The 144,179-nt window shown below is 38.5% G+C and overlaps 2 protein-coding genes, 1 long non-coding RNA gene, 2 other non-coding genes and 1 pseudogene across 9 annotated transcripts in view; 5 read left to right on the top strand and 1 right to left on the bottom strand.

Moving 5' to 3' along the window:
- LOC149023766 (vacuolar protein sorting-associated protein 24 homolog 1-like) overlaps positions 1-4,653 on the bottom strand; it is a 12,366-nt gene extending 7,713 nt beyond the window's left edge. The window contains exons 1-4 of one of the 3 annotated variants that reach the window (XM_089144264.1): positions 4,401-4,651; positions 4,208-4,321; positions 3,956-4,032; positions 1-78 (exon numbers count right to left, since the gene is read on the bottom strand). The exon at positions 1-78 is cut by the window's left edge and continues 25 nt beyond it. In XM_089144264.1, coding sequence (XP_089000390.1) covers positions 1-78; positions 3,956-4,032; positions 4,208-4,319 — 267 coding nt within the window. In that variant the 5' untranslated portion in view covers positions 4,320-4,321; positions 4,401-4,651. Of the gene's footprint in view, positions 79-3,955; positions 4,033-4,207 lie in introns of all 3 variants that reach the window. The other 2 variants (XM_089144263.1, XM_089144265.1) reach the window with 2 other exon arrangements.
- Positions 4,654-24,593: 19,940 nt separating this feature from the next.
- LOC149023763 (uncharacterized) lies at positions 24,594-119,791 on the top strand. Of its 3 annotated transcripts, none has more exons than XR_016171568.1 (5): positions 24,594-24,949; positions 31,994-32,322; positions 37,261-37,409; positions 38,808-39,022; positions 119,672-119,791. It is a non-coding gene; the product is annotated as an uncharacterized LOC149023763 (long non-coding RNA). The 3 variants fall into 3 exon arrangements; XR_016171567.1 differs by lacking the exon at positions 119,672-119,791 and adding an exon at positions 90,242-90,500; XR_016171566.1 differs by lacking the exon at positions 119,672-119,791 and adding an exon at positions 41,838-42,872.
- Positions 36,057-36,163, top strand: LOC149023765 (small nucleolar RNA R71). Its single transcript, XR_016171902.1, has one exon. It is a non-coding gene; the product is annotated as a small nucleolar RNA R71 (small nucleolar RNA).
- Positions 114,097-114,203, top strand: LOC149023764 (small nucleolar RNA R71). Its single transcript, XR_016171876.1, has one exon. It is a non-coding gene; the product is annotated as a small nucleolar RNA R71 (small nucleolar RNA).
- Positions 119,792-128,162: 8,371 nt separating the features above from the next.
- On the top strand, positions 128,163-130,082 carry XTH32 (xyloglucan endotransglucosylase/hydrolase 32). Its single transcript, XM_089142846.1, has 4 exons — positions 128,163-128,426; positions 128,540-128,640; positions 128,751-128,968; positions 129,152-130,082. Exons 1-4 carry the CDS (start codon positions 128,231-128,233, stop codon positions 129,513-129,515), a joined length of 879 nt encoding a protein of 292 aa, XP_088998972.1. The 5' UTR covers positions 128,163-128,230; the 3' UTR covers positions 129,516-130,082.
- Positions 130,083-136,352: 6,270 nt separating this feature from the next.
- On the top strand, positions 136,353-137,838 carry LOC149023761 (putative receptor-like protein kinase At1g11050 pseudogene; annotated as a pseudogene).
- The last annotated feature ends 6,341 nt before the right edge of the window (positions 137,839-144,179 follow it).

The raw sequence follows: 144,179 nt of genomic DNA, 5'->3' as shown, positions 1-144,179 counted from the left end.
GATTGAATTAAGTTGTGCCTTGTTCTCATGAAGCCGGTTTACAGCTTTTCTTGATCTTACAATCTCCTTAGCAAGTGCCTAGACATTACCCAAAAATGGAAGTATGTAAATCCTGCTATTAGAGTGCAAAAAAGTATGTCGTGTATCATAAAAATGGTAATTTATTTGGCTGTATTTGACTATATGGGAATTGGAAGAAAACAAAAGGACTTAACTTCATGCAAATTGCCTGGTCATCAACAATCAAATAGAGAGTAGTATCTGCAGTAATAATATAGTTGGCGTCCAGTGGTACAGATAGGAAGTGCAGTTCCCTCACCATAATTCTTACATGTGGCATGCCAACTAAACAAATCCTAACTGCTGGAAGTCAGTCCCCACCTTGTATTGCACATTCTCCAATGTGTTTTCAGAAATCCACAATTTTTGAAGGGTTTGTGCTTTTCAACATTTTGCTTTGTTTGTCTTGATCTAAGGAAGAGTAAGATTCAAAAAAAATAATGTCACAGATAAGGCTGGCTTGTAGAAGTAAGCACCATTTGGGTTTCTTGTTGTAGAGTTGTATGTATAAATATAATAGTAAAGTAGGATATATCTTTGTGGTGATGCATAGCTTCTCAAAAACGGCACACTTCATCTCTTGTTCAAAGACATCTAATGCCTCTGCAGTGTCAAAGTTTTTCTTTCATAATATCTTCAAGTACCATGGCCTTCCCCTCACCAAAGTGTCTGACAAAGATATTAAGTTCACTACTCACTTCTGCCGTATAGAAGTTTAGGTAATCTTCTCAAATGTCTAGTTGGTGAGAGTCTGGGTTCTTGGGATAGTATTATATCCCATGCTGAGTTTGCCTATAATGTTTAAGAACCGGTCCCCTAGTCTATCTACTTTCAAGATTTTTTTAGGTTTTCGCCCTACCCTAGCCAACTCTAGAGTTAGTGAGTCAGCCGAATCTTTTGCACAATGCATACATGATTTACATGCAGATAAAAGACAACGGATTGCTTCCAACAATGAGGAATATAAGTCTCGTGCAAATGTTCACCGAAGGCTACAGGAGGTCAAAGTAGATGACTTGGTTATGGTTTAGATCCACCCGGCTAGGTTTGTGAGAGGAAAAGCTAGCAGGCTTCATGCTCATGGGATAGGCCCATTCTAAGTAATTAAAAGAATTGGCGCAAGTGCATATATGATTGACTTGCCAGTTGCCACCTAATATCGAGATAAGTAACATCTCCAATGTTGAAGACCTCACTCCTTACTATGATAAGCACACTATCCCTTCACCATATCCACTTGCATTGGGAGATTCCACTTTGGATATTGACCAACAGAACTCTTTTGCCCACATTACACCTTCTCCTCCATTACCCCACTTTACCACTTCATTAGAGGAGATTGAGGATATGTTAGGTGAGAGTCATATCCACCACCCATGGAGGACGACACTAGTTTTAAATAGATGGTGCAGACAACCGAAGAGTGAAGATTCTTGGATTATATACGAAGAGTTTCAACTGGACCCCAACTTCCTAGAGTACTATCGGGGCTTTCATTCACCGGAGGTGAATTCTTCGCAGGTGGGGAAGATTGATAGGGACATCACACCATAATCGTCCATCACTCGTTACTACCAAAGGCGGAGGCAACGACACATTTCCATGTGGTTCGACTACTAGAGAGGATCATTTAGACCCTTAGGATTGTGGTCCACATACCACTATATATATATATATATATATATATATATATATATATATATATATATATATATATATATATATTATTATATATATATATATATATATATATTAACACTAGTATATTTTATTTCATTCCCGTATGTTATTGGGGTTTTTTTTTTTTTATTTTTCTTTGAATATGTAACCATCAAAGAATGATCATGAAAGAATTAGAAAGAAAGAAAAAAAATCGAACCTGCAGCCATCTCTCTCCTAGTTGAGCTATGGCTCTCCCTTTTGCTGGAGCTACCTTCTCCCTCTCCCACATGTCAGTTTCTTCCTCCTTTTCTCTTGTTTCTTATCTAGAAAAATCCCCTATTCTCTCCTTTATCTAGTCTTACTCTTTTCTTCTCCAAAAACCTTGTTTTCTTGCCCTGCAAGATTCTCTCTTCTTCTCAAAACCTTCTTTCTTTTTTTTTGGCAGAAATTCTTCTACCCTTGTAAAGCGAAAACTTTTCTGCAGAAACAGGTGCTATCGTGGGGTTTTAGGAGAAAAGGGAAAAACTCCCAGGTAGGAAAGAAAGCCTTTCTTTTTTTTTTTTTAAGAAAAAAAGATTAGATCTTTGAAGAGGAAAGAGAGGAGAATTTTTGCGGTGCGAAATAAGGATGAAAAGAGGGAAAAAGCTTACCCGGAGAGGAAGGAAGTAGTGCCAGCGAGAGAGAAAACCAGAGTGCTGCCAAGAGGGAGAGAAACTGCAATTCAATCTTTTCTTTTCTAATTCATCCTAATCATCCTTCTTTGGTGGTTGCCTATTTACAGAAAAAATAAAAACAAAAGAAAACTTCCAAAATACTTACTAATATAAAAGAATCAAATAAAATCTGATAACTCCAAACTGTGGGAAAAAAACCCTAAGCTACCCTTAAGAGAGTGACTCAATAAATACTGATACTAATATGCAAAATAAACGTGGTCAGGACCATGGTCCTATGGATCCAGACGACCCCTCTAAAAGCCAAATCACATGGAAAGGTTTTGTCGCCTTTGCCTCTAGTAGTAATGAATGGTGGGCCGTCGTGGTGTGTTGTCCCCATCACAACCGAACTCTTGTTATACCTCAAGTTCCAAAGTTGGTTCACACCCTTTGGACTCTCCTCATGTTGACTGTTGGAATCCATGTAAGTGCAGCTATGGTAGGGAGTCTAGTGACGGATATTGTTGAGTGAGTTGCCTAATACTCTTTAGACTCTCCTTGAGTTGGCTATTGTGGTCCTTGTAAGTGCTAGCTTTGGGGGATCATGTCCCTATATCATTCCCTACATCCCGTCCAAGTTTTGCCCCATTCCAATAACTTCTTAATCCAATATCTCAAGAACCTAGCCCATCCCACCATATATTTTACCACTCTAAATTTCTCCAAAACTAACACCCTATCATCCTTGATACTACTTTATTCCAACTAACTCAACAAGGAAAAAGGCCACCAGCTTAGACCCAATTTGAGAACCCATTCAGAAACCACCCCATATACAATGCTCAAAATCAAGATGTGGACTGGAAATTAGTCTAGCCTTAGAGATCTTGCAAGGCAAAGCCTTATTCAAGTAAGGCTGCATAAAACCATTCTCTGGGATGCTTTTGCATCATTCTATTGACCAATCAAGGCATATTGTTTCCTTCATTAATTTCTTTAGGAATGGTTGGAGTGATTCAATCAAGAGAAATCGTCACATCAATTCCACTCTGAGACAACATGAGATGATAGCAGCTGTATCGCTGCGCAATTGATGGCCCATCCTTCACCATTAATGGTATGCAGCCAATCTATATGTCTGAAGCTGACTCTGGCTTACAAGGGATTGAACATCTCCAATTTTCATCAGCCAGGAGAGACATCATACAGGAACGAGACATCATATCTAAGTCATTTGTTTCTACTATCAGAATTCCATTTGATCCTTACATCCAAAAATCAATCTTTAGAGTCTTGATCTTTATCATCAACTCGAATTTGAAGTGTGTGATCCTGTATGTAACTAAATTTTCCGACACTGCATTTCCTCCCTAATGAATTCATTGCCCAAGAGTTCGATTAAAACTAATAAGAATAAGAATAATGCAGAATTTTTTTGGGTAAACATAATGCAGAATAAGAAGAAAAAAAAAAGAGTGAAAGGTAAATCATGAATATAACGAATTAAAAACGGTTACAGTAAATAAAATCTCATCTGAATTTAGTAATCATTCACCTTTGCATTATTCAGAACCTACCTTTGCTGAGCCCATGTCGTTTCTCTTGGCAGCTTCCCTAATAGCTTTCTGTACACCCTTCTCTTCTCTCTGCACATCTAGAGTAGGGTATTAAGAAAACATCCGTTAGTCACAATTTCAAGAGGAAACCAGGCAGCATAGCTCAAAAATGAATCGTGAAAGTGGAATTAGAATATTGGGATTCGAGTAACCAGCAAACAAAATTACAGTAGTAGTAGAGAAATGGATGAGGGAAAACACAGGGTCCATCACCTCGGATTTGGCGTTCGATATTGCGGCACTCTTGCCTGAGTCGTCTCTGCCAATCTCTCAATTGCTGTTGGGGATTTGCTTTCGGTGCAAGAAGATTCTTCACTCTATCCATCCCTAGCAGTTGACAAACGCGCTATAAGAGAAGAAAGATGATGATTCTATATATTTATGACGACGATGATCAAATTCCAACCAGATCGCTTACGAACAAAGCTACTGCGACGGATCAAAAATGAAATCCGAGACGCGACACAGTTAACAAGGAGACAGGCACCGGGAGAGGTTCTCTATGAAGGATGGGTTCTCTACGAAGGATAGGATATATACAGACGGCTAGGATATCCACGGCACCGTAAGATGGTGAGACCATACAGTACGAATGTGACTGAGGAATCTGCTTTGATCGAATGAAAAAAAAAATTAAAATTCACTTGGTTAGTTCGTTAATAAGATAAACATCTCTTAGGCTTATGTTTGTTTGCTGGAATAATGGAGGGGGTGAGAAGAGCCACAGAGAAATTATTGAAAAAAACGAGAATTTTCTTTTCAAAAATCAAAACCTCACACGATGGGTAAAACGTTGTGAAAAAGTATAGAACAGTAAAAAGTGGTACTTATAATTAACAGTTTTTCATAAAATTCTTTCATTTTATTTTTCTCAGCCCACTCTATACATGGGCTTACATGTTTTTTTTTTTTTCCCACCCTACCTTTGCAAACAATACATGGGCTTACATGTTTTTTTTTTTCCACCCCACCTTTGCAAACAAACTTAGCCTGCTGAAAAGATTGTGGGTTAATGATATATATAATATATTTATTTCGTATCATACTAGTATATAAAAATAAAAAATACAATAGTGATGACAAATTTTTTAGATGATCAAAATACCTTTTAGGAAAACAACCTACCTCTCCACATGAAATGCACTTGTTCACAACAACAACACACAAAAACCTCCACCAAGAGTTACACAATTGACCACCGTAAAAAATGCACCCCTTCGACATGGAACACACCCTTTCATACCATGCTATCCTTATCATTTTTTATTTTTTTTGGGGGCTGGGGGTTCACATTAGGCCAAAATACCTTTTTCAAAACTGTCAAACACCCTTTCCAAATGTACATACCTTTTCTAACCACCCCAAGCCAACCATCTAAGAGTTAACACTCTCTCAAATTTTGCCACTAGATCCCACTCCGGTTAAATATCTCTCGTGAGATGCCCTGTTGATCTTTAATTGTTGATGATTATAAATGGTATGAACAAATTGCACTGACACCCCCAAAATGGAGGTCTTAAAACACTGATACCCCACTTTATATTTAATAAAAAGCATAGAGACCTCAAAATTGGATTTTCATTAGATATATTTGTCAAATTTATCACTAAAAATAGCTAAGTCATTATTTATTTTCAAAAATATCCCTATAATAAATAGTGTCTTTGTGCTTTTTAAACATAAAATGGGGTGTCAGCCGTTTAAGACCTCCATTTTTTTTTTTTTTTTGGAAAGGTTGCTAGATAGCTTGTTATTATGGAGTGGAATTACTAATATAGAGGTCTTAAAACATTGACACCCCACTTTTTCACTTTATATTTAATAAAAAGCACAAAGACTTTAAAATTAGATTTTCATTAAATATACTTGTCAAATTTATCACTAAAAATAACTAAGTCATTGTTTATTTTCAAAAATATTCCTATAATAAATAATGTCTTTATGCTTTTTAAACATAAAATGGGGTGCCAATGGTTTGAAACTTTTATTTCTTTTAATTGGAAAGATAACTAGGTATCTTGTTATTATGGGGTGTGAACTAAATTATTAACCACTTTACTAACCCATCATTGGCTTTAAAACCTCCTTTTGGGGTGCCAACGCTATTTGCTATTTCCTCAAATGGTATGAATCTGAATGTGGAATATGACTTCGGAAGTGTAAACCTCAATTTTAAATTCTTCAGGCTTTTTAAATCTATAGAGGATCGAACGATTTTGTTGTGAAATCCTTGAAGACGTTTACTTTACAGATGCTCGAACCATTAGAGGCTTCGATTGGCACTCATCGTTTGAAGACTTCTCTTGTGGATCGGTTTGAGCAGGCTTCTCCTTTAAAGTATGTAGTTAAAAGTCGAATCTGAAGATATATTTCTGAGTTATAGTTGATGAACTGATTGTTGGAGTAGCTTCTGTCTCAAAGAGATCACTCCGTTCAAATTGTTATTCTTAATATCAGAACTCAGAAGTCAGCTAATGGAATAAATCAGAGAAATCATCAAAGAGAAATCAAATCAGAACTGTTAGAATATTAATTGAATATTCTACATAAGGTGGGCTTCATTGATTGTGTTACACTTTGATTTGGTTTCTTATTGGTCTGATATGGGTAATATACAGTTACTAGAACTCTTATATGGACTGGCTAGTGTGGGCTAATAGGAACCGTTAGATCTTGATGGACGATCTAACGGATTTGCCTATATAAAGGATGCTAGGTCCCTCCTCTAAACCCTAATCATAATCACAATCACATCTGCTTAGTCAGAAAGGATATACCATCAAGCCAGTGAATAGGGAGGAGTCTAGAGGAGAAGATCCAACATCAAGTTGATCATAGAATCAACTTCCACCTCAAGTTTGTTCCTAGTGGGAGACATAAAGAAGATATTCCGCTGCGCTTCGTCTCCAATAAAACCATAGAAAGGTATGCTCATCATCATCTTGTGTCATTATCATACTAAGGTGTTTTTAGTCGATCTATGCGATCTTGGATAGAAATATTCTTACATGTGGTATCGAGAGCTGTATAGAATCGATTAAAAACCCATAGGATTGTTGATGCTGAACTTAGGGTTCTAGAATGGAACCTATGAAACTTGTGAATTTGTTCTCCGATTTTTTTCAACAAAACCGTGGGGTTTTTTGTCAATAACTTTTTTTCTAAAAAGAATTTTGAAAATCTAAAACTACCACTGCGTAGATCTCGGAAAAACGAAGAAATTGATATATTATGGGTCTCCATCGGACTTCGGACGCGCCGGTAATCGCTGCCGGAATCCGGCAGCATCTTTTTTATCTTTTTTAAATTTGTGCGGTGCTGACGTGGCAGTTTGACCGAGTCAACGGGTCGGGTCAACCCGACCCATGACCCGGCAAGGCGACCCGATTTTGAACCCGTCAGGTCAAACGGGTCGACCCGGTTGACCAGTCATCGGTCCAAGCGAATGGATTAACTTGGGCGAACCGGATTTATTGTTTGAACCATTTTGGACCAAACTCGTTTTTTGACTCAGCGAGTCAACTCACTGATTTCTGTTTAATTTATGATTTCGATTCGATTTCTGATTTCGATTCCGGTTCAATTTTGGTTCAATTCGATTTCTGATTTCGATTTTTCGGTTCAATTTCGAATCGATTTCTAATTTAGATTCTTGGTTCAATTTTGATTCGATTCAATTGCTGATTTCGATTTGGTTCAATTTAGATTTGATTCAATTGCTTATTTCGGTTCGGTCCGGTTCGGCCTAATAAGATTCTGATTTATTAGACCGTTTTTATTTGCTGGTTGAACCAGTTTAATAAATAAATAAAAAAAAACCAGAATACTATATGTTTAGTATTTGTTTATTTCTGACCAAACCGTAAGAAACTTTAAAGCGTTCTTCTGGGGTTTTATATTTTGGATCATTTCGAACGCAATGGAACCATTTTCAAGACCCAATTCTACCCCTATATATGCGAAATATTATATATCATGTTTTGGTTGAGTGATAATTGGAATGCTATTTATTTAGTATTTTTTTATTTTTGGCTAAACCGTAGGGAACTTTAAAGCATTCTTTTGGGGATTTATGTTTTGGACCCTTCCGGACACAATGGAATTATTTTCATGACCAAATTCCATTTTTATATGTATGAAACATGATATGACATATTTATGTTGTATATGTAATTTCACCGTTGGGTGAATTTTTTAATATGGATTTTTTTATCAAATGGCTTTGTATTGTAAGCATGTTTTATATGATATTATACAATTGTAAAATATATATCATGCATGCCTTATAAAGGGTTTGATTACTTCTGATAATCCGGATTTTTATGCAAATGTATTTTCGATTGCCTTTTGGTAATCCGGAATTTTAAATGTATGATGTATTTTATACATGCTTTGATTGCCTTTTGGTAATCCGGAATTTTAAATGTATGATGTATTTTATACATGCTTCGATTGCCTTTTGGTAATTTGGAATTTTATATAAATGTGTGATGTATTTTATACATGCTTCGATTGCCTTTTGGTAATCTGGATTTCTTCCAAACAATGTATTAGCATTATTTGTGGGTAACATAAAGTATATCCCAATATGAGAATTTCATGAGCTTGATTGTGAGTGACTGCCAAAGTGGCATTCATGGTTGGGTTTATGGAATGTCAGCCATATATAGTAATGGGATGTCTCTTGATGTTAATGCATTTTTATACGCCCAAAGGTGGTAATTATGTGATAGCATTAAGAGAGAGACATGTACAGCATTTAGTTGGGAGTTGATTAATCTAAGAAGTTTATACACCCAAAGGTGGTAAAATTTTCGAAGGTTGGAATACTCTCATGGACGCCGACGTATAAGGGAGTATCACAACTATATGTCATGAATTCTGTCCAAAAGGTGTTTTCATGATGATATATGTGTACTCTTTAAAGTGATGCACTTATAAGTTATATGTTACCCACATTGTGATAATAAAGCGATGTACTTATAAGTTACATATTAAAGTGCTAATAAAGTGATGGAGTATCACAACTATATGTCATGAATTCCGCTGTTTTCATGATAATATATGTGTGCTCTTTCTAGTGATGTACTTATAAGTTACATATTAAAGTGATAATAAAGTGATTGAGTATCACAATTGTATATCATGAATTCTGCCCAAAGGTGTTTTCATGATGATATATGTGTGCTCTTTCTAGTGATGTACTAATAAGTTACATATTAAAGTACTAATAAAGTGAGGAGTATCACAACCGTATGTCATGAATTCTGTCCAAAGGTGTTTTCATGATGATATATGTGTGCTCTTCTCATTAGTCACATTTTCTGTCTATAACAATATGATTGTTATTGAGATTCTTAAAAAGTCAAACTTCAAGAAATTGTAGATGATGTGTTGTTAACCACACATTCTTTGTTCTTGAGTAATCGATGGATATGACTCATAAGAGTATAGAAGACAAAAGTTGATTTTTTGCAGAGGTGAAAAGTAGTTATGTTCTTTTCTGCCCATTAAGAAGTCCATCAAGGAACACTTGATGAATTGTTTACCCACCGAATGCCTTGTTTTGAAATTATTGAATGCGATAGCGTAAAGATACTAAGTCTCATCTAGTGTTGAAATAAGTATATTTCGTAAGAGTTTTTTATCATAAGGTGTGATGGTTTTGGAGGAGTTAGGGATTATTTCATCGGGATGATTATTTTTTAAGATAAAACTCATGATTCCTAATGTTTCTTTTATTACCCTTTCTATTATCCATCAATGCCCTTTGCATCCTCTCCGAGTTTGGAATTATAAAGATCAATACCTTTTTCCGAGAAGAAACTTTGTTCTTATGAGCATCCATACTCATAAAAATGTTCAGGGTAAAGACTAAGAGTCCTCGGACTAATAATTTGGGACTGTGAAAACTTCCTTATAAATAAAGATGATTGTTGTAGTAGGTTGCATTGAGTATAAGGTCCGGTTAACTGTGCGAAAATAAGTTATGATTCTTTGGTTTTTGTTTGAAGATTTGATTTTCTCTTGTCCCATTCAGTCTGTGTCTAGATAGTGGTCCTTATTCCTCCACCTTCGTATAAATTATTATTTCATCATATTTGTTGATGACCACTCTTAATATGGTTTTTTAAAGAATAATCTAAATCTCTAAAATCTTCAAGAATTTTTTAGACTGAGTTAAGAAATTGTTAGATCCCGGGAGGAGAGTATTATGGCTGATATGAGGATCTGACCTTGGGCCCATTCGCCAAATACTCGGAAGATTCGGATATAGTTTCTTTCACTATGTTTGATAGTCCCAGCAAAATTGTGTAACCGAAAGGCTTAATCACAATTTTGTGAACATAGTGAACGTATGGTATGAAAACTATTTTGTCTAATTATTTTTTATAAGGTGAAGCCCGATACACCTCTTATATCCTTGATCATGTTCCTTTCCAAATATGTTCTTTTTTTACTCCCTTTTCCATTGCAAATTATTCATAAATCTAACTTAAACCATTTTAGCGTTTGGTTGTTCTCAAATCTAAGGTTGAATAATCAAGTATTGTGGTTGGACATAATTTTTCATTGTTAATTTGTTTTTTACTCAGATCTTGTTTTACCATCATTGTTAAGACAACGTTGTGATTCTTAAATAGTTTTCTGAGTTTGATATAGCCAGAAATGTAGCTTGTTCCCGACTACTTGATATATGAACATGAATATAACATTGCATTTGGTTACCCGATTACTAAAGTTGTCTTTAATTAGATTTATGATTGGTGCACGAGATTTGATATGTTGATGAGACAATATGATGTTTGGGAAGCTTTTGTTGCCCAAAGGCTTTAAACCCATTTATTTTAAGTGGGTGTATAAGACTAATAAATATTCACGAAGAAAGATTATAAGGTTTAAAACCGATCACTAAAGAGTTTACTCATAAAGAGGAAGTAGACTAGTGAAATTTTTTCACCTATCTCTTCTAAGGACTCTTTTAGAGTTATACCAAATAGATGTAGTTCCTTTCTAATTGAAAACCTTAATAAAGAGTCCATGTCATTTAGCTTGAGGATTTTCGTTGATGATTTTAATCATCTTGGTGTAGACTCAGAGTCTAATTTGTGGTTTTAAGTAAGCTTCCAACTATGGTGTTTAGATTAATAATATTGTGACTTCATTCGATTTTGTTGAGAAACTTGTGATCAATATATATATATTGCAGTCATGGAGAAATTTTATCTTTCTCATTATTTATGTTGATAATATTTTGCTCACTAGTAGTGACGTTGCCTCCATAAAGACCGAGCATTGTTATTTGAGATTATGATATAAAAGACCTTGGTAGGCTCTTTGTCTTGGCATTGAGATCCATAGGGATTATTTATGCTATTTATTGGATCTTTCTGAGGCTATATAATTTATATTTAAAGAAGTTCAAGATGCTAGTTGCATACTTGAGATGGTTTTGATTCTCAAGGAGATACACTCGAGCTTATTCAGTTTCCTATAAAGGATCCGAGAGAGAACAATTGAAGAAAATATCTTATCTTGAGATACTTAGAGGACATTGTTGATAAGATAATCTACAACTTGTTCCAGCCTTAGCATTAAGGTTATATTTTGCCTTGCTAATTGTCCGAATAATAGTCTACTTGGTTGTTTTCCTTGATGGCTGAGGGATAATATTGTGAAAGTGTAAATAAGGTAAATTACTTATTTCATCATAAGGTTGGTTCTCTGTTCGCTTCTCATTGTTTGACTAAAGAATCTCATCGATATTGCTTCTTTTTAACATTCGCATAGATCCATCCAGTTTACTTGATCCTTCAGTTGTTTTTTTTAACAACAGAATGTGTATCTGGGTCTTCATGATGGTCTTTTGACCACTAAAGAAAAAGCTTTTTAAGAACCTCATTAGACAATTGACATTTTTTTTTATTGTGGATAGATCTATCCAGTTTGTCCGTGATAACAATTCTTTGTTGTTTGTTAACAACAATAAGGGTATCCGGGTCTAAACACATGGAAATTAAGTATTTGACTATTAAGAAAGGTTAAAGAATGTGACACCACAAGAGAGCTATTTGTCAGATTGGTTATAGATCCCTAACTAAGGTCCCCGCCCTCTTTGATGACTCTAACTGTTTAGGAGGAACCTTAGATGCTTGTTTTGGGTTTACTTGCTCTATTGTGTAATAAGGTATTCTATCCTACTTTCTCTTGTATCCCGTATTTATTTGAATTCAATAAAGTTCTTTGGTGACATATTAATCTTCACATTATTATCATGTTCATTTTGAAATCTTAAGTATGTTTACTTTAGCAAAAGCTAACATTCATTTTACCTTAGGTGTTCATGTAACACATAAAGTTAAAACTCGAGTTATAGATGCCTTCTGGAACCTATGTACATATAATCTCATTTTTGTGGCATTGAGTCACAGTTCAACCTTGTCTCTTTCGTCATTGAGTCACGTTTGTGGACCTGTATTTCTTTTTGGCATTGAGTCCTTCTACCTAGTATATTCTCTCTCATTGAGTCTTCTGAACCATGTGGTTTGGTTGACCGTGACCTGAGGTTTCTATAAAGTGTCATTAGTTGCCACACTACCATTTGCATCCATTTTCAGTGTTGGTATTTGTGACCATGGATGGTCCTGTTCATAAAGATGCTCCTGATTCTCTGGCTCTTGGGGTTGCTCTGGATTATCCTCACCAATATAAAGTTTCCTGGTCTGTTTTCAATGTATCTTTTTCAAATTTTTCTTAAACAGAGATTTTTGTTTTACTTTCACAATCAATATACCCTGGTGTTGAATATTATTGAATTTCTACATGGTGCTTCTTGATTTTTCCTGTTTGTTTCTTATTGGTCCGATATGGGTAATATACGGTTACTAGAACTCTTATATGGACTGGCTAGTGTGGGCTAATAGGAACCGTTAGATCTTGATGGACGATCTAACGGATTTGCCTATATAAAGGATGCTAGGTCCCTCCTCTAAACCCTAATCATAATCACAATCACATCTGCTTAGTCAGAAAGGATATACCATCAAGCCAGTGAATAGGGAGGAGTCTAGAGGAGAAGATCCAACATCAAGTTGATCATAGAATCAACTTCCACCTCAAGTTTGTTCCTAGTGGGAGACATAAAGAAGATATTCCGCTGCGCTTCGTCTCCAATAAAACCATAGAAAGGTATGCTCATCATCATCTTGTGTCATTATCATACTAAGGAATAAATCAGAGAAATCATCAAAGAGAAATCAAATCAGAACCACCAACAACCCCAGCCTACCAAGTTCAGATTCCAACATTTCTTCGGATCGCCACACTCAAAATGTTGCTCCATGTACCCAGGGTTCTCCTGGTTCACTGGAAAAGCTTGAGAGTATGCTTTGTTTTTTTTTTTTTTTGGTAAACGAGTATGCTTTGTTCACCAAGACCAAAATGAAAAGATAAATGAAAAAGAGGCAGCCTTATTGGCTGAATTCAAAAAGATAAGGGCTTACCAAATGGGAGTTTGCATCAGCCCACATCAGTGCTTGTAAGGCACCGATGTGGGACTAACCGTAACAGATAATCTCCCAAAGAAAAAAATTTCCCAACAGTAGATGAGCCAGAACTAGCAATGGATTTACAGGGCAACAGGGCAAACTGCACTGATCAGAAAAACACTGGCGCAGTTAAACGTTGCTAGAGTCCATCCAGTCTTTACTGGACTCCTCCATCAATGTCGTATGGTCTGGATGATGTAAATGGAGTACTATTCAATCATATGTTCCCCAAATTGCCTAATAAGGATTGAATACCCTTAATTCTTTTTATTTGTCTTGAATGCAGGCAGTTAACGCAAGCTTGTCTAAAGAAAAAGGCGACCGGTCAGGTTAACGGCAAAACCTAAAGTTTAAGCTTTTCCGCTGTCTTATTTTTTTGTTTATAATTTGATTCTCTAAGTGCCACTTTTATTTATTTCTACTTCTGTTATAGTTCTTGAATGATTCTTACTCAGTGAGAAAGTGTAAGTGAGATTTCAAGTGTTTCCATAATCTTATTCTGTCCAAAGAAATGATTCATTATATTCAATCCCTTTCCTTCTTCTTGTTGGATATCTCATTCGTACACATCTTCTCTTTGTTTCCCGAGCCTCTGGTGAGTTACAGATAGAGTTCAAAAAGATCAAATCTTTGATGATTCCATCATACATGATTGAGTTGCGAAAACTTCTGGGTAGGTATCCTACATCTGAACGGAATTCTTTCTGGTTAAAGAATCTCTTTCTAAGTCATAAGACTGTATTACAAAATTTACTTATTGTAGGCATCGCATGAACCAAGTAGAAGATGTTATTGCAGTTGAAGAATCAGAAACTAATGACCTACAAACAAATTTATCAAAGTCAGACAAACAAAGTAATGTGACTTATGTGGAAGCTGGTATTGCTCCTAAACATGAACCAAGTGTCTGCCACAAAGATCGATTCAACAGGAGATTCTCAGAACATAATTTTCTTATGATGGAGGTTTGCCTTTCATTTTGTCCTCTCTTAATATTTTTTTTTATTTGGTGTGGTTAATGGGATATTCCAAGAGATCGGATGCCATTTGTTCATGTCTGTAAGGTTATTTGTCCATTGAATGAGCAATGTGGGGAGGAGAAGGCTTTGCATTTGCATGATGAGTGGTGAGAACACTTGTGGATTTCATCTCTCTAGCATTTGATATGCCTGTTTTTAAGGAGAATTATGAGTTCAATGGCAGCAACATGTTGTGGTTCCCGTATTTATTGGTGCAACAAGGAGAAGAATCACATTAATTCTTAAAACTGCTAGAGCCTTGTTCTAAGGCCAAGAAAGCTTGATAGGCCACAAAATACATAACATCTGATAAAGAACACAGATGTTGTGGTGGATCCACATAGAAACCATGTTCAACACTTCCTTTATGTTCTAGTGCTGCCACTGCCCTCAGTAGCTTAGCTATATGGGTTAAATAATAGTGAGATCTTTTATCTCTATCATTAATGTTTGCACTGAAATAATCATCCAGTCCTGAAAGAATCATAAACCACCTGCTTTTTCAGCTGCAATCCAGATATCTCATCAGATCCATAATATTGACATCAGTTCACAGAATTTCTCGGCCCTACGTCAAGATTTTATTTTAATAAACGGATTTCACTTGGCTATGCAGTTAGTATGGCATGCACCCTTGAACACAACTATCTTGGGATGTCTGAAAATGATCATCTTACTGCTTTATAAACAAATGAATTCCATAGAACATTTTTAAATGATCATATAACTGAACATGCTCTTTTTCCCCCTTCTCCTTTTTGATCATTCTTGTATGAATATAGGACCATGCATCCACAGATTTGCAAAGGTTTAGTGACCAACCTTTGGAGAATCAAATCATGTTTTCCAGATGGGTTTGATGGGTCTCAGATCGTTCGGGCTCAGAGTCAAATCTTGCATGGTTCTCAAACATGCTCTTGTACATATATGTTTGTTGGGTATCACTGGCAAGTGGCAACACTTCAACAAATGTTGAGAACAAGTGATCACAAAGCCAGTGGGAAGCAAATCAAATGGAAATGATGCTAAAGTGGTAAGATTTATCTATGTATAATTAGTTCAAATGTTCATTTCCTTGTATATGTGTTTGTTATGTGGATTTCTGCTAAAACTTTTCTGACATTTGCTGTAAACTGAAATAAAAAGGTTGCAAAAGAAGGTGGGGCTAAATGAAAACCATGAGTGATAAGGTGAGTAAATAATCATTTCCATGTCATTTATGTGGGAGACAATGAGAATCTACTAGGTAGTGTTAAATTGCTTTTTACTTGCATCAAAGAATTAGTCCAAAAACTGTTTTGTCTCAAGAGTTAGTTTCAACTCAGTTCACATCTTCAAGGAGCAATAACAGTAGTAGGGCATGACTGCATGTAATGGTTTGGCCTTTCTAAACAAGTAAATCTCAATTTATGCCTAATCCATGGATATGAGTGTATGACTATTGATCAAATATTAGAACAGAGTGAGGGTTTTGATAACTACAGAAGTAGGGCTCAGATCAACGCCAAAAGTAAATAGTAAAAACAATACAGAACACTAAGAGATAAGAAGAACATTTTAACATAGATGGCACTGAAGGCTGAGTTTTAATAGGTCATCTGGGTTTTGGTTCATTAGCCATTGATCCCCTTTTGTTGCTCGAATTTATACCATATAGTCCTTCATTTTTCCAATGCATCTATGATTCATTTCTTTGGAAGCAACAGATTTGATAAATGTTATGCTGTAAGATCTAAATCCTGTTATCCTCTGATGTTATTTATTCCCAAGTGATAAAATATGAGGAGATTTGTGCACCCCAGATAGTAGAGTTTTGTTACATTACGGATAATACATACTTCAAAGAGGAGGTGCATGTCGTATTTACATATTTGGTGGCCTTTTGAACTGATTTATGTAGTTATGTAGTGATATCTAAAAGTTAGGTCTTACAAATGGAAACTGCTGTTCTAAATTACTTGAAGTCTGACATGACTGCACTGATGACTAAATGCTTTTAGATGTAAGGAATCTTTTCTCTTTGGTTCCTTTTAGGGGGGTGGGGTGGGATGGGGTTCTTTATCACATACAATAGAAAATATGTTAATTTTGTTGACATTTGTTTGTGTTGCTCAAGGAACCAGTGAGGTGTGTCTCTTAACTGCCAGCCCTTTAATCCATGTTAGAGTGATATCAAACTACTTTTCTTCTAAATTCTCAGATCCAGTGCCATATCTGACATTGTGATTTGTATTTCTATCCCTGTTTTTTTCCCCATGATAACAACAATAATAAGAACAAACATTAGACACTAGGAGACACATTGATCTTTAGGCTTTGTATATGCTTTTCCCCCCACATAGGTTGTAATGTTGCAATTGGAATGCCTGGCCAACTACCTTGTAGAGTTGTCACTCCATGAATATGGAATGCTTTGGTGTTGGGGTAATTGTATTACAAATTCTTCAAACATACAAAGATGAAATCGCAATACAATTGAGAGATGAAGATCTTCTTTAGCAAATTTGAAGAGCTTGAAGTAGCAACCGAACGAACCACTGATTGATGAGGTTGAGTCACACCTTGATGCTGTCTTTAAGGTAATTGATGCACCCTACTACCAAGGGTTCTTCGCACCACCACCTCCAAGATAAAGCAACCTCCAACTAGAAGATGAGGTAGTTCTTTTAGTCCCTTAAAGGAGCCAAAAGCTAGAGCACAACACTTAGACAACTCAAGAAAGAAATGAACTTTGTAGAACAAATAATGTGAGTGAGGAGAGTCACAATAGCACACAATATGCAAGGAAGGGTTGGGTTTATATAGGCCCAAACCACACCTCCTCACAAGAGGAGAATCAATTCTCCACTAATGGAGAATCAATGGTTTGTCCCTCCTCCACTAATGTGAATAAATCCCCTTGACCTAACTTCCCCACTACTTGGGGAAGTAACTCTCATATTCACTTCTTTGGAATGAATAGGCTTTAACCCATTCAAAGACCTTAACCCCCACTCATGGTAATGGCCATGAATGGTCATGAAGTTGAAATGAGAAATAAAGGTCAAGAGTTAGAATTTGAGTAATTCCACCATTCAAGTTAGCCACCTCATCACCATGATCAAGACCTTTAAGACCCATGACCAATGTCATGAAGAGCCTCATAACCAAAGCCATGAAGGGCCTCCTTAACTCATGGTGCCTCATTACCACCCTTACCTCAAGGGTCCCACACACAAACAAAACAATTAAATAAAAGAAAAGCAAAAACTAATTTTGAAACTTAATATATAGATAATATAGATTTTAATAAAAAACCTAACATTTGGTTCTATCGTTGAGAGCTCCTTCTTCAATTTCCGAAAAACACACATCAAAGAGACCATGGGTATTTAATTGTACTAAGTACCATTGCAGCTGGTGCAGAATCCTATCCTCATGTATGACCTCTTGAACAAGTTCACTTCAAACTGTTGGATATAAAGGCACAAAAGAGCTAACAAAACTTATTGGTGTGCTGCAGAGGAGAAGCTCTAGAGCAACTATTCTAGATTCACTGTGAACCTATGGTATTGGAATGAAGCATGTTATGAGTCACTTGCAATGTAACATCTAGTAGACTACAGCTTTGTACCTTTTGTATATTTTGTATACAAGTAAACTTGATTAGTATGTATTTTGTATTCATACTTCCTAAATAGTGTTCTTCGAATATTTTAGCCTTTTTGAATTTTCAAGAATAAAAAATACAATGAAAGCAAATATATGGGATCAGCTAGAAATTAATTCCTGAATGGTGGTGGTTTTTCACGAATGCCAGTAATTAGATCTGAATTCCAAGGAAAAGAAATCAAGTCTAGAATTAAGAGTTTAAGCCTAATTGAACTGTATCAGTTTCCTTCTTTTTTAAAGCCAATATTGAACTGCATCATTCACCTTCAGATGAGTGAGTCTAAATTTATATTTCCACCTGTCATTTGATTATTATGACCAGTCATTAAGTAAACGGCTTGATGCAATTGTTTTAGAGTGATGGACTCTAAGTGAGGTAGAACTTATAAATAATCTGAGATGGTTGATCGACCTCTGAAATAGTAATCTCATGGGCCACCATCCATCTCCTACCCTAGCACACAAGTTGGCAAATGAAAATCAATAGGGCCATGGTTCTTCAATATATTGATGCTCCTATATACCAACTTTTCACGTAGTTTATGAATAAACAATTAGGGCCTGTTTGGTTACATGAATCCAGAGATTTCAAATCTCTGGATTCACAAATGGGAGATTTATACCCGTTTGGTTGTGTGAATCCCTAGATTCATGAAATCTAGAGATTCTCCTTTTTACACTAAAAACGCAAATCTGTAAATTTATGGGTATGAGGTGAAATCCAGAGATTTCACCCCTTCTATAAAATCGTTAAATATTTGAACCATGACACCATAAATGTTTTTTACGATAAATCTAAAGATTTCATTCCAATAAAAAGATTAAAGCTAACCCAATTAATTTTAGGCCCTTAGCACATAGAGCCAACCGTGCAAGTACGCTTGAAAGAACCTCCAATATTCCTAATATTTTGTATGTCAATATTATTTTATTTATAATAGGAGCTAAATGCTCTTGTGCATCTACACGTGTTTATGTACTAGTATATAAAAAAGAGAAATCACCATGGGGAGGTTAATCCAACGGTTAACAACCCAATCTCCCATGGGGAGGTCTTGGTTCGCACCCATCCGGTGGCACATATATTAGTAATATCCACCCATAATATCAACTCGCCAGTTCAAAAAAAAAAAAAAAAAAAAAAAAGAGAGAGAGAAATTACTTGGGATGTCAACGGTGCGGTGGGTTGGGCTTAACGGGTTCGGGCTAACTAACGGTTTGGGGTAACGGTCTATACTCGAATTGACTAACGGTTTGGGGTAACGGTCTATACTCGGGTTGACTAATGGGTTGGACTACCAATTTCTTGTATGCAAGAAAAAGAAATAGTCGAATATCTTGCAACAAGAGCCACAATTCTATAGAAACACAAAATTGTTATAAATCAATTCCCATTAAATAATGAAAAGTCATTCCACATTGTAAAAATTACACCCACTTTATAGAAATTAAGAACTCATATAGTAAGTAGTAACATAGAAAATATAAGTTCATTCCTTAAGCTCCACTGGATAGTCCTCCTAAAACAAATCTTCAAACTAAAAAACCTGTTAAATTCCAACTTGTGCTATGATTGATTGTTTTGAAATTTGGTTATTGTTTTGTGAGAATGTTGACTTTTTTTCCTCTTCTATGAAATCCATATTTTTTTTTGTTGGTATTTAGCTTGATATGCAAAGAAATACCTTTGGATGGATAAATATTTACTTAATTTAAACAAACTTGGTACATTCAATTGGACATTCATACTTAATCCTTCTAATTGTCATTTATAAGTAGTAGAAGACTATTAGATCTTTGAATTCATACTTAGTTTTTCTGATAGTTTATCCAACTACCTATTGGTAATATGATGACTCAAACAATATTTAATGTAAAATTATAAACCGGGTTGTAAAACGGTTTATAACGGGTTGCAGTTTGAGTTCGGGTTGGTGAGGGCTCTGCCACCCTCAGCCCAAACACAGCCCATTAAGGTTTGGGCTATAACGGACCGGTGCGGTTCGATTTTAAAGGTTCGGGCTACAAATTGACACTTCTAGAAATTACCCTCAAGTTGTTGTAAATTTGAGGGAAATTTTCCCAATAAAACATCCGCATTTAAGTGAGAAAAATTACTGCTGACCCATTTCAATGAAGTGAGAAAAATTATTTATCAATTGGGATTCTCTCTTCACCCATCTTCTTCCTAGACCTCACTGGAAGCCACCCACCACTGCTCGAAGCCATCACCCCCACCTTCCTAGACCTGTAAATGGATAGCCGAATCCACCTCTGAATTCGCATTCGTATTCGTTTAAGGGTATCCGTATCCGAAATTTTTCTTACCGAAAAATATCTGTATCCGTCTGCTAAGCAACCGGATTCGGATTCGAATAATTGCTTATTGGATCGGATAATATCCGGATAGAGTAAAGTATTTAACATTTTTTCTTTAAAAATAGATGATAATCAGATTCGGATACCGATAATCGAAAATTAGAAATTTATAATAAAAAATGTAAGAAAGTGACAATTATCAATCAATAATCGAATATTTTATCGGATCGGATTATTATCGGATATCCGATAAAGTTTCGGATTCGAATTTGGATGCCTTCTCTAAATTTTTGCCGGATTCAGATTCGGATAGCGGATTTGCTAATCGGATTCCGATATTGGTGTATCCGAGACGAATCCAGTCCGTTTACAAGTCTACACCTTCCCTTGCTGGAAATCACCCACCACCTTTTCAGTTGGAATTTGCGACTCACTGATGAAACACGAGCCAATTTCAATGCATAAGTTACCCCTTTGAAGATTAAATCATTGTACTCACAAACTAACTTTGCTGAACTTTACTTTCTTTCTTTTTTCCTCTCTTTTAATTTTTTAATTTTTTAATTTTTAATAAAAAAAATGCATTAGTAGGGGACTACATGGTTCATTAGTGGCACATGCAATGGACGCTAAACTTAGTAGGTAGTTTGTGAGTGTGGGGAACTAAACATCCGGACATTAAGGGTGCGTTTGATAACGTTCTTAAAAAACGTTTCTGGCGTTTTTCTGTTCTTTGGGAATGGAAGAACGGGTTAGAGGCGTTTGATAAGACGGTTCATTCTTCTGTTCGTTAAGAACGGACCAGTCATAAAAGTGTTCTTTAGAACACTTTTTGCAGAACATAAAAAAGATGTTTTTACCAAAGAACAGAAACGGAAGTGATAAAATTGATTCAAATTGATGCCTTAGAACAAGTTTATCAAACACCAACTTATTTTTTAACCCAAAAAAAAAAAAAACTAACATATTCTATTTAGTGTTTTAAAAATATTTTCAGAACGGATTTATCAAACGCTCATTTTCAAGTAAAGAACGGTCTTTTACCACAGAAACATTAAAAAAATGTTTTGCATAAGAACTGGTTTCTCAGAACAGAAATATTACCAAACGCATACTAACATTCTTAATACAAAATGATATTTCTAGCAAAATGGGAATTAAGTTGATTAGTCATATACTGGCTTTGAGGGAGAATAAGTCATGAATTGCTTTATCTTTTATTTTATTTTTTATTATATTTTTTTTGGGGGTACTGGTGCTTTTTTTAATACTGGAAAGGAAACATCCGGATGGGTGTGAACCCAAGACCTCCCCATGAAAATTCGGACTTTTAACCACCCTACTAACCCACCATTCACGCATGAATTGCTTTATCGTTGCACTAGATTTTAGCGATTCGCATCTGTTGTTGCCTTGGGTTATTCCTTCATTTGCCTTGGGTTATTCCTTCATGAATTCTACATACTATTAATTGCCTCCAACTTACCAACATATTGAAATTTTCAATTCCAAACGAGCCCCACACTACATGCTGCAGTGCATAGAACTGTGTCAAGTACACACATGGTAAAGTAGGTGAGTGCATTAATTTTAACAATGCATTTGGCTAGCGGTGATAGTCGTTTCTTCAGTTTGTGAAGGCTGATTTTCGTTAGTGATAAAGGAAAAAATAAACTGGCCTAGACTAGTTCGGTTGAACCCGAATCAATTCAGCTAGACCAACGAGGTCGGACCAATCCAAATTGGCCAAAATAAAGTCGGCGGAATAGTAAAACATATTCCAAGAAGACTTGTAGCTAAGAAAATAGTGTTCAATTGGAATCCAACCATTCGTACTCGAGTAGGATTCAATCACTGAGATATATATTGCCGACTAACTAATGTTCAAGTCCCAATTAAACTCTTACATAGAAAAGCTATAAAAAGGTATGACAGCACAGGAGAAAGGTATGCTGAATAGAACTATCACTATTCAAATTCTTATTGTTCATTAATTTATTGACTTCCTTAGTCGGATTCCTAACTAGATTGTCGGAAGTGAAAACTCATTAATTTATTGACTTCCTTAGTCGGATTCCTAACTAGATCGTCGGAAGTGAAAACTCATTAATTTCTTGACTTTTCCTTAGTCGGATTCCTAACTAGATCGTCGGAAGTGAAAACTCGACCTCCACGGTCGAACTTATTCTTTCAAGTTCAACTGGCTGAAAGGACGAACAGAATTGTGAACAACAATTAGTATGAGATGGTAAAAATTTCAAGTCTTTCATCCAACAAAACTTCATCAGAACTATCATGCAGAACCCAATACTGAAAATCCTTTTAGGAGAACCAGTACTTGTCTCACCATTTTTGAGATGCATGGATAAATGGTGCAGATAATTTTAGTGCATCACAATCGAACAAAGCTCAAACATCTGGAAATCCAAAAATTGATATTCAATAAAGAGGTGTAAAGCCATTAACTATCTGATCCAATTTTCTTTTCCTTTTTATTTTCTGTTTACAAGCACAGTTTTCAACAAGGTGGGAGAAGGATCAGAATTTATCTCTTCGTACTTTGTTTTGATCTAACTTTCTATTTAATTTATAATTTTTTCTGAAAAATTATAGTTTAAGAAGTATGGGGATGGAAAGTTTAAAATTTTCAAAATCTTCACTGAAAACCTTTTTGACACTGTTTATTATAGGGATATAACCAGTGATAAATAATAATTTAGCTATTTTCAGTGATAAATTTGACAAATATATCCAATAAAATTTTAATTTTAGGGTCTCTGTGCTTTTTAAACATAAAGTGGGGGTGTCAGTTCTTTAACGCTTCCATTTTGGGATGCCAATGCAATTTGTTCTAAAATTAACCATGAAAAGAAAAGATAAACAAAGTTCTATTGCTTGTAGCAGGTGATTGTCTAAAGGGGCAAAGCAGTCATTTATCGCATAAAGGAAGGATGCTAGTGTTAGTAATTTTTCAAATCATAAGGGTAACAGACGTAATTGTATATGATTAAAAATTGAAAGACATCCATATATTCTTTAAGGGTAATATTTTTCAGTTTCCCATTCTTCAACCCTTCGTCTCCAATTGGGCGGGGCCCCGTGTCCCCGCCTCCCTCTCTCTGTTTCTCCTTCCCGTTTCTCTCTCCCGCTCTCTCTTTTTCTCTCCCCGTTTCTCTCTCTCCCCCTCTCCTTTTCTCCCGCCCCTCGTTTCTCTCCCCGTTTCCTCTCCCGTCTCTCGTTCCTCCCGCCCTCTCGTTTCTCCCCCGGCATCCCCTGCCCTCTTCCCGTCTCCGCCTCCCTCTTCCCTCCTCCGTTCGCTTTCCCGTCCGGTCTGGGTTTCCCCTGTCCGTGGTTGCGCTTTGTTTTTGTTTCTTGTTTTTTTTTTTATTTTTCTTTTTTTTTCACCGCTCCTTTGGTTCGGCTTCTTCCTGTGCCCCCCGGGCGTTGGTGCCCGGGTCTCCCTTTGGGTCGTTTGCGCGGCTGCTGTCGCCCGGCGGTCGGTGGCGGTCGTTGCTCCTCGCCCGGGAGTTTGTGTCCGCCCTGCGCGTTTGTGGTTCCCCTGGGTGTTTGTTCTCCCCGTGGGTGTTTGTTCTCCCCGTGGGTGTCGTCTCCCCTGGGGTGTTTGTTCGGGTGTTTGGCGCGTCCTTTGGGCTTGCCCCCCTTTCCTGGCTGCCCCCCTGCGTGTGGCTGCCGCTCCTGGTTCGCTTTGTGTCTCTGCGGTTTGTCTTTTTTTTTTGGTGCTTCAAAAGGGTAATATTTTTCATTTGAAAAGCCAGATTTTCTTCACTTGGGAAAGGATGGAAAAGGAAAGGAGAAACCATGAAAACGAAGAGTGAGAGAATACTGAATTTTGAATGAGAAGGTGAAAAGACATCCTTACATTTTTAACGGTAACATTTTTTATTTGAAAAGCCAGAATTTCTTCACTTGGGAAAGGATAGAAGTGGAAAAGAAAAATATGAAAAAGAAGAAACACAATTTTGGATTTTGAATTTTGAATTAGAAGGTGGAAGACATCCTTACATGCTTAACGGTAACATTTTTTATTTGAAACACCAGAATTTCTTCACTTGGTGAAGGATAGAAGGGTCAAGGAGAAAATATGAAACGAAAACGTCGAAAAGACGGGATTTTAAATAGGAAGGCGAAGAACCGTTAGAAGCTCCTCTTCTTATCTTCTTTAGTTGTTCGTCGTGGATCTTCTTCAGTTCTTCGTCGTGGGATCTTCTTCAGTTCTTCTCGATCTTTGGATTTATAAACCTTTCTGTTCCTGATCTTCATCTTCTGGTTTCATTCTTACGTTAAAAATGATGATCCAAAGTGGATTGGGAGAGATGCTGCTGAAGGAAGGAATGTTAGCACTGGTTCAGGCGCTTGTCTACTTCATCCTCAGCAAGTAGTGTAAGAATCTTCTCCAAGTACGTCCTTCCTCGCTCTCTTAGTTTCAGATCTGCTCGTCCCACAGGCCTTTTCCTCCTCACTTTTCTTGTCTGCTGTCGTACCATGTATGGATTTGCTACATGTGAGGCTAAACACGTATTTCCCGATTTAGGGCTTTTTATCTCGTATTGTGTTAGTCTGTTAAGAAGGTGATGGCTGGGATTTTGAAAGTTTATTTACTTCAATTCAGTTGTTATTTTGTAAAGGAATCTGAATATAATGTGAGAAACTACTTGTAATCTTTGTTTAGTCCTACTTTCCATTTTCTTCTTCCAGCATTCATGGTATTTGTTGAAGGGAATTTTTTTGGTCTGCTCGAAGTTGTGATGTGTATATTTTCTCAAGCAGATCCTGATTTTGTGTGTTCACGGTCTTGAGTGGCTTTTTCTACTATTAACGTGAGAGATTTTGAAGTTGGGATATACTTGGATCTCCAAACACAAAAACATCAGAGTGGTGGGTCTCTGAAAAAAAAAAAATCTAACTGGTCGTGTGATTTTTGCGTTCAAACATCTTTCTTCAATGAAAAAAAAAAAAAAAAAAAGAAGAAGAAGAAAGAAAGAAAAAGAAAGAAAGAAAGAAAGAAGTAGTGCTACGTTATCGACTCACCAGATAAAAGAAAGAGCTGAGGAGAAACCTTGTTCAGTTTGCATCTTCGATGTTCTTAGGAGTGTCATCAGCCATTCATCTTTCGAGGTACTAGTTAAACTTTAGTGTTTAAGGTTAAACAGATCAATGGATTAATAAGTGTTTCTTTTATGGAAAAGAAAAAGAATTGCATTTATTCAATTGATTCTTAGCAAGCAGAAATTGTAAAATTGGCTCATTGACCAGGGCAAATGTATAATTTCTAACTTGACAAAAATTGCTGTGATGATTAGAAAAATTTGGAAACTTCTGATTTAGAATCTCATGAGACAGGGTTTTAGTGGTTTCGTGGTCTTAGTATATAATTTTGTTCATTTTGCATTGTTAAATGATGGGGTAGAACCAACACAGAGCTGTTCTAGTGGTTGAAACCAACACCTCTTAGTGAACGACCTATGGTTTTGACTCCATGCACGACCTATGGTTTTGGCTACCAGATGTGGAAGATCACATCTAACTTGGTGTCCTTTGTAATCAGTTTGGAGGCCTGGAATGTCGAGTCTAGGTGGCAGCTATCCCCATTCTAGTTGTATTGCTTCTCGAGAATGGGTTTTGTCTGGGTCATTTCTTAAATCAATAATATGAATTAAGTGTTCATAATTTCATATAGTGTGCAGTTCTGGAACAATATGTAAGAGAAAGGTTCAGCCCAACAAGATTAGCTAAATTCTTTGTTTTTGCCTTTTTTTTGTTTCTTTTCTCTCCTTTCATTCATTGAGTACTTCGTCTTCATATGGGGATTGACTTGTATTTCTCTTTGCCTTCTTTCGTTCTTACTCTCTTCCTTTTTTCTTTTTTTATTTAACTTAGAAATTGTGTTGATTAGGTTCACCTGCGCCTAAGCACATCGATCAATGGTCAGTTCATCTATCAAGTAAATAGCCTGTGTATCAATTTTTGGTTCGAGGTTTTAGAATCACAATGAGATTCACTGTCGTTTTTCCTTTTTAATGGTTTTTAGTAAATTCTCCAACCTCCTTCATTTTTGGTTATTGATCACCTATGAGTGAGGCTACCCGTCATTGATCAAGAATGAGATCATCTATTAGGTAAGTAAAATAGCCTGTTTGCCAATTTTTGTTCGAGATTTCAGATTCGCAGTAAGATTTACTAGAAACTTATTCAGTATTTTTCCTTTTCATTGGGTTGTAGTAAATCCCTCCAACCTCTTTTGTTTTTGGTGAGGTTACCAACATTGATCAACAATGAGATCATCTATCAGTTATGTTACTAATCGTTCCCTCTTTTAACAGCAATTTATTTTCATTTTTAGATGATAATATCACATGATCCCCATCCCTGTGTAGGTTGCTTCCCTCTTTTGATGGCGATTTATGTATATGAAGTCTACTTGTTTGTTACGGTCATTGCTGACTACATGAGGTCATATGGTGATTGTTTCTTCTTTATGGATTGATATTCCCCATTCTCTACCATGAATAAACAACCCTTGACCCACACTTTAAATCCTTGAATATAACATTGCATCCCTTACCAATTAAATTAAATTAAAAAAAGAAAAGAAGAAAACCTGACATAAAGCCAAGAAATCCTAACCTATATGACCCCAAACCTAACCCCATCTAAGTATACAAACACTCACAACATCAATTACATAGATCTCAACCTACGAACCTAAGCCAAAGTACAAAACCCAAAAGCCTCTGATGGTGTTGAAAGAAACGATTGTGGTGAATGGCTTATTGATCCATGATCTCAAGCCCTTTATTTATAATAAAGTGGAAAGTAGACTATTACAAGGAATAGAAGTTTACATGAATGCAAACTCTAATTTAACTCCTATTCAAACTCTTATTAGACTCCTAATAGAATCCAACACTCCCTCTCAAGTTGAGGCATGGATATCACACATGTCCAACTTGACCAAAAAAGTATAAAACATCTGTTAGGTAAACATCTGCAATTTGATCTTCAAACTTATAGATTACGTCTGCCTTATAGACTTCCATTTGATTTGTCATCATCTTTACTGCAACTTTATGTCTCCAAGGAAGAACGCCCAAGTAAAAAAGTAGAATTTTCAAATTTTGAGAAGACTAAATTTCTGCACAAATCTGAGGGAAAATATATTTTTGGGGTAACAATAGTTAGGGTAAAGCAACCAAAGTGAAAGTTTTGATTTGTAGCAATGTTAGATCTTTAAAGGGAAAGTTTGCCAAGGGACAATCTCCAAAGGTAGGGGAAAATTTGTCAAGATAAGTGACAGTCTCCAAAGGTAATAGAGATCAAGTTCTGCAAAGGTCAAACGACAAGTCTTTTGCAAGGTTAGATCTCCGAAGGGAAGATGTCAAGTTAAGGGGCAAATCTCCAGGGTTAACAGAGATCAAGTTCTACACAGTCAAAAAGATAGCTTTATAGCAATGTTAGATCTCCAAAGTGGAAGATTGCGAAGGTAAGGGACAAACTTTCAAAGGTAACAAAGATCAAATTCTACATAAGGAAGTCTACATGAAAGGCTTTGAATTGTAGACATCTTCAATCTCCCCCTCACGTGTAGCGTTACACGTGGGAAGATAATAACAAAGGAAATTCCAATGGGGAAACTTGGAAAGGAAAAAATTGTAATGGTAAGATAAAAGTATCAGGAAAACAAATCTAGAGAAAATGACAAAATTTGAAAGGGGGTTGACCGAGCCTACGGTGCCACTAATGAAGGTCTGATATTACCGAATGGACCGGATTCGAAGATGTAGTCAAAGCAGAAGTAGATCCTCCAATCGGCTCGAGCAAATAAAGTCCATTTACCACGACCAATCTCCTTCCCCAGATCCTGAAGTAGCTAGGTAGGAGTTGGTAGGGGTAGTAGAGGAAGCAATGGTCGAGGCTGTACCGGCAGTAGAAGACTGCATAATACGTCGCAGAGTAGCGAACTCCTCCTGCGAAAAACCAACGTCTGCAGAGGGTGTGGTGGAAACTGTCTCAGAAAGATTAGTCTTTGGTTTTCCCTGTCTTTGTGCTCGTTTTTGCTCAAAATCAGCAGGCTTCCCATGCAGTTTCCAACAATTTTCCTTGGTATGATATGGTTTGTGACAGTGCTCACACTTGACAATCTCCTTAGCCGGATCAGATTTAGTGCGAACAGACTGTAAAGCTGATTTCTCCATAATAGGAGTATGAAGCATGACTAATCGACGACTTTCCTCACACTGAACAAGAGCATAAGACTATTCTAGTGTAGGAAAGGGAGAACGACTTAAGACTTGCACTCTGATCTGATCGTACTCCACGTTCAAACCTGCCAAGAAGTCATATACTCGAATCTTATCAATGTACTGCTACAGGGGATCCATCTATCTTCTCCTCATTTGGATCCCCTGTAGCAGCTGTATGTGATATTGGTACTCCCTCTTATTTCCTTACTTGTACACCTTGATTATTAGGGGCCTACCAACACTTCCCTCCTTAAGTTTCACCTTGTCCTTAAGGTGATGGAAAAGTTGAGGTTGAGTCTCCACATGTGTGCCACATAGCCAGGCAAAGCCAACAATATTCTCTCAAAATTTATAAATCTCACCAAGCGTGTTGAATATGAAATAAGCCAATCAGACAACCCATCAGGTAAACAATTGCCCAAACCAGCTCTTCTCAAGTCAACATAATCAGCTTCAGAAACAAAATTCAATGCACAAGCCTCTAACATCAACTGATGGCTTTCTAGAATACCATGGTGCTCTTTTAGTAGCTTTTGAAGAACGCCTTCACATGTCAAATTCAAATAGCTTCCCCTACAGACGTGGTTGCCAAACAGACAAACAGATGCTCATACTCTTCCTTACTCTCTGTTATAGAATCATAATCCATTGTAATCTCCTGCCCATAACCAATTGGTCCTAGAGTGTAAATTCTAATTTGGTACCGATCATCTACAGCAGTAATTTTCGCTCCACAATTAAGGCTGCCATAGTGACGGATACGGCTTGCATAATTGGCCTTGTGCATGGCATCAACGACGACTAATTCATAACCATCAGAGTCTCCTTCTATGTTATAGAACTCTGAACTGGAGCTTTACTTGTTCTTTTGAGGGAATCGATTCCCATCTTGCTTCTCAAACCATTTCCAAGCACGATAAACCGTGACTCTCGAAACAGATGCTTGCGTATCAGTGGTGCTTGTTCCGTTGTGCTCAGCGGCCCTAGTACCTTGTCCTTTCAACCAAGTGAGAAGCATTGGGTCCTTGCGTGCTCGCCTCATGAGAAACCTCCTTGCTATTGTCGTCCGAAACCTGTGAGCAGTCCTCTGTGCGAGAGCCCCAAAACAATTCTACGCAATGACTGGGGAAATAACATCAAGAACTGGAACGATACTCTCGGCACTAAGATTCTGGCGCTAGCAACGAAACCCACACCCATCGCAATGCTGCAAATCTAGTTTCTCTGCCTGTTTGCCTTCTCGATTCTGCAAGGTTGAAGACGATCACTTCCTCTCCTCCTCTTGTGGTTCAGTCAGACCTTGGTCCGGTAAGTGCTTGGTTCAGACTGGTTTGAGTCTGGTTTGTTAAGTGGTTTAGAATATTTAAGCCCATAATGGAAATGAGAGGAAATGAGTTTTGGGTTAATGAAATGGGCCAGGCCCATGAGTGATGGTTAAAATGGGTGGGGACCAAATACTTTAAACCATGGGTTAAAAGAAATGGGTTGGGCATTGGGTTGGTGGGCTGAATTGGGCTTTGGGTAATAAAAGTGGAATGGGTTAAGCAATATGGGTTAATGAAATGAGATGGGCCTGGGGTTAATAATATAGGTTGGGCCCTAGGTGGGTCATTTAAATGGGTTAGGCCTAAGCACTTAAAAGTGTGGATGAAGGAATAGATATTTGGTTAATGAAATAAGATGGGTTGGGGTTTAACAAAATAGGTTGGGCCAAGGAGGTTTCTTTCGGAACCAAGTGGCCCAATCTTTAAATTTGGTTCGTTTGGGCCCTAAGTGTGAGAATGGGCGTACTTGAGTTGGACCAAAGTTAAAGGAACCGTGGCTCTTAATAAGTGAACCAAACCCATAAACCGGTTTGGGTTGAACCGAACCGAACCCAAAAACCTTAAATTTCCATCTTCTTCTTCCTTTCTTGCGAACAGCACCTCTCACCTCCGCCTGCTGGTTTCTAGCGATGGCCTTTGGCATCTTTCGATCCCTCGCCTTCTTGCAAACCACAGTGATTGAGCAACGTAGTTCCTCGTTGCTGAATTAATCCGGTAGGTTTCGACAACGATTTCTCTCATTCTCTTCTTCTCTCTTCTCCAAGCTCGGTGAGAACAATTCTGAGTCACCACCGGATGTCTCATTTTTGTGCTGCTAGGCTTCATCTCTCTGCAATTCTCAGCGTAAACTCTGGATTCATCATCGTGTTCCTTAGCATCGACTTCCATCTAATGTGTGTTCACAACCGAGCTTGAATTTGGCGTCTTCCCTTCACCGAAATCTTGTTGTAGAGCGGCTTCAAAGTGTATCCAATTGAACACTGGCCATTTCTTTTGGTACACCCACTCTAATGCTTCTCCATCCAAATATTGAACAGCTGCTGCCAGCTGTTGGTCACCCTCGATGTGGTGTTCCCAGCAAAACAGAAAGACTTGCAATAGCCATCTCTGCACATCCTCTTCACTTGAAAACAATGGCAATACCATCGCTTCCCTCCCTGGAATCGAACTGCTCTGATACCAAGTTGATAGGACCCTTACAAACTAGCCCCGAGTCCCACCAAAACCTTAATGACAGCAGTGGATACAAGCATTCATCGCAACAGATTCAATATAGATAGCAACCAAATATAACACTGTTCATTCAATAGCTCTGATAGACTTCATCAAAAGATACAAATCAATAATAAGAACAACAACAATTCTTATCCATAACTATAGAACAACAGAATAAGAGTAAAACTTCATTCATTGTCATTGCATAATTCCAATGAACAACAAAATTAGATACCCCTGTTACTGATATTCACTTCTTGGAATATGAAAATTAAACAAACTAAACTTGAGAATGATAACCTATCAATCCCAAGACCCTGCCTAAGAAGTTTCCCTCTCCCCGCAACCTCTGCTTGCTCTACTCTTTTCTTTTTCCCCTCCTTTTCAAACTCTAACCCCCCTCCACCCTTACATGGATTTTGCTTGGGAGCAGTGCCTATGTGGCACTGCTCCAAGCAGTGAACGGCTAAATTGATAAGAGTCATGAAATCTTAAATCTGGACCACACAATATCAACATGTGCAGTTTAAAACAACTTAAGTGAATAGTTCCGGTTTTTCCACCTAACCCAAACGGTTCAGGTGACTCAAACCAATTCATTTTGATTCGTCTTCTTCGGCTTCTTTGTCGTCGTTCTGCTGATTTTAGTTTTTTTTTGAAGACGAGTTCAGGTACAGCTTGATTTGGCGATCAGTTTTTGTGATCCTGATGGCCGTGAGGACCAGCTTGTATGCTTCAACTTCATTCAGTACACCATATTCTGTTCTTACTCTGCGGATGGAGGATTGAAACACTGGATGGCAAATGAAGTAAATCATTGACGCCATCATATAAATCTCTGGTTTTCCTCTTTCCAAAACAACTGAGGCACTTAACAGAGAGTTTCAACAGACAGAGAATCCAAGGTGAGAGAGGACTGAGCAGTGTATTGAGTCTTTGGTTTCCCACGAACAAAGCTTCAACAAGAACTTGGTCGTCGCCCTCTTTCAGGTATGAAGAAGCTCTTATTTCTTTTGTCATTTTTCTTATAGTCGAGTGCCAAAAGAAAATGCCACATTAAATTCAAAACAACTAAACCAACTTCACCTGCAAATGATTCAAGTTAACGCTGACCTGAGGTGCTCTAAAAAAATGAGATACCTGGATCCCATTATCTATCGATTTTGCATAGTTGAGATAATTCTAGTGGATCCTGTAAGCTACCATATATTTGATCGCCAAGTCTATTTTACTTGCCATTTAAGTTTTGCTGGAGCTTATTTTCTTGCTTCCAGTCTCTTCTAATTCTGACGTTCTTTGAATATCATATCTGGAGTTCAATCACTTCTGTTTCTTACTCTCTCAAACTATGAGATGTCAACTGTCAACTGGTAGTTCATCCTATATCCGTTGTCAGCTCGTTGTTCTTCATCTCCTTCGTGTTTTCTGTATTTTGTGCCGACAATTCATCGTATGTTCCAGCTGACAAAATCCTATTGAGTTGTGGAGCGCAGGGTGAGACTGTGGATACGGATGGTCTGAAATGGACCTCCGACATTGGTTCCAAGTTTATGGTCAGTGGTGGCAACTCATTAGTATCCCCTGCTGCTACTCAAGACCCCTCTATTTCTGATGTTGTTTCTGATGTCCCTTACATTGACTGCGAGGATCTTCCATTCTGAATTCACTTACAGCTTCCCTGGTGCCTCAAATTTGTTCGGCTTTATTTCTATCTTGATTCATATTCTGGTCTGAATCCCATTAATGGCATCTTAATGTCACCTATGGGCAATATACTCATAGTCAAAAACTTCAAAAACTTCAGTGCTTCCCAGACCAATCTTGATTTTATTATTATAATGAGTAAAATATTAAATCATGTGTGGACATTTGGAGAAGCTACAACAATTAGGAAACCCCAGGGAGGAATTCACAATCTAAATGCAAAATATATTTAAGAGAAACGCAGGTTGAAAGAGGAAAACCAGAGATTTATATGATGGCGTCAATGATTTACTTCATTTGCCATCGAGTGTTTCAATCCTCCATCCGCAGAGTAAGAACAGAATCTGGTGTACTGAATGAAGTTGAAGCATACAAGCTGGTCCTCACGACCATCAGGATCACAAAAACTGATCGCCAAAGCAAGCTGTACCTGAAGTCGTCTTAAAAAAAAACTAAAATCAGCAGAACGACGACAAAGAAGCCGAAGAAGACGAATCAAAATGAATTGGTTTGAGTCACTGAACCGTTTGGGTTAGGTGGAAAAACCAGAACTATTCACTTTAGCTGTTTTAAATTGCACATGCTGATATTATGTGGTCTAGATCTAAGATTTCATGACTCCTATCAATCTAGCCATTCACTGCTTGGAGCAGTGCCTACGTGGCACTGCTCCCAAGCAAAATCCCCCTTACATACCCCCTGAATTCTAACAAACTCCTATGCATAACAAACTCTTACACACAATCAGCCACTCATTTTTTGCCACCTGGATTGTTCCTTTTGCTCCTCTGTTTACAGCAGGTTAGTGATTGCTGTCCAATTGGATGCTGCCATCTGTCTTCTCCTCATTTGGATCCCCTGTAGCAGCTGTAGGTGATATTGGTACTCCCTCTTATTAGGGGCTTATCAACCTCACCACAATGCAAACCGTAATTCTAAAGTTAAACTCTAATCCATTAACATTAAACTTTGTACACAAGCCTAACAATACACTAACCGTTAATCTCCAAGCCCAAGTCTCAATCCCTAAGCCCCAATTTGTCATACTTAAATCTCAACATATTTATTTTTAAAAAAGAAAAGAAAAGAAAAAAACTTAAATCCCTATAGCCAAAATCCTAAAACACTCAACCCTAAATCATCTATAGGGTGAAAAAAACACTAAACTCTAAAACATGACTCCTAAATCCCAAATCATAACCCCAAAACAATAATACAACATTAAATGCTTTCTTGCTTCAAAAAATTAGACTGAAAGTTTACATTTATTGCATTGTGCAACACTCAGTTGGTGGATGTTGACGTAAACCTTTTGATGCAAGATGGAAGTCTTGTTTTGCTATTAGAAAATAAACTTTAATGAATCAAATCAGTGCTGGAAGAAGGAGAAGAAGATGAGAGAAGAACCACAACAAAGGCCTGCGATTCTGGCAAGTAAAACTAAGATTGCAAGCTTCCTTTGTTTATAGATCGCATACAACTTGAGAGACAAGAAACTTGTCCTCTAAAAAGGAAATATAAAGTTCAACTCATGGGCATAATCTTCTAGTCTTCTTACTCTTAAAATCTGTCCAAAGTAGAAATTAGAGAAAAAGAAAATTTCTGAAATTAGTAACTAACAGAAAATAGAAAGTATGCTTTCTAGAACTCCCAAAACTTGTGGTTCCTACACTAAAAATAGTAAGTAATGGTAACATATCCAAAGAAGGAAATCACTACCAAAGCATGCTTTGCTTGCGCACCAAGAAAGCGTTGGTGTTTCTGTGTATTCTTCAACACTCCCCCTCAAGCTGGAGTTTACAAGTCTCCAATGCCTAGCTTGCAACAAATAGACTACAAACTAGGTCTGAATAGGGGTTTAGTAAATAAGTCAGCTATCTAATCAGTAAAACCCACAAAGGAAGTCTCGATCAGTTTTTTCTTGACTGCATCACTAACAAAGTGACAATCCATGTCTATATGCTTTGTCCTCTCATGGAACACTGGGTTTTTTACAATATAAGTAGCAGCTTGGTTATCACAGAACATCTTCATTGGGGTAGAGATTACAAATCCCATTTTCTCCATTAAGGAGCGAAGCCTCATCAATTCGGCAGCCGTGTGTGCCATATAGATGAGCCCTTTCCTGAGCAACAATGGACGGCTTCTTAGTCCTTTAAGTCATAAGATTTCCACGAAGAAATGTAATAAATAACCAGTGGTGGATCGGTGATCAGCTGAAGATCTTGCCCAATTTGGATATGAAAAGGCAACAAAATCCATACTTTGATTTGGTCAATTGATGAGCCACTTTCCCTAGTGCACTCTTGAGATGCTGAAGTACTCTCATTGTTGCATCCAAATGGGCCTTCCTAGGAGATTGCATAATCTGACTCAACACACTAACAAAATAAGAAATATCAGGACGAGTAACGGTGAGATAAATAAGCTTCCCAATAAGACTCCTGTAACGATGGACATCATCCAATAATAAGTCACCATCATCTAGTCCTGACTTCAACTGAGAATCCATGGGAATGTCAATAGGTTTAGAAAAGATTCTACATTTGTGACAAACTAACTCCTCGTTTGGAAGTATTTCTGTAAGTTTGCCTTGGCTCTATTAATAGCCCTAGTACCACTACTTGAAAGAATAATGTCTTCAACGTAAACTGTCATAATGACAACACCACCATCTTGTGTGATTAGAATAGCATTGGACAAATCCAAAAGATTCCACTGTCTTGCTAAATCTCTCAAACCAAGCCCTTGGAGACTGTTTGAGCCATAAATGGCTTTATGAAGCCTACAAACATGAGTATTGTCCTCTCCCTGAGAAACATATCCCGGTGGTTGCTCTATATAAACCTCTTCATTGAGGTCACCATACAAGAAGGCATTCTTTATGTCAAGCTGAAAGAGAGGTCTATCATAATTAATAGCTAAAGAGATCAACACACTACATAATTAAGTCTAGCCACTAGAGAAAAAACCTCAAAGTACATACATCATAAAAGCATTGAACCAATTGCCATTTAGGAATAGCATGGTGGGGGCACTTTCTAAGTAATTCTTTTAGTCTTTCCAAAGCCTCATGAAATTGTTCTCCTTCTTGTTGGGAGAAACTTGTTATCGCTCTCCTAATGCTATTGGTACGACCAATGGGGAAGAACTTTTTAAGGACCTCCTGTTGCATTTCTACCCAAGTGGAAATTTTAACATTGTCAAAAAAATGAAGCCAATGCTTAGCTTTATCTTTAAGGGAGAATGGGAAAAGAAGTAACTTTAAAGCATCAACTGAGAGGTTTTGAATTTTAACCGTGGAGGACACCTCTAAAAACTCATCTAAGTGCTTATAAGGCTCTTCATTGGCAAGCCCATAAAAGATGGTAGCATTTGAATCACACTAGATTTGATCTCATATTGAGCCGCCTCTATGTTAGGCAACTTAATACAAGAAACCAGAGTATATATCGTAGGAATGAAATGCTCACTTAAGGGCCTCATTGGAGGCTCATAGTTTGCCATGGTTCTTTGCCTGCTAAGGTCGGCCAAAGTCTCTTCTAACTCTAAGTCAAGTGGAGTCAACTCAGGGTTTAGGGACCGACGACCATGCATACACACAAAAGAAGAAGAAAAAAAGAAGAAGCTAAATAAGTAAAATTCAAAGAAAATAACTATAGCAAAAGGGAGAGTTTAGGACGTACCTGAAGCGCAATCCACGTGATCTTTCAAACAAAAGTTACACATGTGGGATCTGAGGGGTGGGGATTTTTAAAAATTAACCTAAACAACCCAATCTAATGCAAATATTACAATTGAAAAGTCCTAAATACAATTATATCTAAGAAAGAAAAGATAACAACCTAAACTAATTATCAAATCACTACTCTTGCAGTTACCTACAAAACAAAACAAAAAGAGATTAGTTAAATAAGCAAAGAAAATTTAAAAATACTAAAATTACTCTAAAAATTATGCCTAATTAACAAAAATCAATCCTAGCAATGAACACATATATATGACATTCTATGTGGTGATTCCTTTTCTTCTACGATATGGTATTTGTTTGTTAACTGGTACCACTACATATACATGAGTGCCATCGATTGAACCAATACAATCACTAACCCACCTCAAGTTTTCCTCATTCTCCCACGTGTAAAGAATAAATGGATTTCTTCTATTTGTTTTAACACTATCGAATTTAAGTTAATGTGACTGTATTATTTTATATTTTCTTAGGTAAGTATTATGTGGCTGACTTCGGGTACCCGATTATGCCGGGATACATGACACTTTTCAAGCGTATTAGATATCATCTGTGAGACTTTAGGGGGAGAAGTTGACAAGCTTGGACTGCAGTTGAAATTTTCAATCACATGCCTTCTTCGGTAAGAAATGTCTTCAAACGATATTAATTTCCAATTTTGGGGAAAATGCATCATTAATTTTCAATAGAAACTCAAACTGCAATTTTGGTTGCTTGTTGTGCAATTCACAATTATATCCATGACCAGCAAATTGCTGATAAATTGTTTGGAGAATTTGGAGACCAGAATTGGATATTGGATTAATACTTATTAGAAGATTATGTACCTCCCCCAGGCAGCAGCAACACTGAAGACAAACATGAAAAATGGAGGATTTAAGGAAGACAATTGCGAATTAGTTGGCAACAAGAGAGAGGGATTGCCTCCAATCACTTAAAACATTATATTATTTGGGGCTGTAATTTTATTGTTAACATTTTTGACATACTTGTGGTATGTGAATAATTTAGGTGTTAAGTTTAAATAGTAGTATCTAACTTGTTTTTAAGATTGTTTTTATTCCCCCCCCCCCCCCCCAAAAAAAAAAAAAAAAAAAAAGAAAAGAAAGAAAGTGCCCACTGCCCACTTTTTGCAATTGTGAAACAAGATTCTGTGCACATTCTGTTATCACCAAACAAGATTTCAATTTGTCATGGGCATAGGCACCCCAGAAAACTGATTCTCACCCATTTGGGCGGGAAACACCAAGAATCATTGCCCAACAATGCCTAATTCTCTATTTTCCAGGTTGCTAGTTTAAAATCAATGTCAATTTTGGTTCGAGAATCAGGTAATTAATCCCTATTTTCCAGATTGTTAATATTTGGTTTAAGGTTTGAAAATCACAGTGAAGTTTTCTAGAAACTGATTCAAACAGATCAGAGACTGGTACGATTCTCTGTTGCACCTGCCATCCTTCTCAGGATCAACTACAAATATTTGTTACTCTCACAGGAGAAGATTACTAAATCAGTTTGCTTTCATTTCCCCTCCCATCCACTCCCCTCATCACCCCGGTCGCCCTGTCACTCTACCTTTTGCTGAAGTGGAAAAGGCAATGATTTTTCAACTCTTAGTCGGATGCAACCATATAACTTCCATAGATGAGTCCTCTATCGCATCAGTGGCATGTTTTTACTGCTATGCAACTAGATAGAAATAACAATCATGCCACACCCAGACTTCAAGATAGAAATAACAATCGTGCCACACCTGGAAGCAGTGCATGTTATCAAAACTGAAATTTCTTCTTGCCCCGGACAGGCTTTATTACAGACTAAAATACAATAAAAAAAACATTAGCTGATGAGGGTGTGATTTCAGCCAAAGTTGAATACAAATGTAGGATGAGAGTTGCACAAAGATTAGCATAAGAATTTAATTATTTTCTAGTAGTATTCTATTCAGCTCTCTTTCTAGACATAAATATAAAACTTTTTTCACTGGTTGACTTATTGAAGAATTCATTCACTTGGCTAGGTTCAATCAGTTGCTGGTGGACTGAATTCTAGAAATGACATGTTGGACTCAAAACTGCTTTCCTACTGGTTATTAGTGAACGCTCATTTATTTCACCAAAAAGCTTTTCATCTTTTTCCTAGAGATACCGAACTTGTTCTAATGGATGCTGGCTGTGAGTTGCATGCTACATCAGTGATATGGCTTGTACCTGGGCACCCTTCTCATCTGCACTAGTATGTATTGCTCTCTTCTTTATTTATTTATTTATTTTTCTCTCTCTAACTTCACTAGATTTATTGCAAGAGTGAAGGACACTGTTCTTGAGATAATATCAGAATCTAAATCCAGCATTATCAACATCAGCAAAATCATGACTTTTTTTTGGGATGAGTAGATGAATATAATAGAAACAAGCTAAGAAAGAACAAGAGGGGAAAGAGAGGAGGGGGCAACCAAACTAAGAAGGCCTGGAAGAAACTAACAATGAGCCTGTCCCCTGTGGTATCTATAAGAGGTTTGTGGGGCAGGAAAGAAATCCTAGAGCTAACATTATAACCTTATTCCAACTTGATAGGGTCCACTACATGGATCCTAGAAGAGACAGTAGCAAATGAATAAGAAATAAAGAGAGGAAGAAGAAACTAGGGCTTGGGGGGGGGGGGATAACATCACCAAACAAAGTAGAAAAGGGGACAGGACTGCCAAAGAATGATAACAATATATTAATTAGTGATGTAAACTAGGTCTAGGGCTAAGGGTATTGAGGTATTTCCTTAGACTGTAGGTTTGCCCATGAAATTCCAGCAGAATATGGATTGCCAAGGTTTTGGATGGTTGAAAGGATGGTTTTGGGTCAATCCAAAATTATGTGGGAAGGGTTTTGGAGAAAAGGGAGAAGTTGGGGTTTGGTCAACACCCAAGATGGGATAGTCTACCAGGTAGCAGGATAGCCAAAATAATATTAGGGAAACTAGGAAAGGTAAAAGAGAGCTACGGTTGGAGTGTGAAGCGTGGAGGGATTGAGGGATAATTCTTGGGAAAAGGGAAGGGAAGGGAAGGTAGAATTGGATTATTTCTACCTCCATAGGATGTAATAAAACAAAGAGGAAGGAAAATGTTATTCCTAGGAGGACGGGAAGAAGCTAATTAATTTTGGGATCCATATGGAAATGGGTTTGAAAGGGGAAAAGTAGGGAAACTTTGGAGGGTAAACAATCCAATGATTTGAAGGTCCTGGGCAATCTTTCTCTTCTCTTTTCTATGTCTCTTTCTTTTTCTTTATTCTTTTCTGTTTCATATCTGCCGCAAGCCAAAAAGGTCACGATCCTGTGAGGGCAAGCTAACTCCAAAAACCTGTCCTTAGAGGTTGGGAGAGGCCTAGGTGTTGCCGCAAGAGTGGGGGAAAGTTTCTTGGCTGCTGCCAAGGGGGGACAGGGGCTTGCGATGGGAGGGTAGGGGTTTTCTTGGACTGCAGGAATGGGACAGTAGGTTTTTGGAGATTTTTGGGGATGTTCTTGATGTTTCTTTGTCTGAAACAGCAAGTAAAAGGGCCCGCAGGGTATAGGGGAAGAGAAGAAAGAAGAGAGAGAGGAGGGCTGGAGTTGGGAAGGTGTTCAACTTACCTGTTTCCAGGATTTGGACAAAACAAGTGGCTGGACTTTTTGCTGGAATCAAAGGACAGGACTTGAAAGCTTGAAGAACTGACTGCAATGGGATATTGCTTGATCTTGAAGAAAATTGAAGGAAGATGTTGAATATTGAAGAACTTTATTCTAAACCCGCTGAGGCCCCCTCAAAACAGGAACCCTGGTCCTTAATAACTTTTCATCCAATATAATTCAGATCGAAAATTACAATGCAAGAGTAGGCTATTTATAATAGCCTTAAAATAAAAGACTCTGACAGGGGTTGGGAATCCCTAAGAGATAAGGATCCAAACTCAAGTCAAAATGGAATATAACTCAAACTACTGACTCAAACAAGAAACTGAAAATAGATCCATGACCCTTGGATCTTGGGGATTCTTTCAAGATGGATATTGAGCCCTAAAAGGCCTAGAAAATGACCAAACTGTCCTTGAGGGGGGGATTCAGCCAGCTTTGGATTGCCTTCTTTAGTTTAATCTTTGTGACCATTTTTTTTTTTTGGGGGGGGGGGGGGGGAGGGCAACCATGTTCACATCAATTTGTAATACCCACACTTCAAGGACTGTCTTCAGTAGTAAAGAACAATTAGGAAACTAAAAGGCTAATTGTAAGATACCTAACTCATAGAGCATATAAATCAGTAAGGGACTGAACTGCGTAGTCAAGAAACTAGCCCCTACTGTGGTACAACTAAAAGACTAATTGTAAGATACCTAACTCATAGAGCATTGAAATCAGTAAGGGACTGAACTGCGTAGTCAAGAAACTAGCCCCTGCTGTAGTACAACCTAACATTACATTCCTCCCTCTAGATAGAACATAACCAACCTCCCTTAGCTTGGAGCATCCATTAGGAAAGTATTACTGAAGTAACTAAACATAGAGCTTTGGTTGGAGGAAGCAATCAGCTTCATTGTAACTATGTTATTGACAAAGTGACAGTCAACTTCAATGTTTTTGGTCCTCTTATGAAACAATAGGGATTGCTAGCATTGTATATAGCAGCTTGATTATCATAGAACAACTTCATAGGTAACCAAAGAACCTAACTCTTGAAGCAGTGACTTCTACTGCATCCATTTGGCTGCAGTATGAGCTAATCCCTATAATCAGCCTCAGCACTTATCTACTCATAGTTGTTTGCTTCTTGTAACCCTATAGTCAGCCTCAGCACTTATCTAGTCACAGTTATTTTCTTTTTGCTTCTCTGTGTAAGTTCAATAGCTTGTGGTGGATCTTCTATCACTATAAGCACCAGCCCATTTTGTATTATGAACTACTAGCTATGTGTATCCCACCAATCAGATAAGTCTTAATTATTGATCTGTAGTCTTATGCTTACTGCCTACATTTTATTTCCACCCACTTATTCGATCTTTTTTTTTCCTTTTTCTTTTCAAAGGTTTGTAGGAAATCCTCCAATGTCTTTCGGTTTTGGTTATCGATCACCTGACGGGTGAAGCTAACCTCGTCAATCAACAATGAGATAATCTATCAGCTGTATTGCACTAGCCCTTCCCTCTTTTAACAACAGTTTATTTTCATTTCAGATGATGATATCGCATGGTCCCCATCCTTGTGTTGGTTGTTTTCATCTTTTGATGGTGATTTATGCATATGAAGCCTACCTGTTTGCTATGGTCACTGCTAACCACTTGAGGTCATCTGGTGATCGTTTCTTTTAAATGGATCAATATTCCCAATCCACCGCCATGAATAAAATAAAAAACTTAAAATCCAATGCCTGATCTGATGTAAACCCAGATCTAGGGCTATTGGTATTTTGGGAATTTCCCTAGATCTAAGGGCCACCCAGGAAATTCCAGCTAAAGAGAGTAGTGATCCTAGGGTTTATAGTATATTTTTAGTACTTCTAAAAGTATAATTTCAGATTTGAAATTTGAACAAGAACATAAAACTAGGGTTTTTAGTATCTCAACAAGGGTTGGATGAGCTCTGCCTTTGCTGTTTCTGCAGATTCAGAAGACTGAATTGCAGTGATTCAAAGGCTTGGGTAGGTCTGAATCTTATATACCTAGGGTTTTTCAGAAGTTGAAGAAGTTGCAGAATTTTCAGATGAAGAAGATGGAAGTGCGGAGTTTTTTAAACAAATGACAAAACAAGGTCTAACTAAGACTACTACTGCAGATTTAAATTCTAAACGTTGGTGCCACCTAAGGGGAGAAGGAAGAGAGGTTTGAGGGCTGGGAATTTAGGAGTTGCTGAGGAAGGGCTTTGTTGTGGGTAGGAACCAAGGGGGTAGGGGAAAGGAATCTTATATACCTAGGGTTTTTCAGAAGTTGAAGAAGTTGCAGAATTTTCAGATGAAGAAAATGAAGTGTGGAATTTTTTAAACAAATGAGAAAACAAGGTCTAACCAAGACAGTAACTGCAGATTTAAATTCTAATCCCTGGTGCTACCTAAGAGGAGAAGGAAGAGGGGTTCAAGGGCTGGGAATTTAGGATTTGTTGTGGGAAGGGCTTTGTTGTTGCCACAAGGGGGGGGGGGGGGAAGGAAGCCATGGCGAGGGGATTAATTAGGTTGTGGGAGGGTAGGGGAGGGGCTAGAGATGCTGCTGCCCAGGTGCGGCAGCAAGGACACAGGGGGTGGGGAGTGCCTGCATTGGTAGGGAGGAAGGCGGGGAGGGCAGGGGGTTTGTACTGACTTGATTGAAAGGCTGTTGTGATTGGCTTAAGGGATTAATGTCGTGGGAGGGTAGGGGAGGGGCTAGAGATGCTGCGCAGCAGCAAGGACAAGGGGTGGGGAGTGCCTGCATTGGTAGGGAGGAAGGCAGGGAGGGCAGGGGGTTTGTACTGACTTGGTTGAAAGGCTGTTGTGATTGGCTTAACTGCTGGGGAAGTTTCATGATTGTTGGAATTGGTTGAAGACTGCTGAAAGTTGCTTGGTCTTTGGTGAAATTTGAAGAACTTTTCTAAAATCCGCTAAGGCCCCCTTAGAAAAGGAATTATAATAACTTTTCATTCAATCCGAACTGAAAATTATATAGAATGCTTGGATATTTATAGCATTCAAATGACTTGGGTGGGATTCCTTAATAGACAAGGATCCCACCACTTGATCAAAACTCTAGGATTGGAATCTACTTAATTAAAAGACTTGGACTCTAGGTTGGGTTGGTTCCTTTATAGATGAGGATCCCACCACATTACAAGGACTCTTGACATGGAATCTACTCAATCAAAATCACATGCTAAATAGACTTTAAGTTAACTTAAAGCAAAGATAACCAAGGACTCAACCAAACAACTTTGAATCAAAACAAAGCTCCCAAGACCTATGCTACTCCTACCACAACTCAAATAAAATTCTTAATTAATCTGGGAATAATTCTAGAATTAGAAAGGGGGAAATGCCCAAAATACCCATAGATAGGGGCATGGTAGAAGATCTCGGTTGAGATATACAATTTTTTGGCGTCAACTCGGTGGCCCATCTAGTGGTTTTAGGGTCCTAGTTGGGTTGAAACTTGGTATTTAGATTATCTAAGGCATTTTGAACACATTGGTGGCTTTGGATTTGTCAGAAAACAACCCTATGTATGATTTCTAAGTCTACCCATAGTGTGAAACCGAAATGTTGTAGGATTAGGGAATGTAAGGTTATACAACATGTAATATAGAACCTTTAAGGCATATAAATGAAAAGCAAGTGTATCAAATGCATCAAGAAACCTTAATATTATCAAAATTCCATCCATATGAGTATCACAATCTCAATTTTCAAGAATAGACTAATAAAATTATACAACCATTAGAAGTTTTATATAAGTCATTAAATTATAAGTTTATAAGACAAGTTGAGAATGATTGATCTTCTTTCGATGTTGTAGATGTGCTAAGAGTAGTTGCAAGTGAAAATTCAGCCCAAATCCACAAAAAAAAAAGGCAAAAATTGAGAGTTCCAGCGAGATATGGTGAGATCTCAAGCAAGATATCCCAATTCTCTGCTCTCGACCTCCATTTTGTCTCACCTATCTCAAAAAATGAGATATTTGGCAAGATCTCGGCGTGATCTCGTGAGATCTCCCACCATGGATAGGGGTTCGTCCAGGTTAGGGTGGCTTCTAGGAGCCATCTTGGCGGGCCCACTTGAGTTTTTGGCCAAGGGAATCCTTGTGTTCGCATCATAATCCCAAAGCAATGCTTGAACAACCCTTTAAAACCTAAAACATAAATCCATAACTTAAACCTCAAATACTAGAATATGCACTATGTCCTCATCAATTATAAAAAGAAAAGGAGAATACCTTACATCATCGAGTACATATGTATAATTAAATAAAATAAACCCTGATTTTAATGCTTGAAACCATATACCAAAGATAATCCTAAGCTATAAATGATATAACCTAAATTCTAGGGTTTGGAATAGTAGGATTACACCCTTGGATTGGGCTTACTCTAGGATCCTCTCTCTGTGAATAGCAATCTTCTAAGGCTATGAATTCTTGTAATTAAAGGCTTATTGGTGAAGTTAGGGTCTTAAGGATATGGTAATGCCCTAAAAAGGTTCAGCTAGTTGTAGCACTTGTGGGTTTATTGCATTTTCCTCAAAATTTCAAAACTCGGAACGATGGAAGCTTTTGATTGATCAAAATCAATATAGCTAACTTTTTTGCATTTTCTCAAATGAAGAGTCTAGTGATGTTGAGTGGGCTCATAGGAGTTTCCCTTCACAAGAATATATAGAAGCACTTGATAGTTCTGAAAGAAGATCCATAATATAATCATTCACTTGTGGGTTTATTACATTTTCCTCAAAATTTCAAAACTTGGAAGGATGGAAGCTTTTGAATGATCAAAATCAATATAGCCAACTTGTTTGCATCTTCTCCAATGAAGAGTTTGGTGATGTTGAGTGGTGTTGTTGTGAAAATGTTCTTAAGACTCCTTGGTTCGCTCTTGATCCAGGGTCTGGTTTCTGAGATCAAGTGAGAGTGGGCAGCCTCTGAGGATTAAGTTAGTTACAATGATTAAGTTAGTTCAAGTAGGAAAACCAGAGACTCCCCTTAAGGAATAAATGCCCAAGGGAATGAAGAAGAGAATGTTCTTCAGGAGTTAATATAGGAGAATAATGGTTGGAGTATTCAAGTCCTTTTGTAGTATATGCAGCTGATCCATACCTAAATTGGTGAAGGATTCATCCTAGCCCTTTGATGAGGATGACTTAGATGAATGGGGAGATGGCCTCTTGGTAAGGCTTGCACAATAAGCTGAAATGCATGGTTTCTAAGACATCTGGTGATCTCACAGGCAAATCAAAAGATCAATGTTAAGTTGATCTTGATGTGATGCCATTCCTCAGTTGGGGGGACAAAACAGGGGTACGGAGTACTCGAGGTAGGCTTTGGGTGAATGAGAAGCTTCTGGGCTATCCATACGCATTTAATGAAACTCAGTGCATTTAATGCTGAATTAAATGTTGGGGTTTGAGATCTGGATAAGGATGCGCCAAATCTTCTGCCACGCTGTTTCAGTAGAAAAGTCACATGATGACAACTGTGTCACAACTGTGAAGCGTGATTTTGACTTCTCAGCTGGCATCTCCTCTAAGAAGCGTCGTGACTAAGATTTGTCAATTGAACAATTTTGGACCAAGCTTGAGCCTTTGGTTTGGTTCAAGTGGTCTGATCCAGTTCAAGGGTTTGGACCATAATGACCATAACATTAGCCCCTAGTCTTTATGACAAGTCTTGTCATGAATATTACATTTATGGGACTCGAAGTTTGGAACCTAAGGATCATCCGGGAAGTGCAAGCGCCTTGTCGAGAGGTTATGAAATTTTGATAAGCATGTGCCTATAGGCATTAACGGCTTTGACGATCATGTCACCTAGTCACGTCTTCTGTAATGATGCACACGACGCTCAATGCAACTTCTTTATTGCCATGTGTCTGGATTGACATAACTTTTTTTAAGCGGAAACGTTTGAGACATGGTGACCTTTGATCGAAAAGAATTTGGGACGTTAATCCTAACTCTGGAGTAACTACAGAGGGGATTAGCTTACGCCTTCTTATCCTTTCCTTCCAACTGCCTTTTGTGAACTCTACAACCTTCACAATCCTGTGCTCGAACCAACATTTTTCCAGAACAATTAACTCCTCTTTCTTTCTGTGAAAGTTTTCTTCCTCCAAACAGTACCATGGTTAAGAAGCTTGTGAAGAAGTATACCACACTCGAGAAGCCTAGTGTTAAGACCTCGTTTGATCCATAGAAGGAAGTAGGGAAGAGGAGACCCTTTCGTAGATAGGCCTCTCTCTCCTTCGTCTTCGACTGAAGTGGCCACTGGTTCCGCTAAGGAGTCGCAATCGTCCATTCACGAGGGTGATGCTCTTGGGAATCCATCTGAGAGTTGTGCGACTCTCGAGGTAGTGCCCTCGAGTCCTTTGGTTTGCGATGACCCCTCTGCTGAAGCTACTTTAGGGCCTTTGTTCTTTCCCATCCTCCTTCATCCCCACTATGTCCAGTTGATGAAGAAAACTTTTAGAATTCCAATGGAGTTTCCAGTAAGACTCCCCAGTCCCTCTGCGAAAGGGCCATGTCTGTGAGAGAGGGAAAAATTCCTTTGTACTTTGATTTCATGTTGGGAGGCATGAGGATTCCTCTCTGCGCCTTCGCGATGCAGACCCTTTTCTATTATGGACTAAACCCAGGGATGCTGGCTCCGAACGGTTGGAGATGTATGTCTTTAGGTGGTTTTCTCCCTTAGGGCCATAAAAAGGGAGGGTTGGTACAGTTTCAGCAAACGGGGTACCTCCACTCTCAAATTCAACATCATAAAAGATGACACCCTCCCTACCAGCCATAAGAGTGGAAAGATAGGTTCATTGCTTGTCGTATTCCCTAGGATTGTGCCATCCAAGATTGGCCCACCTTGTCTAAGAGCACCGTTAGGAAGATGATGTCAAGCCTCCCTTGGATAAGAGGGAGAAGGGCCTTTATAAGCTTTTTGTTCAAGGAAGGGGGGTCCCAATCCATGGTAGGGAAATGGAATTTGTAGCTCCTTTGCTCCTCTGGGAAGTCATAGTTGGTGAGTCCCCCAACCTTCTCCTTTTCCTTATTCCTCTTGATGAAAGTAGTATGTTATTCTTTGCTTTGGATTGTCCAAGTGAATGAACCTTTTCCCTCTTTTGTAGATGCAGAGATGTTTCTTGATAGAGAAGTACTCCTCTAACGCTACATGGATTCTCGAGTGGCCGCAAGGAGGGAAAATGAGAAGGTAAAGGACACTGGTGCTGGCTCATCTGTCCCAGTCTTTGGGCTCCCAAGCCCTATTGCCTCATCCTGACTCTGAACTAAAAACCCTAGAGGATATTGCTCGAGAAGCCAGTGAGGAGGCTACCAGGGCTGCTGGTGGATAGAATGAGGCCCTCACTGAGACATTCCGAGAGGTCAGTTCATAGATGACTTCTTAGTGTGATGACGTGGCAGCCTAAGAAAGTCATAAGCGCACCTACTCGCCTCCTACAAATAAAGGAAAGTCGTAGGTGACCCGGATTAAGGGGCCCAAGGCTTCGACTGTTCAATCCAAGAGTTCTGTGGGTCTTCCACATCTTTCCCCCGGGAAGTGACTTCCCACTGGAGATGCCACTGTTGTGGTGTCAGGGGCGAGTTCGAAGACCCAAGTCCTTGCTCTTCGAAGCGCTACGAGCATCATCCCCCCACCAATAGGAACCACAGCAACAACAAAACTACAGCAGCTTCAACACCAACAATAGAAGCAACGAGGGAAGCTGTGGCCTCAACAAATGCTATGTTGAATCCCTCCCTGTTGTCCCCAAGATGGACTCCTCAGTGGGAACTCTTCGAAGGAGACAAGGTTCTGGGAGATGTCGTAAAGTCCAAGCAGTGGATCGAGCATGTTATTTCCCCTATGGATAAAGAAATCTGCGACGACCTGTCCCATTTAGGACACCATTCGCAGTTGGCTCAGTAAGTTCAGAGTCTCCTTCCATTTTCTTAGAAGTCCTTTGAATTTTCTTTTGTTCCACTTTGTTAATTTGTCTAATATTCTGTGTAACAAGCATTTGTACACCTCCGTCAGCTTGGTGGAGTCACATATGAGGAAATGTAGGAAACTGACCAATGAGAATTCCATGGTCACATGTGACCTAGGACTTCAAATTGACAAGACCAACACCCTTCAGGCCAAGTATGATGACACCTTCAAGGAGATGGATAGAGTCAAGAGCGAATTGGAGGGAACAAAGAAGAGGTTGAGCGAAGTTCGTACCAACTGTGAGTACTATAGAAAGGAGAGAGACGAAGCAACAAGGAGAGAGAATGAAGCTGGGAAGGCCAAGGTTGCTGCTGTCCAGGATAGAGATAAGATGGAAGCTGAATTGGCTAAGCTGCGGGCTGATAAAGAGACATCAAAGGCCACAGTGGCAAAGCTTTCAGGTGGAGAACAGTAAACTTTCTACCTTCTGCTTAGAGCTAGACTCTAAGAAGGAAAAGCTGGCCTTGGATTTGAAGTTGTCACATGAGAAGGTCCAACGGTTGACTGAGTGTGCCTCTTTTTATGCGGAGGATACTATAAGGGAATTCAAGGCCTCCAAGCAGTACAAACTAGAAATTGTAAAGGCAGCTTTTCCAGGCTTTACACTTGGTTTGGACGCAGCTTTTGCCTTAATGGTGAATAGACTGCCAAAAGAGACCTTAAGGGAAGTTTGCAAAGATTCTCCTTTTGATGTCAGCAACTGTGAAAGGTTGAAGATCTTGGTGTTCAGCTGGATGCAATTGCCAACTCCAAGTACACCTTATCCAGGAGCTAACATAGATGGAAGCTGAATTGGCCAAGCTTCGGGCTGATAAAGAGACATCAGAGGCCATAGTGGCGAAGCTTCTGGTGGAGAACAATAAAATTTCTACCTTATGCTTAGAGCTAGACTCTAAGAAGGAAAAACTGGCCTTGGATTTGAAGTTGTCACATGAGAAGGTCCAACAATTGACTAAGTGTGCCTCTTCTTATGCGGAGGATACCATAAGGGAATTCAAGGCCTCCGAGTAGTACAGACTAGAAATTGTAGAGGCAGCTCTTCCCGGCTTTGGACTTGGTCTGGATGCAGCTTTTGCCTTAATGGTGAATAGACTGCCAGAAGAGACCTTGAGGGAAGTTTGCAAAGATTCTCCTTTTGACGTCAGCAACTGTGAGAGGTTGAAGATCCCTGTGTTCAGCTAGATGCAATTGCCAACTCCAGGAACACCTTATCCAGGAGCTAACATAGATCTTGAAGAAGGTTATCCTCCTCTTGAAAAAGACCTCAGCCAGATTCCTCTCCAACATGTCAATCCTGACGGCTCTACTATTGTAACTATTGAAGATGAAGTTGATGCTGCTGCTATTAAGTGATGGATACTTTATTTATTTTTCTTCACCTTCCTTTTTTTTTTGGGTGTGCCCCTAAGGCCTTCTCTGTACCTTAGGTTCATTTTCAGAAAAATATTTTAATTCACATTTTTTGGTTCATCTCTTAACGAATTTTGTATCCATGATGAGTTCACATTGTGTTGTTTACAAAATATTGCTAAGTGTAGGCTCTCGAGAACACCAGATTGTCAATATATACTTCAACAAAACTTCTCTGATAAAATGGCTAAGTGTTGGTTCTCGGGGGAAGTTTCCAACATAGGTGCTCTCCGATAAGTACATACAATTGGCCCACGAAATCAACAAGGAAATAATTAAGTACTTAGTTGCTTATACAAGTTGGTAATTCTTACTTGTCTAGCAACATGTCTTATTCACCGGTAGAACTTCTTTAGATGTACAACATTCCATGCGTGAGCAAGTTCTCTGTCAGTCTCCATGTCTTTGAGCTTGTAGGTTCCCCGGTTGGAGCTCACGCACCACCAAGTAGGGGGGCCCTCCCATCTAGGAGATAATTTATTCCTTTGTGTTGGGGCTGAGACATCAGCTTGTCGGAGGACAAGATCTCCTTGCCGAAAAGTCTTACTTCTTACTCTGGAATTCGTAGTATTTGGCTACTTTCTTCTGATAAGCCACATTTCGGTAGAAAGCGACTTCTCGGACTTCATTAATGAACTCCAAATTTGCCTGGAGCCCCTCTTCGTTTGTTGCTTCATCGAAGTGTGTTGATTTTAGCGATCTTGCCAACACTGCTATAGGAACCAGCGCCTCAATGCCATAGGACAATTTGAAGGGAGTTTCCCCCCTTGGCTTTCTTGATGAACTCCTATAAGCCCAAAGGACGTGAGGCAGCTCCTTTACCCATTGTTTGTGACTTTCCTCCAACCGTCTTTTGATGCCATCTAGCAAAGTGCGATTGGTAACCTCCACTTGGCCATTGCATTGGGGATACGCAACTGCAACCTTTCTAAAGTCAATATTATAAGTCTGGCAAAACTCCTTGAATACAAGGTTGTCAAATTGAGAACCATTGTCAGTTAGCAGTATCTTGGGCAAGCCAAATTTGTATATGATTTTGTTGAGGGTGAACTTTTCCATGTGCTTCTTTATAAGGTTGCAACTACTTCAGCTTCTACCCACTTGGTGAAGTAGTCAATGGCAACTATAAGAATTTTCTTCCCCCTGATGCAGGTGGAAATGGTCCTAAAAGATTCATTCCCCATCTGGCAAAAGGTAGTACTGGACTAAGAATTGAGACCAAGGGAACTGCAGGGGCCCTCTATACTAAAGAGTGAAGTTGACACGATTTGCAATGGCGAATGTAGTCCTAAGCATCCTTCACCATAGTTGGCCAAAAGATCCCTTTGTCTTAAAATTTTGAAAGCCAGTGCTTTTGCACCTATGTGAGCTCCACCGATTCCTTCATGAACTTTTGCCAACGCATACTAGGCGCTTGGTCCTTGAGTCGGCGGCAATTGTGGTCCATTTGGTTGAGCCTGAAGGTTCGGAAGTGGACTCAATACAAGTGGATGACTAGACACCTCTTTTAGAATTTAAAAGGAGAGAGAAGTTTAGTCACAAATGTTTTAAAAAGCAATATTGGCACGTCCGAAAAACGATGATGGAAAATCCAAATGACTAGGTAATTTCACCTAAGCGTAGATCTTGGAAAGACCTTTCTAACAGGGTATGAAATTTTGCTCGGTTAGCAAACCGGGCGATAAAGCAAAATCTCACCGAAAGATTTTGCCCATAATTTGGTAAATTTCACCTCCAATTTCGGGGGGGGGTACTTTTTTGTCAATTTGGGCTGAAACTTGGTGCTTGACCTAATTTGATGCCAATAAACATAGTGGAATGACTAGTTTTTCCTAAAAACTCACCCAAATTTGTGTTCTTGATCGGCATATACCCGACTGTATACCGGTAAAACTGTAATTCTATAACATTATTTTAAATAATTAAACAAACATAAATATGCACAATGATAATAGAGTGATAAACATCATTAAAAAAAATACTACTATACTAATATACAAATACAAGTATACAACTACTTACCTGTCAATACTCAATACTAAGTACTATGACTCGGTGGATCCGTCATCTCTATGTTCTATGATAGTGTGGTATAATTGAAGGCCCAAAGGCTACAATTTCAAGCTTATGCTCCATTATTTTTTTGAAGTTACTCTAAGACATCTTATGCTGATGGTTGTTGACATACAAATAAACTAGAGCTCTGTAATTGGCATCATCTATGGCTGGAAAACTACTCCCATCAGGGGGTAATGTGAACGGAGCTCTTCAATTGGCATCGTATTATCGATAGGATATTGGTATGCTGTCTCCAACATAGTAGTTGTCTCTGAGCCAAATGGAGGCATAAGCGAGACACTCTGATGATGATGACCCCAACCATCATAACCCCCATATGTGTTGCCATCCTGCGAACCCAAGCTTATGGAAGATCCATCATTATACCCATAGTAGTGTGAACTCCTAAAAGATAGGTATGTATCATCATGTCCATAAGCGGAAGGGACACCATAGCCATAAGCAGATGTGGAGCCTACAGACTCCTACAAGCTCATGGACCCCATCACTCCCAAAAACTTGTCTATTGGATCAAAATAGCCATATAAGCCATACGATCGAGTATCGTCACTATAACCATGCATGTGCTAATGCTCCCTCCCCATGAGCCTCCCCCTCCTTGGTAGCGTGTAGGATGACCATGATAAAGCTCACCACCATAATCGTCATCTTGGGTGGCATTTGTGTACTGAGTCTCTCCTAAGTCTCTCCAGTGTATCTCTAGGGGGGATGCTGTGTCTCTGATAATGGAACATGTAATCGCTCATGTACTCCTCCACCACCACCAAAACTACAATCATCATCGTCATCATCATCATCCTCCCTCCGAGTTTGATTGGGACTGGGAGCAAGGGTGTCATCTAGATCATCCTCGTGCATGCTAGGCTGCACCATCCAATCCTCATCCACAATGGTGGCAGCCGCCTGTACATGTCCCTTGCCCCCTCGAGATGCCATGTACACTCATCTACATCAACTCCCGTAGCTTGAGCAATGACTGGGTTTGGCCTACCTTCAAGTTGGTTTAACACTGGCTCACCCCTATCCAACAACCAATTAGTGAGGGGATGCTGCTCATTTGCAGTGACCTTGAAGATATCATCGAGTTGGATGTTCCTGCCCATCTCAAGAGTACCATTTAAACTGGCATGCTCTAACTTCAGCCTCATGTTGTAGTGGCAGTACACGAGGTCATTCAGGCGTTGACTTCCCAACCTGTTCCTCCTCTGGGAGTGAATCATGCCAAATGTACTCCAGTTCCTCTCACACCCAGAGGCAGAGCAAGTCTGGGAGAGGATCTTCACTGCCACTCTTCGGATGTTCTCTACATCGCCCCTATAAAGAACCCACCACTCAGCTGCATTATCACAAATAAATTAAGTTAATGCTTTAATGCTTAACAAAAATCCTACTTATATAATTATATACTTATATGGAAAATGTAATAATAATAATAGTAATCCTGCATCTAACTTGGATCATAATTTTGTCGGTTATGTAGAGCAGCAACTGAACCAAAGGCCCCCAGTGCATCCCTAAACAATTTAATCTGCAATAATTTGTATTGATGGTTAGCTAAATTCTTTCACTAATAAAAAGCAAGTACTAAGTTCTAACTTCTAATCTCCATGTGCCAATTTGACTGGACCACTGGGTTTGGCTCCAACTTCGAGATAACCTCCATAACGGCATTGAGCAGGTGTCTGATCGATCGCAACCCCAAACTTTCACTATACTGATATTTGGGATTGAGATAATAATAGGCTGCACAATTCACAAACTCACAGTTAGAGACTTAATATTTACTACAAGTTACAAATTAATAATAATAACCCACACTAAATACTTACCCGCCCTACTCATCGGATGCATTAGACGAGCGGTCCATCTAGCATGCACAAATTTCAAGTAAGCAGTACAACCTCTAGGGTTAGCTCTTTGGATTGCTACCTTCATTTGCTCAAGGGCTGCATAAATGTGGGGCATAGTGGGCCCCCTCACGGAGGAATCAACCATACGTAAGACCTTTATTATGGGATCTAAGGTCTCCAGCACAATTGTCACATTCCTCTAAAACTCATCAGACGAGATTGTCATTTGTGCGGTGCACCCACTACTTGTACTGAATTATCACAAACATATTAAGTTAGTAATAAATACTACATACTAGATATTCATAGTATAAATGTATAAGAAGTTAAGAACTTGTTAAATCAAATAGTAGAGAGAAAAAAATACTTACTTTGATCCAACCCATGAGAACCACTCCTCTAATGCAAACATGGATCTCAAGTCCGCCTTCCTTTCCTGGAATACGCTAAGGGCGACGAAATTCGTGGAGAATCTCGTAGGACCGAGTTGCACTAGCTCACCCTCGCATGCTTGCCTCATCATATCCATATCAGCAGTATGATTGTAGATGAAATTTGTTACCTGCCTGGCCCTCTCCACTGTGCTTTGGATAATACTGATCTTATCGATGTCCTTTAACATAAGGTCGATACATTGAGCATGCAAGGTGTCCAATATAGGTTATATTCAGGTGTATTCATCAGTACCTCACTTGCCTTCTTGAAGTTGGAGCCATTGTCGGTGACAATCTGCACCCCTTTATTCTTCCCAACCTCATCAATAACATCTTGCAAGAGTCCAAGTATATATACCTGTGGTCTTTTGTATGCCCAGTAGCATCCACAGATCTTTGAAAAACGGTCCTCCTATCACAATACACTATAAAGTTGATGATAGTCTTTCTTATTGGACCGGTCCATCCATCACACATAATGGTGCATCCATATGATTCCCACATCTATCTCAAACCACTGATGTACTGCTGCAGCTCCTCCTCAATCAGTAAGGTGGTCATCACCTCTTTAGGGGTGGGACCACGATATCCAAAACCTGCATCTGCGATAGTGTCAATCATATTCTTGTAATAAGGACCTTGTGCCGTGTTTGCTGGAACCAAACTGTAGTACATCCACTTTGACATTGCCCTCTTCACTTTCTTAGCCATCCCTTTCCATGTACCTATAATCTTGGGCTGCTTGGCCCCCTTCTTTCTAAAAATATCGGATTCCGCTTCTAGGATAGGATCCCTCCTTTGTGGATAGTCACGTGGTCCCCATAAATTTGCAGTAGAAGTGACCCTCTAACTCTATGATCGGCTGAACATACCATGTATACCACCCTTATCCCTAGATCCAGATGCTCTAGCCCCCAAGCAGGCCTAGAGGGACCAGCTCCTGTAAATCTAGCTCTGACCCTCTCCTTCTCCTGGTAGTGCATCTCCCTACTCTCAGCCATCGCCTAATGTCCCTCCGCCCGTTTAATGTCCCTCTCCTCTTGCTCTTTGATATCAACGGGATCAACATCCCAATTAGAATCTGAATCAACTCTGTAAGATGATGGTGCCCGCACTGCCTCATCCAATGCATCATTCACCCTCCTCTTCTCCTGTTTCTTCTTCCTCTTTTCTTTCTCCATCTCTCTAACTACCTTCACGATATCAGCATTCGCCTCAGTGCACGTGGCCACATCCTTTGAACTACCAGTGATGTGAGCCTTAAACCTACTTATGCCACCTGAGTTCAACTCCTTACCAGAGAAGTTGCATTTTGTTTCTCTTGTCGCCATCAATAGCAACACAATACTGCCATACAGGATCAACCCTCCCCCTTGCTATAGGCCCCGCTCCCAATGGTTGTGGCTGTCCTTGTCCCCGGCCCTGCTGTACTCCCTGTGAACCTACTCGTCTCCAAACTGCTAGACATGATAACTATTGTAACAAAAATGATTGCATAAACAATTAAACAATACCAATATAATATTTTAAACAATATTTAATTTTTTTTCGACAAAAGAAATGGCTACCATATCAAAACCAACAATGAAACCAAACGAGCAACACTTGAAAATAATTATATAGGCATTCCATAATTTTCTCTAATTTTCAAAATCGTTTCCCTTATTTGTTCCTAATTTGTTCTCTTTTTTTTTATAATTATTTATTATTTATATTTTATATTTATATTTTAATAAATTTCAAAAAATAAAATAATTATTTATTGGGTCGAAAAATATTTTAACTTCGTGAGTCTGTAGATTGGCCCATGGAGATCGACATATATTTTTTCAATCACGATACAACACATATATCATGCAAAAAGCAAGCATTTGAAATGTAGAAAAATACAATTTTTGATGCCCAAAAATAGATAAATAAATTACTTAGCGAAAAAAATTCTGACTCTATAAGTTTGTAAATCAGCCTAGTGTATTCAACATATATTAATTTCATACCCATCCAACAACATTATGGCATGCATTTAAAAAAAAAAAAAACAGTTTAGAGAACAATAGTTACCTTTTAAATGAAAAACTCCACAAAACACTTAGATATGTGTGAAATCTTGCTTAATCGTCGCGAATAATGCTATACCCGTCAATAATGAAGTGAGAACTAAGGTTTTATGTCAAAGATCAGACGAAAATATGGCAAAAATGCCAAGAACTAGGAGAGAGAAGCTTTAGGGGAGGTTTGGAGAGGAGAGAGAATGTTAGGATAACTAATGAGATAATTCGCCCAAAATCGGCTAAATTTCATATTTATGGCCAAAAATAAAGAGTTAAATTGGAGATATATCGCCGATTTTCTCGGCGACATCTCGCCTGTTTGATTTTCGGTCACCAAATTTTGGCGAAATTGCGCACCCTGCTTTCTACCTAGCCAAAAATCACCGGAATTGGACCTTGGTTGGCCCCTCAACCAGGGCTGGTTGAATGGCCGGTCGACCGCCCCTGCCCAGTTTGGGGTAGAATAAGGTTTTTACTGTTTAAAACCCTATTTTATGTTCTCTTTCTCTCATATAATGCTAGTGCGAGGTTGAGGCTAAAGGAGGAGGAGAAACCAAGAGAAGGAAGGGATTCTAACCATTCGAAAGCATGCCAACACCCAAATCATAGCGAAATCGTTAGAAAAGGTGACAATCCTTAAACCCTCTTCTTTAAGCTTGGTTTTATGAGGTGTTCTTCACAATAAATGATAGACTTGGGGTAGTTGATGCATGTTAGGTCTATTGAATGCTTTTGTTTAGTTATATTTATGTTTCTCTTTAGTTTATAACTGGTTTGTGCGAATCACTGCGAACGATTTCACGTTTTGACTCTCTAGAAGCACGCGGGCGATTTAGAGAGCCAAATTTGGGGCTTTTTGATCTAAAACGAATTGGATCAAATTGAAGGTACCCTTAGGACCCTATTGCTGCCAATTAGACATTCCAAAAGATTTTGTTTCAATTCGACTTCGAATCGGTAGCGAAATATTGAATTTTTGCTGAAACTAGGTTTAGAACGACAGGTTTGAACCTAATTGGCAAATTGGGTTTTGTTGGGTGATTTTGGGAACTTTTTTGAAACCCATTTGATTTCTAATTTGTGTTTATTAGTCTTCTTGTGTGATTAGGAATTTTTGTGAATTTGATCGTCGACTCTTATAAGCCGAAATTGTGAAATTGAGAATGAAACCGAATTGAAAGGTGAGGAATGACTAACCATGTTGTGTATCATTAAGTGTTTTTATTTTGAATTATATTAGTGATATAAATTGCTTTAAATTGTTATCTATCATAATATGCTTGTGTATGACTTTGCGCGAACGGAATGTAAGTTTGACGTTGGGTATTATCTTTTATTTGAAACTTTATATTAATGATATGTAAACGATATGAGAATGTATGTGATGAATGATGTTGAATGGAATTATTCTTCTTAACTTATTTTATCAACAAGGGTTGTGGGTTCGCCCATTACCCTAGTGACCTCATGTGATTGTATCTAGACTAAAATAAGTTAAGAAGAATAATTCCATTCAACATCATTCATCACATACATTCTCATATCGTTTACATATCATTAATATAAAGTTTCAAATAAAGGATAATACCCAACATCAAATTTACCTTACGTTCGCGCAAAGTCATACACAAACATATTATGATAGATAACAATTTAGAGCAATTTATATCACTAATATAATTCAAAATAACAACACTTAATAATACACAACATGGTTAGTCATTCCTCAACTTTCAATTCGGTTCCTTTCTCAATTTTACAATTTCGGCTCATAAGAGTGGGCGATTAAACTCACAAAAATTCCTAATCACACAAAAAGATTAATAGACACAAATTAGAAATCAAATGGGTTTCAAAAGAGTTCCCAAAATCACCCAATCTGACAATTAGGTTCAACCCTGCTGTTTTAAACCTAGTTCCGACGAAAATTCAATATTTCGGTACTGATGCGAAGTCAAATCGAAATAAAACTTTTGGAATGTCTAAGGGTACCTTCAATTTGATCCAATTCATTCTAAATCAAAAAGCCCCAAATTTGGCTCTCTAAATCGCCTGCGGGCGTCTCAGATAGTCAAAACGAGAAATCGTTCGTAGTGATTCGCACAAACCAGTTCTAAACTAAAGAGAAACAGAAATATAACTAAACACAAGCATTCAATAGACCTAACATGCATCAACTACCCAAATCTATCATTTATTGTGAAGAACACCTCAAAAAACCAAGTTTAAGGAAGAGGGTTTAAGGATTGTCACCTTTTTAACGATTTCGCTATGATTTGGGTGCCAAGCTGCTGCCAACACACTTCTGAGTGGTTAGAATCCCTTCCTTCCCTTGGTTCCTCCTCCTCCTCCTTTACCCTCAACATCGCACTAGCATTATATGAGAGAGAGAACATAAAATAGGGTTTTAAAGAGTAAAAACTCTATTCTACCCCGAACTGGGCAGGGGGCGGTCGACCAACCCTGGTTTAGGGGGCAACCAAGGTCCAATTCTGGTGATTTTTGGCTTGGTAGAAAGTAGGGTATGCAATTTCGCCGAAAATCGAACCAGCAAGATGTCGCCAATTTCTCAGCGATATATCGCCAATTCGACGCATTATTTTTGGTGATAAATATGAAAGTTCGCTGATTTTTGGGCGAATTATCTCATTATTTATCCTAACTTTCTCTCTCCTCTCCATACCTCCCCTAGAGTTTCTTTCTCCTAGTTCTTTGCATTTTTGCCATTTTTTTGTCCGATCTTTGACATAAAACCTTAGTTCTCACTTCATTATTGACGGGTATAGCATTATTCGCTACGATCAAGCGAGATTTCACACAGATCTAAGTGTTTTGTGGAGTTTTTCATCTAAGAGGTAACTATTGTTCTTTAAACTTCTTTTTTTTTTTTAAGTGCATTTCATAATGTTGTTGGATGAGTATGAAATTAATATATGTTGAATAAAGTAGGCTAATCTACAAAATCACAGAGTTGGAATTTTTTTCGCTAAGTAATTTATTTATTTATTTTCGGGCCTCAAAAAGTGTACTTTTCTACATTTCAAATGCTTGCTTGTTACATGATATATGTGTTGTATCGTGATTGAAAAAATATATGTGGATCTCCATGGGCTGATCTACAGACTCACGGAGTTGGAATATTTTTTGACCCAATAAATAATTATTTTATTTTTTTAAATTTATTAATATTTTATATTAATAATTATGAAAAAAAATAAAAATTAGGAACATATAAGGGAAATGATTTTGAAAATTAGAGAAAATTATGGAATACCTATATAATTATTTTAAGTAATCCTCATTTGGTTTCATTGTCGGTTTTGATATGGTAGGCTTTTCTTCTGTAAAAAAAATTAAATAATGTTTAAAATATTATATTGGTATTGTTTAATTGTTTATGCAATCATTTTTGTTGCAATAGTTATCATGCCTAGCAGGTTGGAGAGGAGTAGGTTCACAGGGAGTACAGTAGGGCCGGGGACCGGGACAACCACAGCCATAGGGAGCGGGGCCTATAGCGAGGGGGAGGTTGATCCTGTATGGCAGTATTGTGTTGCTATTGATGGCAACAAGAGTAAAACAAAATGCAACTTCTGTGGTAAGCAGTTGAACTCAATTGGCATAAGCAGGTTTAAGGCTCACATCACTAGTAGTTCAAAGGATGTGGCCATGTGCATTAAGGCGAATGTTGATATCGTGAAGGCAATTAGAGAGATGGAGAAAGAAAAGGAGAAGAAGAAACAGGAGGAGGGTGAATGATGCATTGGATGAGGTGGTGCGGGCACCATCATCTTACAAAGTTGATTCAGATTCTGATCGGGATGTTGATCCTGTTGATATCAAAGAGCAGGACGAGAGGGACATTAGAAGGGTGATGGCTGAGAGTAGGGAGATGCGGTACCAGGAGGAGGAGTGGGCCAGAGCTAGAGCATCTTGATCAGGGGGCTGGAGCATCTGGATCTGGGGACAGGGGTGGTATACATGGTATGTTCAGCCGATCACTAGAGTCAGAGGGTCACTTTACAGCCGATCTACGGGGACCACCGACTATCCACAGAGGAGGGATCCTACCCTAGAGTAGGATCCTGATATTTTTAGAAAGAAAGGGGCCAAACAGCCTAAGATTACAGCCGTATGGAAAGGGATGGCTAAAAAAGTGAAGAGGGTAGTGTCGAAGTGGATGTACTACAGTTTGGTTCTAGAAAACACGACACAGGGTTCTTATTACAGGAATATGATTGACATTATTGCAGATATAGATCCTGGATATCGTGGGCCCATCCCTACCCCTAAAGAGGTGATGACCACCTTACTGATTGAGGAGAAGGAGGAGTTGTAGTAGTACATCAGTGGTTTTTGACAGATGTGGGGGTCATATGGATGCACCATTATGTGTGATGGATGGACCGGTCCAATAAGAAAGACTCTCATCAACTTTATGGTGTATTATGATAGGGGGACCGTTTTTTAAAATCTGTGGATACTACTGGGCATACAAATGACCATAGGTATATGTACTTGGACTCCTGCAGGATGTTATTGATGAGGTTGGGAAGAATAATGTGGTGCAGATTTCACCGACAATGGCTCCAACTTCAAGAAAGCAGGTGAGGTACTGATGAATACACTTGGATATAGCCTATATTGGACACCTTGCGCAACTTAGTGTGTCGACCTCATGTTAAAGGACATTGGTAAGATCAATATTATCTAGAGTATAGCGGAGAGGGCTAGGCAGGTAACAAATTTCATCTATAATCATACTGTTGCTCTGGATATGATGAGGCGAGCATGCGAGGGTGAGCTAGTGTGACCCGATCCTAAGAGATTCGCCACGAATTTCGTCGCCCTCAGCAGTATTCAGGAAAGAAAGGCGGGCTTGAGATCCATGTTTGCATTAGAGGAGTGTTTTCATGGATTGGATCAAAGTAAGTATTTTTTTCTCTCTACTATTTGATTTAACAAGTTCTTAACTTCTTATACATTTATGATATGAATATCTAGTATGTAGTATTTATTACTAACTCAATGTGTTTGTGATAATTTAGTACAAGTAGTGGGTGCACCGCACAGACGACAATCTCGTTTGATGAGTTTTGGAGGAATGTGACAATTGTGTTGGAGACCTTAAATCCCATAATAAAGGTCTTACTTATCGTTGATTCCTCCCTAAGGGGGTCCACTATGCCCCACATTTATGCAGCCCTTGAGCGAATGAAGGTAGCAATCCAAAGAGAAGAGCTAACCTTAGAGGTTGTAATGCTTACCTGAACATTATGCATTCTAGATGGACCGCTCGTCTAATGCATCCGATGTATAGGGCGGGTAAGTAATTAATGTGGGTTATTATTATTAATTTGTAACTTGTAGTAAATATTAAGTCTCTAACTGTGAGTTTGTGAATTGCAGCCTATTATCTCAATCCTAAATATCAGTACAGTGAAAGTTTGGGGTTGCGGTCAGACTTGGTCAATGCAGTTATGGAGGTTATCTTGAAGTTGGAGCCAAACCCAGTGGTCGAGTCAAATTGGCACATGGAGGTTAAAAGTTAGAACTTAGTACTTATTTGTACAGATTATTTCAGATAAAATTGTTTAGGGATGCACTTGGGGCCTTTGGTTCAGTTGCTGCTTTGCATAACTGACAAACTTATGATCCAGGTTAGATGCATGATTACTACTATTGTTATTACATATTACATATAAGTATATATTTATATAAGTAGGATTTTTTTATAGGGGCGATGTAGAGGACCTCCGAAGAGTGGTAGTGGAGATCCTCTCTTAGACTTGCGCTACCTCTGGGTGCTAGAGGAGGAATAGATTGGGAAGTCAACGCCTGAATGACCTCGTGTATTGCCACTACAACATGAGGTTGAAGTTAGAGCATGCCAATTTAAATGGTACCCGTGAGATGGACAGGGACATCCAGCTCGATGATATCTTCGAGGTCACTTCAGATGAGTAACATCCCCTCACTGATTGGTTGTTGGACAAGGGTGAGCCAATGTTATACTAGGCTAGAGGTAGGCTAGACCTAGTCATTGCTCAAGCTGCAGAAGTTGATGTAGATGAGTACATGACATCTCGAGGGGGTAGGTACATGTACAGGCAGATGCCGCCACTGGGGATGAGGGTTGGATGGTGCAGCCTGGCACGCACGAAGATGATCCAGATGACACGCTTGCTTCCCAGTCCCAGTCAGACTCGGAGGGAGGATGATGATGATGACGACGACGATGATGATGGTGGTCTTAGTGGTGGTGGTGGAGTACATGAGTGATTACATGTTCCATTATCAGAGACACAACATCCCCCCTAGAGATACACTGAAGAGACTCAATACACGCATTCTACCTAGGATGACGATTATGGTGGTGAGCTTTATCTACGAGCTACACTCGGCCAGGAAGGGGGAAGGCTCATAGGGGGAGCAGCAACACATGTATGGTTATAGTAATGATACTCGATCGTATGACTCTCATACGGCCATTTCGATACGATGGACAAGTTGTTGGGAGTGATGGGGTCTATGAGCTTGTAGGAGTCTGTAGGCTCCACATTTGCTTATGGCTATGGGGCTTATGGTTATGGTGTCCCTTCCACTTATGGACACGATGATACATACCTATTTTCTAGGAGTTCGCACTACCATGGGTATAATGATGGATCTTCTATGAGCTTGGGTTCGCAGGATGACGGCATGTATGGGGGTTATGATGGTTGGGGTCATCATCATCAAAGTGTCCCGCTTATGCCTTTATTTGGCTCAGAGACAACTGCTATATTGGAGACAGCATACCGATATCCTTTCGATCAAACGATGCCAATTGAAGGGCTCTGTTCACGTTAACCCCTGATTGGTGTAGTTTTCCAGCCATAGATGATGCCAATTACAGAGCTCTGGTTTCTTTGTATGTCAGCAATCATCAACATGAGATGTCTTGGAGTGACTTCAAAAAAATAATAGAGCGTAAGCTTGAAATTGTAGCCTTTGGGCCTTGTACCACACTATCATAGAACACAGTGTTGACGGATCCACCGAGGCATAGTACCTGGTATTGAGTATTGACAAGTACGTAGTTGTATACTTGTATTTGTATACTAGTATAATAGCATTTTTTTAATGATGTTTATCACACTATTATCATTGTGCATATTTATATTAGTTTAATTGTTTAAAATAATGTTATAGAATTACAGTTTTACCAGTATACAATCGGGTATATGCCGACTGAGAACACCAATTTGGGTGAGTTTTTAGGCAAAACCAGGCATTTCACTATGTTTATTGGCATCAAATTAGGGTAGACACCAAGTTTTCAGCCCAAATTGACCAAAAATACCCCCCGAAATTGGCGGGTGAAATTTACCAAATTATAGGCGAAATCTTGGTGTGAGATTTCACCATATCGCCTGGTTTGAAATTTCGTACCCTAGTAGAAAGGTCTTTCAAAGATCTATGCTTGGGTGAATTTATCTCGTCATTTGGATTTTTCATCATCGTTTTTCGGATGTGCCAATATCGCCTTTTAAAACTTTCGTGACTAAACTTCTCTCTCCTCTTAAATTCTAGAAGAGGTGTCTAGTCATCACTAGGGTCATCCACTTGCATTGAGTCCACTTCCGATCCTTCGGGCTTAACTTGAATGGCCCACAATTGCCACCGACTCGAGGCCCGGGTTCACGGTCTTGAAAATATGGGTTAACGGCTTAGAAATCCGTGGGATTTCACAGTAGGTCCTACAGGCACCCAGTATGCGTTGGTAGTTTTTCATGAAGGAATCTGTGGAGCTCACATGGGTGTAAGAGCGCTGGCTTTCAAAATCTTGAGACAAGGGATCTTTTGGCCAACTATGGTGAAGGATGCTCAGGACTACATTCGCAATTGCGAATCGTGTCAACTTCACTCTTCAGTACAGAGGGCCCCTGTAGTTCCCTTGGTCTCAATTCTTAGTCCAGTACCTTTTGCCAAATGGGGAATGGATCTTTTGGGACCATTTCCACCTGCATTAGGGGGAAGAAAACTTTTGATGGTTGCCATTGACTACTTCACCAAGTGGGTAAAAGCTGAAGCTATTGCAACCATAACAGAGAAGTAGATGGAAAAGTTCACCCTTAACAAAATCATATACATATTTGGCTTGCCCAAGATACTGCTGTTTGGCGATGGAACTCTATTTGACAACCCTGCATTCAAGGATTTTTGCCAGACTTAACATATTGACTTCAGAAAGGCTACAATTGCGTATCCCCAATGCAAATGGCCAAGTGGAGGATACCAATCACACTTCTCCAAATGGCATCAAAAGACGGTTGGAGAAAGTCACAAACAATGGGTAGAGGAGCTGCCTCACGTCCTTTGGGCTTATAGGACTTCATCAATAATGCTAACAGGGGAAACTCCCTTCAAATTGTGTTATGGCATTGGTTCCGGAAGAAGTGCTGGCAGGATCGCTAAGATCAACACACTTTGACAAAGTGGCAAACAAATTTGGAGTTCATTGATGAAGTCCGAGAAGTGGTTTTCTACCGAAATGTGGCTTATCAAAAGAAAGTAGCCAAATACTACAACTTTAGAGTCAGAAGTAAGACTTTTTGGCAAGGAGATCTTTTCCTCTGACAAGCTGATGTCTCAGCCCCAAGACGAAGGAATAAATTATCTCCTAGATGGGAGGGCCCCTACCTGGTGGTGTGCGAGCTCCAACCGGGGAACCTACAAGCCCAAAGACATGGAGATTGACAGAGAACTTGCTCACGCATGGAATGTTGTACATCTAAAGAAGTTCTACCAGTGAATGAGACAACCTAGTGTTCCCAAGAGCCTACACTTAGCAATATTTTGTAAACAACACAATGTGAACTCATCATGGATACAGAAGTCGTTAAGAGATGAACCATGAAATGTGAATTAAAATATTTTTCATTGAAAATGAACCCAAGGTACAGAGGCCTTAGGGGCCCAAAAAAAAAAAAAGGAAGGTGAAGAAAAACAAATAAAATATCCATCACTTAGTAGCAGCAACATCAACTTCATCTTCAGTAGTTACAACAGTAGAGCTGTCAGGATTGACCTATTGGAGAGGAGTCTAGCTGAGGTTTTTTTCAAGAGGAAGATGACCTTCTTTAGGATCTATGTTAGCTCTTGGATAAGGTGTTCTTGGAGTTAGCAATTGCAACCAGCTGAACATAGGGTTTTTCAACCTCTCACAGTTGCTGGCGTCAAAAGAAGAATCTTTGCAGACTTCCCTTAAGGTCTCTTCTGGCAGTCTATTCACCATTAAGGCAAAAGCTGCATCAAGACCAAGTCTAAAGCCTGGAAGAGCTGTGATGCAGCACAACCAGAAATTACTGTTCACGCTATTGTAGCGTGAATAGTAACCTAGATGATATTTTTCATATTTGGTGGGCCCCAAGTCTAGCTTGCATGGAAATAGATTCAAATTTGGTAGGCCCAAACTCCAGCTTGCAAGGAGATAAAATAGGATTGTTTTCGTGGGAGTTCTTAAGATAATTTAGAATTTTATTTTTTATTATTGGGATAATCATGTAATCAAAGTTTTTTATTTGGGTAGGATATCTAGGATATGTTTTATTTAGTTTTAAATTCCTAAGAGTCCTTGTAGGATCAGTCTTTTGTTAGTTTTAAATTACCAAGAGTCCTATTATAGTATGTTTTTGTATCAAGTATGTTTGTTTTGTTATTTAAACACTTGTAATCAGCTTATTGAGTATGGAATAGAAAAAAAATGAATTGAAGCTTGAGCTTTGTGCATTTGCAGCCCCCCCCTCTCTCTCTCTTTTTCTTCTTCTTCTACTTTTTTTTCTTGTGAGTGTTCTTCTCTCTCTTCCTCTTCTTCAAGACTAATTCTTCTAAGATTTCCCTTCTTCCCCCTATCTTCTTTATCCCTCTTTCTAGTCTATTATGTCCCCTATTAAGCTGCCTCTACAATTCTAGTCTATACTGCTCGGAGGCCTTGAATTCCCTTATGGTATCTTCCGCATAAGTAAGGCATGCTCAGTCAACTGTTGGACCTTCTCATGTGACAACTTCAAATCCAAGGCTAGCTTTTCCTTCTGAGAGTCTAGCTTTGAGCAGAAGGTATAAAGTTTATTGTTCTCCACTGAAGCTTCCCCACTATGGCCTCTGATGTCTCTTTATTAGCCCGCAGCTTGGCCAATCCAGCTTCCATCTTATCTCTATCCTAGACGGCAGCAACCTTGGCTGTCCCAGCTTTGTTTTGTCTCCTTCTTGCTTCGTCTCTCTCCTTTCTATGGTGTTAACTTTGCTCAACCTTTTCTTTGTTCCTCCGATTCACTCAATCCATCTCCTTGAAGGTGTCATCATACTTGACTTGAAGGGTGTTGGTCTTGTCAATTTGAAATCCTACATTTCCTCATATGTGACTCCAACAAGCTGACGAAGGTGTACAAATGCCTGTTACACAGAGTATTAGACAAATTAACAAATGGGAACGAAAGAAAATTCAAAGGACTTATGAGAAAAAGGAAGGAGATTTTGAACTTATTGAGCCAACTGCGAATGGAGTTCTGAATAGGATAGGTCGTCGCAGATTTCTTTATCCATAGGGGAAATAGCATGCTCGGTCCACTGCTTGGACTTATGACATCTCCCAGAACCTTGTCTCCTTCGAAGAGTTCCCACTGAGGAGTCCATCTTGGAGGCAATAGGGTGGGATTCAGCATAGCATTCACTGAGGCCACAGCTTCCCTCGTTGCTTCTATTGTTGGTGTTGAAGCTGTTGTAGTTTTGTTGTTGCTATGGTTGCTATCGATGGGGGGATGATGCTCATAACACTTTGAATAGCAGGGACTTGGGTCTTCGAACTCGCCCTTGACACAACAAAGTGGCATCTCCAGTGGCCTATGCACTTATAGTTACCCCGGGAAGTCACTTCCCAGAGGCAAGAGGTGGCAGACCCACATAACTTTTGGATTGAGTAGTCAAAGCCTTGGGCCTCTCAATCCAAGACCCAGAGAACTCTTGGATTGAGCAGTCGAAGCCTTAGGCCCCTTAATCCGGGTCACCTTCGCCTTTCCTTTATTTGTAGGAGGCCGCCATGGGTGCGCTTATGACTTTCGTCAACCGCCATGTCATTTGTGGACTGACCTCTCGGAATGTCTCAGTGGGGGCCTGGGTCTGTCCACTAGCAGCCCTGCCAACCTCCTCCTTGGCTTCTCGAGCGATATCCTCCAGTGTCTTTAGTTTAGAGTCAGGAGGAATCCTGGCAAAAGGGCTTGGGAGCCTAGAGACTAGGACAGATAAGCCAGCACTAGTGTCCTTTACTTTCTCATTTTCCCTCCTTGCGGCCACTCGAGAATCCATGTAGCGCTGGAGGAGTACTTCTCTATCGAGAGACATCTCTGGATCTGCAAAAGAGGAAAAAGGTTCATTCACTTGAACAATCCAGAGCAAAGAATAACTTACTACTTTCATCAAGAGGAATAAGGAAAAGGAGAAGGTTGGGGGACTCACCAACTATGACTTCCCAGAGGAGCAAAGGAGCTTCGAATTCCATCTCCCGCTATGGATTGGGACCCCCCTTCCTTGAACAAAAAGCTCATAAAGGCCCTGCTCCCTCTTATCCAAGGGAGGCTTGACATTCATCTTCTTAAAAGTGCTCTTAGACAAGGTGGGCCAATCTTGGATGGCACCATCCTAGGGAATACGACAAGCAATGAACCTATCTTTCCACTCTTATGGCTGGTAGGGAGGGCGCCATCTTTTATGATGTTGAATTTGAGAGTGGAGGTACCCTGTTTGCTGAAACTATACCAACCCTCCCTTTTTATGGCCCTAAGGGAGAAAACCCACTTAAAGACATACATCTCCAACCATTCGGAGCCAGCATCCCTGGGTTCAGTCCATAATGGAAAAGGGTTTGCATCACGAAGGCGCATAGAGGAATCCTCATGCCTCCGAGTATGGAATCAAAGTACAGAGGAATTTCTCCCTCTCTCAATAGACACGCCTTTCGCAGGGACCGGGGAGTCTTACTGGAAACTCCTTTGGAATCCTAAAAGCTGTCTTCATCAGCTGGACATGGTGGGGACGAAAGAGGCTGGGAAAGAACAAAGGCCTTAAGGTAGCTTCAGCAGAAAGGTCATCACAAACCAAAGGACTCGAGGGCACTACCCTGAGAGTCGCACCACTCTCAAATGGATTCCCAGGTTCATCACCCTCGTGAATGGACGATTGCGACTCCTCAGTGGAACCAGTGGCCACTTCAATCGAAGAGAAGGAGAGGAAGGCCTATCTGTGAAAGGGTCTCCTCTGATCCCTACTTCCTTCCATGGATCAAACGGGTCTAAACACTTGGCTTCTCGAGTGTGTTATACTTCTTCACAAGCTTCTTAACCATGGTGTTGTTTGGAGGAAGAAAACTTTCACAGAAAGAAAGAGGAGTTAGAAGTTCTGGAAAAACGCTGGTTCGAGCACATGATTGTGAAGGTTGCAGAGTTCACAAAAGGTAGTTGGAAGGAAAGGATAAGAAGGCATAAACTGATCCCCTCTGTAGTTACTCTGGAATTAAGATCAATGTGCCAGATTCTTTTCGATCTAAGGTCACCATGTCTCAAATGTTTTGGCTTAAAAAACGTTATGTCAACCAACCTAGACACATGGCGATAAAGAAGTCGCATTGAGCGTCATGTGCATCATTGCAGACAACGTGACTAGGTGACATGATCATCAAAGCAGTTAATGCCTGCAGGCGCGTGCTTATCAAAATCTCATAACCTCTTGGCAAGGTGCTTGCACTTCCCGGATGATCCTTATGTTTCGAAGTTTGAGTCCCATAAATGTAATCTTCATGACAAGACTTGTCATAAAGACCAGGGGCTAATGTTATGGTCATTACGGTCCAAACCCTTGAATCGGATCAGACCACTTGAACCAAACCAAGGGCTCAAGCTTGGTCCAAGATAGTTCAACTGACGAATCTCGGTCACGACGCTTCTTGAAGGAGATGCCAGCTGACAAGTCACTAATCACACTTCACAGTGACACATGTCTCTCTTCTTCATTCCCTTGGGCATTTATTCCTCAAGGGGAGTCTTTGGTTTTCCTACCTGAACTTACTTAATCATTGGAGGAGGCTTCCCGTCCCTAGAGGCGGCCCACTCTCACCATTGTTTTGATCTCAAGAAACAGACCCGGATCAGGAGAGAACCAAGGAGTCTCAAGCACATTTTCACAACAACAAGTGGGCTCATGGGAGTTTCTCTTTGCAAGATTATATAGAAGCACTTGATAGATCTAAAGATGAGCTTTATTATAATCATTCACTTGGTATGCAGTATAGCAACATATGTCAATCTGCTTGTTTTATGGTTATGCTTAATTCAATAAATATTGTACTGCTTTAATTATTTTCTAAAATTTGGTTCATAGGTAGGGTTACTTATTGGGATTCAATTTGTAAATAACTTAAATAACTTACACACATAGTGAATCTGAAATAAGTAAAGGACTATAAGCTCTGGTAATGCTAGAAATAGAAACTATTTGCTAGTAAACCTATAACTAACTCCTACAGTCTAGGAGGCAGTTGTAGCCAACTCTAATTAGAAACATCCCTTTAAAGTGGCCTTCCATTCTCCATTTGTGGATATACTTGGGACTACTTTAAGACTTCATTAAGTCATCATGTGAGGATCACAGATGACTTGCATTGTCCAACATGAACCAAGATTAAACTAGGGGATTGGTTGATGTGCCTGTTTATGGGGCAGACTGGTGTTCAAAATGCAGTATCATTCAATAAACCACAAATGGCTCATTGGGTGAAGCTTCACACAGTTGGCATTCCTTGTTTATGGATCCTTTTATCATCATTGGGTTTAGATATTATGTCGGCAGTCCCTAATCATTTCTGTTGAAGAAACATGGACTACAATTCAGTGCTGGAGCGTGGACCGGAAGTCAAAGATTCTGGTTTATTCTGTTTCTTCTATTTTCAGTTACTATAAGTTGTTATCAATATTTACTTTCATAGATAGATAGAGAGGTTAGGTCTGTAATACACTATAAATAAAGTGTTACAGGGAAGAAGAGAACACATCTTCTCTTCTTCGCCCTCTCTTCTCTCCTCTCTCTCATCACTGGTTAAGGTTTCTTACTCTGAAATCACAACATGGTATTAGAGTAATGACCCGATCCAGGTATTCTCCTCACCCTCATCTTCTGACAGACCCTAGTTCACATTAGTTTCATCTTGGCCGCAGCACCACAACGTTGCTTACCCTACCTATGATGGTGCGATTGGGAACAATAAAATACTGTTAGATATTTTTATGCATCTTAATCCATGGCTGAATCTGGGGAGGTTGAATTGTTTCAAATCCAGATCACTACCAACAAGCTTAATGGTGTTGGTAATTACTTACTATGGTCTTAGTCTGTTCTTGCGTTGTATGCACAAAGGGGAAGGAAAGTTTACTAAGGATCCTCTGAAATTGGATCCAAAAGATGATACATCAGCTGCTGTTGGCCAAAAAAAAAAAAGATACATCAGCAGCTGCATTCAAAACATGGAGTAGAGACGACTCTACTATCAAGATAGCGACAAGCCACAGATCGTAATAATATTATGTTTCTTGCTATTGCCAAAAATATTTGGGATGATTTGAAGGAAATTTTTTCTAGTCAGAAGAATCTCTCTCTTGTTTATTATCTCCACGAAAAGTGGTTCAATAGTACAAGGGGATCAATCCCTAGTTTATCACTACAGTGCATACAAAGGAATTCTGGAGGAATTGGCTGTTTATCAGCCCTTCACCACCGATGCTGATAAATTACTAGAACAAAGGGCAAACATACAAGTGGCAAATGTTTTAGCTAGTCTCAACTCTGACTATCAAGTTGTTCGCAGCCAAATACTAACCAGCGAAAAGGTACCCTCTCTATTTGAAAGTTTCTTTCAATATTACAATATATGGCACCTGTGGGGAATGTTGTTGCCCCTTCAAAAGAGAATCCATCCATGGTGGCTGGTTTCCAGCGAGGGTTTCCATCTTGTGGTAGAGGAGCCTTGGTCCGTGGATGTGATAGGGGGAGGGGATCGACCTATTCTGAAAGAGCACAAAGGTTGTGCACTCATTGTGTCAAGCAGAACTACACTGAAGAGACATGTTGTTTGGCAAAGCATGGCAGGCCCGGGTGGGTAGATAATAGCAATAATTAGCATCTGTCTGAAGCCGCAAACAATGCTGATGCACCTACAAGTTCCAATCCTGGAGGTTCAGCCACTAAAGATGAGTTATCTCAGATCCTTCAGCGTTTTCAACAACTAGAAACCTCTTCCCTACCCACTTCTACAGCCATATTGGCACCTTCTAGTAACTTTGCCTTTCTTTTCTTCTGCCGTATTTCATTGTTAATAGATTCTAGCGCCTCCTTCTCACATGACATGAAATTTTGAACTTGTTTCAAAATTCAAAAAAAAATTCCTCACCTTTTGTTTTAGCCAATGGGACTATTCCTGCCAAGGGTATTGGAGGTGTATCTCCTCATACCAATTTTACCTATCATCTGTGCTTTTCAAACCTACTTTGCCTGTCAATCTTCTATTTATCAGTAAACTCTCCCATGATTTTAATTGCACTATTATTTCTAAATGAGTTGTTTGTGAGTTTCAAGACAATAGGACCGGGAGAACGATTTGTTTAGGACATGAATGGGATGGCCTTTATTTTCCCTAGTGTCATCTGCCTTAACTTCTATCATTGCTAATTCTGTTGTGGAACTGAGTGCATTATAATGGCATCATCCTTTAAGTCATCTTTCTTTATCAAAGCTTAAGATAATGGTTCCTTTTGCAAATATCTCGCATCTCTTGAGTGCGAAGCTTGCAAGTTAGGGAAACACTATAGAACGTATTTTCCTATTTCTGAATCTATTAGTTTGGAACTTTTTTATTTGGTGCATTCGGACATATGGGGTCCTTTTAAGGTTTTAAACCAATTTAATTATGAGTATTTTATGACTTTTGTCGATGATCACTCACATGACATGGTTATATTTATTAAAATCGAGATTTTATTTTATGACAACCTTTCAACAATTTTTACCGAAATTCATACCTAGTTTGGCAAATCAATTAAAGTTTTTTGGTCAGATATTGCCCTAGAATATATTAAGAACAAGATTATAACCATGGTGGGAGATCTCGCTCTATTGCCCTAGAATATATTAAGAACAAGATTATAACCATCGAGCGAGATCTCGCCACTAAGAAAAAGCGAGATCTCGGTCGAGATCTACCAAAAAATGAACGTAATCTCGATGGCCCATCTTGGTGGGTTTTAGGGCTCCGTTGGGCTGAAACTTGGTATTTAACCTATTTAAGGCCTTTTGAACACATTGGTGGCCTTAGATTTGTGAGAAAATAACCCTGACTTTGTCTTTCAAGTTAACCCTATGTGTAAAACTAAAATTCTGTGAAATGCAAGGTTAGACAACATGTAATTCAAGTTATCAAGTATCAAGTTATCAACTATTATGTATCAAATATATTAACATTACACATTAAGTATTCAAGTGATCAAACTATCAAAGAACTTAAATAGTTAAATGGCTTCAAAATTTTACAACCATAAGAAGTTTTAGACTTTTAGTAATTCATAAATCATAATCCATAAGTTCACAATCACAACTCACAAGACTAACAAGATCACAAGAGTATAAGAGAAAAGAGCAACAAGATTAATAGATTACAACTTACAAGACTATAAGAGTTATCACTCAGCATTCTACATCAATTGATTCTGAAAGGTGGCCACATATGACTCCCAAGTCAACCCATCACTGTAGTATGTCACATATCAGTTTATATGGAACTGATATGTCTCCATGTCAGAATACTGGAGGAATAGCACTCAGGGATAACCATCAATCGTGGGTGGGTGAAAGTGCCATTCTTGTTGTTGTTGTTCATATTGTTGTTGAGTATGTGGGTAAGGGGTTTCTAAACCACTCAGCTAATAACCCACCTTCACTCCCATATGTGTACTCTCCAGGTGCAGGGTCTTGAGGAATAACATGACCTCCATTAGAAGAATACCCACTGTAACCTGAACCGGTGTTGTGATCCCCGTATTGGTACCCCGATGACTGGCAAGTGTCCAACTCATTTGTTGTGAATCACTGTGACCATGATCTTGGCTCATGGTTCCCACGTTCAATTCAAGATCATGCATGCTCACATCATCATTCGTTTGCCCCTGGTTTGATTTGCTCTTCCTACTCCTAGCATAAGTTGGAGAGATAAGGGAACTGGGCTCGCATGTGTCGGATGACTCGGAATTGGCGGAGGGGACTCCCTTTGTTGATGCCGACTTCCACCAGAAACACGACTAGCTTGACTGCCTCCATGACTCGATGGTTGACTTGGGCCACTTGGCCCTCTGGTATCATCGGCATCATCTGAACCCCCACTACTGTTGTCACCTCGGTGTCGCCCGGGTGGCCCCTGCGTGGTCCTCGACTTTGAACCCCGGCTCCCCCTCTCCCGCAGGGGGAGCCCTCCGGCCCTCAGGTGGGCCCCTCCCACCTTCTCTTCCCTCCGGGGCCGCGGTGCTCATCGAGGCCCCCTGGCCGCACGTCCCGCCTCTTACTCCCCAATCTGTTCCGTACCTTACTATGGATGAGCGAGAAGGTGCTCCAGTTCCTCTCGCAACCAGAGGATGAGCAAGTCTGTGAGAGTACTTTAATTGCTATGTCCTTGAGATTTGGCACACTAGTTCCATATAGCACCCACCAGTCAGCTGCGTAACCAAAAATAAGAATGCATTAGGCAAGTAAATCTTAACATTTATATAACTTATCAGTTATCATTTATAGAGTTATAGACTTAATGACTTATAGTAATGGACTATTTACCAAGATCATTTTTTTGCCTAGTTGCAACTGCAGAAGGCTTTCCAAAACTCCCAAAGGCATCCCTGAACTCCCTGATCTGTACACCAATTCTTCAATTATTGTAGTATGTATATGCTTAATGCACTAATGCAAGAAGTTGAAGAAACAATTGAATAAGTTCTTTCCTCTCCATTAATTGTCCCTAACATGACGGTATTTGACACAAGCTTCTCCACCACGTCTTGCACCGCATTCATCAACCTTATATCAAGCCCCAGATCATTCTTGTAATGGTACTTTGGGTTGAGGTAGTAAGCTTGCATTGTGGAAATAAAAGATTTGGTTGTTTACTTGTTTAGAAATTATAAATTATAACTTATAACAAATTAAGAATGTAAATTAAAGTATACAACAAAAACTTAAAGACTTGAAAGTGACTCACCAACCAAGTGCAAAGGATGCATCAAGTGCATCTCCCGTCTATTATCGATGATCCTCTTGTAGGATTTGAAGGAGCTAGGGGCAGCAGCTCTAACCAACTCTTTCATTTGCTCGAGGGCAGCATATATGTGGGGCATTGTGAGCTTCTTCGAATCCACCATCCTTAAAACAAACACAATAGGCTCTATAATGCCCATTGTCCTATTCAGCTGCCTCCAAAAGGAATCATCAACAATGATTTGTTGGGCTAGTATTGCATCAGGATGGCTAGAACCACACCAATCAAACCACTCCTCACTTGCAAACATGTGCCGTTGACCCACCACTTTCTTTTGGAAGCTTTTCAGAGCTACATAGTTGGTGGCGAATCTAGTCAATCCAGGTCTGACTAGATCACCTTTACAGTGGTTCCTCATCATCTTCACCACATAACCATGGTTATAAATAAAATTACTTACCCTTCTAGCTCTGTCAACCACAGTATTGATTGACTTTCTTTTCCCCAAGTCCTTCAACATAAGATTAATTGAATGTGCTGCACATGGTGTCCAAAAGAGGTGGATCCTGCTGCTCTTCTTCTTCATCAACTTTTCACCAGCTTTTTTGAAGTTAGCACCGTTATCTATGACAATTTGGATAACATTCTTTGGCCTTACCTTGAGGGACCACCTCCCTAAGAAGCTTGTAAAGGTAGTCAACATCTTTGATTTTATTTGAGGCATCCACTAACTTAAGGAAGGATGTCTTTCCATTACAGCTTGCCATAAAATTAATGATGGACTATCTAGTAGGACCAGTCCATCCATCAGCCATCACAGTAACACCATATGTACTCCATTTTTCCTTTAATGAACCAATGTATTCATCCACTTCCTGCTTTACTTTTGGTAAATATTTATTCATTACTTCCCAAGCTGTTGGGCCTTTAACCCGTACACCTGCGCTAGCAACTGCATTGATCATCCCTTGATAGTATGGTGTTTTGGCTACATTGGCTACAATGTTGTTGTAGAGCATGAATTTGCTGATTGCCAACCTAGCTTCCTCCTCCCTACTACCTTCTTTACCTCCAGCAAACATATATAGAATGCTTCTTTGATAAATGTCTTGATGTTTGAAGAGGGAGGGGTCTTGGTCAAATGTGGCATCATAATGTCTAGTCTTCCTTTTTTCGGTCCTCTCATTTCCATGAAAACTATGTCTAGGTGGCATGGATGCCCTTGACCCCAAACCACCTGCTCCTCTTGTTTGTTCATATTGCCTCACATCCTCAACATGTAAGGACTGTCTGCTAGCTTCCATTGCAGCCTTCATCTGTCTCCACTTGGCCCGTGACTCAACACCCATAACCCTCCTCCTCTCTTCATCGTCGTTTGACTCCTTATCAACATCAACAAATGGTCTAGATAGCACTGTGTCCTCAAATTCCCTTTGCTTTTGTGCCATCTCGTCCTTTTTTTGTTTCCCTCCCTTTAAAGTTGCTACAATTGCTTTTTGCACTTCATAAGGAACCTCTTAGCCACTAGCCAAATGTTCTTTAATCGTTACCACCGAACAAATCTGCCCTTCTCCGCGCGCGGTCGGAGTCGGCCCACTGCCCATTTTTGGCAGGCATTTTACCCTTGTGCTATATCTGTCCTGTTTGTATTTTTCTCATTGGAGTCATTTGGAAAGAAAAAAAAAAACAGATAAATTTTAAATAACATATTTTTTTTTATAATTATTTTATGTAAAAACAATTTATAAAACAACAAAACACACGCTTTGTTCTAAGATAACATATATACAATGCTCAAACAAACATGTTTGTATTTTTAAAATAAGCTACATAATATATGCATCATTTTAAAAAATAATTAAGAAAATATTATTTTTTATTTAATTATTTAAATAAAAAAAATATAAATATAACAAGCATGATAATCAAAATAAGAATACATGGGATTGTAGCCCTCTAAATATAGTTTAACATAAGTGATAATCACGTTCATATCATAAGTATTTTTTGTAATTTTTAATTTTAATTTTTTAGATAATATATTTTTTAAATACAAAAATTCAAAAAAAAATAATTAATAACAGAAAATTAAATTTTTTTCCATGAAAGTGTAGATCAAAGCTTGATCATCAACATATATTTATACTACACTCACACACCCATTGTAGAACCTTCTATTTTAAAAAAAATCAAATTTGGGGGAAAATCTTACATTTGTTGAAGATCACTTGAAATAGGCTTGAATCTGCTGTTGTAGATGTATTGATGATGTCTAGATGTTGAATCCCCAACAAATTCTGGCCAAAAATCGACTTTTCCGGCCAAAAGTTGACTTGCAGCGAGAGAGAGGCGAGATATTCCTTTCTCGAGCGAGACAGGGGGTTTTTAAATCCCCTAAACTGGTGGAAAAACCACCTCAAACGAGATCTCCCATCTCTCCACTCTCGCCTCTCTCTCGCTGCAAGTCAATTTTTGCCCGGAAAAGTCGATTTTTGGCCAGAAATTGTTGGGGATTCAACTTCTAGACATCATCAACATATTCATGCCTATTTCAAGTGATCTTCAACAAATGTAAGATTTTACCCAAATTTGAAATTTTTTCAAATAGAAGGTTCTACAATGGGTGTAGTATAAATATATGTTGATGATCAAGCTTTGATCTACACTTTCATGGAAAAAAACTTTAATTTTCTGTTATTAATTTTTTTTTGAATTTTTGTATTTAAAAAATGTATTATCTAAAAAATTAAAATTAAAAATTACAAAAAATACATATGATATGAATGTGATTATCACTTATGTTAAACTACATTTAGAGGGCTACAATCCCATGTATTCTTATTTTGATTATCATGCTTGTTATATTTATTTTTATTTTTTATTTAAATAATTAAATAAAAAATAATATTTTCTTAATTATTTTTTTAAATGATGCTTATATTATGGAGCTTATTTTAAAAATACAAACATGTTTGTTTGAGCATTGTATATATGTTATCTTAGAACAAAGCGTGTGTTTTGTTGTTTTATAAATTGTTTTTACATAAAATAATTATAAAAAAAATATGTTATTTAAAATTTATCTGATTTTTTTTTCTTTCTAAATGATGCTCCTATTATGTAGTTTATTTTAAAAATATAAACATGTTGTTTGAGCATTGTATATATGTTAGCTTAGAACAAAGTGTGTGTTTTGTTGTTTTATAAATTGCTTTTACATGTCTTTATGTATCTAAAAATTATTCTAATGATTATTTGGGAACATTCAATATGTATTTTAGTGCTGTACACTTGTATCTTAAATGGCAACTAGTGGGACTCAGGACATTGCTTGGCAATATGGGGATCTACTGACTGCCGACAAGAAAAAATCCCGATGCAAGTATTGCCTCAAGACTGCAATGGAAGCCAGCAGACAGTCCTTACATGTTGAGAATATGAGGCAATATGAACAAACAAGAGTAGCAAGTGATTCAGGGTTAAGGGCATCCATGCCACCTAGACATAGTTTTCATGGAAGTGAGGACCGAAAGGAGGAGGAAGACTAGACATTATGATTCCACATTTGACCAAGGCCCCTCCCTCTTCAAGCATCAAGACATTTATCAAAGAAGCATTCCATATATGTTTGCTGGAGGTAAAGAAGGCAGTAGGGAGGAGGAAGCTATGTTGGCAATCAACAAATTCATGCTCTACAATAACATTGCAGCCAATGTAGCCTAAACACCATACTATCAAAGGATGATTAATGCAGTTGCTAGGGCTGGTGTAGGGGTTAAAGGCCCAACAACTTGGGAAGTAATGAATAAATATTTACCAAAAGTAAAGCAGGAAGTGGATGAATACATTGGTTCATTAAAGGAAAAATGGAGTACATATGGTGGTGTTACTGTGATGGATGATGGATGGACTGGTCCTACTAGACATTCCATCATTAATTTAATGGCGAGCTACAATGGAAAGACATCCTTCCTTAAGTCAGTGGATGCCTCAAATAAAATCAAAGATGTCGACTACCTTTATAAGCTTCTTAGGGAGGTGGTCCTCGAGGTAGGGCCAAAGAATGTTATCCAAATTGTCACAGATAACGGTGCTAACTTAAAAAAAGCTGGTGAAATGTTGATGAAGAAGAAGAGCAGCAGGATCCACCTCTTTTTGACACCATGTGCAGCACATTCAATTGATCTTATGTTGAAGGACTTGGGGAAAATAAAGTCAATCAATACTGTGGTTGACAGGGCTAGAAGGGTAAGTAATTTTATTTATAACCATGGTTATGGGCTGAAGATGATGAAGAACCACTGTAAAGGTGATCTAGTCAGACCTGGATTGACTAGATTCACCACCAACTATGTAGCTCTGAAAAGCTTCCAGAAGAAAGTGGTGGGTCAACGGCACATGCTTGCAAGTGAGAAGTGGTTTGATTGGCATGGATCTAGCCATCCTGATGCAGTACTAGCCCAACAAACCATTGTTGATGATTGTTTTTGGAGGCAACTGAATAGGACAATGGGCATTATAGAGCCTATTGTGTTTGTTTTAAGGATGGTGGATTCGGAGAAGAAGCCCACAATGCCCCACATATATGCTACCCTCGAGCAAATGAAAGAGTTGGTAAGAGCTGCTGCCCCTAGCTCCTTCAAGTCTTTAAGTTTTTGTTGTATACTTTAATTTACATTCTTAATTTGTTATAAGTAATAACTTATAAGTTATAAGATAATTTCTAAACAAGTAAACAACCAAATCTTTTATTTCCACAATGCAAGCTTACTACCTCAACCCAAAGTACCATTACAAGAATGATTTGGGGCTCGATATAAGGTTGATGAATGCGGTGCAAGACGTGGTGGAGAAGCTTGTGTCAAATACCGTCATGTTAGGGACAATTAATGGAGAGGAAAGAACTTATTCAATTGTTTCTTCAACTTTTTGCATTAGTGTATTAAGCATATACATAATACAATAATTGAAGAATTGGTGTACAGATCAAGGAGTTCAGGGATGCCTTTTGGAGTTTTGGAAAGCCTTTTGTAGTTGCAACTAGGCAAAAAAATGATCTTGGTAAATAGTCCATTACTATAAGTCATTAAGTCTATAACTCTGTAAATGATAACCAATAAGTTATATAAATGTTAAGATTTACTTGCCTAATGCATTCTTATTTTTGGTTATGCAACTGACTGGTGGGTGCTATATGGAACTAGTGTGCCAAATCTCAGGGACATAGCAATTAAAGTACTCTCATAGATTTGCTCATCCTCTGGTTGCAAGAGGAACTGGAGCACCTTCTCGCTCATCCATAGTAAGGTGCAGAACAGACTGGGGAGTAGGAGGCTCGAGGACTTAGTGTATGTGCATTACAACATGAGATTGAGAGTAGGGCACATACAAGATGATATAGATGACGACAATCGTGAACCGATTGAGTTGACTGATATATTCCACGAGCCCCCTGCAGAAGATGAGGAAGATGATGTCATATATCAGTGGGTTAGGGAATGAGGTGGCCCAGTGTTGGATGGGCCAGGAGGGCAGCTAGATCCTACCATTGCTGCTGCTATGGGCCCAGATGCTTTGGCTGAGCACGTGTCTTCTGATGAGGGTCAAGCTGCTGTAGCAACATCAGAAGGACCAACTATACCATTTGTGGAGCCACCTAGTCGACTTGAAACAATTGAGGTGACAACTAGTATTGGGGGTTCAAATGATGCCGATGATACCAGATGGCCAAGTGGCCCAAGTTAGCCAACGAGTTATAGAGGCAGTCAGCTGGTGGTGTTGCTGGTAGAAGTTGGCGCAACAAAGGGAGTCACCTCCCGGTGTCCGAGTCATCCGACACATGCGAGCCACAGTTCCCCTATCTCTCAGACTTATGCTAAGAGTAGGAAGAGCATATCAAACCAGGGGCAAATGAATGATGATGCGAGCATGCATGATCTTGAATTGATCATAGGAAGCATAAGCCTAGATCATTGTCACAATGATTCACAACAACAGAGTTTGGACCTTTGCCAGTTATTGGGGTACCAATACAGGGATCACAACAACCGGTTTAGGTTACAGTGGGTATTCTTCTTATGAAGGTTATGCTATTCCTCAAGACCCTGCACCTGGAAAGTACACATATGGGAGTGAAGGTGGGTTGTTAACTTAGTGGTTTAGAAACCCCTACCCACATACTCAACAGCAATATGTACAACAACAACAACAATGACACTTTCACCCACCCACGATTTACAGTTATCCCAGAGTGCTATTCCTCCAGTATTCTGACATTGGGACATATCAATTCCATATAAACCTATATGTGACATACTACAGTGATGGGTTGACTTGGGAGTCATATATGTGGCCACCGTTCAGAATCAATTGATGCAGAATGCTGAGTGATACTCTTATAGTTTTGTAAGTTGTAAGTTATAATCTACTAATTTTGTTACTCTTGTCCCTTGTACTCTTGTGATCTTGTCAGTTTTGTGAGTTGTGATTGTGAACTTATGGATTATGATTTATGAATTACTAAAAGTCTAAAACTTCTTATGGTTGTAAAATTTTGAAGACATTTAACTATTTAAGTTCTTGGTAGTTTGATCACTTGAAACTTGATGTGTAATGTTAATGTATATGATACTTGATACTTGATAACTTGAATTACTTGATATCTTTACATTACATGTTGTCTAACCTTGCATTTCACAGAATTTCAGTTTTACACATAGGGTCGACTTAGAAGACATAGTTAGGGTTATTTTCTCACAAATCTAAGGCCACCAAATGTGTTCAAAAGGCCTTAAATAGAGTTCGTGAATGAAAAAATAGACACCTTTTAGAGGTTACATGGTCTCTTTTGCTACATATAAATGTTCCAAAATGTTTTGGTATGACGTCGCTTTGACTGGATATACTCTAATTAATCAGATGCCTTCATCGGTTATTCAAAATAAAATTCCTTTCAAGTAATGTATCTAGATCGCCCAATTTTTTAAATCTCTTTAAGAATTTTTGGTTTTACTTGCTTTGCTCATGTCTTTCACCCATTAGATAAATTAAGTCCTCTAATAGTTAAATGCATGTTTTGGGGCTACTCTAAAACCCAAAAAGGTTTCAATATGTGTCTATGGATGTGAGTTTTTGTTATGTTTTGACTTGAATTCTTGTACTTGATTTGGAAGATGGACTCGCACCGACATATTTTGGTGGGTGGCCAAAATGACCCGTTTGCTGAGATATGTGGTGGAACCGGAGGGCCCACCATTGATCTTGGTCTGGGGTGCAACGGCGAAGCCCCCACGGTACGGTACGACCCGACCTGATGGGTAGACCCATTTACTCGATTGGAATCCATATATATGTTTCTTATGTTCGCCTACCACATTATTGAGAGATTTGGGATTTTCGATTAGGGTTTTGGGTCAGAGTTCTTGTAATGTTGTTTTTGGTGATTGGTTGTGAGATCTCTTTCTATTCTTCTTCTATATAGTGGAAAAACTCTTCTTCTTCGCCCTGGACGTAGCATACCACATCGGTGTGTGAACCACGTTAAGTCTCTGTGTTTTTTCATTTTTGTTTCTTTTTGGATTTGTTATTTCGTGGTGTTTGTTCTAGCATTTATTTTGAAAATACCCTATATTATGCTATTTCAAACGATTAAAAAAACTTAGATCCCCTTATTCCTATAATAGCTATTCAGGATGATCCTGTTCTAATGCAACCTTTGGTTCCCCTATAGACCTATGAAACATGGAAGAGAAAGACAGATAATTGCAGGCTACAAGATCTACTACATGATCCTAAGTTGAAAGAAATTCTAGTCTATGTACCTTTTGATGACTTACAAATTGCTCTCTAGAAGCCCAAAAGGTTTTGCACCCAGAAAAATAAAGTCAATGTCACCTATGCTATAACCAATTTCATGTTTAGTATTCATCTATCGTCAGCCTATCAAATCCTATTTAAATCCCTTAATGATCATCCCATTCCTACCATCGTGATCGAGGCCCTGCATGACCCCAGTTCTTGGAAGGCACTATGGATACTAAGATGAATGCCATGCATTCTCTTCATACTTGGACATTATTGGACATACCTCCCAGAAAGGAATTGTGGGGAGTTGATGAGTGTATGTGGTTAAATACCTAGCTGATGGGATGGTTGAGCACTTGCGAGCGTGCCTTGTGGCTAAGGGCTATACCCAGACATATAGTATGGATTATTTTGAAACATTTTCTCCAGTGGTAAGACTTAATTTTGTTTGGATTCTACCTTGCCTAGCTGCCAATCTTAATTGGCCCTTGTACCTGTTTGACGTCAAACTGCGTTCCTCTATGGTGATCTTATAGAAGAATAGAGCAACCTCCTGGAAATGTTGCTCAAAGGGGGGGGGAGGGGGGAGGAATTCCAAAAAAGCTATACAAACTCCATCAATCTATTTATGGGTTAAAGTAATCACCAAGGGTGTGGTATGAGAAATTTGTTTTGGTGGTTTCAAAAATGGGTTTTCAAACCTGCTACTCCAACCATTCAGTGATGCTTAAGATGAAAGTTGATAAAATTGTAATTTTAGTCATCTATGTGGACAAGTATCAGGAAATGATGTGGGAGGAATTGATGAAGTCAAAAAATATTTACAACAACAGTTTCAGATTACTAATTTGGGCGATCTGACTTATTTCCTGGGAATCGAGGTGGTAAGAAGCCATAAAGGAATAAGCCTCTTCCAAAGGAAATGTGTACTTGATCTGTTAGCTTAAATTGGTAGATTTGACTGTAAGCTAGTTCAAACTCCAATGAACTGAAAATTTAGCCTTAATGATGACAATGATGAAGAGTATGAAGACCCCCATAGATATCGGCAACTTATAGGGAAGTCGATCTATTTGATGGTCATACGACTGAGCATTTCATATGCAATTGGGGTGGTAAGTAGGTATATGCAAACACCCAAGAAGAAACATTGGGAAGCGGTGTTCATGATCTTGCATTATTTAAAAGGCGCTCTTGGAAAAGGCTTGATTTTCAAACCCAATGGTAGTATTACAATACATGCATATTCAGATGTCGATTGGGCAAGTTTGGTAGATGATAGGAAATCTGCCACAGGTTATTGTACTTTTCTTAGTGGAAATCTTATCACTTGAAATAATAAGGATTAAACCACTGGCATTGTCTAGTGTCAAAGCTGAATATAGAGCAATGACCCATACGGTGTCAGAACTACTATTGATCAAAGGACTTATGCAAGAGCTTGGATTTCAAATGGAAGAACCTAATAAGCTATTTTGTGACAACCAAGCAGCGATTTATACAGCCAGTAATCCTGTCTTCCGGGAACGTACAAAGCATATAGAGATGGACCTCCACTTTGTTCGAGATGAGGTAGTGGAAGGCACCATTATTACTCCTTCGGCTTGGTCACATGATCAATTGGTAGACCTATTTACTAAAGCCATATTTGGACTGTTTGTTGTGTTTGACTTGGCCTTGGGTAATGTTTACGCTTCGACCTCTGGGGTGTTGAAGAAATGTGGACCACAAGTCAAAGCTGGAATATGGACCACAAGTTAGAGATTCTGGTTTATTCTATTTCTTCTATTTTCGGTTACTATGAGTTGTAGTTCTTATCAATATTTACTTTCCTAGATAGATTAGGACTGAAATACACAGTTACAAATTATAAATCAAGCATTACAGGGGAAGGAGAGAATACATCTTCTCTATTCTCTCTCTCTCTCTCCTCGACGCTGGTTAAGGTACCTATTCTAAAACTGCAACAATTTAAAAATGGAAGCAATATAGCTTTGATGATTTCTTTCCACCAAGAATCTTTAATTAATTTCAAAATGAAATGACATACCTTTGTTTATTTCTTTCCACCAAGAATCTTACGAATAATGATTAATGTGTTATACATTTTTGGATAAAAAGCTTTTGCTAACTCCAAAACTTTTTTCTAGGGGATTTAAACTCCAAGATAGGCCATCAGTGGTTCTCCTTGGTATGTTGGAAAGTCTCCTATCTTCGTCAAGCCTTGGGAACCTTCCATGCCTCTCCGCAGGGTTGACTTCAACTCCCTTCCCCTGTGGATCAACTTGCCCGGTCTCCCTCTGGAATATTGGAACAGAGAGTGTCTCAGCCGCATCGGTTCTGCTCTGGAGGCGCCCTCTTCTTTCTGATTTGAAGACCTCTAGACTTGAACGATTGTCCTATGCTCGTATTTGTGTTGAGGTTCTTGCTTCCAAGCCTCTGCCTCCCGACATCTCAATAGCCGATGACTCTGGTATTCACTTCAGTCAGATTATCGTCTATGACTGGATCCCTGCTTGGTGCTCTGGTTGCTTGTCGTTTGGACACGAAGTTCACAAGTGCTCTGCTGGTATTGCTGCCCCATCGCTAACTGCTCCTCTGGCGTCGAAAGATTTCTCTCCCGATGCTGCTCTGTCCTCTTGCCATCGATTGGTTTCGCCTGCTGCCACTGCCACTTCTCCTTCATGTAGTGCTCCGTCACCGCCTGTGGTTGAGTTGGTGATTCCTCCTTCATCGGATATTCCCAGAAGTCTAATTGATCGTTTGGAACTCATCTCTATTCCGTTTGCCACTGCTCCTCCTTCGACTGCCGCCGCCATTCCATCGCCTGTTTCTACGACTGTCGCTGCTGTTCCATCGGCTGTTCCGCCGTCGAATGCCACCGCTGATCCATCGCCAGTTCCTCCCTCGACTACCGCCGTTGATTGTTCGCCAGTCTCTCCTCCCGCTGGCAAGACATACAGAAGGCGGAAGAAGAAACTGAATCGTCGTACAACTACTGCTCCTGTGATTGTCGCCGCTGCTACGACTGATGCTGCTTCTACTCCTCCTGATCCTGTTCGCCTGGCGATGACCTCTGCCACTGTTGTTTCTGCTCCAACCATTGACGAGGTTGCTTCAGTCGGTGCTGGCCTTCTCAAGCTCCCTTCATATGGGTCTTCGAGCTCTATGGTACGTCCGGCATCTTCCTCTCAGGTAAGCTTCCATTCTCGTGGAAAACCTAGGTCTGCCAGGGTCTCTGAGCCTTTGCATTTACCCCCTTTGTTAAACCGTCAACCTTCTTTTGAACCGACCCCATCTCCCCACGACACTACTTTATCTCCAAATTACCCTTCATCGAACCCTTCACTTAACGACACCTCACCGCCCCTCTCATCCCTTTTCCTTCACCACTCCCGGGCTCATGGGCCTTCTATCCAAAGCCCACGGACCTCGGCCCCTCACCCATTTTTTCCTCTGAACTACTCCAATTCTAAATCCATTTTAAAGCCCAACCCATCCACCTCTAACTCTCGCCCCACTTCCAAAGCCAAATCACTTAGCCCACCGAAACATCTCTTACCTTTACCCATCGCCTCTCCTTGCTCCTCCTATCCAAGCTCAACCATTTTGCAACCACTTCCTAAACTTACCTCCCTGACCATCTCTTCTGAGCCTTTCACTGCTTGCTCCCCTTCCCTTGCCATGCCTGCCATCACCCCTGTTGCCTCACCTCTCTGGCTCTGGATCCACCATTGACCCTGAAATGTTTGAATCCCCCTCCCCCATTAGCTTATCCCTGTGTGAGATTTGCCCGTACTGTAGTTTGGATAGTCAGTTATGCATGCATGTTAGACTGGACGGTTCCCCTCCCCCTGTTACCTCACCTTCTCTTGATAGCTTAGTTTCTGCTCCCCCCCCCCACCTTGTTGTTTAAATGACTGATGTTATCATTTGGAATGTTAGAGGCCTGAACTCAATTGCTAAACAAGCTGAAATTAAACGGTCCATACGTGAGTCTAAGGCCTCTTTTGTGGCTTTATTAGAAACCCATGTTCACTGTGACAATGCCCGTCGGATTGCCATCTCCATTGCCCCCTCTTGGTCTTTCATTTCCAACTCATCTCATTCCCCTAATGGCCGAATTTGGGTTCTTTGGGATCCAGCAAAATTCCAGCCAACCTTGCTCTTCTCCTCTCCCCAACTCTTACATTTTCACTTATCCTCTACCTGTTTCCCCTCCTTCTATCTCTCAATTGTCTATGGTTTCAATCGCCAGCTGGATAGGACTCCTCTTTGGGATGACCTCCATTCTATCTCCACTTCCTTGCTAGGCCAGCCTTGGGGTATTGGGGGCGACTTCAATATTGTTCGATTCGCTAATGAACGTATTGGAGGTAACCCCCCTGACCCTGCGGCTGTCGACAGCTTCTCTTCTTGGATTAATGATGCGGAAGTCTTTGATCTTCGTTGGTCTGGTCAGCGTTTTACTTGGGATAATCGCAGGACTGGATCAGCCCGCATTGCCTCCAAAATTGACAGATTCCTTGTCAACATCCCTTGGTTCTCTCTCTTCCCCTTTAGCCATGCTCTTTATGATTCCCCTCTTCTCTCCGATCACTCCCCTTGCCATATCAAGCTTCTTGATCATCCTTCATTTGGTCCCAAACCCTTCAAATTCTTCAATATGTGGACTTCTAACTCTTCTTTTCTCCCCACTGTCATGGATGCCTGGTCCCAACCTGTCCACTGTCATTCTCTTCCTCTTGTGGCTTTTGCTCGAAAACTCCGAAACACCAAAATTGCCCTTCGTTCTTGGAACTCCTCTACATTTGGTAACATTTCTACTAGTGTCTCTGAGTGTCGGGTGAACCTCTCCAGTGTCCAGTCCCTCCTTCAATCTGATCCTTTTTGTTGCTCCCTGGCGGAGGAGGAGAAAGCCCTATCCCTTCACCTCTCTTCCCTAGTTTCCTTGGAAGAAAGTTTTCTTCGTAAAAAATCCCGGATCAAGTGGCTTGAGCTTGGAGATGCCAACACCGCTTTCTTCCATCGCTCTCTAAAAGCCCGCCACAATTTCAATTCCCTGCCTTGCCTCCTATCGCGGAGTGGTGCCTGGATCTCTGACCCTCCCAGTATTAAGGAGGAGGTCGTCTCCTACTTCTCTAACCTCCTCTCCCCCCCCTCTCTCCCCTCTCGCCCGCCCTTCCTTCCCTCCATCCTTAATAAATTCCTAGACCAATCCCTTCTTCCATCTCTGTGCACTATCCCTTCCCCGATGAGATCCGTTCTGCCATTCGTTCCCCCAAAGCCAACAAGGCCCCCGGTCCTGATGGCTTCAGCATGGGTTTCTTCCTAGCTACTTGGGATTTTATCGAGACTGACCTTATTCATGCAATTCGTAGCTTCTTCCTTAACCCGTCTCAACTCGCCACCATCAACAACACCTTTCTCTGCCTTATCCCTAAGAAGCCTGGTGCCTCTTCTCTCTCTGACTTTCGTCCCATTTCGCTCTGCAATCTCATCTACAAATTCATCTCCAAAATTCTGGCCAATCGTCTTAAATTGGTTATCCCCTCTCTTGTCAGCCCCAATCAGTCGGCATTTATCGCCGGTCGGAGCATCTCTGATAATATTCTCCTTTGTGCTGAAATTGTCCGAGGTTTTGATAGAGCTAACCATTCCCCGGCTGCTCTCATGAAGGTTGATCTTCATAAAGCCTTTGACTCTATTCGTTGGGATTTTATCAGTGATGTTCTCTCGGCGATGGGCTTTCCACCCACCTTTGTCCATTGGGTCGAGACTTGCATCTCTACTCCTCATTTCTCGGTCATCACCAATGGATCCCCTGCTGGCTTCTTCTCCTCGCATATTGGTATTCATCAAGGATGCCCTCTTTCCCCTTATCTCTTCGCTTTAGCTTTGGAAGTGCTATCCCGGCTTATCCAATCCAAAACTGATCAGATGCTCATTTCCCCCATTCCCAAATGTCGTTCTCTTAAGCTCACCCACCTTGCCTTTGCTGATGACCTTATGATCTTCTCTAGGGCTAACCACTCCTCCATTTCCTCTATCCTTGAAACTCTCTCCCATTTCGAAGCCCTTTCTGGCCTTAAAGTCAACTTTGAGAAATCCACCATCTTTCTCTCTGGTATCTCTGATTCCTCTAGGGCCGCCCTCCTGGCTCTCTCTAGGTTTTCCCCTGGCTCCTTTCCTATGACCTATCTTGGTCTTCCCCTCATCTCTGGTAGGCTCACTCGCCACCATTGCTCCCCCATGCTTGATCATATTCGAAAGAAGCTTCAACTCTGGAAGAGTAAGCTTCTCTCCTTTGCGGGGAGAATGGTGCTTATCCACTCGGTCCTTCAATCCTCCTATCTCTACTGGTGTGGTATTTTTCCCTTCCTAAATCTATCATCCATTCTCTTGAGTCCCTTTTCTGTGCTTTCCTTTGGAAAGGTCAGGAATCCTCCCGCTTCCTTCATCCTATTAGCTGGAAAGCCATTTGCCGTCCCAAATCTAAGGGTGGTCTCGGATTCTCCCGTATCCGTGATATGAATATGGCATGCCTCATGAAACTCATATGGAAGATTGCCTCCAGACATGATTCCATTTGGGTTTCTTGGGTTTATGCCTATCTCCTCAAGAATGACTCGATTTGGACTGTTGCGATCCCCTCCAATCCCTCCTGGATCTGGAGGAATCTCCTGACTCTCCGTGATCGGGCCCTCCCTGCCATCTCTTTTAGTGTTTCCTCTGGTCTTTCCACTTCTTTTTGGCTAGATCCCTGGCATCCGATGGGTATCTTGTTCTCTATTCTTGGCCCCAGAACCGTTTATAACACCCGTATCCCAAAAACCGCCCCCTCTCCTCATTCATCTCTTTTGGTTCCTGGTCTCCCTCCCCCCACCCCAGTCTCACACAGGTTTGGAGCTCCCTCCCCCCTTATCCCCCCTCCCCGATGACCGCATTGTTTGGCTGCACCCCCTTTTCTACTACATCGGCTTGGAACCTCCTCGAGAACCCCTTCTCCCTCTACCCCTTGGTCCCCTCTTGTTTGGTTCAAAGGTCACATCCCTCGCCATGCCCTTACTCTTTGGAGAACCCTTAGCCTTGCCCTGCCTACCCAAACTTTTCTCATTAGCCATCACATTCCTGCCAACCCAAACTGTGCCATCTGCTGGAATAGTTCAGAGGATATTAACCACCTATTTTTCTGTTGCCCTCTTTCCCGCTCCGTTTGGACTCGCGCCCTTGCATCCATTTGGCCTAGATCCCATCGTTCTTTTGGTTTTGCACATGAATGGAACTGGATCTTGATAATCTTTGCCGGTACTTCTGTTTGTGACCTTGTGGGTAAGCTTGTCTTTGCCGCCACTATTCACCATCTTTGGTGGGAGCGTAACATGCGCAGATGGTCCTCCAAATCCCGTTCAATTGATTTGATTTGGAATGCCATCTACTTTGATGTTTTTTCGAGACTGTGTTCTCTCCCCCACCCCCCTGTTGCTGATTCTCCAAGAAATAGGCTAATTGTTAGTTCTTGGAGTCTCTTAGCTTCTTTTTGCCCCTCACTTGATGTTTTTTTGTATTTGCTTTCTCTCCCCTCCCCCCTATTGTAGATTCTCCAAGAAATAGGCTATTTGTTAGTTCTTGGAGTCTCTCAGCTTCTCTCTTGCCCCATTTTCATTGTTTCTTTCGTCTTTCATTAGCTTTTGGTAATTTAATTATTTATTCATCCAAAAAAAAAAAAAATTTCAAATTATTCTGATGTATTATTTGAACATGATGCCTTTTGATCTTGTTGCTGCTAGTATTTCATTCTTTTTCTCATTTTTATTACTTTTGATTTGGTTACAGATTACTGAGCAAATATATGTGGGATTATGCATACATGCAGACACCCAGTCTTCTCTTTTCCCATCTGAACATTGTGAGGATTCTATCCAGGGGGAGACCACTCCTGTAAGGCACACTATTGAGGTATTTCAAAGGAAAATTGACCAAAGCAAGGATGTGCAAACCTATAAGAGGAAGAAAACCAGTTGGCAACAGCAGGTAGAAAAGGTTGCCATGTTACCACTTCAATCTCCTAATCCAGATTCAGGTCCTGTAAGTATCCCTGGAGGTATCTTCTTCGACCTCCCTATTGCTGTTAGAAAAGGAATCAGATCGTGTACTAAGCATCCTATAGCTAAATACGTTTCCTATGATTCTTTGTCTAACTCTTACCAAGCTTTCATATCTTCTTTATTTATTGCATCTGTTCCAAAGACTTGGCAGGAAAAATTGGAAGGCAGCAATGGTAGAGAAAATGCAGGCTATAAAGAAGAATGGTACTTGGAAGTTGGATACTCTTCCTCCAGGGAAACAACCGGTAGGTTGTAAGTGGGTGTTTGTGGTAAAACAAAACATGGATGGTTCAGTCAACTGATTGAAGGCTAGATTGGTTGCAAAAGGTTTCAGTCAGACTTATGGAATTAATTATCAAGAGACCTTTGCTCCTGTTGCAAAATTGAATACAGTCAAGTTCTTGTTATCAGTAGTTATGAATCAAAATCGGGATTTACATCAATTAGATGTAAAGAATGCATTTTTGCATGGAGAATTGAAAGAAGAAGTATACATGGAAATCCCACATGGATTCTCTGACAGCAAAACAAAAGGGAAGGTTTGTCGGTTGTCGCGGTCAATTTATGGGTTGAAGCAATCTCCCCGGTGTTGGTTTGGACGCCTCCAAAAAGCTGTGACATTGGTAGGTTACAAACAAAGTAATGATGATCATACTCTCTTTGTGAAAAGGTCAGGAACTCACATCACACTTCTTATAGTCTATGTAGATGACATTGTCATCACTGGGAATGATGGGGGCAGAAATACAAAAGCTGAAGAGCTTCCTTGGCAAGGAATTTGAGGTTAAAGATCTAGGAAACCTCAAGTATTTCCTGGGAATTGAGGTCGCTAGATAAAAAAAAGGCATATATTTGTCCCAACGCAAGTATATCCTAAACTTACTTTCGGAAGTGGGAATGTTGGGATATAAAGCCATGGATACACCAATTGAAGCATGCATTAAGCTTAAAGTGAAAGAGGGAGTACCAATAGATAAAGGGAGATATCAGAGGTTGGTTGGAAAACTGATTTATTTGTCTCACACCAGACCTGACATTGCTTTCTCAGTAAGTCTAGTGAGCTAGTATATGCATGATCCATACTCTACTCATATGAATGTTGTTATTAGAATACTTCACTATTTAAAATCCACACCAGGAAAGGGAATACTTTTGTCACCCTTAGATAATTTGAAAGTGGAAGCTTATACAGATGCTGATTGGGCTAGTTCACCTGATTAAAAATCAATATCAGGATACTGTACATTTGTTGGGGGCAATCTAGTAACCTAGAGAAGCAAGAAGCAAAATGTGGTGTCATTATCTAGTACAGAGGCCGAGTATAGATCCATGGTTTGAGGAGTATGTGAACTTTTATGGTTGAAGGGTCTATTAGAAGATATTGGGTTTCCTGTTACAAGTCCCATGATGTTATATTGTGACAATAAGGTTGCCATTAGTATAGCCAATAATTCAGTGCAACATGATCGTACAAAACATATTGAGATAGATAAATTTTATGTCAAAAGAAAGTTGGAACAAGGGCTGATATGCATGCCTTTTGTGAGATCTTGAGATCAAGTAGCTGACATCTTTACTGAAGGTCTGAAGGAAGGAGATTTCTACCCTATTTTGAGCAATTTGGGCATAATTAACATCTATGCCTCAACTTGAGGGGGAGTGTTGGTTGGTTCGGTTTATTTGTGGGTTGGTTTAATTATAAGTTGTGGTTCAAGTTATTATTATTCAGTTGGTTAGTGATGGTAATTATGTAACTTTGTATATTTCACATTATTATAAATAGGATGCTTAGGGGTCACATTGATTACCTAAGGATTCAATTATTTCCACACATACCTATGGCAAGCAATCAGGAAATCTCAATTAAGATTTAAAGAAGAAAAAAAGAAACTAGTTACAACGAAACACCATAAAGCACCCAAGATTTCAGATACAAAAGAAGATACAAAAAATTACATATTAGTAGTTTAGATCAGCCCAAATTGCAAATCGAAATGAATGTGGATATCATGTTACCAAGGAACTGGCAGAGATGAAGAGAAAAAGTACTCTAGCTCAAAGAAAACGAGTTCAAATGAAAAGAGGAGGATAGTAAAACATACCTAACCAAATTGAAAGGAAAAAGTGTAGTATATGAAATCCCAGGTCCTAGGTTTTGTAAAGTTCCAAAGATATGAAACCAGAGAGAAGTCCTTATAACGAGCAAAACAACTCTCCTAATTGACCGTATAAACTTCTAATATGTAATATACGAAATAATGAATGATAGAGAAATCACAAGTTTCACACTAGAAGGCTCTAGATCAGAATTTCTTCACATGAGATATTTTTCACCACACATTCCCTCACCATAGAAAACCAAAAACGGAAAGAAAAAAAAAGAAGGGGGGGGGGGAAAAGAACAGAGATATACCTAAAGAATTCTCTTAAGAATAATGGAATACACAACAATGGAGAGATAATTTAGCAGAGATAGTTCAAAAGAGCAACGATCATTGTTGTGAGAAATATCGAGAGGGTTTGCGAGTGAGAGGAGAGAAAAGGATGTGGGTAGGACAAGAGATCTGATATTCTGCCATCCCCAATCATAATCCCACCAATCCCAAGATGCTAACTAATTCCGTTATAAGGAATTATAGGGAAAAATCCTTAAAATCTGCAGGGAGTCTTCCTATGCATGTCGATCGCTTGGGAGGCCTATTACTGTAGTTGTTTCCCAAGAATGAAGTTTTAATTTCAAACAACTTAAGAAAAGTCAGGAATGTCACGTGTACCTTAAAGAGGCGCTTGTAAAACGAAATTTCTTTTTGACTTATTTAAGACGAGAACAAGAGAACTACTAGAATCAAAAGGTTTTTAGTGATGAGCACCTAGCTTGATGAAAGGGTTTTCAGTGAAGCCAATAGGGAAGGAACAGAGAAAGAAGAAAGAGACGTTACTCTAACCGCCACGAGAATCAAGCGTTGTTTGCTTCTTTACTTTTTGAAAATTTAACGCCATCTAAATGACAACCGGTGATAGAAGGTTAACTTAACTAAGCCATAAATAATGGGAGGAAAGTTAGGAATTTTATTGGACGATTCAAATTTACTTCAATAAATTTGACGGTAAATATTTAGAGCTGTTCAGCTAACATATTCACATGACCGTTTAGCTACCACCTTCCCTTTATTTTATTATATTTTATATATTTACCAATTATTTCTCTCTCCCCCCCCCCCCCAACTTTCTATTTATTTTATTTTATTATTTCATTAATAAACTCACTTCTTTTTGTTATATATATAGATTTTCTCTCTCTCTCTTTCCTCCCTCTTCCTTCTCCAGGTTTCTACATTACTTTTTCTTTTCTTTTCTTCCACTCATTCTTTCTCTCTCTCCCCCCCCCCCGCTCTTACATTCTTGAACAAAATTTTTTTCTTTATTTATTTTTTTCCTTTATTCTTTTTAACTCATATTCCTCTATTTATTCAATTATCATTATTATTCTTATTTCTTATTATTTTTTTCCTTATTTTTACCCCTATTCACCATCTTCTATAAATACCCCCTCTCCTCTTAGACTTAGGTTACACTTCTTTTTTTTTTTAGTTTTTTGTACGCCGTCAACACTTTTTTTCTCTCTAGTTTGTTTAGGTTTTATCTAGTTCTTTGATTGCTTTGTGGGGTTCTAGTTTTTAGATTCAATTTTTAGGTTTAATTTTCTTGTAATGCAATGATTATTCAAGTTATTTATTTTCTTTTATGCAAGTGTAATTTCTTTATTTCAAACAATTCAATTTCAATTTCAATTTCAAACTTCAAGTTTCAATCTTGAAGAGGAGTAGTTTTTCTCTAGGTCTAGCAATTGCAAATTTGGATCATTCCAGATCTAGTTGTTAGGGTTGGTTGAGATTCAAATCGATTGTTCAGGTTTTTTTTTGTCATTTGAGATTCGAGGATGCAAGTAAGGTAGCCTTCATCAGTAATCTTGTCTCCCCCCTCCATTCTCGCTTCTGTCTACCTCTTCATATTCTTAACTTAGGATTTACTTTTCAGTATTTATTTATTGTTTTCCTATCCCTTGGGTCCTTGATCAAAGATGCCTACAATTGTGCCTCTCTTTGGTTAAAGTTTCCATTTTCCATTTATTGCTTTTTTATGTGTTCTGCTATTTACTTTTTGCATTTTTTTTCTTTAATATCCGTTCCCCCGATCAGTGAGACTGTAAGCTATGGCAAAGGGTCCACAGTCAAAGTCATCCTAGTTATACTCCCCTTTCCTTGATCCAGAGCTGACACTCGGATCACTTTCCTTTTATTTGTTTATTGTTTGCATCTTTTATTCCTGTTTTTTATTTATGCATTATTTATTTATTTATTAGATGATGAATGGTTAGGTTATGTTTGTTTTATTTTTATTCTCAGTTCGATCGCATTAGATGTATATGTTAGGACCACTTATTTAGATTTGCTAATTTAGTTTAATTAATTAGCTAAAAATTTTGAATCCTTTCACTCTCGCGTTGCCATTAAGAGGTTAAATTCTAGTGGCATATCTCCCTGAGATCGACCTGTTAGCTACACGATACATGTGCTTACGGTTACTTTTATTTCACGAACAGTAACAAAAGTAAGACAAGGTAATCCAACCTCTAATTTTTCTTTAATAATGTCTATTAATCTCCATATACTTGTTCCTGTCATGCTGTACTGGATTATGAGCTACGCTAATCATAGATTTGACATATGAGTACAACTATATATGTGTCTCTAAATATGATCCAAGCTCTTGAAGCAACACTTTTAACCACATCACTTCACAAATACATTGAGCCATTTTCCTGAATTCGGCTTCAACACTAGACCTTGCAACCACTACCTGCTTTTTGCTCCTCCAAGTCACCAAGTTGCCTCATATATATGTACATTAACTAGAGGTAGATCTTCTATAATTTAGACACCATACTCAATATGCATCTGTGTATACTCAATTATTAAATGTCCATGAGCTGATATTAAAATTTATTTTCCTATAGTTGCCTTCAAGTATCTCAAGATCCAATATATTGCATTCATATGTGAGGAGTAGGGATCATGAATATATTGGCTAACAAGACTAATAGCAAATGTGATAGCTAGTTTGGTATGAGATAAATAGATCAACTTTTCAATCAACTTTTGATAGCTCATCTTATCACTAGGTTCTCCTTCTTTTGCCTTCAGGTGTAGATTCGGCTCAATAAGAAGTCTCAATTGGCTTACACCCTAACATCCTAGTTTCTTTCAGCAAATTTAGAGTATACTTCCTTTTAGAGAGAGAAATGCCACTGGCCGAATATGCTAATTCTAGCCCTAAAAAGTATTTGAGCATTCCATATCTTTGATCTTAAATTTGGCTAGTAGCTGCAAGTTCCACCCTTTATTCACTACATGCCTGAATTGTATTCATTTTGGCAACTAGGGCAAATATTTCTTGATAATCTATCCTATAAGTCTGAATGAAGCTCTTGGCCACCAATCTTGCCTTTATCTCTCCATTTGTCTCATTTTCCTTTTGTTTGATGACAAAAACCCATTTGCACCCAACAGTCCGACTTTCCTCTAGGCAAAGACACCCGTTTTCACATCCCATTTTTTTCCAAAAGCTCCCATGTCCTCATCCTTGCTTCCTTCTAGTTTGGTGAGACAATGGCATGTTTTTCATTATGAAACTTATAAAACATATTAGGGTACCAGAGCTACTATTCCTTCTTATATTGTGCATACTCATGTGGAGGACCTTCTCTTATTACCTCCTTATTTATATATTGTTACATTATTTTTGTTTATTGTATAAGTTGCATTACCTTTTAAATTTTTTTATCAAATCATAGTCAATTGGATACTACAATCAAAGTCATTCGTTTTGGTAAAGGTGGGGAATACATGTTGATGATCCCATCTATAGATACACAGTGAGTCAATTTTAGTTCATGAACAACTTTAGAAATAACATGTCATAGTCAGCTTTTATCCAATATCTGGAGTACTACTATAGACAGGGATGGATCCACAGGTTCCAACTGGGTACTCAACTTGGAACTGAAGCCTGGGACTTTGTAGTTGATAGTTGTATTTTGTTGACTTGTTATATATGTAATTTTCTATCAAACAATTCATGTATGTTGTTTCTATATTGTATGTAGTACAATTTATACTTCTCGAACCTCTCAATTGTTAGTATACTTGAATGATCACTTTTCAGCATTTTTTTGTTTAATAGCTAAATACCGATTCCATTGCGTTTATTATGCTTTAAATAGGTAGGAAGCAATAAATCAGATGAAGAAAAAAATTCATTCAATGGTCTAACCCAACTGTCGAAACCATGGTCAAAATGTTCCAAGTTTCAACCAAAATTGGGGTATCTCAGTTTCTAGCCTGGTCAAAACTAGCCTTGAAATTGGGATTCCAATCCTAGTTGTTCGCTACCCCATCTATAATTGCATTATCTGCTTCAACCCAAAACCATGCCTAGCGCCCTTCAACGCGTTAGCAACATGCTCTACTAGCCATTTTTTGGCTACCATGAACCAATTCTTGGCTCCGTCAAAGGATCCCCTGCTAAATCCCCCTTTGATTGGTCCTCCCCCCCCCCCCCCCACACACACACATACACTCGAAATCTGGCGAGCCTAGCTCTCTTTGACAACCTAGCCGATCTAGCCCCTTCTTGGTCTATACTTGCACCCTTACAAACCCTACCTTTGTGCCTCCATCCTCTTTTTTGTCCTTTCCTTGCCAATCCTCGAAGAACTTATCTTCCCCTTCGGTTTTCACCTTGCACAACCCTAGATCCATTCTTGTGTTATGTCTCTATTAACCTCCTTTCTCTCTCTCTCTCCCCCCTTTCTCCGTAGGCTCCTTCTCACCCCCAGTTTCCTCTTTGTGCCCCCTCTCCCTCTCTTGGTGCTTCTCCACCATCTCAAATCCCCTACAATGTGTCTCTCCTCCCCCTTTGTGTCCCTCACCCTCTCCCGATCCATCTCCACCTTCTCAAAATCCCTCCCATTAACGTCATCACCCACCTTTCCCACTCACCTCCAATTCTTTCCTTCCAATTATGTCCCTCACTCTCTCTCCCGTATCAAATCTGCCTCCTCTAACCCCCGCCTTCTCTCATCTCACTCATAACCTTGTAGGCCCTCCCTACTAAACCTTATGCTTCCCCCTTCCCCTCTTGGACTTGGTCCAACCCCTACTCCTCCTACCCTCTCTCCGCTCCCTTAAACCTAGACCTACCCCACCCTTGTGGCCCACTGTTCCCCTCCCCCACCCTTGTGGCCCACTGTTCCCCCCCCCCCAAGCCCACCCTGTTTGCGCCTAATCCCAACACCCCCTCTCACTTAGCCCACTCTCCCCCTTCTTGCAATTCAATCCAACCTTCTTTTTCCTCTCTGCTCAACCCTAACCTAGCCCCTTCTTCCATCTCTTTAGCCCACCTCAGCTTAACTCCCTCTCCATCCTACCTTCTTCCCCTATCTTCCACCTCTTCTCCTGCCTCTCCAGAGTTGGGGGTCTTTAATTTTTCAATGACATCCCTACTCTTTATTTGTCTCTGACCGTGATGGTTGTAGGAGAAGTAATCGGGTATCCAAGGATCAATACCAACTAGATGGTAATTTCATTGTCAACTTGAAGACTACTAGAAGAAAGAAGAAAAAGAATAAGGTAAAAAATTAGGTCCCATTGCTAGCCCATTAGCTTCGTTAGGCTTGGCTCCTTTTATTGAGCTTTGTTCCCCTTTGTGGCTGCTAAGCTTGGCCTTGGCCCTCCTTGTACTCCCCCCTCCCCCTCTTTTCTTCCTCTTTTGGTTAATGAATTTTATTTATTCATCCTAAAAAGAACTTGTATGAAAGAGTACCAAACTGAACTATTGAAGTCCCAAAATGAAGATACCTTCTAGCTAATCGCCAATCTTCATAAAGGGAGTTCATTTTACCTATGTTAATCTTTTCTTTGATGAAGTGCCTAGCCACTTCAACATGATTTGTCTTATCATGCTGCACTAGGTTGTGAGCTATACTGATAGCATCCTTGTTGGCTTCAATATAAAATCCCATTTCTTGAGCTAGTCTCATCAACCACAAAAGTTCACACATTCCATGGTCGTAGTTCTGAACTCTGCTTCTTCACTAGATCTAGCAACCGCAGATCCTTTTTGCTTCCCCATGTGTTCAACTTACCTCACATAAATGTGCAAAAACCAGATGTAGATCTCTTACAAGTAATGAATCTGACCCAGATTGCATCTTTGGAACCATCAATCTTGAGGTGGTTATGTTTGCATACAATAATCCTTTTCCTAAAGAGCACTTCAGATACCTAAGAATCTGATTCCAAGTATCTAAATGTCCACTCTTGAGAGCATGCATAAATTGACTCACAACTCCCACTGTATAAGAGATATCAGGATGAGTCATAGATGGATAAATGAGTTTTCCTACCAGCAAGTGAGATACCGCTGTCTTCTCTAAGTCTATAGTTTTGCTCAATAGGAGAGCTCACTTGTTTGCTACCCAACATAATTGTTTTCTTTAAACAAGTCAAGGACATCAGCATGCATAAATTGACTCACAACTCCCACTGTATAAGAGATATCAGGATGAGTCATAGATGGATAAATGAGTTTTCCTACCAGCAAGTGAGATACCGCTGTCTTCTCTAAGTCTATAGTTTTGCTCAATAGGAGAGGTCACTTGTTTGCTACCCAACATAATTGTTTTCTTTAAACAAGTCAAGGACATACTTCCTGTAGCAAATATTTATTCCCTTCTTAGACCTAGATACATTAATTTCCAAGAAATCCTTTTGAGGGACCCAAGTCTTTGTTTTCAAATTGTTGAGGTAGATATTTCATCTCATCATCTCTAGCCACCATAAAGCCACTAACATATACAACAAGAGCTGTGTAGTGTCATCGCCTTGCTGACTAAATAAAGTGTGGTCGGCTTGACTTTGAGACTAGCCATTCTTCAATATGGCTTGCCTAAACCATTCAAACCATGTCTTTGCAGATTGTTTAAGACCATGCAATGTTTGCTTAACAAAGCATATGTTTCCTTTAGCTGAAGGAGTCCGAAGCCAATAGGAACCTGCATATTTACTTCATCTTCCAAATCTTGTAGAAGAAGGCATTCTTTACATCTAATTGATTGATAGGCTGATCTTTATTGTAGTCAAGTTTAGTAAGACAATTATAGAGTTTTATTTAGCCATTGGAGAAAATGTCTTTTGATAGCTAATTCTATAAACCTAACTATGTCCCTTGGACAGTTATTTTGCTATAGGATGTGTACTTAACAATGTAGACCCATCAGTATCCAACTGGAATTCGCTCACTGGAAAATCTACCCATTTCCAAGTGCCATTTTTTCAAGAGCCATCATTTCCTCACGCATTACCCATTGCCACTTTTGGTCAACTATAGCCTTAGTAATATTTTTGGGAACATCAATAGAAGATATCACAACTGTAAAGACAAGATTGTCGCAGGAGAGAGAGCATTATAGGAAACAAACTGGGCTATAGGATTAGTACACATTCTTATGCCTTTTGGGACAACAATTGAAGATCAAGGTCAGAGGAAGGGAAAGGATTACCTGATGCAGGATAGTTTGGCTAAGAAGAATATATTTCAGGACTTGGATTTCAAGAGCACTCTTGGCAGGTCTTCTTATGCTTTCTCTTGTAAAAATTATTTTAATCCTTTTCATGACAACCCTTTTATCCAACAATGGTGTTATTGTGTTTCCTGACATCAAATTTGAAAGGAAGAAATTGGTAAAGGAATCTCAGCAGCGTTTTCACTTCTACTACTCTCTCCCTAAAGAGGAGGTTGAGAAGGGGAAAAAAAGGAATGGATTCAAGAAAAGTCACATCTTTAGAGAAGAGACACTGATTGGAGGAAGTAGTCTTTTGTATTCGAAGAATAATCAAGTTATAAATATTTAATTGCTTTAGGGTCAAGTTTGGATCAAAAGGATTTAAAAACACGAACATAAGAAACTCACCAAAGTTGGAGGAAGGAAAAAAAATAAAAATAAAAAGGCAACCTGAGGAGATAAGGTTTCCACTGGAGATTGAGTAAAAAAGGAGGCCACGAGAAAATTATACCAAAAAAAAAATTGGAAATATGCTTGCCAAAGAAGAAACTTTGAGTGACCTACAACAGATGGCAGTAACCACCTGCTTTGTCAAGGTGTGTCAACATAAGCCAATTGATGGAGGATACCATTATCAGTTAGAAGAAAAGAAAAGAAAAGAAAAGAAAAGAAAAGAAAAAGTTGGAGTCACATAACATGTACTCCCCCTCCAATTGATGGAGGATACCATTATCAGTTAGAGGAAAAAGTTGGAGTCACAAAACATGTACTCCCCCTCCTTTATCAGAATGAACAATGTTGATTCTAGTATCAAATTGAGTGTGATTTGATAAAAAATGTAAAAGGCAGTGCAACTTTAAGTTTTATCAGAACACTCCAAGTAGTAAAAGAGTTATCACTAATAAATAAAACAAAGTAACGATATACAAATAAGGAGGTAATAGGAGAAGGTCCCACACATGAGTATACAAAATATAAGAAGAAATAACAGATCTAGTGTCGTGATATGGTGTACGAGTTTCACAATGAAAAACATGCCATAAAGGAAAATAAGAAAATAAATGTGGTAATTAGCCACGTATTTCCTCATTGCAACAAAAGGTGGATGACCAAGATGCCAATGCCATAACATAACAAAATCCACACAACTACTATCATCATGGCCACACACATAAGAATGGATTGTGGGTGTCAAAGGCTATGATAGCTAAGGACAATTAGTCCTAGCAGTGATAGTATGGGGTTTTTGGTCCTTTTCCTATGTAGTTAGTAACTTAGTAGGGCTAGCTGCTTTTAGAAGGTTATTATTGTACTTTCTGCCATAGTTAAGAAGGCCAGATTTAATTGTATTCACTGTTTAAATTTTAGACCTACAACTAGGAGAAAATTAATCCATAATCACAGGCCATTTTTTTTTCTTGCCATTTTGTCTTTTATCTTCTTCTCTCTTGCTTGCTTCTTTCTTCTCAGTTGCATAGCTACTTACAGAGATCTCAGATTGTAACATGGTATAAAAGCCTCTTGTAACTAGTATAACATTCTCCCAAAATCTTCTCTGCTGATCAGAACATCTGGAATTTTCCCTCTGGTGTGTAGCCACCTGTAGCTGCTCTGAAGTATGTGATATTGTTCCTTCTTCAAACTAGTGTAAAAACTTCTAGTAGAGCTTTGTTGCTTGTATCTCAAGATGCTACGCAAGTGCACGTGTCACAATCAAGTAGTAAATAATAAGTAAAGAATCGATCCCTCGGAGAATTTTATCTTTTACTTTCAATGTAAAAGTAAAACTGATTTAAACAAGATTAACAAGATTGATTTGTGATTGACGAACTAAATAACCAAATGACAGGTAATTAAACTAAAGAACCGAAATGGAAAATGAGCAACAGAAGGAACTGTAAGGAGTGAAATGAATGTTGGGAATCAATTTCCCTTCCCTTGAATTTATTATGCAAATACTATAGTAATACTACAGCCCAAAATATATCAAGAACCTGGAATGAAATGGCATAATGGTATTTTCCAATACACATATGCATTAGAATCCTAATTCAAAATCTGCATATTCCTATAAAGAAATGAAATATGAATGCAATTTATACCCAATCCCAATCATGGCAATGTGAGGTAAGTGAGTATTCCTACCCAACCTACTAATTAACTAAATCTAAATAAAGATTAAGCTAACTCACACCATTCAGCAAGCATCTAGATTCAATTAACGTTCCAGTTAACTGAAATCATAGCAATCATTCATGAAAGATCAATCAATAAATGAAATTAATCAATAACCGACATGCTGAATTCATTGACACTAAATTGTATTGCAAAAAAAACTAAAGAACACTTGATAATTACATCTCAAAATTCAGGTTTAGTTACAATTATCATCCCAATACAACAAGAATTTAGCCCATAGCAGAAATCAAATACACAGAAATATATATAGTTGTCATTCAACTAAAGTATAAGAAGATAGAATTATAAAACTGAAAAGAAACTAGGAGATGCAATGCTTCCACACAAACTCCAGTCTTCTCTCCAGCAACTCTCTTTCCTCAGCAGCTCTCTCTCCCTTCAGCACGAGTTCAGCTCTCTTTTCTATCGTATTTTGATCTGCCTCCCTTCCTCCTCTCACTCAGCCCTCTCTCTCTTTCTTCTATAAATGCCTTCAATCATTAGGGTAGAACCTGGCCGTAGGATTAGAACATTCCTCTTGAGATCCAGGGCTGAGAACATTCATGTATTTACAAGAATAACGTCCCATTTAGTTAGCCCCTTCTGGTCATTTCCACGTGAATTAATTCTGGGAATATTCTGCTCCGTGATGCTGCAACAATCTTTACAGCAGGTTCTTCTTCTATTATGGATCTTCACTTACATTGGCAAAAGAAAGAGGGTTAATCAAATTCATCCATTAATCTGAAGAGAAATTCATGTAAGAGTGACAATAATGACCTTTACAAGATGCAAAATGTTAAGACTCTCTAAAACAACATCTGATGACTACTAACACTAAAACAAAGATAAAATACTTTTAAATCAAGCCATCTCAAGTATAAAATTACCAAGCTTAACTCTATTTCATAGAGTTACCACACCCCCAAACTTAAGACATTGCTTGACCTCGAGCAATAAAGAAAAATGAAAACACAAACTAATTGCTAAGGAAAGCATTAAGAGAACAAAAGAAAACAAAAGCAAATAACCTGGCTTAATCATGCAATAGGATGGGTGTTAGACAGAAGTTGCCTCTCAATCTTTTTCTTAATTTTTCAGATCCAACACGTCTTGCCAATAACACTTAGATGTCATACTTTATTCATAAGGATGCCCTCAAGTGTGTGTGTGTGAAAGTTAAGAATCTTGCCCCAGATTACCCTAGTCCAGCTGAATCATGGTCATCAAGTTTAGTTCATTGATCTCATATGTTGACCAAATGATTTCCTCTCCACTAATTAGGGACCCATATCCTTTAACACCCCAAAAACTTGTTTCACAATATTTTTAGCATTTGAGCCCCAAACTTATTGTTTATGAACCTTTTTTTTTTTTGGGTATATGTTGTTGTGTCATCCTGCTGTTTTACGCGAATATCACTCATTTGTGATGAAGATACCCGGTTACTCAACAAGATCACAAACAAGAGTGCCTTTGCATGCTCATATTCCGGGCCACTGTTGACATCAAAAGTACACATGGGTTACATGCATAGTCTTGGTTACTAGGCAGCCCAAATCAGCGGAGCATTATTCTCTTCTTCTTCTTCTTCTTTTTTTATTTTTATTATGCTCATATTCCAGGCCACTGTTGACGTCAAAAATACACATGGGTTACATGCATATTCCTCGTTACTAGGCGGCCCAAAACAACAGAGCATTATTCTTGTGGGGTAAGGGAGGGGGTCAAACCTCAACCAACTTACAATGCACAAAATTCTTGGAACACCCAAATGGGGACCCCTAATGTGTAAGCTCAAGGTTCTCATTCAACCAATTCTAAAATCCTAAACTTTCACATTGGTCCAACTTTTCCCAGGTTCTCCAAAGCTTGAAACCTCACTTGGTGTTCAATGATAAGACACCACAGAAATGAGTAAATGCAGACATTAGATCAATATAGCAGACTTGTGCTAAGATCTCCAACAAAATCAGATTAAGAAGCACTGACATTCTCATTAACTAACAACCATCCAAATCACATACTAGCACATATTGAATACACAAAACATTTATCTACAGACATTGCTTCAGCCTCAAACAACAAAACAAACAGCAAATAAAATGACTCAACAATAAACAATCTAACAAAACACTGACTCTAGAATGTTGGACAGCAACTCAAAAATAAGCAACTAGATCAAAAGATTCAGCATCTAAAGTGAACCACAACAAAAAGTTAAAAACAATTAAGAAACTAAGAACATCTATAAAAGAAAGATGACAAGATGACATATGCAATGATTGGAATCAGGGCAAAGCATACCCCCAAACTGAAAATGAGCATTGTCCGCACAGCGAAAGAAAGAAAAATAAAGGAAGGAAAAAAAAAACAAAGTAAAAGAAGGAGAACATGACTTCCCTAAACGAGCTATTCATCAGCATCATCTTCATCATCGGGAATGTAGTTCCCTTCGTTGCCACAAGGAGGAGCAAGGATTTAGGTGGGAAAAGAGGGGAAAGTAGTGAACGTGGTGTTGTTTATCCTCAATTTAGTCTCAAGTGCGCGGTCACAGGCAGCCACATAAGACAAATAATCAATGTGGATGTCACAAATGATTTGAAGTTCCAACATAATGTGAAACTGTGTGACTTCCATTTGACTGATGCGCTGCTCCAGTTGAGCGTAAAAAAAGGTAGAAGCACCAGGGGTGGAAGAAGGGGGTGGTATGGCCTCGGCAGCAGCAAGAGGTGGTAGCTGTAGTAGTAGGAAGCATGCGAGTAATAATGTATCGTGTGATGGCACCTTTGTTAGGTGCGCTGGCATCAGAATCCTGCAGAGGAACATTGTTAGCCAAACACAAAGCATTAATTAAAGAAGGAAATGCTAAACTACCACCCTGCTTAGCTGCACGAGCACAAATGGCCTCATGAATGCAGTGACCCACATTGACCCGACGACCCTCCAAAATAGAGTGTAGGACCAAGGCTCTATCCACTAAAACAGTTTGGATATGCATGGAGGGCATTAAGCGGGTCTGTAAGAAGTGGTACCAGATTTTGGCCGCGGGTTTCAAGGACTGGCAGGCGAAAGTTAATGCCCCTTGGGGAGATGCAGACCATTCCGTGCCAGGAGAACATAAATCAGGGAGAATGTTATGCAGGGCAGTATGGTCTGCTGAAGCAAGATGGGCAATGTGCTCATCCTTTACATTCTCCAAACCATAAAAGGCATTAAGGGTTGACTATCTATAGGGACCTGAACCCCCCTAACATAAACCTGGTCCTGAGAGGAGGTAGTGAAATTAGCATAAAATTCATAGACAAGGGATGGGATGTATGCACCAGGATGGGTGCAAAATTGTTCCCATTTATGCCCAGCTATGATGGAAGTGATGAATGGAAAGTCTTGTGCCTCAGTGGGATTTTATTTAAACCCCTTCTCTTGGAAAATATGCTTGTTGGAGATGGATGTGCAGCGGGCCTCATCCGTGGGAGAGTCAAAAAAAGGGGGAGCCATGGAAGCACTAGAACGAGGTTCTGATCTTCTTTTTAGGGGCCATGACTAAGGGAGTGAGGGGCTGGTGCAAAGCACAGAGAAACACAATGAAATAAAAACACAACCAAAGACAGGGATAAACAAACAAGCACAGGGAAACTGACTAACACAAACACGGCAGGCTAAACAAGGCTATAAGACTACGAAAAATAACCACAACAACCAAACAAACACAAGGAAATAGGGATTAAAGGGGAAACAACAACACTGGAGGATAAAAACAAACGAAAACAAAAAGGAACAGAGAGGAACGATGAAACAGGAAAAAAAATTGTATTTTTTTTTTCTTTTTTCGCATGTGTTTTGGCTCCAAAGAGCGGTGGAAAAATTGCACAGATCCTAATGAAACAAACAAACAAGCTAACACGAAACAAAAACAAACACACCAACCATAGAAAAAAATGAACAGAGAAGAATAAACATACACAGCAAACACAAATTTCAAAAATAGGGAATGAATGAAAAGAGATGGGGAAACACTTAGCTGATGTAGAGAGGGAGTATCGTGTTGTGGTGTAGCGAAGATGGAGTGCAGCTGACGCAACCCTAAACACACAAAAAAATCGCAAAAACCCTGGTACAGTAAGAGTAGACCACGGAAAGGTGAATCGACGGTGAAATGTGGGAAAAAATTAGGGTTTTGGTGGGTTATAGGTGAAGAAGGCAATAAGGGATGGGCGAAGGTAGGTAACAGTGTGCAAATGGAGGTGGGAAAGTGTTGGAGAGAGTAGAGGATGAAAGAGGAGATGCAGAGGAGTCGCAGTGGAGAAGACCAAGGTTCCGTTAGGTTTGGGGTTTCTTAATTTTTTTTGTGGGTTTTGGTTTTGAAAAAGGTGGGTGCAATGGGTTTGGGTCAGTATTGGGTTAAGATGACCCAAACCCACAAAAAAAAAAAACCAATTGTACCCACCTTTTTCAAAACCAAAACCCAAAAATAAAAAATTAAAAAATTAAAAAAAAACCCAAACCTAACGGAACCTTCGTCTTCTCCACTGCGACTCCTCTGCATCTCCTCTTTCATCCTCTGCTCTCTCCAACACTTTCCCACCTCCATTTGCACACTGTTACCTACCTTCGCCCATCCCTGTACTGCCTTCTTCACCTATAACCCACCAAAACCCTAATTTTTTCCCACATTCCACCGTCGATTCACCTTTCCGTGGTCTACTCTTGCTGTACCAGGGTTCGTGCAATTTTTGTGTGTTTAGGGCTGCGCCAGCTGCACTCCATCTTCGCTACAACACGATACTCCCTCTCTACATCAGCTAAGTGTTCTCCCCATCTCTTTTCATTCATTCCCTATTTTTTAAATTCGTGTTTGTTGTGTTTGTTTATTCTTTTTTGTTCATTTTTTTTTCTGTGGTTGGTGTGTTTGTTTTTGTTTCATGTTAGCTTGTTTGTTTGATTTCATTAGGATCTGTGCAATTTTTCCTTTGCTCTTTGGAGCCAAAACACTTACGAAAAAAAAATACAAATTTTTTTCCTGTTTCATCGTTCCTCTCTGTTCCTTTTTGTTTTCGTTTGTTTTTATCCTCCAGTGTTGTTGTTTCCCCTCTCTCTAATCCCTATTTCCTTGTGTTTGTTTGGTTGTTGTGGTTATTTTTCGTAGTCTCATAGCCTTGTTTAGCCTGCCGTGTTTGTGTTTGTCCGTTTCCCGGTGCTTGTTTGTTTATCCCGGTGTTTGGTTGTGTTTTTATTTCATTGTGTTTCTCTGTGCTTTGCACCAGCCACTTGCACTCCCTTAGTCATGGCCCCTAAGAAGAAGATCAGACCAGACCCTAGTACTAGTGCTTCCATGGCTCCCCCTATTTTGACTCTCCCACGGATGAGGCCCGCTTCACATCCATCTCCAACAAGCATATTTTCTAGGAGAAGGGGTTTAAATAAAATCCCACTGAGGCAAAAGACTTTCCATTCATCACTTCCATCATAGCTGGGCATAAATGGGAACAATTTTGCACCCATCCTGGTGTATACATCCCATCCATTGTCTATGAATTTTATGCTAATCTCACTACCTCCTCTCAAGACTAGGTTTATGTTAGGGGGGTTCAGATCCCTATAAATAGTCAAACCCTTAATGCCTTTTATGGTTTGGAGAATGTAGAGGATGAGCACATTGCCCATCTTGCTTCGGCAGACCCTACTGCCTTGCATAACATTCTCCCTGATTTATGTTCTCCTGGCACGGAATGGTCTGCATCCCCCCAAGGGGCATTAACTTTGCCCGCCAGTCCCTTGAAACCCGGGGCCAAAATTTGGTACCACTTCTTACAGACCCGCTTAATGCCCTCCATGCATATCCAGACTGTTTCAGTGGAAAGAGCCTTGGTCCTACACTCTATTTTGGAGGGTCATCGGGTCAATGTGGGTCACTGCATTCATGAGGCCATTTGTGCTTATGCAGCTAAGCAGGGTGGTAGTTTAGCATTTCCTTCTTTAATTACTGCTTTATGTTTGGCTAACAATGTTCCTATGCAAGATTCTGATGCCTGCACACCTAACAAAGGTGCCATCACACGGTACATTATTATTCGCATGCTTCCTACAGCTACCACCTCCAGTGCACCACCTCCTGCTGCGAGGCCATACCACCTCCTTCTTCCACCCCTGGTGCTTCTACCTCTCTTTATGCTCAACTGGAGCAGCGGATTAGTCAAATGGAAGTCACACAGTTTCACATTATGCTGGAACTTCAAATCAGTCGTGACATCCACACTGATTATTTGTCTTATGTGGCTGCCCGTGACCGCGCACTTAAGACTAATTTGAGGATGAACAACACCCGGTTCACATCTTTCCCTGCTTTTACCACCCAAATCCTTGCTCCTCCTTATGGCAACAAAGGGAACTACATTCCCGATGATGAAGATGATGATGAATAGCTCGTTCAGGGAAGTCCTGTTCTCCTTCATCTTTTACTTTGTTTTTTTTCCTTCCTTTATTTTTCTTTCTTTCGCTGTGCGGACACTGCTCATTTTCAGTTTTGGGGTACACTTTGCCCTGATTCCAATAATTGCATGTCATCTTGTCATCTTTCTTTTATAGATGTTCTTAGTTTCTTAATTGTTTTTAACTTTCTGTTGTGGTTCACTTTAGATGCTGAATCTTTTGATCTAGTTGCTAATTTCTAAGTTGGTGTCCAGCATTCTAGAGTCTGGGTTTTGTTAAATTGTTTATTGTTAAGTCATTTCATTTGCTGTTTGTTTTGTTGTTTGAGGCTGAAGCAATGCCTGTAGATAAATGTTTTGTGTATTCAATATATGCTAGTATGTGATTTGGATAGTTGTTAGTTAATGTATTCTAATCTGATTTTGTTGGAGATCTTAGGATCTCGATGTCTGCATTTACTCATTTCTATGGTGTCTTATCATTGAACACCAAGTGAGGTTTCAAGCTCTGGAGAACCTGGGAAAAGTTGGACCAATGTGAAAGTTTAGGATTTTAGAATTGGTTGAATAAGAGCCTTGAGACTTACACATTAGGGGTCCCCATTTGGGTGTTCCAAGAATTTTGTGCATTGTAAGTTGGCTGAGGTTTGAACCTCTCCCTTACCCCACAAGAATAATGCTCCGCTGTTTTGGGCCGCCTAGTAACCAGGAATATGCATGTAACCCATGTGTATTTTTTACGTCAACAGTGGCCTGGAATATGAGCATAATAAAAGAAGAAGAGAATAAGAATAATGCTCCGCTGATTTGGGCTGCCTAGTAACCAAGACTATGCATGTAACCCATGTGTACTTTTGATATCAACAGGTGGCCCGAATATGAGCATGCAAAGGCACTCTTGTTTGTGATCTTGTTAAGTAACCGGGTATCTTCATCACAAATGAGTGATATTCGCGTAAAATGGTAGGATGACACAACAGCGTATACCAAAAAAAATGGTTCATAAAGAATAAGTTTGGGGGTCAAATGCTCAAAATATTGTGAAACAAGTTTTTGGGGTGTTAAAGGATATGGGTCCCTAATTAGTGGAGAGGTAATCATTTGGTCAACATATAAGATCAATGAACTAAACTTGATGACCATGATTTAGCTGGACTAGGGTACTCTGGGGCAAGATTCTTAACTTTCACACACACACACACACACTGAGGGCATCCTTATGAGTAAAGTATGACATCTAAGTGTTATTGGCAAGACGTGTTGGATCTGAAAAATTAGAAAAAGATTGAGAGGCAACTTCTGACACTCATCCTATTGCATGATTAAGCCAGGTTATTTGCTTTTGTTTTCTTTTGTTCTCTTAATGCTTTCCTTCACAGTTAGTTTGTGTTTTCATTTTTCTTTATTGCTCGAGGTCAAGCAATGTCTTAAGTTTGGGGGTGTGATAACTCTATTTCATAGAGTTAAGCTTAATAAATTTATACTTGAGATGGCTTGATTTAAAAGTATTTTATCCTTGTTTTAGTGTTAGTAGTCATTAGATGTTGTTTTAGTGAGTCTTAACATTTTGCATCTTGTAAAGGTCATTATTGTCACTCTTGCATTAATTTCTCTTCAGATTAATGGATGAATTTGATTAACCCTCTTTCTCTTGCCAATGTAAGTGAAGATTCATAATAGAAGAAGAACCTGCTGTAAAGATTGTTGCAGCATCACGGAGCTGAATATTCCCAGAATTAATTCACATGGAAATGACCAGAAGGGGCTAACTAAATGGGAATGTTCTAATCCTACGGCCAAATTCTACCCTAATGATTGAAGGCATTTATAGAAGAAAGAGAGAGAGGGCTGAGTGAGAGGAGGAAGGGAGGCAGATCAGAATACGATAGAAAAGAGAGCTGAACTCGTGCTGAAGGGAGAGAGAGCTACTGGGGAAAGAGAGTTGCTGGAGAGAAGACTGGAGTTCGTGTGGAAGCATTGCATCTCCTAGTTTCTTTTCAGTTTTATAATTCTTATCTTCTTATACTTTAGTTGAATGATAACTAACTTTAGTTGAATGATAACTATATATATTTATGTGTATTTGATTTGTGCTATGGGCTAGATTCTTGCTGTGTTGGGATGATAATAATACCTAAACCTGAATTTTGAGATGTAATTATCAAGTGTTCTTTAGTTTTATTACAATACAATTTAGTGTCAATGAATTCAGCATATTAGTTATTGATTAATTTCATTTATTGATTGATCTTTCATGAATGATTGCTATGATTTTAGTTAACTGGAAAGTTAATTGAATCTAGATGCTTGCTGAATGGTGTGAGTTAGCTTAATCTTTATTTAGATTTAGTTAATTAGTAGGTTGGGTAGAAATACTCACTTACCTCACATTGACATGATTGGGATTGGGTATAAATTGCATTCATATTTCATTTCTTCATAGGAATATGCAGATTTTGAATTAGAATGCTAATGCATATGTGTATTGGAAAATACCATTATGCCATTTCATTCCAGGTTCTTGATATATTTTGGGCTGTAGTATTATTATAGTATTTGCATTATAAATTCAGGGGAAGGGAAATTGATTCCCAACACTCATTTCACTCATTAAAGTTCCTTCTGTTGCTCATTCTCCGCTTTGGTTCTTTAGTTTAATTACCTGTCATTTGATTATTTAGTTCGTCAATCACAAATCAATCTTGTTAATCTTGTTTAAATCAGTTTTACTTTTACATTGAAAGTTAAAGATAAAATTCTCCGAGGGATCAATTCTTTACTTATTATTTACTACTTGATTGCGACACATGTGCACTTGGGTAGCATCTTGAGACACAAGCAACAAGTTTTTGAAGGCAAATGTGCCATAAGGGCAAGTTAAAGTGGTCTTATGTTGATCTTCAGGAGCAATGGCTATTTGATTGTAACCTGAGTATCCATCTAAGAAGCAATAATACTCTTTTCCAGGCAATCTATCAAGCATTTGATCAATGAAGGGCAGAGGGAAATGATCTTTCCTTGTAGCCTTGTTGAGCTTTCTATAGTCTATACATATTCTCCACCCACTCACTATCCTTGTAGGTATCAGCTCCTTGTTATCATTCTCCACAACTGTCATCCCTCCTTTCTTGGGGACACATTGTACTAGACTCACCCACTTGTTGTCTGAAATTGGATACACAACCCCAGCATCTAACCATTTAATGATTTCCTTTTTTACCACTTCCTTCATGATTGGATTCAACCTCCTTTGATGCTCCACAGAATTAATACAGCAGTCTTCCAGCAAAATTTTATGCATGTATATTGATGGGTTGATTCCCTTGATATCTAATATGGTCCATCCTAATGCTCTACTATATTTCTTCAGCACTTTAAGTAGCATATCCTCTTGCTCTGCTGTTAGCACTACTGATATGATAACAGGGAGTGTCTTGGCTTCACCCAAATAGGCATACCTAAGGTGTTCTGGAAGAGGCTTCAATTCTAACACAGGTGGCTCTTCAATTGATGGTTTAGGGGATTTAGTTTCAAGCTCAGATAATACAAGAGGCTCAAATCTACTCCCTCTCAATGTCTCAGCTGGTCTTGCATTTAACCAAGCCATATATCTACTTGCTTCATCACCTACTTGTGCAATTTCGGATGCCAATGAAAGCTCTAATGGATCTTGAATGCTCTTTTTCTCAACTTCTTCTAAAACCAGCTCTTCAATAACATCTACAATTGAGCATTGCTTTATCTCATCTGGAGATTTCATTGCCTGGAGAACATTGAAAGTGACTTGCTCTCCATTTACCCTCTTAGTCAATTCTCCTTTATGCACATCAATCAATGTCTTCCCAGTTGCCAAGAAGGGTCTTCCAAGAATGATGGGCACATCTCTATCAGCTTCAAAATAAAAAACAATGAAATCAGCAGGGATGATAAACTTATCAACTCTTACCAACACATCTTCAATTTTTCCTTCAGGATGAGCTAAAGATCTATCAGCCAGTTGAAGTGTTACTATAGTTAGCCTTGCTTCTCCCACACCAAGCTTCTTGAAGATTGACATTGGCATAAGGTTAATGCTTGCTCCAAGATCACAAAGGGCTCTCCTAATATAATGGTCTCCAATAGCACAAGGAATGGTGAAACTTCTAGGATCTTTTAATTTTTTGAGGAAGCTTGTTCAGCAAGAAGGCACTACTTTCTTGTGTCTGGCCACTGTCTCAAAACCTTAAAATCTCTTTTCTATGAAAGGGTGTCTTTCATGAATTTAACATAATTTAGCATTTGTTCAAGTGCTTTTACCAATGGTATGTTGATGTGGAGCTGCTTCAAAACATCCCAGAATTTCTTGAATTGATGGTCTTGCTGCTGCTTATGAAATCTTTGAGGAAAATGGGGTGGTTTATAACTCAGTTTTTCTGGAGAACTCAGTTGCAATGGTGCTGTAGCCGTGGGTTCAGCACTCTGTTTTGCAGAATCAGATTGTTCCTTTTGAACAGCAACTGGATCTTCCTTCTCCCCTTCTTCTTGGATAGAAATAGGTCCCTTCTGTTGGCTAGACTTTGAATGAGGTGGCTCCAGAGGTTTTCCACTCCTTAATGAAATAACTTTACAATGCTCTTTGCCTTCATGCCTAGGATTATCTTTATCACTTGGCAATGATCCTTGAGGTCGATTGTTTAAAGCATTAGCCAACTGTCCTACTTGATTCTCCAGATTCCTCAATGAAGATGCTTGACTCTGAATAATTGCATCATTCTTTGCCATATACTCCTTCAATAGAAGCTCTATTGATGAAGAAGGTTCCATAAGCTGAGTCTTCACTTGCTGTTGAGCACTTGGAAGCTGATAAGGTCAAGTTGGGATAGAAGTGGGCCTACATTCTGTCCTTGAGCATTCCAAGAGAAGTTAGGGTGCTGCCTCCAACCAGGATTATAGGTGTTGGAATATGGGTTATTAGCTTTGCTGAAAGTACCAACATAGTAGGCTGTTTCTGGGTTAGATGGACAACTATCAAAGACATGCTCCCCACCACAATATGTACACGAGACTGATGTATTTTGTTGAGTTTGTACAGCTGCAGCCAGGTTTATGGATTTTAACACACTAGTTAGAGATGACACTTGTGCAGTTAAAGCTGTCATTGCATCCAACTCATAAATCCCTGCCACTCTCTTATTTGCAACACCTCTTTTAGCTGGCCATTGATAGTTGTTGTTGGCCATTCTCTCCAAAATCTCATAAGCTTCATTGTAAGACTTTGCCAATATAGCCCCATTTGCTGATGCATCCACTATGGACCGAGTTTGTCCACTTAAACCATTGTAGAAAGTCTCCATTTGAATCCAATAGGGAATTCCATGGTGAGGACATTTACGCAAGAGCTCCTTAAATCTTTCCTATGCCTTATGCAAAGATTCACTATCCAGTTGTTGAAAATCAGTGACATCATTCTTGAGCTTGGCATTCTCTGTTGGAGGGAAGTACTTCATCAATAACTTCTTTACTAAATCATTCCATGTGGCTATTGATTGTGGAGGTAAGGAGTTCAACCATGCTCTTGCCCTATCTTGCAATGAGTAATAGCTTCAATCTCAAGGCTTCTTCGGTTGCTCCAGGTATCTTAAAAGAATCACTTACTTCCATGAAGAGTCTAAGATGGAGATGAGGATCTTCTGTTGGCGTCCCACTAAACTATCCTACAGTTTAAAGCATTTGGAACATCAGAGGCTTAAGTTTAAAATGCAATGCTTGGATTTCTGGCCTTACTATACTTGGATTCAGCTCATGCAACATTGGGACAATATATGCTCTAATGGCCCTATCTCTATCATCACCCTCATCTGTCATATTATTCTTATTATTATTCAACCCATTTCTCACTGCTTCAGCCATTGTTTGACCTGCTGCTAAACCTCGTTGCTCCTTTCTTCTAGCCCGAAATGTCGTTTTGATTTCAAAGTCAAAGGGTATCAACTCTTGGTCAGGCAGCGGATTCATATAAGGGTAAAAGCACCCGGGAATAAAAGATAACTAATATCGAAGTAAAGAAATTTCAGTAGATAAAACAAAAATTACTTCTACATTAATTATTAATAACAAAATTCCTCGGCAACGGCGCCAAAAACTTGTTGCTTGTGTCTCAAGATGCTACGCAAGTGCATGTGTCGCAATCAAGTAGTAAATAATAAGTAAAGAATCGATCCCTCGGAGAATTTTATCTTTAACTTTAATGTAAAAGTAAAACTGATTTAAACAAAATTAACAAGATTGATTTGTGATTGACGAACTAAATAACCAAACGACAGGTAATTAAACTAAAGAACCAAAATGGAGAATGAGCAACAGAAGGAACTGTAATGAGTGAAATGAGTGTTGGGAATCAATTTCCCTTCCCTTGAATTTATAATGCAAATAATATAGTAATACTACAGCCCAAAATATATCAAGAACCTGGAATGAAATGGCATAATGGTATTTTCCAATACACATATGCATTAGCATCCTAATTTAAAATATGTATATTCCTATGAAGAAATGAAATACGAATGCAATTTATACCCAATCTCAATCATGGCAATGTGAGGTAAGTGAGTATTCCTACCCAACCTAAAGTAACTAACTAAATCTAAATAAAGATTAAGCTAACTCACACCATTCAGCAAGCATCTAGATTCAATTAACTTTCCAGTTAACTAAAATCATAGCAATCATTCATGAAAGATCAATCAATAAATAAAATTAATCAATAACTAACATGTTGAATTCATTGACACTAAATTGTATTGCAGTTAAACTAAAGAACACTTGATAATTACATCTCAAAATTCAGGTTTAGGTACTATTATCATCCCAACACAGCAAGAATCTAGTCCATAGCACAAATCAAATACACATAAATATATATAGTTATCATTCAACTAAAGTATAAGAAGATAGAATTATAAAACTGAAAAGAAACTAGGAGATGCAATGCTTCCACACGAACTCCAGTCTTCTCTCCAACAACTCTCTTTCCCCAGCAGCTCTCTCTCCCTTCAGCACGAGTTCAGCTCTCTTTTCTATCGTATTCTGATCTGCCTCCCTTCCTCCTCTCACGCAGCCCTCTCTCTCTTTCTTCTATAAATGCCTTCAATCATTAGGGTAGAACTTGGCCGTAGGATTAGAACATTCCTCCTGAGATCCAAGTCTGAGAACATTTATGTATTTACAAGAATAACGTCCCCTTTAGTTAGCCCCTTTTGGTCATTTCCACGTGAATTAATTATGGGAATATTCTGCTCCGTGATGCTGCAGCAATCTTTACAGCAAAGTTCGAGGACAGGTTCTTCTTCTATTATGGATCTTCACCTATATTGCTAAAAGAAAGAGGGTTAATCAAATTCATCCATTAATCTGAAGAGAAATTCATGCAAGAGTGACAATAATGACCTTAACAAGATGCAAAATGTTAAGACTCACTAAAACAACATCTAATGACTACTAACACTAAAACAAAGATAAAATACTCTTAAATCAAGCCATCTCAAGTATAAAATTACCAAGCTTAACTCTATTTCTATTTCATAGAGTTATCAAGCTTACGAAATTTTGGTTGAAAATTCAATGTTTTTCAAAAACCAAGAAGACCTGCCCATCCCAGTGACATAACATATAAGTATCATATCTCACTCGGGTTTTGCAGAACTTAAGCTGTCCTACTGGTGAAATTTTGACCCCCTAACCTCATATTTTGTGATTTTTGTTACTTTCAAGCCCTTTTTCTCCCATTAGGACCATTATTTGTGGACTCCACTTCACATATCCATCAGTACCATCACACCTAGTTATGCCATTTCAGTCGTCATCATCAGTTTATAGTTCCCCTAGGCTAAGATATCTATTTAATGTTGATGAGGCCACCTATAGAAAAGCAGTGACAGACTACATGGACAAGTTTAAGCGTACCATGAGTCCATGACATGGCCTGGGAGATTTTTTTTCCCCTTTATTTTTGTATTTTCTTGTATATGTAATTTAGTATCAAACATTTAATGTATGCAATACTATTTTTCAATTTATTAAGTTTGTATTTCTCGAAACCACTTTTGTATATTAACACTCGAATGATAACTTTTCATTGGTTTCTTTAACAAAATACCTACACCATTGTATTAATTATGTTTTAATATGTGGTATGCAAGAAATTAGACCAAAATTACATCTAAAAATCCCCGAAACTTGCTGTCAGAACTACCTAGGAAAATTCCCAGGTTTCAACTGAAATTTCGTAGCTTTCAACCATAGCTCAGCTTTGAGGCTGGTCGAAATTGGCCTCAAAACCGAGATTTTGAACCTTGCTTCAAACAACTGATGAAGGAATAAGAGGATGTTAATCAATGCTACTATCAACCCAAGGATTTGGACAATAATCAGCTGTCTGTTTAAGAATAAAATCCTTAATGCGATGGTTCGTCTGTGCAAATCTTGGTTTGATCTGTTCTATTTGTCTCTCTAGGTTGTTTTTCTGGTTTGTGCTACACTTTATGTCTGTTTTAGATCAGATATGTTGCTGCTGTTTTTGGTTTGATGCTTTGGGGATTTGATACAATAACAACTGTTGATCCCCTGTTCCATTGGTGTTTTCTATTTCCAATATTTTTTTTGCTAGTGTCGATATATGTTCCTGCTACAAAGGCAGATTTCTTCGGGAGACATAGTATGTGTTGTAAGATTTGGTGAAATCTTAACTTGTGTCAAAGAGACACAAAAGGATCTTTATTTTTATAACTTTCTAAAAATAGAATATATCAAATCTTCCCAGTGTGGGAATATTACAAGGAAAATAACAGATCCTAATAAGACTAATAAGACAAATCTGCCCTCAATAATAAAGTACCTATTACTACCACCTTGCAACACCTCCCCTCAAGAGAGTAGATATTTATCATGAGAAACTTGCCAATGATACTACTAAATGACTTGGTACTTAGACTCTTCGTAAGCATATCAGCTGGCTAATTGTCTGAAGTAAGAAAGGTAATACGAATCAGCCCAGCCTCAATTGATGAAGTGTCTGTCAATCTCCACATACTTGGTCCTGTCATGCTGTATTTGATTGTTGTTATACTAATTGTTGACTTGCTATCTCAATATAGAAGTATAGGAACCTCCAAATCTGAACCAAGCTCTTGAAGCAGTCCTCATAGCACTTCACAAATTCCTTGGTCAATTGCTTGAAACTTTGCTTAGGCAATAGACATTGCAACCACTGGCTGTTTCTTGCTCCTCCAAGCCACTAGGTTACCTCCTACGTACATACAATATCCAGAAGTAGATCTTCTATCATATGAACACCCTACTCAATCTACATCTGTGTATGCCTCAATTTTAGGTGTCCATAAGATGAAATTAGGATCCCATTTCCTAGATTAGCCTTCAAGTACCTCAAGATCCTGTACACTGCATCCAAGTGTGAAGAGTAAGGATCATGCATATATTGACTCACTAGACTGACTGCAAAAGTGATGTCAGGTCTAGAATGATATAGGAAGATCTACTTTCCAACCAACTTCTCTTAGCTTGTCTTGTTCATTGGTTCTCCTTCTTTTGCCTTCAAGTGTAGATTAGACTCAATAGGAGTCTCTGCTGGCTTGCATCCTAGCATCTCAGTTTCATCCAATAGGTCAAGAGTATTATACTTCCTTTATAAGAGAGATACACCACTGGCTGAAGATGTCAACTCTAGCCCTAGGAAGAATCTAAGCTTTTCCATGTCCTTGATCTTGAACTCCGTCCCAAAAAATTCTTCAACATTGAAACCTCCTCCTCATTGTTGCATGTGATCACAAAATCATCCATATAGACCAAAAGTATAGTCAGATAGGAGTCTTCTCTTTTGATGAATAAGGTGTGATTTGCGTTACTCTACCTAGCCATTAGAGATGATGGCTTTATGAAACCTCACAAACAACGTTCTTAAAGATGGCTTCAACCCATATAATGCCCTCTTCAGAGATAGTTGTCACTATTCTAGTAGGAAGTTAGAATGGGGAGCTTTGAGAGAAGAGCTTGAAGGGTTGAGTGTTTTGTGGCAAAAAGATTCACTTTGGGTAAGTCTTGCTGATTGATTGCTATCTCCACTTTGGGTAAGTGTTGCTGATTGATTGACGTCTCCACTTTAGTTTAGTCTTGCTGATTTATTGTGTTTCAAAATTGAATTTGATTTTAAATTTTGAATATCCTCTACAGAATATACAATCAAAACTACCCATGCACTTTGGGCACATGTATCACAGTATACAGAAGTGGCCTTTAAATAAGTCTCAAGTTGTGCAATATACTACTCTACAAGGTTGGTTGCATGCCTGAGACATGGTTCTAGCCTCCAAGTGTACTTAAGTAGATAATAAGGACAGTTTTCTGTGTCGATGTTTATCTTGATTCCTCTGCTTTTGTTTGTGTTTTGATGAATTTCTTCATCCTATTTCCTTTTTTTGTCAATTCGTGACTTTGAAATGGTTCTGTAGGCTACTACTATAATTTGTCTCATGCGAAAACAATTTGATTTTCTCTGTCCTTATTTATCGATTTTTAAATCTTAATAATTATGTTTCAGTTAATTTATTAGATGATTTTTAATGATCTTTCGTTTGTAATTTTGTGTTCTTTCATGGACTTCTTGGTCCTCAAGAATGTACTAGAGAAAAATTAGTCTCCCACTCTTGAACCCCTTTGCTCTACTCCCTTTCCCCGATCATCATTTTGTCAGCTACCAAGCATCAAGAATGAGCATATATGTTAGAAGTTGTCTTAAATAAGTGCCCAGTTGTTCAATATATTCTTTCCTCTAATTGCAAGTCTAGGGATAACCTTTGGGTGTACTTAAATAGATAATGAAGATAGTTTTCTGTATTACTGTTCATCTTTGCTGATTACTTCGTTTTTGCAGTGCAAGATGTAATTGCTTTATGCACCAAATATTCATGATACTCAGTGATGCACAAAGAAATAAAGACATTAAAAGATTCTGAGTAGTTTGAATTCTGGTTATTGAGACTAGTCGACCTTCTTGAGGACATCAAACTCTTATTTAAGTTTCCAAAAATTTAAATAGATTTTGAGGTTAAATTATGATTTCTTAATGATAGAGTGATCTTAATTTTAGGGTGTTGAGCAGTAGAATCAGTTCCTCTTCAGGATGAGAGTGAATTTATTTTACTTTAATTCTTTCTAAATTTTGGTTTGATATACTTCTCCCATGATTGACTATAAAAATACTGATTGCTGTTATCTCTTGGCTTCTCAAAAGAACGAGTGACCTTTCTCTGGTGCCTTTGTTTCCTTTTTCCTCCTCTTTTTCTGTCCAGTCTTGTTTTCATGTTCTTATGGTTTTGCAGATTTAATTTGTGATGTGGTATGTAGCTTCATTCAATTTAATGTTTCTTTATTTATATTTAATAATATTTTGATGGTTTCAATTTTGAAATTCAATGGATTTTAGAGCTTTCTCACGTTATTAGGTGCCTACTGCACTGGATTTTTTTTTTTTTTTTTTTTTGCCTAAGTGTTATATACCCTGAGGAACATGTTTTTTTTTAATGTTTTGTCTTCTTAGCATTAACCTAATTGTCAGATTCAACAAGAGAGTGGAGCTGTGGAAATCCAGTGAGTGGAATTATGAAGATAGGGAAAGTGATCTAGTGGGTTTGAGAGGTGGGACTTCCATCCCTTGTGTGATGTGGAGCCATTGGCAGTGATCCTCATGAGATTTAAATAGATTTCTCATGTTAAATGAAACTAAGATGGTTCAGTTGCTAATTAGTAAGACGCCTTGTCTCTAAAGGGTTTCACCTAGGGTTACAATTTTGGCCCTAGGGACCTTGATCCAGTACTCTTTTCCCTGCTTGAGCTCAAACAAGGCTTTGACTCAAGATTCTGGCCAGAGGACAAGTCCTTTTGGCTCTAAATCAGGAATAGGGACAGGCCAGAGATTATCTTTGTCTTGTCAAAATCGTCCTCAGTTTTGACCTTAACATTGGCTCTGATTCAAAACTTGATCTTGGCTCTAGATTTTGCCCTCACATTAACCCTCATCTCATATCAAGCTTTACTACTTCAGTTTAGATTTGGTTGGTCTTATTGTCTTGTTGTGCATCTACTTGGGATATTATCATGTCAGAATTAACCCATGGACCATATAATAGCTTGAAGGTTTTTATTTTTATTTTTATATCATGTCTAACACAGTTTGGGTTTTGGAAGTTTCATTCCATTATCCATCTTATTTTCAATTCAGTTGAGGTATTTCTTATATCAAATTTGCTAGGGTTAGAGCCAGAGCCATGAACATGGATAGGGATAGGAATAAGGCCAACCCGAATGGACAGTCAAGGTGAAAATTGGGTTGCCTTGGCCTATTAAGGGTTGGGAGCAAGAACAACATCTTTAGGCCCTAAACAAAATTGGTTTAATTAGGAGCATTCAAGGTTGGATTTGTGTTACAAAAAAAGCATGGCCAAGCCTATCCATATTACAGTCCTATTCACTAGCATGTACAAATCCAAAACTTCCCTCAGAAGACAAGGTGCATGGATGCAAGAGCAAATTCATTAACACATTAGTTACAGAAAACCATTGAAGTTAAAAACCATTTTAGAATACAAATGGGTCTTAAATATGACAAGAAAACACTTGCATAGGGTAATTGATGGTCATAAGGGCAAAGAACCCCTTAAATATAATACGGATTTTGTTGAAAGGGTACTGACTAAGTACCAAGGACTGTATTTATGAGGGACATTTAAATTGTCGGTAGGGAGGAAGTATTTTCATTCTGTTGATAAAGAGATTGTTGACCCATCAGATATTGTGTCTTTAACTATCCATCAGATTCCTTTTGTGGAGGAGTGGTTGGATGCCTTTGTCACCCTCTCTGTCTTCATTTGAATCTGATCTATCTTTCATATTCATATTTCTTATTCAGTCATTTCAAAGGTTTGGAACGTTGCAAAGCCTAAGCAGGGAGAGAATCCAATTCAAAGATACACTTAAAGCTCCACTTTACCTACCGACAAGTCCCATTAAACAAGTTCATATCTCTCCCTTCCTCCTTGTAGTTTCTGTCTATTGGCTTTCTTCTTTCATTCTAGTTGCCTTCAACCTTCATGTTCTTGAATTGAGAGCAATTTTTTCCCCTTTCTCCTCCTCATATGAAATGACTTTGTTTTCCTTTTATAGAAAAAATCATTTTGATTTAGTCATTGTTATACACTCTTTGAGTCCCCTAAGTAATTACAAGGAATAGACATTGAAAAGGCATATTAGTTTGTATCAGTACCAATGAATCAACTTTTACACTATATTTGGTGTGGAGAAGGGTTCTTTAACCCAGTACCAGGTTGATACTATGAAGAAAATCTACCATACCACATATAAATAATCCTCCCCTTATATATAGGAAAAAGAGTACTACTTGATTACAAGATCCTTGCACCCTGAGACACAATTCTGATAATTATGTGTTCCCCTTCCACTTTTGTTGAAGTAAAAGACCATTCATGTTCATTGGCTAAAAGCTTATGTAGTATAGTTGTGGTGACAATTAATTTTTTCCATGTAAAATGCTTCATGGCCTTGGATCCAAATGATTGTTCCCGAATAGATATGGGTCTTGTACAGAATTTTGAGTTCTTCAAAATAACTGGCAGGTTTATTTGTTTTGTCAGGCTGTTTTGGGCATGGGAGAATTTTAGTCCTTTTATTTTTTTATTTTTTTGAGTAGGGTTTTCACTGATAGTCTATCAAAAGGGTTGAGTAGGCTACAAAAAGAATGGTTAAGTTGTACTCTATTTTTCTTATTCCTCATAGTAAAAACACTATCTCTACTTGATAATGTACATAATCTTCGGATGAACCACGTATATCTTGTCTTTTGTGTGTGTGGTTGTGCTTGTGCATTGTTCTTCTGATAAAATTTACACAGTAAATTAATTTCTACACATATAATCTTAAAATATGTTTAAGAATGTTGGAAACATGTTACCAAAGGCAACCGTATAAGGCGAAAAAATTAGAATAATAAAACTAAGTTACAAGTACAATAACTTATTTGTTACCAAGGGCAAGCATATAAGACAAAAAAAAAAAAGTAAAATAATAAAACTAAGTTGCTAGTACAAGAACTTATTTGTTAGAAGGGCAACCATATAAGACAAAAATAGTACAATAATAAAACTAAATTACAAGTACAAGAACTTATTTGTTTTAAATGGCATGAATGATCTTCTCATCAAACGACATTATGCACATTTATCTAAAGATACATGAACAAGAATTGGCAGAGTTGAGATATGTCGGTGGTGGCAAACACTTTCTTTTAGGTATTTAAGTGCCCCAAATGTACATGGGTTCTGAGTGCTTTTTTTGTATTCTTTTTTTTTTAATTTTTTTTAATTTGAGGTTCATCTGGGCCAAGTTTGTGTGCACCATGACTACATCCTCAGGGGAGATTTTATACTTGGCCCCAAGGGGAATCAAACTCTGACCTCTTATGTAGAAGCATTGGTCTTTTTACCAACTGAGCCACCCCTCGGAGTTATTCTAAGTGCTTTTTCAACTCCCTAGATAAATCAACCTCTTCATCATAGACGATGCACTTTGTAATTGATGGATTAATGGATCCAAAAGCTACATTCACTAATCTAATATAGTTTAAAGGAAAAACAACGCTTTTCAAAATAATGTTCACATACGTATAAACAACCCTTCTCACCTTTATATAGAAGAGTAATGGGTTGTCTTCAAAAGACTTGTCTCTTTCCTTAAAACCTGCCTTCCAAAATATACTTATTAGCCATTTAGATGTCTATTAAGAAAAGACCCAACAGCTTAATAAGATCACTTTTTTTAATTTTTCAATTAAAACGACTAAAATTACAACAAAGAATTAACATTTTGCTAACAATAAATCCTTTTGTCATTGTACGAGGGATTAACAAACAAAATAAACAAAAAAAGGGAAAACGATCTGTATCTAGGTTTTGTACAAAAGTGCTTATCTAAAATACGGAAAACTATTTCTCAATAAATAACTACAGTCTTTGTACTTATAATAATTTGTAGATATGTTTTCTCGTATGTACCAAAAAGAAGAAGAAAAAAAAATGCTTTCTTTGTGCTTTATTCTTGTCCTATACTTCTTTGAGTTCTCATTGGTTTTTTTAATTATTATTTTATTATTTTTTTTATCTCAGATTTTGTGTTTTCTATATTTATTTATTAGAACATCATTTGTGGCTACATATTTTTTCCCCACTTTTTCTAGGTGGTTGGTTGGATAAGATAGGTCAGAGTGGGTTTGTGTTGTATAACATAGATTTATTCATTTTTTGTCTTTATGAGGACACTTAATAAAAGTCACAGGAGGATTCCTTGCAATAATGCATAAGGGAGGAAATCTATACTTGAGTATTTCATTCTCTCTTTTTGGTTAGATTATTCAATTGGAAAATCATATCTCCTATCATTTCAATGGCTACATAACTTGGAGTTTTGTGGCCACGCCCAAAATCATGTACCCTGGCGTATCTGAGATTATGTCTCATCTAGGGAAGGGGAGGCCTTCCCCCCAGTTCTGAGCTGCAAGTGAAAAAGAAAATGGTTCATTTAAGGGTATTTGTATCATTCTAATCAATAAGTGTGGCTTAATCATAAAGACATGCTCAAAGCATGTTACAGTCACTCAAAAATAGCTCCCTTGTATCCAAAAAACCAAGTTGCAGTTGCAATTAATGTTCAAATTTGACAATGTGCCTTATTGGGTCATGTTTGGGTGCTACAAGAGAACCAAAATGTAAAATGTGATTTTTCATTGGATCGAATGTCACTTAGACTAAATGTAAGAGTTCAAAGAAAATTCTCCCAGTAAAAAAAAAAAAAAAAGATTTCTTGTCACATTCCATTTAAACATGCCTTAGTTAACTAAAGGCCCGAGTTGGAATCTTCTACTTAAGAGGATTGAAGATAACACTACCTTCTTTTTGAGTTAAAATTCTCTATCCTCGGAGGAAATGAAACACTATCTTTACACTCCTCTGTCACATATTTAAAAGGGGTCTATTTCTAAACATTAACGGACTTTTTCACATTTCTATAAACCCCCCTAAGGTATTATCTGCATTAAATATCAGATGGAGTTAATATGGACAACATTATTGATCATTCTTGATTTGAATTCTTGATTTGATTTGTTGTTGTATACTTGTCAAGTTCTTATTTGCTAGTATCAATGACAATATTTGCGTTTTTTTTTTATCTTTTAGGTGAGATTAGGTGACATTAAAACTAATCTCACCCACTAAAATAGGGGGCACAAATTGTAAATGGTGAGCCACCCTGATATAAATAGTTGAGATTAAACTGATTTTAGTCTCTAATGGGTAGATATCAATTAGTCATGTCTTCAAAGACCGTTTTGCTTGGATATTTGAACATGCCTTTAGTGATGAAGGAAACTTTGATATACTGTCTAGAGCTGCCTCTAAAGCTAGAGGAGATCTTCCAAGTGGTTTTTTAGGCTTTCTTAATTTGTAGTTTTGTTTTGAGTTTTTGACCTGTTTATGTACTAAAAGAAAAAAATTTACATAAATATATAAGTTAATTATAGATGCAAGTTTAACCTTGATAGCTTGAATTAATCTTAATTTCTTTGGAATTTGTACAAAATCTAAGTTCAAGGTCTCGTGAATGTGTCAAAATATTCTGGTTCTAATATTAAAAATGTATGATTTAATAATAAGCCGTTTCAAACAAGATATGTAAAGATATATAGATAGAAGTTTCAAACATTTTTGTGGTAGAACGTAGAAGCTACATTTATTTCAAGTAAAAGGAAGGAAAATGAAAACTCTCTCCATCATCATGATAGTTTACTTCCTTGAAGTATTACCAAATATGTTATATTTGCAATTTATTTTTTGTATTCCCAAAGCAATTTGATTACCAAATGAAGTAGAATTTAAAACATAAACGTGTTCCTAAGATGTTATAGTTTTCTCTTATTTCCAATATCATATGCTCGTTGCTGTTGCTATCTTGGGGGTTACAGCATCATTTTCTGGCAGATTGCATGGCAAAAGTAAAAGTAAAAGTAACCATGCATGAGACGTGTCAACATGCTTCCAGTTATGTTGTTACACTCAAACAGCACCACAAACCCTCATTAGTCCTCTCAAAAGACTACCTAGAAACATCACTATCTTTTGCTTTTGCTATTTATTGAAATTGAGTAGACATAAGAGTGAGTCAAGTTTAGTGATGAGGAGAATCATATATCATACAAAACTTGGTTAATAACAGTGGAAACAAAATAAATTTTCCTTCTTGAAGTGAACCTATTAGGAAACAAAAATTAGAGATTTTTTGGAGTAGTATATCAAACAAAAGGTGCGGCTAATCTAGTGCTCACAGCATTATTTCAAACTACGTCATAAACGCATCCACGCATTCACATGCATAATACAAACAATTTTTAAAGTGAAAAACCTCTCAAGCATGAAAAGGAAAAAACCATGACACCGTAATCCACCCAAAAACTTCACTATCATCAAATTAGTGAATCAATTGAGAGAATAGTAGTGAATCAAAAATAGAAATAAAACAAAAACACACAGAGATTTAACATGGTTTACATACCAATGCGGTTTGTTACGTCCATGGACGAAGATGATGAGTTTTTTCACTATGTAGAAGAAGAATAGAAAGAAATCTCACAACCAATAGTCAAGAACGACGGGTCATGAACTCCCACTCAAATCCCTCAATAATCTCATAAACAAGATACATGTATGCAGACTTCAATTGGCTAAACAGGTCGATACATTGGGCCAGGTCTTATCGCATCGTGGGGTTCATTCATGTCGCCCACCAAAATATGTCGGTACAAATTCATCTTTAAAATCGGGTATAAGAATTCGAATCACAATATAACATATTGTATGTGATTAAATCCTATAAATCATTAGACACTCATTGAGAAATTCCCACCAAGGAGAGGAGCTAATTGAGAGATTCCCACCAAGGAGAAGAGATAAATATACGTTTTCCCAATCACAATAGTTATAGACCTCAGATACACATTTTAACCACTGAAACTAAAGTACAAGAAGTAGCTGCCCAAAAATCAACTCAACAAGACAAGAATGAGGACCACCAATGAAGCGGTTAATAACTGACACAACTGCTACTGATATTGAAACTTATGAAATTCTTACCTTGATTACTTTATTCAAGGAGAAGAAAACAGAAATTCACTAGCAGGTTTACTAGCAAGTGGTATCACAAGGTTCTAGAAAAAGGAAACTGCTTTGTGTGGCAAGACCAGGCAGTTCAAGCAGTGTTAGTTCTGTTTTGAGACTGTTGAGATAGTACTTAATTAAAGAGATACTTAGTTCATAGTGAGCTTGGTCGCTTTATGCTGCATGAATCAATTGAGGGATACTATTTAGTTCAGTTTTTTTAACTGAACAACTTCTAAATAGTTTTTTAATGTCAGTAGCCGAGCTCAAAAAGTATAATTTTGAGTTTGATCCATCCTCTGTGCGGCTGATATGGCGCATTAGCAAGGCAAGAACACACGTCGAACAGGCTGTGGAAGTAGGCGATTCATCCCACGCAAACCAAGCCAAGAACCGTACAATAGGACAAATGCTTGTCCCAATCAACCACTCGATAGGCACCAAAGAGCTGTGATATTTTGAGAACAGATAAAGAAAGAGGAGGACCCATCAGTTTTGAACCTTTCAAAAGGGCCCAAATCCCCTTTCTTTCCTCTTTCTCCACTTAATTCTATCTATAGTGTGCATGGGTCACCAGAATCTTACCCTCAGCAGCAGCTTGGGTCAGTTCGTTGTCTGATACAGTAAAGAAGAAGTTTATCAGGATCATGAAAGGAGGAAAAACGTAACAAAGTCATACATGTATGTTACTTTAATTATGTATACAAGAAACCCATCTTGTCGTGTCATCTTCAAGTCTCTATTTCAGTGCCCAAGCCAGAACACCAATCTCCTGTTGGGTCACAGAGCAAACATTAAAAACCCAACCATCTATCATCTACCCTTCTCTGCATGTACCCCTTTTTCAAGCTTCTCTAATTCCTTTACCAATCATGCAACCTTAACTTCTTTTTTTCTAATAATTACCTTTATGTATTGCTTTTTTTAGCTCTCATTTATCAGACTTGTGTAGTTAAATTTTCCTTTTACAATCCTTAGAATTGTTTTCTTTATCTACAATTATAACCAAACGACTACTGCCTTTCGTTTCTTGTCTGAATGCAAACTCTCCATAAACATACTTGTCAGCAATTTTGTATAGTGGGTCCTTTGATTTCAATATTTATATCAACTGTATGCCATTTGTTTTTCCCGTGTACAATTCTTATTACCTGCATGTAAGGATTTAGAGGAAATAAAGTTCCTCCAGAAATTTGTTCTTTCTTCTGAAATCCATGGCTTTCTTTTTTCTCGTTGTCATTCTGCTAATTGTCCCTTCTAGCAATGCCGACTGGCCACCTTCACCTGGTTACTGGCCAAGCTCCAAATTTAGGTCCATAGGCTTTTATCAAGGCTTTAGAAATCTCTGGGGTGCTCAGCACCAGAGACTAGATCGGAACGCATTGACAATTTGGCTTGACAGTACCTCAGGTCACTTGTTACATGCTTTTTTAGCTCTCTCTCTCTCTCTCTATATATATATATATGAGATTCCTGGTGGGTTTCTGATATTTCTTCTTCTCCTTGCTTGAATTCTCAAACAGGAAGTGGGTTCAAGTCGGTTCACTCATTTCGCTCTGGGTACTTTGGTGCTTCTATGAAGCTCCAATCTGGTTATACTGCTGGAGTGATAACATCTCTATATGTAAGAATTATACACTACTATTATTTATTCCCTTGCTTGAATTTCAATTAGGTGTAGTGATAATCTTTTGCTTTTGAACTTTGTGCTTTTCTTGAATTGGGTATTGGCAGCTTTCCAACAATGAAGCTTATCCAGGGTACCATGATGAAATAGACATCGAATTCCTTGGAACAACACCAGGAAAGCCTTACACATTACAGACTAATGTATACATCAAGGGAAGTGGGGATGGGAATATTATTGGAAGAGAGATGAAGTTTCATCTTTGGTTTGATCCAACAAGTAATTTTCATAACTATGGTCTACTTTGGACCCCCAAGGAGATCATGTAAGCCCTCTAATTCTTGGTGAAATTTTTTTGTTAGCAACTTCAATAACTAATTAATTAACAAAAACCCAAGTTTCCTGCATAGAATATAACAGAAAAGCAATGACAGAAATCTGATTAAGGGATTTGGTTTCATGATCATTTGGATTTTAATGAATGAGTGTGTCATGTGTGGGGTTTCAGATTCTTTGTGGACGATGTACCCATAAGAAGGTATCCAAGGAAAAGTGATGCAACGTTCCCGTTAAGGCCAATGTGGGTGTATGGATCAATATGGGACGCTTCATCGTGGGCCACAGAAGATGGGAAATACAAGGCCAATTATGATTACCAACCCTTTGTCGGCAGATACAACAATTTCAAGCTCAGTGGATGCTCAGCCAACGCGCCATCTTCTTGCCATCCAGTGTCGGCATCGCCGTATCGTTCTGGTGGTCTGTCTCATCAGCAGTTCTGGGCAATGCGCTGGGTACAGAGAAATTACTTGGTTTATGACTACTGCAGGGACCCCAAAAGAGATCATTCCCTGACGCCTGAGTGTTTCTGATTGTTTTTCTTTTATTCAAAACTGTTAAGATCATCTGGGGATATAGATTTCTTTTCTCTTCTCGGAGTCAGTGCTTGAGATGGGTCGTTTGCTTTGCCAAAGATTGAAGAAAGAGCAAATCTGCATCCAAGCCTTCCAAGATTATAATAGATTTCATTATTGTCTTTTGCCTTTTGTGGTATGGTGTGGTTGGAAGATCACTGTTTTTATGCCGGAAATAAAGGGTTATTTAATGTTGATGTCGTTTCATCCCTGTTCATCTTTTCCTAGCTTTTCCAATTTTATATTTCATCTGTGTTAGTCTGGCTTGTGGATGCAATTTGAAGTTCGTGGAATTATTGGGGTTGTGATGGCTTCATGAGGTTGTAAATGTAAAATGTACAGGGAAGACCATTATTAAAAGTCATCAGTACTGTTTTGCAGAAAGTGATTGACACCTCTCTTCCCGCTCTCACCTCTTGTGTTTCAATTCTTGGCCAAGATTTCCATCCGTCCACTGCACTTTTCAGGCTGATCCTCATATGCAATAATTACGCAGAACTGAAACAAAATCTCTCTTTCGGACTTCTTGTTCTATACATTACCCTTTCCCATCTAGTTGCCGTCATGTAAGAAAGGAGTTGATCTTTGATCTATCTTGGTAGTGCTCAAAATTGGATTTCTTTCTTAAATATGTGATAAAATTTAAATCACCTTTCCATCAAAGAAGAGATATGCATTTCCATGATACTTCTCCACAAAATAATAAGAGTAGAGCTTACGAGAGATCCATTGGATTCTCACTTCTAATTCATTTATAAATATTAGTCGACACCATCTCTACTATATGGTGGGGAAGCATTAAGCGAAAGTACATACCTACTCAAGCTATGAAGGAAGCACAATCATTTATCCTCAACAAATAAAACATCTCAAACATCTTAAAATTCCATATTAAGTATATTATATATACATATGGTGTTTTAGTGGTTAGGATTTAATAGAATTTATGACATTAGGCATTACATCAGTTTCTTTTATCTGTTTTTTTTGGGTTAAATTCTAATTTATTTGTTTTCTGCTACTTTAATCACCTGTAATAGTTGCAGTTGTAGTTAACCGGCGGCAACCGTATGACTCATCATTTATGGATCTCTTAACCACCACTTATTCTAAATTATTATAAATCAATTGAATTTATTGAAAAGTAAGGACTACCCTGAAGCAAGAAAAAGAGAAAGGAAAGAAAAACCCTAAGTTTGAAAGTAGAGATATTTTGGAGAAATAAAGAAAAGCAGCAAAAGTCTCATAGATGACGTTTGTACAGATGACATTGTCGGGTTACCCAAAAAAAGAAAAAGACAGATGGCTTTGTTGGCTAAGCTCAACCTGTGAGTTGTGGCCTGGGGTCTTCTCATGCAATCAGTTATCTGAAAATTGCACCTGCTGCTTCATGTGAATGCGATAAGCATGGTTTCTTAGACAGGCATCCTAGGTTAAGAAAGAAGATGAAAAGAAATTGGATTTAACCTTTCTTCCAAAAAGGAAAAGATGCAACGAAATTTGAGTTGGGATTTTCTCACACAATCTGGATGGGATTGATTGTGCTTTCTTGCATTTCCCTACCACTCAGGCAGAGTTTATTTGCAGAATCTGAAATGAGTGGAAGGAAAGAAAAAAATAAGAGTGAGAAAAAGTTTGAGGAAGTAAACTTTTTTTTTTTTTGAGTAGAAGGCTTGTTTTGTTTAATAAAGTAGACAATTTTTTTTAAATTAAAGAAATATGTTTGCTTGCTGATGTGATATACCCACTTTTTTAACTTCATCTAATTTTTAAATCTCTCAAAAAAAAAGTTGAGATTTTATGAAAAAAAATTAAAATAATAAAAGTGAAATTTACAATTGAAATAGAATCCCCTCTTACCAACTGAGGTATGTATACTTCTTCAATAAATGATATACGGGCGTGACAGAAATAGAATCCCCTATTCCTTGTGGATAGAGGATCCAAAGAAATCATTAACCTCATACCATAAAACAAAAAGTCGATCTTTTACCAACTGAGCCAATTGGCAACCTCACGAGATTGATAGTAATTCAGTTTTGTCTCTATTGAGCTTCTATGGTCATCTATGTTCGTCCTTGAGACAACATTAACTGGTGTGCCTTTGTCTAACGTCCACCATCATTACCATGTTTATTTCTTGAAGTTTCCTACCAATGCATTGGAGCAGTGCTTGTTTAACTAGGGTTGTATGATTGAATTGTAGATATTTATTCCACCGTACTATCATTTTTAAAGTAAATGTTAATATCAAAAATAATTCATTCACCCAATCAATTATTAAAGCAGAAATGGACGTGACAAAAGCTGCTTTAGGCTTAATCAAATCAATAGTACAAATAATTGTGAGTTGAGATTTGAGAGCCTAAGGCTTGAACCCAAAAAAACGGAAAAAAAGAGAAGACCTTAATGCTCAGACTGACGGAACGTAGCCAACTTCCGTGTCATAAGCAAATTCGCAAAACATAAATGTCTCCAAAAGCAAATCGATAAAACTATTTTATGTCTTGATATTGTATTTTGGCATCTCTTGGACGTTATGTCATTTAGACATGAACACTTCTTGTTTGGAAGGAAGTTAAAGAAAAGTATTGAAAATAGCTTTCTGAGAGACTATGGTAGAATGTTTCAGAGTTTAAGTGTGCCCAGATGAAAAAAAATAAGGCAGACATCACAGCTGTAGCTTGATTCATGTTTAAATCATCAGTCAAGAAAGATAAAAATGCAGGAAGTTGTTTTCCTTAGCTTTTCTTGTGTGATCATTTTTTCTTTTAAGTGTTTTTCATTCTATTTTAAAAGTTCTACTACGAATCTAAACATAACTTTAGAGAGCTTGAGAGACCAGAGTAGAGTAGGAGAGTGCACAATTATTCATAAAAATTAATGCTATATATATTTTCTTAGAAACTCAATTCTCTCTCTTTATCCCTAAAAAAAGCATTATTGTCCTAATTCACTATCCAAGGAAACTATGGTTTTTAAGGACAATTAGTGCAAAATGGCATGAGATTTGACCTACATTTTCTATCACCAATAATACAATTTGATTCATCATTAGATTCAACGAATCTCCCACCAAGGCAAGGGATAACACAAATTGAATTAGCATCACATGTCATTATTACTATTTTTAAAGGGAAAAAAATTCAAATCAAGCATCTTTTTTTTTCTGCTTCTTTTGATATTGTAAAAAAATATATGGAAATAGACAAAGGAAAAGCAAACGATAATGCAGGGAATAGTAAGTTGAGAGCAGGGCATGAGTTTGAGCTAAGTTTGTGGATCCCACGTAGGATCCCAATGCTTAACCAATCCAAGGTATTAGCATTGCCATTTAAACCTGCAATAGCAGTTAGTGAACCAGAAAAGATACATCAAAGCTGTGATGTTCATTGATGAAGCCAATTGCTTCCCATCGCGTATTGCCTCCATTTCCATCGCCAAGGCAGATGAGCCTCTACAATGCACTGCTGTAGCACCCAGAAAAGTTCCATGATCATCAAAGAGTATGCTGCCTCAGCCTCGTTGTCCAGAAAATTTGTCCCATGAGCCATCTGTAGAAAGGTGATAACCATGAGAAAAGAGTATTAGTATGATGTATAGCAAGGGATTTGAACTTGTCGTTCATTTTGGACAGTCGAAATGGACATTAATGAGTTTACAAGTACATGAGTGCGAGCCAAAATCTGTTGAGCATGTATCTGCAAGCCTTGAAATAAGAAATTATTTCTAGCACGTTTCACTTTCTTCTGCACAAATCAGACATTATGGACAAGAAATTGCATTTCTGTGAAAGAGGGAGTCTCCTACAGCCATAGCTTGATGGGCCAGGCGCCATATAAAAGGCCTAATCTTTGGAATGGTTGGTAAGTGCCAAATTAACTGTCAATCCCTGGGTGAGAAAGAAGAGGAGGGTATATTACCATGGCAATCAGAGTGTGAAAGACAAAGAGATCTAGTAGGTTGTTTTAACAGAAAAGTTTCCATGATTTGTTTGGCCCCATTTGCAAGTGTCTCTAGTGTCAGGTGATAAGATGAGAAGAGCTAAAATGGCCTCACTTTCTTGATGTGTGAATAAGGATTCAATTAGTGGTTTGTTCCATTTTGCTGTTGCTATAGGATGAGGTCATACACTCGAGATGGGCCTTGGGGCCGGGGTTGGAGGACTGCTTATCCCTTTATAGGGTAACCAGTCTCCATAAATGGATGTTTGCTGGCCATTTCTAATATGCTTAATAATTCCATGAGCTAAAAGGTCCCTCCCTTATAAAAGACTCTTCCAACCCCAAGAGCAAGAGCTTGTAGCAGAAACCTCAAATAAAGATCTATGGTTAAGGTACTTGTGAGTGAAGACCTGGCCATAGACAATCTGGATTAGTTAAGAGTCTCCAACATTTTTTCACTAGCAAGGCCTTGTTGAAACATAAAATATCCCGAAAGCCTAGCCCTCCCATCTCTTATTTTCTTGCATAATGTATTCAATTTATCCAATGGGTGAAGGAATAAAAGCAAATAGACATGGTTTGCTCATGTCTTGATTTATCCTTTTCCTCTGATTTTTGGCATCTCATAGGTTTAGATCATTTTAATAAAGATTGAGAAACAAAGCAATCTAAAAGAGAGTGATTGGAGAAAATTGTTGAAGTGATCCTTCTAACAAGTATCAATCAACACATAAAGGATGATAAGAACACAATAAGATTCTAACCCCTCCTCTCTGCCCCGCTCATTCTTCTTCTTCTTGGGTCTGGCCCATCTTCATGTCCAATTCATAGTTAGTAAGTTCGGATATGACAATAATTCAGGTACGAATACATACAACAAGTAGTACGTTTTTAATAATTCGGGCCATTAACTCATGTATGGCAATTGTACTTTACATGTTTTAATATGATTTATTTAAATAAGTACGGAGCAAAAATATAGGGTAGGAGAGGGAGTTTAGTCTTTGTAAAAATCAAGAGCACTTACGCTGGCTCAGTTGAACCTGAGTTCCCAAAATAATAATTATAATAATAATAATAATAGTGAACTAATTTTTTGTAATTAAATTCAGAGTTTTTTAATCCTTTGGATCTCTTGTATATATATAACAACCGATATTTCGGGCGACTTTTTGAGGGGGTTTAATGAAAAATTGACCCTCTATTTCGAGGTGCATTTGGGGTCACTTTTGCCTAATTTTTGACTAAAGCCTAATTTGAGATCAATAAATACATTGGGAGTGTTATTTTGATCTAAAATATCACCTAAACTAATGGTCTTAACCGACACATGTCTGATTGTATGCGGGCGAAAGCCATGAAACTAAAAGTCTGAAAAGTCATATAAACCAAATCATCTAAAGTTTACAACGTGAATGATTTCTTGTAAATGTCGAAGATCGGATCAAAATATGGTGAAAAGTGCAAGAAATAAGAGAGAGGCTCTAGAGAGTTTGGAGAGGAGAGAGAAATTTGGTCGAAAATTCTACCGAATTTCCATTTAATCGACGACATTAGACGATATATCGCCATCACCAACGGTCGAAAATCGACGATATATTGTCGACATGACATATCGTTGATCTTTTGAAAAAATCGTGTCGCTAGGGGGAATCGTGTTGCCTCCCAGCGACAGGGCAATTTATCACCGACACATTGTACAAAGATTGTCTTGCAACTCATTAAATCCACAAAAACAAAAACAAAAACAAAAACAAAAACAAAAACAAAATCATTTGTACATATGATGTATTGTGTTTATCTCTTTTCTACTATCAAATAATTTCAATATCTTCTTGTACATTGATGGGGTTTTCTCGAAAATGATAATGTTCCTTGCCCTTTGCATATCCTCATATATAAATAGATTTGTTGCTCCATAACCATCAACCAACCAAAGGATGATCAAGGGTTCTAAAATTGACTATACATCCCTTCTATTTTCCCTAAATGATGAATTTTGAATTATTTTAGTGACCATTGCACCCAATTGAAACTTAAAATGCCTGTTGATCCTCCATTTTGATGATACCAACATTTCTCTTAGGCCATCTTCAACATTATAAATATTATAAATGGATTTGAAGCATAAAAAAAGTTAGAACCAAATCTTGTTTTGCATGCCTTTTTTTAATTTCTTGTTTTTCAACTTCAAACATCTTATGAAAAAGGAAATAAGTAATTTATTGATAGATTGACTTGTCCAATAAAGAAGACGGTTAATGAAGAGCAAGTTGCAAGTCTGATGAATGAAGAACAAACATTAAGAGAAAAAGGAAAACAAGGGAAATGATGGTTTTGTGAATACTATAAGGACTAATGATTTTTCATGAACTGTTTGGTTTTTATTTTTTTATTTTTTTTTTTTTTTTTTAAATTTTTAATTAAGCATAAAACCAATTAGCGTGATAATTAATACGCCAATTATTAAGGAAATAAATATGGGTTGGTTTCGAAGTCGAGTACGACAACAAGTATATGGTTAATATACAGGAAAAGTTCATTTTTTCTAGGGTAATTTTCATCTTGGACCCCCGAGGTTTGGTCCATGTCACTTTTAGTTCAGTTTAAGTTTACTTTTGCATATGGTTCCCCTGTGGTTTTAAAAAATGTTTAATAAGGACAAGCATAACAGAAACCGTTAGTTTCATAAATTTTGTGACGAAAATACCCTTGTATCCTTTTGAATTTTATTTACTTATTTTTTATTTTAATCTACTAAATAGATGCTAAAATAAATAATAATAAATAAATATATTAAAAGCTTATGAAACTATACAAAGGCAAAAACAATGGAGTTTGAAAACAAAAAGGGGATGGTTGCTCTGCAAGTTCACAACCGAAGGAAGAAGACGAACAGTCTGCTTCTTCAAATCTATCACTTGAGCCGGTTCTTCCTCTCTGTATCTCCTTCTCCAATTTTGGATTTTTGCACCCTGTTTTGGTCTTCCAACTAAGAATTTATAGACGGCGACGCAAGCAAGGTTTAAACAACGACTAGCATCGAGCTTCTTGGTTCTGTTAGGGCTTTAAGGTTCACGTCACCATCACTCGATTTCACGCGATTGAAGGAAGGATCAGCCCAAGCTTCCTCTTGACATTAACAAACTATGATTCTCTTCCACAGATCCACCTGAAGCCGATGAAGAAGAAAATAGATAACCCTGTAAATCTCCAACACAGAGAGGTTTACAGTCACATAGAGAGATGAAGCTTCAATCTGGGTTCTTGCTCTTAGAGTTACTGTTTTTGTTTCTCTCAGCTGCAGCTGCAGTCGATTCCAATACCTCTACATGTCCGCTTGATCTTAGCTATGTGTAGACGATCTCTTGGGATGATTCTTCTTGCAGGAGTAATTACCAGCAAAAGATGAGCCAAAATGGAACAACAAGCGATTGCTGGCAAACCCATCTCAACCTCTATGGAATTGCTTTTTCTCAGCGTCTCAAAGACACCTCCCTCTTCCAGTTCCTAGATGTCAACACCTCCACAGTTTGTTTGGATGCCTTCCAATCTAGACTCGATTCCCTTTCTCTCCCTTCGAACCTTGTTTCATCCTGCTTCACTAACCCTAGCCGCTTTGTTATCAGTTCCACTATGTGTGCAGGAATTCAAACCAAGCAAAACTGGATTGACAAGTTAGGTCATACTACTCCTTTAAACTCTAGGTGTTCTTCTGATTTCTCTGGTACTACCTGTGATCCCTGCGTTGCCACAGGTCAAAAGGTTCAAACCAATTTAATTGCTCTCGACGACAATATATCTCATGCCACTAATTGCTTGTACTCCACAATCCTCTAAGCCGGTGGAATTGTCAATCAATTTGGGCCGGAGATCGTCAGCACAGCTTCCTGCATTTTTGGGCTCCCAATCAATTCTACAATGGATGGAAGCAGCAGCAGCAACTCAGCTCTCGTACCTGCTTTGACTGGTGCTGGTTTGGCTATTCTGATTTATATGTTTGGTGGCATTGCTTTAGGAAAGGTAAGCCTGTTGGGTGTGATGTGGAGAAGTTGGGAGCGAAACCGAGATTGCGTTGCTGATCTTGAGAAGGCAACTAATTATTTTTCAGAGAAGAATTTGATTGGGAAAGGTGGACGTGGAGTTGTGTATAGAGGGACCTTATCGAGATGGTACTCCTGTTGCTTTGTGAAGAAAATCATAGAATCATATTTTCAAGGGGATGCGAGTTCCGTAATGAAGTTGAGCTCATCGGTGTCCCTGAAGCACGTGAATCTAGTCCCCCTCGAGACCGCTGCTGTGTAACAGAAGAGGAAGATGATTATGAAAGAGGCTAGATCCTTAATGTATGAGAAGATATAATCATGTTTTGATAACAGAAGAAATGAGAGATAATGAGAGAAATAGATAACAGAGAGTAAAGAGTAGAGAAGAAATTTGTTACTGCTCTCACTGAATCTAGTATCAAAGTTGTCAAGAAAACATAAGAATGTTTTAAAATTGTGAGCTAAAATATGCTGTCTTTTGTCTGAAACCAAGGAGAGATCAAGAGGAATCATGGTCAGAAATTCCCTGGCAAGCAATTAGGTTATAATATCTAATCAAATGTATCAATCTATTGCATTTAAAAAGGGTCAATAGATCCACACTTGACATGGAAATGAACTATGAATTCGCTTGCATTTACCCAAAGCAAGTAGTCATAGCTGATTTTATACTGTCTCAGTAAGTAATACAAAAGAAAGCTTGGAAAATTGTGATGTGGAAATAATACAAATGTGGTTATGTACCCACTAGGGTCTACATAACTGGAGAAGAACTATCAAGCAATCTCCTTATTGAGCTTATAAATGGTAGGATTCAGGCGCATCCCAAGAAACCTCTTACTATTGTGGGACATGTATTATATTTGTTGTTGTTAATGATGTCAGTACCTGGGATGGTTGGGAAATCATCTCTCTACTTTTAATCCTCTAAATTTGAAGGAGACTATAAGAGGCCATACATGGGGCAGATATGACCATGCAGAATTTGAAAGTAAGGTAAAAGCTGAAATAAGTAAAGTAACCTGACTAGCTAATCACCAATGCTAATGCATTTCTAACTCCATTTTAACTGTTTAAGAGATGGACGAAAGGAAATGAACTAAATTCACATCCTGTTGCTGTGGAAAACTGAGATCTAATTCAATTCTTTCTTAAATCTGATTTGCAGCAGTTGAACACTAATTGATAGAAGCTTAATATCCTAACACAAGATGAGGTGAAAAACCTAACAAACAGAATAGAAACAGATAAAACTGAAACCAACTGGAAGGTGGATAATTCTTTACTACCCTTCTCTGTTCTTCATAAAAGGACTAACAAATCATAATATTAACTCAACTAACCCCATACCAAGTTCACAAAAACTAACTTAAGATGAAAAAGTAAAGGATAAATCAACATTGAATTGATAAGCTATGTTAAACTAATCAGGAAACTGGAATAATAAAGGAACCAAATTGAAATAGGCTTTCTAAATTCATGGGAATGAACACAACTAAAGGAAGAAGTCCATCAACATTGGTTTAATGTATGATTCTCTATCAGCAACTCTCATTGGTTTACCAACTTAATGCCTAATGCAATCCATGATATTACAAACCAACCACATTGTGCCAACACTAAAACAAAGACACTTTGGAAAAGCACAAAACAGAACAAAAAGACAAAAAAGTTTTGAAACATTTAAATTCACCAACTACAACATTCCTAAATTCTCCATGGCAACTCCCATCTGCAAATTCATCTTCACTCCAACCACTTGTAGATGGACAACCCTTCTAGATCCAGTCCTTTCAGCTCCAAAGCAACTTTGACCTACAAATACATAGTAGTGAGAAACAACATTAGTTGATAGCTCATTGATAGAATGTAATATATAACTAAAAAGTTGGGAACTGACCTTCTTATTGGATAGCTCTGCTAGCTTTTGAAGCTACCCTTGCCCTTTCTTTAGCATTCTTGATAGATCTTTTATGGAGAATTTTTTCTTGATCCGTTGCCAATGCATATGTAGAAGATTGTTGAGACAACCTAGTTATCCTTTGGGAACTTGACTCATCTTGGGAATCAGTGATTTGCTTCCTCTAAAATTCCATAAAAATCAAAGAATAAAGATATTGTAGGCATTTGAATGGTTTAAACTGAATAATGTAGCATGAAAATAAGCTTAAAAATGTTTTAGGTCTATTTAGATATTTGAAGAAATAAAGATGTTGTCAAAACATTACCTTCACACATCTCGTCTCGCTAGTAGATTTGCTAGAAGATGTCAGCTTCTCTTTAATTGGACCACCTTTGCAGGATCTCCTATTATGATTAAATGCCTTGCATTTGCCGCATCTAATGGTGCTAGACCTCTTCCTAATATTTTCCTTTAGGGGCTCATCGGGTTCTCTCTTCCTTGACTTATGTGGTCTACCAGTCGGCCTCTTGATAAATGGAGGAAGGAGTTCCACATCTTCTATGGAGCTAGGATCAGGCATAGGATCAATCATTTCATGATATGTTAGAATGTATCTCTCTCTACTAAAGTAATGATCAACATACTCCTTTACAGGCATAGGTATTCTCGTATACCTAAGGCATGCTCCCACATGTCTGCATGGCAACCCTGACGCAACATATACACCACAGTCACATGACAAATTACCTATGTCCACCACATACCGCCTAAAGCTATCTTGTACCTCATACATATTGTTCCCGGCTGAAATTGGGCTACAATACCTAGCCCCTTTCTGTTGCTCATCAAGTCTTCTCCTGATCCTTGGAGCGATTGATTCAATAAAGTTACACCCCTTTGTCAACCTTTTTTGCAACCTCCCCATTATCTTGATTCTAATTTGATCAACTAATGTTAGGATTGGCTTTTCTCTACAACTTCCTACCCAGTGGTTGAATGACTCACTTACATTGTTAGTGATGTGATCACTCTTGGACCTATGATCAAATGCATGTCTGCTCCACATTGAAACAGGGGTCTTCATTAACCAATCATATGCAACCTTCTTTTCCTTTTTCATTCCTTCCATAGCTTTCTCAAAGTCAAGCACATTATAAGCTCTAGTGGCAGCCCAAAATGACTTCCTCAATGCAGGCCCATTGCCAAATAATTTCTTGAAATTATTGTATAGGTGCCTTGAACAATGTCTGTGATTTGCCTCAGGGAAAATGGTTGAGATTGCTTCAATAAGACCCTACAAATAAAGTAATTAAACATAATCTTTAGATGACAACATTATATAGTTGATTAAAACAAAACCAAAATAATGGGATTACTGACATACCTTTTGCTTGTCTGTCATAAAGGTTATTGGAACATAAGGGGCTTTAGTTGTCTCCATGCATGTCTCAATTGATTGCTTTAAGTGATAAAGGAAGAACAACCAACTATCCTTGCCTTCAGATTCGACAACACCATAGGCAATTGGAAACATCCCATTATTTCCATCCACTGACACTGCAGAAACTAAAACACCACCACAATATCCCTTCAAATGACAACCATCTAGGCCAATAAATGGCCTGCAACCCCTCACAAATCCATTCCTGCAAGCATCAAAACACATGAAGAGTCTTTTAAATTGTGGATTTACGACCACCACTCCATTCACCTCTTGTCCTGATGTATCCCCGTTCTGCTACTGAATCAAAAATGCATTACCCTTGTTCTTCTCCTTTATCAATTTCCCATAATTCGCCAACTTATAATATGACTTTAAATGGGTGCCATCAACTTCACTTATTGCTTTTCTCCTTGCCCTATAAAGTCTCATATCACTTGTCTCAACATTATATTGTTCTTTTAATATCTGTCTCATTGTCTCTACACTCATTTTTGGGTCTGCCTTGATCTTGGACCCAATCTTACTCACTATCCAACTTGCAGTGATAGTTTTTCCAGCATCTCCTCTTTGGCATGTGTGATTGTCATTGATTGTCTTTATCTCATAAGTAATTCCATCTCTGGCCAATGGAGAAGCATGGATCCTCCATGCACATCCAGGCTCCTCACATATTGCAGTAACTCTATTTTTTTCATTCTTCTTCATCATTGCAATAAAGCCTTCTTGGACTTGATAGTCTTTCAACACTTGTCTGAAATGATTTACATTATCAAAATATTGCCCAACTACTAATTCAATTTTTGGGTTACTATTCATTCCCTTGGCTATCATGTCATCTGGCCCATCAGGTTCACATTCAGAATATTCATCCTCTATGTTATCCTCATTTTCTGCAGCCTTCTCGACTTCATCATCAACATCTTCATCATTAATGTCATCCTCCTCAATTAATTCATCACTGTCTCCAGCTTGCCAATCATCTGATGAATCACTTGGATCTTGCAGTTCCAACCATTCTGTGGTGGTAATCATCTTGGTAGGCTCTTCGCTTGATCGGGATGCAATTTCAGAAGCAACTATAGTAGATGCACTACCAAGAGATATTAAAGGCTTTTCAACAACTGGTCTATTTGAAACAGTATCACCACCAAGCACTGATAGATCGTGTCCGTTCACATAAGTTACATCAACTAGATCAGTCATTTGCACATTGTAAATATACATGTTGATGTACTCCTGATCCTTCATCACATCAAACATCTTTAGGAGATCCTCATCTGACTTCACATCTATGTCTTCAGTTTTACCTGGTGTTACATATTTTACACAAAATGTCACAGATCTTCTAATAGGTATGTAACTCAAAACTGGATTGTAAATGTCACCAAGCATCTCTAGATAACTAAACAAGTCCACATCAACTAATCTCTCTTCACTGTTGCTGACATATTGGTAGACCAGTTTGCAAACATTAAGATCCATGATGATATGTGAACCTCCTACAAGACAATATAAACAACGAGAGTGGAAGGTTAGTTTCAATAATAAATGGCCAGTACCAAGAGTATTACATTATGTTGCACGACCAAGAAGCCTAGCTATTCTAAAAAAGATGAGATACTTAACAACATAGTCAAGAAGCCTGTTCTAAAAAAGGGTACCATAGGCTCATTGATTGTACAACATAATATAATGCTTGAATTTGTGGGTCTCAAATTTGACTTTTATCTACACAGGAACGCTTGTCTTTATAAAGTTCAAATACAATTACAATAACCTTGATTAAACAATAACAAAAGAACAACAAGAAGATATAGACTTACATATACACCACCTATTCATTGTCTTAACTTTTTGTCTAAGTAGCAATGCATTACCTTGCTTAATGTAAAACTGAAAAGAATAAGCATATAATTTCGTCCTAAGAAGTCACTGCTCAAGTGGGGTATGGCAACAACACATAATTTCCCTTCTTCCTAATTGTGCTTTTTGTGGAGCGTTCAGATTAAAATCAGGACATGAAACACGATAGGACAAGCCTAATAGCAGTAACTTTAGAGGAGGCACTACTTTTTTTGTTCTTTTCTATAACTCGCCATTAATTTGTTAAGAAATAGATCAAGAGGAGCAAGTAATTATTTTGTTCTGCTGCAAATTTCAGCATGATCTTAAGGTCCATACAGATTGCACTTTGATAAAATGTGACTATGGTAATTTTCCTGACTAACCCAACTTCTATCCACAATCTATAATTCAATTTCAAGCAGAAATTGGAGAAGGAGATACGAACAGTGAGAAATAACCAATCGGCATAATAAAATAAGAATAAAAAAAATCAAAACCTATATTGAAGGTTGAGATACGAACAAAGAGGAATAACCCAAGTGATGGATTTGAAGAAGCACACTGTCCGTCTTCTTCCTTCGATTGTAAACTTGCAGAACAACAATTCACAAAATAAGAATAAAAAAAACAAGAACCGAACAAAGGATTTAAAAGGAAGATAAAAATCTATACTGAGGGTTGAGGTTGAGCGTCGACACCCAGTGATGGATTTGAAGAAGCAGACTGTCCGTCTTCTTCCTTCGGTTGTAAACTTGCATAACAACCATTCACAAAATAAGAATAAAAAAAAAACAAGAACTGACCAAAGGATTTAGAAGGAAGATAAAAACCTATATTGAGGGTCAACACCCAGTGATGGATTTGAAGAAGCAGACTGTCCGTCTTCTTCCTTCGGTTGTGAACTTGCAGAACAAACAGTTCACACAATAAGAATACTAAAAAAAAAAACAAAGAACTGAGATTTTAGAAGGAAGATAAAAACAGGGTTGAGCGTCGACACCCAGTGATGGAATTGAAGCAGACTGTTGGTCTTCTTCCTTCGTTGCAGAAGCAACTGTTCATATTCCGTTTTGTTCAAACTCTAATATTTTTGCGAGGGAAATACTCTGGTAAGGCTTTTCATTTTAGTATTAGTATTTATTTAGTAGATTAAAATAAAAAATAAGTAAATAAAATTCAAAAGGATACAAGGGTATTTTCGTCACAAAATTTATGAAACTAACGGTTTCTGTTATGCTTGTCCTTATTTAATCATTTTTTTAAAACCACAGGGGAGCCATATGCAAAAGGAAACTTAAACTGGACTAAAAGTGACATGTACCAAACCTCAGGGGGTCCAGATGAAAATTACCCTTTTTTCTATTATACATTCAAATACACATATTAAATGGCAATTAATATGCATTGTATTTCTCTTCATTTTTTTTTTTTGGGGTGTAA

The sequence above is a fragment of the Hakea prostrata genome, chromosome 2, assembly GCF_041222555.1.
Source record: "Hakea prostrata isolate BN-2017 chromosome 2, UWA_Hpros_2, whole genome shotgun sequence".
Classification (NCBI taxonomy): Eukaryota; Viridiplantae; Streptophyta; class Magnoliopsida; order Proteales; family Proteaceae; genus Hakea; species Hakea prostrata.
Note: the sequence above shows the minus strand (reverse complement) of the source record. Positions and strands in the feature narration are given on the sequence as shown.

Excerpts from the sequence above, each read along its gene's own strand:
- XTH32 (XM_089142846.1), top strand. The coding sequence starts at position 128,231 with ATGGCTTTCTTTTTTCTCGTTGTCATTCTGCTAATTGTCCCTTCTAGC. Across the intron at positions 128,641-128,750 it reads GAGTGATAACATCTCTATAT|CTTTCCAACAATGAAGCTTA; the intron begins GTAAGAATTATA and ends GGGTATTGGCAG. Across the intron at positions 128,969-129,151 it reads TGGACCCCCAAGGAGATCAT|ATTCTTTGTGGACGATGTAC; the intron begins GTAAGCCCTCTA and ends GTGGGGTTTCAG.